At 41.1% G+C, this 133,647-nt stretch overlaps 4 protein-coding genes across 9 annotated transcripts in view; 1 reads left to right on the top strand and 3 right to left on the bottom strand.

Moving 5' to 3' along the window:
- Positions 1-1,767, bottom strand: part of SCGB1D1 (secretoglobin family 1D member 1) — a 3,698-nt gene extending 1,931 nt beyond the window's left edge. The window contains exon 1 of the mRNA XM_089523423.1: positions 1,668-1,767. Within this exon, the coding sequence (XP_089379549.1) occupies positions 1,668-1,722 (55 nt within the window). The 5' untranslated portion in view covers positions 1,723-1,767. The remainder of the gene's footprint in view (positions 1-1,667) is intronic.
- A 23,648-nt stretch (positions 1,768-25,415) lies between these two features.
- LOC149314277 (secretoglobin family 1D member 2-like) lies at positions 25,416-31,086 on the bottom strand. Its single transcript, XM_089523422.1, has 3 exons — positions 30,991-31,086; positions 28,141-28,331; positions 25,416-25,645 (listed from the first exon to the last, which is right to left on the bottom strand). The coding sequence occupies exons 1-3, from the start codon at positions 31,043-31,045 to the stop codon at positions 25,595-25,597; spliced, it is 297 nt and encodes a 98-aa protein (XP_089379548.1). The 5' UTR covers positions 31,046-31,086; the 3' UTR covers positions 25,416-25,594.
- A 14,057-nt stretch (positions 31,087-45,143) lies between these two features.
- LOC149314276 (inner centromere protein-like) lies at positions 45,144-81,824 on the bottom strand. 5 transcript variants are annotated; one of them, XM_089520770.1, is made up of 16 exons: positions 81,774-81,817; positions 80,039-80,158; positions 71,690-71,834; positions 70,719-70,829; positions 65,830-66,815; positions 62,870-62,921; positions 62,149-62,263; positions 61,929-62,066; positions 58,918-59,027; positions 58,719-58,839; positions 58,018-58,140; positions 56,652-56,824; positions 56,084-56,198; positions 55,560-55,649; positions 46,578-46,728; positions 45,144-45,451 (listed from the first exon to the last, which is right to left on the bottom strand). In XM_089520770.1, exons 3-16 carry the CDS (start codon positions 71,815-71,817, stop codon positions 45,252-45,254), a joined length of 2,613 nt encoding a protein of 870 aa, XP_089376896.1. In that variant the 5' UTR covers positions 71,818-71,834; positions 80,039-80,158; positions 81,774-81,817; the 3' UTR covers positions 45,144-45,251. The 5 variants fall into 5 exon arrangements, with proteins under 5 accessions (XP_089376896.1, XP_089376899.1, XP_089376900.1 ...); XM_089520773.1 differs by having other exon boundaries at positions 70,719-70,826; XM_089520774.1 differs by lacking the exon at positions 58,018-58,140 and having other exon boundaries at positions 81,774-81,824.
- Positions 81,825-83,349: 1,525 nt separating this feature from the next.
- On the top strand, positions 83,350-107,781 carry LOC149314275 (inner centromere protein-like). Of its 2 annotated transcripts, none has more exons than XM_089523421.1 (17): positions 83,350-83,645; positions 84,614-84,727; positions 87,404-87,996; positions 90,237-90,285; positions 91,996-92,029; positions 95,776-95,890; positions 96,657-96,750; positions 97,569-97,671; positions 97,781-97,900; positions 99,358-99,467; positions 99,649-99,769; positions 100,382-100,477; positions 101,334-101,431; positions 101,721-101,802; positions 102,733-102,831; positions 105,435-105,594; positions 107,487-107,781. In XM_089523421.1, the coding sequence occupies exons 1-17, from the start codon at positions 83,509-83,511 to the stop codon at positions 107,699-107,701; spliced, it is 2,340 nt and encodes a 779-aa protein (XP_089379547.1). In that variant the 5' UTR covers positions 83,350-83,508; the 3' UTR covers positions 107,702-107,781. The 2 variants fall into 2 exon arrangements, with proteins under 2 accessions (XP_089379547.1, XP_089379546.1); XM_089523420.1 differs by having other exon boundaries at positions 100,382-100,480.
- Positions 107,782-133,647: the final 25,866 nt, after the last annotated feature.

Here is a 133,647-nt window from a genome sequence, read left to right as displayed (position 1 = left end):
TAAAGAAATAATAAATTTACACTGATCTTATTTCATATTTTTAGGGTTTTTAAAAATTAACAATAGCAATAAGAAGAGAATGTATTTTTTAACTGACCACATAACACACACCTTATTAACAATATTACGTGCATTTACTATCAGAAGATGTTGAACTAAAAAGAAAAATCTGCTCATCTGGCACAGGCCAGTTCTTTACTCCTTGCAGTTCCCCCTGTGATCTGGATTCCTCTTCACATTATCTTCTTCCATAGAGTTCTCAGAACTCTTTTACTCTGTCACTGAGAACAGTCTGTAGGACCATTCCTATGGTGTGCTATATATGCATGATATGTACATGTACAGTGTTCTCTCTCTCTCTCTCTCTCTCTCTCTCTCTCTCTCTGAACACTATACTGTGATAATACATTTTTTGGAACTGCCTCTTGCAGTTATATAGAATATATAATAGTATAATCAATACAGCCCTTCAAAAAGAAATGACCTTTTGATATCTTCTTTACCCACACTTGTTTTGATATTTATTTCACCTGCATTTCTTTTGATTCCAGCACCATGTTCTATGTCCTGTCTCACCTGTATGACAGTGATTAGAATACTAGAATTAAATCAGGAAGACCCCTATCTGGCCATTAGGATAATCGAATTACTTATAGGAAGTCACTGTCCCAATCTAATCCATCTCATCAAGTTGTTGTAATGAGGGAACATAGGCTATTCAATTTAAAAGGAACCTTTTGTTCTCCTGTGAGCTGTCATTTTACTATTTTCCTAATCTAAATACTCCTCTTCCATGGTATAAAAAATGATTTAGAGCAGATGAGGAAAAAATCTCTCTGTAACTAGTACTAGTGCTGCTCCAGAGAACATGAACCAAAGGGTTCAAATTACAAAAAAAGAGAGAATCCATCCAGACATTAGGATGAACTTCTTTAAGAGATATTTGACAATGATTTCTTTGAAAGGTAGTGGATTCACTTCTTTGGAGGTTTTTAAAGAGAGGTTGGATTTGCATCTTTCAAGAGTGCTGTAGCTGTGTATTCCTGCATAGTAAGGGATTGGATTAGATGGCCCTTATGGTCTCTTCCAGCTCTAAGATTCTATACTCTGATCAAATTTAGTCCTTTAGGTAGGTTCAAAAGCAGAAACAAAATGCCAAATATCCAGTCTTGCATCTTCCACATAATAGATTATAGACCTAAGCTAGTTTTTGGTTCTCTGGGGGAAGCTAGCTTTTTAATACTAGCTTTCTTATTGTTTTCACTCATTCGCTCATGAGCCTAATGCTTTTCCAATGGCATATACATCAAATCCAGACCTAGAATTTGAGCATTAATCTGAAAAAACAGCAAAATACCTTGTCACCTTCTTTTTGAAAATACAAATGTTATAACTAGCCACCTTTCTTCATCCACCTTTCCCCTAATAGCTTTGTTCTTTCTTCTGTGTTTTGGAAAAAGTGCCTCCTCGCTAGCTCGATTTATTTGTACTGCTAGTGAGGATATTTCATTGATCAGCCTGTTGTCTTCCTAGCATTCACCCTCCCCGAGTTTCTGCTCTAGTTTGCTCTCAAACTGGCTTTGATCACAATCTGAGTCAAATTAATTTCAGTTTCCTTCGACCATCTTTGAGGCAAAAGGGTCAGCAGGAGCATTATCGGTGCTTACCAGAGTAACAGCAACATGCCAGGATGAGAAGCAGAATGATAAATGTTGACTTCATGGTTGTGAGGAGGATTACTCCCTGCCAGGTTATAGTGACACAAGACTTGGCAAACTGCTTTGGGAGTTCAGGCGCACAGCACAAATATATACAGAAAGCAGCAAAGCTGACTCCTCCTACCCTTGGATTTGGCAGATCATATGACTTCCTTAGCATATCTGCCTTGCATTCTCTTTGAGATAAATACAAATGCCACCTTCACCACCCCTTTTCATGTGGTGAATGTCTTTTTTGGTCTGTGAAAGTGTTACATTCAAAGAAACAGTTTCATCTTAAGGGTTTGAGTTTGCACTTGAAAGTTCAATGAGGCTAAGAGCTTTGAAAAGTTAACTTTATGAAATACAATGCATAGAATTTCCCCCAGGAAAATGAAACCCCAAAAAGGTAACACTCTGGGCTTGGTGTTCTAGTAGGCAGAGCAGAACTGGCAGGAATTTTCCACTTCAGGTCTTATGAGAAATATTATTTAAGATCCCCTAGAGCAGGGGTTCCCAACCTTTTTGACTTGCGGAGCTGTTATTTCTATGGTGTGGAGCCCCTAAGAGGCCTACCCTATATCTTACAAGTTAATGATGTTTAGGAGTATATATAAGAATATATTCTTATTTTTTAATTGTCATTCAATGTTTATTTCTTTCATTCTCCTGGAGTGGTTGCAGAGCACCAGGGAAGTGCATGCGGAGCCCTAAGGGCTTCTTGGAGCACAGGTTGGAAACTCCTGCCCTAGAGAATTCTACACCATCTATAACTGTGGCTCCCATATCAGAGAGGTGATGAATCCACCTCAGATCTTAATCCAGGCTTTAAACTGGTTTCCTAAGAAAGTCCAGCACTCCTTTAAAGCTAGCAAAACCCTGGAATTGATTCACCACTCAACTGATATGATACCACCATTGATCCACAGCCACATTTACTCATGGCTTGGAACTTTGATGTCTACAACTTTATGCCTGAAGGTTCCTCTGGGGTTTGTAGTTTTCTGAAATATTTAGTCTTCTCTGTCAGGGCCACAGCAAACTATAAATCCCAGGATTCCAGAGCACTGAGCCATGGCAGTTAAAGTGGTGTCAAACTGCATTATTTCTGCAGTGCAGATGCAGTTCTAGTCAGACATCTATAGCCATTATCGCTATAGATGTTAATACCAATGGCTATAGATTAGTCAGAAATAGATATTCCAGTTCTATATTCCATTCTTGGAATAAACTTCGTATGTTATATTTATTTATAGATAGTAGAAATTGATCCATATAAATTGTTAGCCTGGATACTTGGTTGGCCTCAATTAATGTCTCTAATGCAAGGGAACTTCAGAAGCATTTAAAATTGCCTATCTAAATCTGGATTGTAATAAATGTTTCAGTTGTAGATATTGTGATTTAGCAACAGAGGTAATTTAAACTCCTCTTGCAAAACTGGAAAAAAAAAACACCTCACCAACACCAAGTATCTGATTTAAGGTAATCCCGTTGTTCCATAAGTATGATTCTTTACCAATTTTCAAATCTGAATTCCCCCATAAAGTCAGCTAGGTCATAAAGTCATGAATGAGTGGGTCAGACTACAATTGATGACTCTTGGGAAAACACTGCCTTTTTTAAAAAACATGAAATGAGAACCAAGGGCTGTCCTTCTCGATAGAGGTGCCAGCAATGAAGACTCCAAAGCTGGCCATGGTGGGTTGCTTACTTTAACCTGATATATCCAAAAATGAATACAAGGTAACAGATATGCTTGATGGTCTGTAAGAAGATCTGGAAGGCCAACTCTCCCTCGCTGATAGGAATTTGCATCTTTTCCGTTGAAATTCTAGGAGACAACAAGGCCTGCAAAAATCTTCTAAACAATGCATTTGTTTTTGAAAATACTTGCATGTTATAAGTAGAGGAATTCTACTGATAACATAAACTATTCTAGGTATAACATTCATTTTAATCATTTTTACTATATCTCACAGACTCATCTTTAAACCCATTCATTCCTCTAAATCTTGTGCAATATTTTTTATCAGCTTACTTAGAGAAGATTAATAATCTGAGATAAATCCCTAGGAATAATTATACCTAAATAAGTAACAGAATCTGGATAATATCAAAACTGCCATGCTTAAAAAAACAACAAATTTTCCCTGGATTGCTGGAATATTGACATTTTGGACCATTTCCACCTTCTGGACTATTGTTCATTGACTGGAATAGATACTAGCATATCACTTCCCAGCAATTTTCCTGAGAAAATACGAATATTAATTTGTCCATGTTTTATGTCTTAAGGACAGTCATTCATCGCCAATTTCTTTGCTTTGCCTTTTCATCCTTTTTGACATGTATGCATTTTCTCAGCCCCACCTGTACCTGGTCGTTTCCCCCCATACATCACACAGTCACCATTTACCATAGTTCTCTCCTCATCCAACCAGCCTTTAGGGTGAGCACAAACAGCTAGGCTTGGTGGAATTTTATGTGTTCTTTGGCATTGTTCTCCTTTGCTTGTTCTTTATATCCTTTGTTACATGCACCTGAGTTTTACCCTCAACGTATCCACTGTCATATCCAAAGCCATTCTGTTGCTCCCCAAACATGCCCTTGGCTTAGACATAAGGTCAACTTATAGTCAAATACAGTTCAGCCCTCTGTATCCACATATTCTTTATCCAAAGAGTCAACCATCCACAGCATGAAAATATTTTTAAAAGTATATAAATTCCAAAAGCAAACATTGATGTTGCCATTTTATATATACACACACACACACACACACACACACACACACATATATATATATATATATATATATTATTTATATATAAGGGACACTAATTTACTATGCCATTGTATTGCATGGGACTGGAGTATCCACAGATTTTGGTATCCACGGGGGTCATGGAACCAAACCTCTGTAGATATCAAGGGCCCACTGTATATATGGTAATAACAATGTTGCTAATTAGTGGGCTTCATTTCGGAGATAATTTTCTCCTGTGTACTGGGTACATCCCAGTCTTTTGCAATAAAGAAATACCTATCTATGAAATATCTGTGGTCTGTCTCTCCTGTTTGAATATCTGTGAGAACAAAGAGACCTTTTAGGTGAAAAATGCCACCTTCTAGCCAGCTTGTCTGGTTTTGACCTGCATTAAAAGTATTTTCACTGTTTTAGGTACTTCTATCTGATGTATAGCTCACTTTATCTATATTTAAATGTTTTCCCCTCTTCCTAGTTCAAGGAAGTTCACACGTTGCAGATATTTGCTGGACAGTTTTTACCCTGTTGTTTTAAATGCAGTTTAGATATTTTGATAGCCCGTGTATGTGCTTAGTCCATAAACCCTTTTCCTTCTTGAAATAAATATATATGTCTACAGTTTCAGTGTGATTCTGATTTGGACTAGAATAGCAGCTGTTTGTTGAAATGTACAATAACATATACTATATATTCTCATGGATAAGTCTAGAAATTTTAGTAAAAAAAATAACCGCCAAAATGTATGTAAGTACATTACTGTAATGCAAGTATTGTACTATACTAACTCTTATCAAATAAGAAACTGTGTCAAAAAGTAAGAGCTTAGTCCATCCTGGCAGCACCTAAAAGAAACCCAAATAGTGAGCACAAGTGGTTATTATTCCTGCCAAATTTTTGTGAGTTCTCTGGTGTTATTTTCCTTAGCTTCATCTTTTACATCAGGGGTAGGCAACCTACGGCCTGTGGGCCAGATGCGGCCTGGCAAGGCCTTGGGACCTGCCCCAGCCCGGTCCTGCCACCGATTGCCACCGGAGCCTTTGGCCTATCAGGAGGAGGCGGGCAAGGGGGGCAAGTGGTGGGCAAGGGGGGCAATTGTCTATAGAAGCCTCAGAAACATGCATTTATATTAACATTTTTTTTTAAATCAGCAAATTTTTTCGCATGTCCGCCATTTTTTAAAAAAAGTGTCCTCCATTTGAAAATTTTGTCCTACATTTGTCTCGGTTTATTTATTTATTTAATGTTTTTAAAAAACATTTAATTATTTATTTTTTGGCTTTGGCCCCCCAGTTGTCTGAGGGACAGCAACCTGGCCCCTGGCTCAAAAAGGTTGCCTACCCCTGTTTTACATCCTTTGTAATATGTCCCTAAGTTTTACCATCACTTTATTCACGAGTAAAATCAAAATCTATAATTTTGCCCCCAAAACCTGCTCTTACTTATACATGAGGTCAAGTGTATATGGGGCCCCTGTGTGTGTGTGTGTGTCCTGCCTTTCCCCCCAAAGTGGGACTCAAGACAGCTTATGGAATAAAAAGAAAAAGAAAAACAAGTAAAACCATATAAATTAAAAATGTAGAAAAAGTTAAAATTAAAATAATATTAAAACCATCTATAGAATTAAAAGCATATGAAGCATTAAGATTATATATATATATATAAAATAAAACAATTCCCTTGATTTGGAAACGATGCTTTTATTAATACCAGTTTGCTGCACAATTACACTGCTGGCTGGCTCATGTTCCATTTATGATTAATAATAATCCCAAAGTCTTCTTCACTTGTAGAACTGTTGACCCATGTATCCCCCATTCTATACCTGTGCATTTGGGTTTTGTGGCCTAAATGTAGAATTTTCCATCTGTTTCTACTGAATTTGATTTTATTAATTTTTGCCCAATTTTATAGTTTAACTAGGTCCTTTTAAATTCTATTCCTATATTCCAATGTGATAGCCACTCCTCCTAGTTTTGTGTTATCTGCTAACTTGATAAGGATTCCCTCCATCCCATCTTCTAAGTCATTGATAAAAATGTTGAGGAGTGATGGCCCTAGAACAGAACACCAAGGCACTTCATCTGAGACCACCTTCCAGTCTGAAACACAGCCATGGTTGATGACTCTTGGAACAGTTTTCCAACCAATTATGGGCCCACCTGATACAGATTGGTTCTCATCTATTCCACATTTAATCAGTTTGCTAATCAAAATATTATGAGAGACTTTATCAACTGCTTTGCTGAAGTCTAGATAAATGACTTCCACAGCACTCCCACCATCTATTAAACTAGTGACCTGTTGACAGGATTTATTCTTGACAAACCCATGCTGCATTGATTACTGCATTGTCATCAAGATACATACAGACAAATTCCTACATAATTTTGATCGTGTAGTTTCCTGGATCTTCTTTTTTGCCTTTTCTGAAGTGAGGGGCATGTGTATATAACCCTGAGTTCCACACACTTGTTCTACTAATAGAATTCTAGCTGTTATTTTCAGTCAGAGACTGGTGATCTGAGCTAAGCAGTTATGAGTCCCAGGTTGGTTTTGTAGTGAAATATTCATAGAATCACAGAATCATACAGTTGGAAGAGACTACAAGGGCCATCCAGTCCAACCCCATTCTGCCATGCAGAAACTCTCAATCAAAGCATCCCCAACAGATGGCCAACCAGCCTCTGTTTAAAGACCTCTAAGGAAGGAGACTCCACTAAACTCCGAGGAAGGAGTGTGCTCCACTTTCAAACAGCCCTTACTGTCAGGAAGTTCCTCCTAATGTTGAGCTGGAATCTCTTTTCCTGCAATTTTCATGTATTGTTCTGGGTCCTTTTCTCTGGAGCAGCAGGAAAAAAAGCTTGCTCCCTCCTCAATATGACATCCCTTCAAGTATTCAAACAGGGCTATCATATCTGGTTTGAAGCCCTGTAATGGTCTGCATGGAAAAAGAGCACTGATATGCAGAGAGGTTTGCAAACTGCCTATGGTTTCCTTAAAATATAAGGATTAATATAACCAATTAAATATTTTCATTACTAACATTAACAATTGCAAATTAATTTTGGAGAGGGTAGCCATGTTAACCTGATTAAGCAAAAACAGTGCTGGCCTTTGGACATTTTAAAGAGTAAAATGTTTTACATGTAATAACCTTTCATGGATTGCAGTCTGCTTCATCAGATGTAAAATTAGTTTTTAGAGCACAATAAGCATTATTTAACAAAATGAGCTGATGATCCAAGCTCTGTAACAGACCAACAGTTCTTCATCTTGTCTGCACTGATCCTCAGTTTGTTCACAAGTCCCCATTTTCTCTTGATAACTGTTGAGGGCTTCCATGACCTCCTTGACATTTTAAAAGGAGAGAGAGAGAGATGGGAATTAGCAGCATGTTGATGAGACATTTTTTAACATGGGGGAAATTAGGGGATTCAAAAGGCATTATCCAGGGAAAGTCAATAAATCATTGCTAAGATTATTACATGGCGTTGTGATTAGAGAGAGTTTATCCTGGGAACAACCAGCAACAAATAATTCACAGGGAAACAAATCATTCATGAGATTTCCCCAGCAATTATTTGTTGCTAGTTAGACCCTGGTTATTCCTGGGAAAAGCCCCATCCAATCACAATGTGTGTGATAATCTTAGGCGTGATCGCACAACTTTCCCTGGATAATGCCTTTTGAATCTCCTGATTCCTCCCTCCCCCGCCATGTGATAAAGTCCTGAATCCCAGACTTCAGATTAACTCCTCCAACAGCCTCATGTAGAGTTTAAACAGAACAGGGGATAAAAGCAGCACCTCAAGGAACACTCTCACTCCAAACCAAAGGCCACAAGGACAATTATTAGTTCCCTGACAACATCTCCTGGGTTGGTAAGACAAACAGGATCAGAAACATTGGAAAACAATGCCCACCAGGTAAAAATGTACTGTTTTAAATTGATTTTATTGCATGCTACCCTGAGTTCTTCAGATGTAAGGTATGATATAAATAAACATTGGGCCAAAACTTCCCAAAGGATACAACAGTCAATGATATCAAATACGACTATGAAGTCCAGCCTACATGCATGTACCCTTTTCCTGAGAGTGGCCTAAACTTAGGGTATGTGAAGTCTCTCTCTCTCTCTCTCTCTCTCTCTCTCTCTCTCTCTCTCTGTCTGTGTGTGTGTGTGTGTGTGTGCGCCTCTCTGTGTATCTGTTCTAGAGCTAAGGGTGGATCAGTGCTATCTGCCACATAGGCATGGCAGAAAAATTCATGTACAGATGTTTTTAAAAGATAAACTGAAACTATGCATTAATAAAACTTTCTAAAATATCAAAAGATAGATTAATACGTTGAAAAACTAGGCAAACAGGCTCAAAGATGGCATTTTTAAAAAAAAATATGTTTCTCTGTCTTTGGAACAGATAGATATTTTGATAAAGTGCTCAAAGAGACACACCATGTTCAGCAGTGCTTAAGCTCTGAGGAATCCAAAGATGATCACGCACATCACGAACTGGTTGCACTTCCCTTTGGGTGGTCATTCTATGGAAACAGATTGGGTTCTCCGTTGTTTGTTTGTTTCTTTGTTTGTTGCTGATGGCCTCCAAGTCAATCCCAACTCATGGCAATACTGTAGTTGAGACATCTCCAAGCCCCCCTATCCTCCATTTCTCTGCTAAGGGCATTGCAAATTCAGGCCAGCGACATCTGTGATTGAGTTTATCCATCTGGCATGTGGTCTTCATCTCTTCCTACCTTCTTCTACCTATTCTAGCATTATTGTTTTTTCTAATGAGACATGCCTTCTCTCATTATGTGGCCAAAGTATGACAGCCTCAGTTTGATCATCTTGGCTTCCAGAGAAATTTCAGGCCTGATCTGTTCAAGGGCCCAATTGTTTGTCTTTCAGCTCTCCTTGGTATTTCTCTGAAGATGCCAGCCACAGATGCTTGCAAAACGTCGGGAAGAAAATCTTCTAGAACATGGCCACATAGCCTGAAAAACCCACAAAAAACTATGGATGACAGGCATGAAAACCTTCGACTTCTCCTTGGTATCTTTGGCACTCTTCTTCAGCACCACATCTCAAATGAGTAGATTTTCTTTTTATCTATTTTCTTCACTGTCAAGCTATGACATCCATACATAGTGATGGGAAATGGCTTGGATGATTCTAACTTTATACTTTAGGATCTTATCCAGTTTTTTCATAAACGCTATTCCCATTCCTAGTCTTCTTCTTATTTCTTGACTTACCATAAGGGCCTCTGTTCCTTTTAATATTTATTTTGATTCACTTATGCATGTAGTTTCTTAATTTTAAAAAAGTAAGCTTTCACATTTTATTTGTATTCCCACCAGAAGAGATATAAGAAACTATTAAAAATAACCAAGCCCACCTTTACCAGGCCATGCCCATCTGAGCATTCTATGAGGTTTCATTAGTATACTTTGGTTTGCCCCCTGTGGCCTTACTGTTTGTGGTGTCCCAGGGCTATTTTTCAACCCTCAACCTTTCTGGACCTGCTGGGCTGCCTTTTTACTGGTCCTATAAAAAAGGATGCAATGCCTCCTCTGGGATTGTCTGGGAGCATCAATTCACTTTTTAAATACGTTACACCACTCCTACTCCCTACACTGTTTAACACAAGATAATATCCACTTTACAAAACAAGAAGAGAATTCCTGACCACTACTGGTTTTGTCTTGTTTTATTTTGTGGCATTTTGCCAGTGTATTTAGCAGTCCCAAGAAATTGGCTACTACACCCACTGCAGTTGTTTTTCTAGGCCTAAATATGTTTCTGTGCTGCATTTTGCAGGTACTTGTGCCTGCGTGAGGGTCTTTCAGTTCACTTGTTAGTAGCCCATCCTTCACAGTCTCCCTGTCTCATGAAGTTCCTCTTCCATCTCTCATTTCCTTTGCCCTTCACAACACACTGTCACTCACACCTCTTTCTTCTGGCTGTCTAATATTGCCCTCTAACCATCCTTTCCTGTTACTCCACTGAATGGTGGCACTGCTTTAAGGAAGAAGTGAGGGACCTTTCTCATCCCAAGGAGCCTCCTGGCTCCTTTGAAGCATGTCAGCTGCTACAGGCCAACTGTGGCTGAGGCTGGAGAAGAGAGTGGACAGGGATGCCCACACTGTCATACAGGACTCCATTCACACAAATATGCACCTAAGTCACACAGAAACACACCCCATTATCTCAGTCCCTCAATCTCTCTTTCTTATTCTTAGACTCATTCACACTTTGATGTGCACCCTTCCTCAGCCCCTTTCAACTGAGATACAGATATCAGGTTGGGTTGTTGTTGTTTTTTTACATTTTTATTTTTAAAAACAATAGAAATGCACAAAAGAGTTCTGAGTTATATATTATGATATTCCAATATAACAAAAACAGCAAATCGGGAACAGGCAACCACATTATTCACAAGTTTCTATAAAGGCTAACTAAATGTTCAAATATAAGTCCATTTGTAGATTTTAATCTGTACATCATACTTTCAAATATTGTGAGTGCTAAAAAATTTATATTCAATATTGGAAAGGGAACTTTCCCCCACTTGGTATCCAATGGATGGAAGATCAGTTGTGTATTAGTGTGAATGTGTGTATTTTCAAGTCCATCCTAATGTTCTGGTTAGAGATTTTAGACCTCCACAACCCAGTGTGCCATAATGGGGATGGCATAGCATTCCTAGTATAATAAACTTGTGAAGTTGGCACTGCAAATAGTGATCTTTCCAGGAGCTATCCTGTTAACTTCATAAACCAGCAGAGATTTGTACATCTAAACTCTACAGAACAGCTTTGATATCCTTTTTGTTGTCTTCCCTTTTAAACTCTGATGTACATTGTGTATACAGTATAGGCCAACACAGAGCCAAAGTATATGCTTTTTCCTGCAGTTCATTTGTATTATCATAATGATTGCTTTTATTTCTCATGGATATTTTTTGCAGGGTAAACTGTAATACCTTGCACAGCGACCATTAGTGTGCAGTGATGGAATGACTCTCTCACGCTGCAGTTGTAGGATTCAGATGTTTTAAATTTCACAAAACAGTGGGAGGATTCTTCTCATCTGTTTTTTCCTTGTCTCAAAATATAAGGGAGAACTATATATATATATATGCAGGTGGTAATGTATCCTCCCATGTCATGGTGTGGGTGGAGCAGTTCCTCTTGCCACCTGCATATATATTGTTCCAGCTGCAGGGTTAAGAATTCCAAACACTTCCTCTGGCTGCATCCTGTGAGTCACTCTTCTTCACCATGAAGCTGACGCTTGTCCTTCTGCTTATTACCCTGGCATGTTGCTCCTCCTCAGGTGAGCATCATTAACATCCTAATGGCTCTTTGTCAAAAGACAGCGGAGTTTATCAGACAAGGGAAATTGGAAGTATAATCCAATGGCAATCTGAACGCAATCATGGGGTTTAACGTTATTGCGTGATAGACTACCACATGCAATTTCGGGCAATGGCAAGCTATATATGGGCAATGGGAAGCCAGTTCAAATGCAATTCGAATTCACGTAAATTCGCTGAACTCGCGAATTCAAGTGAATGCATTCTGGCCCCACTTTCTTTTCATTCGAAATTAAGAGAAATTCCTCCCGTGTGATAAACTCCACTGAAGAAGCACAGATTAAATCATTCCCCCATAGTCTGAGTGTTCGACAAAGGCTGCATGTACACAGCAGAATTAATGTGGTTTGACACCACTAACTGCCATGACTCAACACTATGGGATTCTGGGATATATAGTTTTGTGAAATATTTAGCTTTCATTGTCAGAGACCTCTGGTGCCACAACAAACTACACATCCCAGGATTGCATTGGATGGAGCCATGTCACTTAAAGTGGGGTCAAACTGCGTTAATTTTGTAGTCTGGTAGCAAGCAGCCTAGGGCTGGTCTAAGAGATACGGGTTCAAATTGCCATCCAGTCCTTAAAACTCTGAATGGATGGTCCTGGGCAAATCAAACACTCTCAATTCTGAGGAAGGTAATAGCAAACCTCCTCTGGTTAAATCTTGCCACACACTCCAAAGACAACCTCAAACCCTAGGATTGGGTTGTCATAACTGAGAGTCAATTTGAAGACACATCACAAAAACAAGTGTCTTCAGAAATACCATTTGTAAATGAGAGGACCTCAGGGGAATTAACCCTGGTTTGAGGCATTTAACTCTCCATTGCGAAGAGTAGGATTTTTCCTTATGCTTATATTCCTATGGCCAAATGTATTATGAATGTAATGTGAAAAAGGCAATGGCAGATATAGGTAGCAACAGCTGTCTCTAGAGGTACAAAGTGGCCACTTTGTTGACTAAAGGTCAGTAACAGATGTGGATGAGGCTCCAGAGGAGGATGTGGTTTTCCTAGTGGACAGGATAAGGGGATGAGAGGTTCTTCTCAGTCAGCAAAATGTAACCAGGGGTTGGGGCTATGTGGTCCATACAGTCTCTTCCAACTCTCCTCTTAATCTATTCTCATCCAATATAAACTGGTGGCAGCAACTGCTGAATCACAGATTGAGCAGCTAGTTTCTCCTTTCAAATGTTTGACTGTGTTAAGTCAGAATGTGGGGGTGAGATATATTATTCTACCATCTACACAGATCAGAGCACATTCTGCATATACTAGTCTATGAAACATAGCTATCAGAATGCATTGTCACATTATGGAATAAGGAAAAATAGTTTTATCTGATAGTCAACCCCAACATAACCAACTCACCTCTTCAACATGTATTTTCCTAACCAGCAATCCTTTACTGGTCCTTCTTCTCCTTTTCTTATCTTGCCTAACTACTTCTCTCCCAGGCATCTCATAGTTCTGCTTCTCTGTTAAAAGACATGTCTGTGTTAGGCTGGAATATCAGTATGCAAAGGGATCTTGCAGCATCTTTGAGACCTAAGCAAAAAACATTGTAGCATAAACCTTTGTAAATTCAGTCTACTTCTCCAGATGCAAGAAGTAGAACAAGACTAAAAGCTTATGCTACAATGTCAGAGATGGTAAAAGATCCCTTTGTATACTTCTTCTCTGTTGACAGTCTCCACCTGTCTCTTACTCCATCATTCTATTCTAAAATAGAATGTTACAAAGGTGATGAATTCTGATATTATATCCACAGCTCAAATAGTTATTTAAAAAATAACAACAAATACTGTACTGTACTTTCAGTTATAGCTTCAAAACCCAAGATGTAGTTACTGTTTTCATTAAAATTTTAAAGTATCCATTTATACTCCTGTTCCCAATAAAATCAGATACTTTTAGTCACTTAAACAAAAAAGCATCTGGCTGCAGCAGTACAAGACTTACCATAAAAGAACACTTGAACAATGTGCCATGTCTCTTTCCCAGTTTAGGGAGATTACACACTCCTGTAATTATCCAAACTCAAAAACATTACAGTTATGTTGCAAAGGGAATGCTCTAGATAAAATCATAAAGTAAGGTAGTCATAGCTTTATTACTGGGAGAAGAGAAGCAATTACAAATGATTTGTGATTTATAAGTACACTTGGCCCTCCTTATCCACGGCTTTTTTGTCCACAGATTCAAACATCCACAGCTTGAAAATACTGAAAATATTTCAAAAAATATAAATTCTAAATAGCAAGCCTTGATTGACCATTTTATATAAGGGACACCATTTTGCTATGCCACTGTATATAACAGGACGTGAGCATCCACAGAGTTTGTTATCCATGGGGGGGAGAGGTCCTGGAACCAAACCCCAGTGGATACCAAGGACCTACTGTAGTTACTTCCAAACTGTGAATGCTAAGTACTGCCTTAGATATTACTCAACTCATGTGGGATCTCAGGAAAGCTGTCCCACTCCCCCACTTTTTTGGGGGGGGGGTTGTTCCACACAAGACGCATAAAACACGAAGGTTTCTCTTCACAGGGGCTGTGTGTCCCCTTTGACATGCAAAAGTAGTAAAATAATATTTAAACACACACACTGTAAAGTCAGCATGAGAAAGTCATTCCCTGCAGTCTTCTTGTTGGAGGAGTTTATCAAACAAGGGAAATTGGAATTATAATCCAATGGCAATCTGAACTCAATTATGAGGTTTAACATTATTGTGTGATAGACTACCACATGCAAATTCGGGCAATGGGAAGTCAGTCCAAGCGCAATCATGGGGTTTCACGTTATTGCATGACAGACTACCACACGCACATTTGGGCAATGGCATGCTATTTTCAGGCAATGGGAAGTCAGTTCGAGCGCAATTCGAATTCACATAAATTCGCTGAATGAGCGAATTCATGTGAATGCATTCTGGCCCCACTTTCTTTTCATTCAAAATTAAGAGAAATTCCTCATGTGTGATAAAGTCTGGAGTCTGTGGCATCCAAACTGGGTCAAACTAGAGCATTCTCATGTGAATCATATTGCTTCCACCCACTTTTCATGTGATTAGCCCCCCCCCCCCCAAAATTAAGAAAATACTTCAATATTGTAAAATAAAGCTGAAAATAGCCGATTTTTAGTCCTAACTAGAGCATATTCATTAATCAACAGGATTTGCACAAATAATTATTGACTTATCATTCAGCAAATGATTCAATGGGTCTGCTTAGTTGGATTTACTGTAAGCAATAATGCTGAAAGTTTGTTTTTTAATTCCTTCTTTGGGTTTTTTCTCCCCCTAGTTTCTGCTTTGTGTGATGTTATTGACAGTCTTGCCAAACTAATGTTCTATGGGTCACGTTCAGAGGTGGCCGAAAAACTTGTAACGCAGTCAAGTCTTACAAAATCTGGTGTACTCAAGGTAAAGGATTGTGTCGACCAATTTTCACAGCAGGAGAAAGAAGGCCTGTTTAAACTGATGGTAATTATAAATGTGTTTTTTGTGGTTAAGCGCTATGATCAGATTCAGAATTAATATTTCTCATCTCATCAGCAAATGTTATTTAGTCTGTTGGGTTTAAACAATTATTTTAACATTATCCATATTTATAATAGCCTAAAACGGAGCCCTGGTTAAATGCTTGTACTGTAGTCACAATGTTGTGAGTTCGATCGTGCAGGACTCCAGGGTGACTCAGCCTTCCATCCTTTCTTAGTTGGTAAAATGAGTACCCAGCTTGTTGGGGGCAATTGACTAAAATATTGTAAATTGAACCCTGAACTCATCAATACTACAACTGTCTGCATTTTTTTCCAATGGATCAGACAAAGGAGCCAAAGAAGTGATAAAGAGGCAAACTACCCATTACTGCTGGCATCCTGTTCAGTACATAAACCAGCATAAACACTGATGTATATCTTTTTTTGGATTGTTGTAGAGGGAAAAACTCATGACCTGCCTTATATAAAAATCGTCTCATACCACTTTTTTTCACACTATCCCCCATAGCAGAGTGGGGGGACAGTAGAGTACATCCAGTAAGTGGACCTATAGCTGGATGCACTGAAATGAGGCATCCTCATCGTCTAGGCCAGGGGTAGGCAACCCTTTTGAGCCGGGGGCCGGGTTGCTGTCCCTCAGACAACTGGGGGGCCGAAGCCAAAAAATAAATAATTAAATAATTTTTAAATAAATTAAATAAATAAATAAACCGGGACAAATGTAGGACAAAATTTTCAAATGGGGGCACTTTTCAAATAAAAAATGGAGGACATGTGAAAAAAATTGCTGATTTTAAAAAAAATGTTAAGATAAATGCATGTTTCTGAGGCTTCTATTGACAATTGCCCCTGCGCGCGAGAGGTCAAAGGCCCCGGTGGCAATTGGCGGCAGGACCGGGCTGGGGCCGGTCCCAAGGCCTTGTCGGGCCGCATCCGGCCCGCGGGCCGCAGGTTGCCTACCCCTGGTCTAGGCCCTTCAAGATGTGCCTGTGGATGCCATCTCTGCTATAGTTATAGGCACATAATTAGGTCCCTCTTGTTCTCCACTGGCTAGTAGATTGCCAATGGAGAGCATTATGAAAAAAAAGTGTTTTGATATATGTGTGTGTGTGTGTGTGTGTGTGTGTGTGTGTGTGTGTGTGTATGAATGAGAGAGAGAGGAGGGTCATAATTTTGCCTATATAAGAGACTAAGAAATTTATCACATGGTAGGGAAGTGCCCAAATCCCGTATATAAAAGACGGTTAAATCTGGGAATATCCCACAATAGCAGGATTGTTTTCAGATGGTGTCCCCAACATTGCCTTTATCCCAGACTTAACCCGTGAATTAAAATGCATGCTTTGTCTACTTTGGGCCACTTTTTACTTTCCCAAAAGTAAAAAGAGGTGTATTTTGGCCATTTTAATCACAGGTTAAGTCCAGGATAATGGTGACGTTGGGGGATGCTGTCTGAAAACAATCCTGCTTTTGCGTGATATTCAGATTTAATTCCCGTTTATTCATGGGATTGGGGTGCTTCGCCTCCCGTGCAATAAGACTGCACTGACAATGCACAACTTGCTACCAGAGTAAATGATGGGGAGTCTGCTAATTCTGCTTTATGTTTGCCAGGGGAGCTGAACAGCTCCCTGGTCTTGCTCCACCCCCAGACACTGACTGGGCATGGGGCACATGCAGATGTCACCCAGCTGCCTTTGCATACCTGGAAAAGTAGGAGCCACCTTCACTCCTTGGACCAGGACTATTGCTTATTCTCCAGGCGTGCAAGGCAGCCAGATGCCTGGGCACACCCTGCAACCAATCAGCGGTCATGGGATATAGCTCCATCAGGGAGCCGTCTGGCATTCCTGGCAGGGGTACTGCACAAAGGGAGAGTGTATACCTCCTCTGTAACACTCAAGAAAGTACCCTGGCCAGCGTAAGCTACCAGTAGCATTCTTGCCATAATGTAGCACTCCTTATCTGTTTGTTTTTACTCAGGAGAAAGCATGCATGATCCAGATTTTGGCTGGTGGGCACATGTGGGAGAAGTTTACCCCCCTCCAGTTTTAATTTAAAATATTTGTCCTCCTGTACATTGATTAATTTTAAAACAATATGCTAGCACTTTGATGTGCACAAAGGGATATGCAGTTGCAACCTATGTGTTTAATGCAAAATGTGATGTGAAATCTTAAAAATGGAAGCCATAGCTCCTAAGGGTCAGACATCGGGAGCTTGGACTGTAAAATAAAAGGCAATATGTTACACAATTAACAACAGCATCTCAACAAACCAGATGTCGGTTGCTAAATTTAGTGAGGGAACCTCAGTCATGCAGTCCCAACTCTCAACTGCCCTGGTTACTTTATTTTCCCTGGGAGAAAGTGAGCAGATTAGGAACAGATTCATAGCCTCATATCTGGTTAGTGACAAACATAGGCATAAACTGAATCACTCCCATGCAGCAGTGGGATTGTCTTCATCAGTTGATACCCAATATATACTTACCCATCAATAAGCCCTCGAACATAGTGAGATTTACTTCTGAGTAAACCACACAAAGAGAATTATGCTGTGATATCCTGGCCTTCCTTTCCTTCAGCATTGTCCATTTTTCCATTTCATTTCAGGAAATAATAATGAATACATGCTGAGGAGCCTGAGGACTCTAGTCTGTCAAAGAACTCAAGCTAATGCCAAATGCTGCTGACCACGAATATGTTACTGTAAAAAACAACAAAAATGCCTATGTAGCCATTCTGTTTTGTCACTTGTGCTGTGATTAGGACTTGTGCTGTGATTTTCATATCTGAACAATAAAGGCTGTGCTACCAAAAAGCTTGAGAAATCTCCACCAGTCTCCTCTGACTCTTTGGTCTTTATATTATTTTAAAACTTATTGCTTTATAGCAGCCTCCTTTATGAATGTCGTCTTTGTCATGGTAATTCAAGAGACCATACTCAGTGAATCCAGAGAAAGTTCTTACGTGTGTGTGTGTGTGTGTGTGTTAATTTTTGTCAATAAGTAGCAAGTATTTAACAATGCTATATCAAATGATACAACAGTTCTTACAGTACAGCAGCACTGGAATGGGCAAGAAAGCCAGGAGACTTTACCTGCTACTGCTGTGCCACTGGGTAAAGGTTCTTGCAGCAAGTATAAGGAGTGGGGGAGCTGATAGCTGGAACAGGCTGGCCATCTTAAACCATGGAAAGAGGTGGCTTGCAATATTTTGGAAGATGACTTTGACACCTTGGATTGCTTCTTCAAAATCTAGACTAAAAACCAGTGTAGATTCACTGCATGCATACCCTCCAACATTTTACAGATGTAAACTGGGACATTTGTGGCCAAGCAACATCAGAATGTGGTCAAAATCAGAAGGCATCATCCAAGATGGCAAAATTTATCAATGTGGACAAACAAACAAGCTGCAGCAGTTTGCTTTTCCATGAGCTGAGCAATATTTTGCCCCTTCTTTTCCTCCCTCTTGAATTAACTGAGTGCAGCTGCAGACTATTTTTGCACTTTGAACTCAATTTGCAGCAACAGAAATAAGCTGAGAACAAGGGGGGAGTGATAAATGGGATATTTTTAAAACAGCAGCTGGAAAAGTAAGATGAGAGAATTAAATGAGATTGCCCCTGACAAATCAAAACAATCTGGGAGTATACCGCCCCCACTGACATGGAAGCCACCCTAAGGGTCCCATATGGCAACCACACCAGGTTTGGTGAGTCAAGAAGGCATCAGACCCCGTGCTTTCTACTGTTGCATTCTTCAGCCACTTGCCTCCTTGCAAATCCAAAAGGCCCTTAAACCTCACCACTTACTTTGCATCTTTAAGGTTGCCACCAATCAGCTAGGAGGCAACTGGGCCTGCTCCTGTGCTTTTAGCAGCAGTTTGAAGATACTGGAATCAGCAGGTAATGCTTTTAGGTCAGTCACTTCTTCTCATGTTTACTCATCAAGGTACTGCACATTTAAAGACAGATGGTGGTAAAGCTTGCAAGTCCTTTGACAGTGTGAACTGACAACAATGGAAGCCATGGCTGCTAGTGGACAGTGAATCTGCTCCAGGTTTTACTCTGAATTTCAAAAGGAATTAGTCAAGTTTCTGAACCCATTTTGGAGATAGTATTAAGCTCTTCTGTTCATTAAAGTTCAGAATGGATTCACAGCCCCACTGACATGGAAGTCACCAGTCACTAGTGAGAGGAGCCCCCCCCCCCCCACTCCCATTATGAACATAGCTTGGATAAGTTGCCTTTGGGCGCTACAATTTTCAAGCACAACTATATGCAGCTTTGCTTATCATCATGGGATGTTTGTTTCTGTGCAGAAGCTAAGAGATAGGGAAATGGTAATGAGCAGCTGAGGTGTCTTGGGACCTTATCACACATTGGGGGGGGGGGGGGGGGTTGCAGCTCAGATCCACAGTCACTCCTGTTCTAGCAATGCAAAGTGTGATGTTTTTCACACCAGATCCAGAGTCACTCCTCTCTAGCAATGCGGATTGAGGTTAAAACGTGATGTTTTTCCACCCCTGGTTGCCTTTCTGTTGTCCTTCCGAAATGAGGGGGAAGCGAAGTCAGTTTGATTCCAAGCAAGTCATGTGATGCAGACTCAAGTAAAGGGGAGTGAGTACACATTGTATTACCACACCAGAGCATACTTTGAGGGTTCAACGATTTGAATCGGCATCCTTGCACATGCTCAGTGGGGCTCTGGACGCTACCCTCCTTCCCTGCCCCCTCCTTAGCTGTAATCCTTCATCAGGGTCTAGGAGAAGGCAGGGGATGATGGGATAGGTTGCTGGGGGTCCCTGGGGCCAGGATTAGGATGCAGGAGCAGTCAGGGGATGATGGGTTAGCTCGCTGGGGGTCCCTGGAGCCAGGATCGGGATGCAGGAGCAGTCAGGGGATGATGGGATAGTTCACTGGGGGTCCCTGGGGCCAGGATCGAGATGCAGGAGCAGTCAGGGGATGATGGGATAGGTCGCTGGGGGTCCCTGGGGCCAGGATCGGGATGCAGGAGCAGTCAGGGGATGATGGGATTGGTGGGAGGCTGAAGTAGGGGAGCAGATCAGGGTCTAGGAGAAGGCAGGGGATGATGAGATTGGTGGCAGGCTGAAGGAGGGGAGGAGATCAGGGTCTAGGAGAAGGCAGGGGATGATGGGATTGGTGGCAGGCTGAAGGAGGGGAGCAGATCGGGGTCTAGGAGGACGCAGGGGATGATGGGATTGGCTGGTTGGCAGAGAGGAGGAGATGGCATGAAGGAGGAGGAGGGGAATGACGGAGCAGGACGCAGGGGCCAAGGGGGGGTGGCATCGGAGTGCTTTTCCACACCAGACCAAATCTCAGTGCAATCGAAGGCAGCCAGGAAGCGAATTCTCTGAAGCCACTTTTTTCCCATTTTTACCAAAATGAGGGTGACTTCAGAAACACTGCTGAAGCAATTCACAAGGGGCTCCCATAGAAATCAATGGCGTCTGATAAAATAGTCCCTTTATGACATGAAACCACATCATTGAAAGTGCAATCACTTCAGAAGTGAGCTGGAACTGAGCCACAGCACCACCAAAAAGCTCCGTGTGATATAATCCAATGTTAAGGCTGTATCCTACCATCGTATTAGATTGCAGTAGAGTTTAATTTTGAAATTTTATTTTAAAAACTAATTGTTTGTTATTATAGTTCAAAGGACCCCAAGTTGCTAGTCCCTGTTATAGCTGCTATATAAATAACAATAATTATTTACTAGTCCATATCTGAAAATCTATGGAATGGTTACTTATTAATTACTTAAATATCTCAGCTCAGCAGCAGAAGGCACAATACCAGGGCCTGTACAGACTGGCCAAAATAAAGCTGCTTCTGGTCACTTTGGAGGTATGCTGTTTAAATGATGCATGTGTCCTAAGAGTCCAGAAGCTCCGCCAAAGCTGCACTCCAGTCCTAAGCATACATCCAAAGCAGGGGTAGACAACCTTTTTGAGCCGGGGCCGGGTTGGTGTCTCCCAGACAACAGGGGGGGGGGGGGGGGGGGGGGCACGAAGCCAAAAAATAAATAATTAAATAATATAGGACAACATTTTCAAATGTAGGACACATTTTTTAAAAATGGAGGACATGCGGAAAAATTTGATGATTTTTAAAAAATGTTAATATAAATGCATGTTTCTTAGTCATGATCAAAATGAAGGACATTTGGACATTATTCCTAGACAGATGGCAGAAATGTACTTCCCTTTCTGGCCAACCCCCCCCCCCCCCCATTCCAAACAGCACATTTGGGCATTGAACATGGCTTTACTTAAGATGGCTTCTTGCATATTTCAGAGGCTTATTGCATAACCAAACTCTTTGGGTTTCACACTGAACATGGGTTCACATGGCTATGCATATTGAACATGTCAAGGTGGTTTCACAGTTCTTGCACCAAGTGTACTTCTCAGAAGTGTGTACTTGGTCAAGGGACTTTGGTTTTTCTTCACTGCGCATGAGTTTGTAAAAATCACAGCAATTTACATTGGCCATGCCTCAGAGGCTTTCTGATATCAGTATCACCATTAAAGAACCAAAAACACACAGAAAAGGCACTTTGGAAAGTCACACTCTCTTGGCTTCAGAAACAGTGCGCACATGCCTCTCAAGCTGACTCATATCATCATCATCATCACCACCACCACCACCACCACCACCACACTATCACTGTCAAAACAAGGGAGACTTGTTAGCATTAAAAGCACCCAAAATACACTTTGGAAGGTGACGCTCTCTCGGCTTAAGAAACAGTGCCTGCATGCCTCTCAAGCTGACTCATATCATCATCATCATCATCATCATCATCATCATCATCATCATCATCACACTATCATTGTCAAAGCAAAGGAGCCTTGTTAGGAGTCCAAATACCCACTCCAATATCTGGGAGTCCTAGCAAGAATAACCCTGTTGAATCAACAGTCTAATAGTAAGTTAATAGTTACATACATCCCATTGATTCAGTAGTCTTGCTGGGACAACCAGTAGGATTCTCTCATAGAATCACTCAGCTATGTTAGCTGGAGGATTGTGGGAGTTGAAATCCCAAGTGTAAGGGGCAAAGCAGACAGCCTCTTTGCGCCAGGTTGGGGGCAGCATCAGAGTGCAGCATTTAAACTCTGCACACTCTGATGCCACCCCCAAGCAGGCATCACATCACCTGACCAACCACATGGCATTCAGCTTTGCAACACTGGTGTGGAGCTTATATGCCACACGCACATGCTGCACAAAAAGGCATTTTCCAGCACAAAAAGGCATTTTGCTGCTTCTTTTTGCACCAGAAAAAAGGTGGAGTGGTGCCACAGCATGTGGCTGCCACAGTGCTCACACAGCTTTTTCAGGGGTTGTCTGTTTCACCCCTAAGACTCATTTTTTTCAAATATACATGAGCCCAAAGCTAGGATGCCCCAGGTTGTCTGATTTTTTTTTTACCCATGAATCAAACAGGAAGGAAGAGGAGATCATTTTGACTGTCTTCTGTTTTCTATTATTTTAATGAGTATGCTTTTCTCCTGTTGGCTTCTTATATGACAAAATATGAGAGTCATGAAAGATAATGCTACTTCTTTGTCCAGCATTGGGATCTCTTTTCTCTCCCTTTAAAATGGAAATTTTGGATGATCAGAACTTCAAGAACATTGAAGTGTATTTGGGTAGGGGTGGGTGGGTGGAACTAATGCTTTCCATAGTTCCCAGATTCAATCCCTGCAAACTAGAGGTACAGATGGAATTGTGTCTGTGTCTATGTTTAATCTTCCATAGAGAGAAATTGCCAGTCTCCCGGCTAGACAGTTTGGAAATATTATTTTTAAACTACAGCTCTTAGAAACCTGCAGGCATCTTGGAGGATTCTGAGAGCTGTAGTTCAAAATAACATTTCCAAACTTTGAAATGGACTAACTGCCTGCCTTACTGTAAGAAAATTATCTCTGTTCCAGTGTTGTCTTTCCTGCTCCCTTGTTGAATGTTCTAGTGTCCAAATGGCTGTGTCATTTCCTTTCTGATGCAATTATTTTAATCATAAAGAAAAGTGATGTGACAGTGCTGCTGCGTCTAGTACAACTTCTGGCCCTCTTTGACATGAAGAGAGAAAAGGAGTCAACATGCTAGTGGCACAGTGCAGCAAGATGCTAAAGCAACAAGGGAGAAATCCTCTTTCACTGAAAAGTTGGTAGGTAGCAAGGACACAAATTGGACTTCGACTCTCATGCTGTTGAAATACACAACATACAACCATTTTCACAGTGAAATTGTTTCTTTTAGGTTTTGATGCAATTTTTAAAAACTCACTTTTTGCTCCTCAGTTTTTGGAAAAATCAACTTTTTTACAGGTGTGTCCTATGAACCCAGAATGGCATGAGGGAGAGGGTAATTGGGGGTTTGGACAGATTGATGGGGGCAACTTTCCTTGGGCAAGCATATTGTCACCATTTTTTAAACAATCAGTGTGTGAGATTCTCTCCTTGCTTGTGTATGTGTTCATTACTTCTTTTGCCTAACACCCCCTTCCTGGCTGAGTCCCATTCATGAAGTGGCTCTGAAGCCAAAGACTTCGGCCAAAATGAAGCACCCAGCTATGAGATCAACAATGAGGGGGTAACCTGATCTACAGCCTCACCATTGACCTCGTGGCTGGGATCAGCCGGGGAGGTGGGGTCAGCCCTGAGGAGAAAGAGGGGGAAAAAAACTATTGCTCAGCCAGGAAGGCAGCAACAGCAGCCACAGGGAGAAAGAGAAGGAAATTTAATGCCTTCTCCTTGGGGCTACTGCTCCTTGGGGCTACTTTGCATTGGCCTTTTTAACTGCTGCATCACAGTTGACTAATGTTCAGTTTATGGTCTATTAGTATTCCCAGATCCCTTTCACATGTAGTCTCCTTAAGCCAGGTGTCCCCCATCCTATATCTATGCATTTCATTTTTCTTCCCTAAGAGCAGTGCCTTACATTTCTCCATGTTGAAATTCATTTTGTTAGATTTGGTCCTGCTTTCTAATCTATTAAGGTCACTTAGAATTTTGATCCTGTCTTCTGAGGCATTAGCTACTCCTCCTAATTTGGTGTCATCTGCAAATTTGATAAGCATGCCCCTTATTTTTTCATCCAAGTCATTGATAAAGATTGATAAAAATTTGTTCAGCTTCCCACATACAGTCACACCTCCATATCCACAGATTTTTTTTATCCACAGATTCAAGCATCCACAGTTTGAAAATAATTTAAAAACATATAAATTCCAAAAAACAAACATTGATTTTGCCATTTTATATAAGGGACATTATTGTACTATGCCATTGTATTTAATGGGTCTTGAGCACCCATGGATTTTGCTATCCACAGAGGGTCCTGGAACCAAACTCCAGTGGATACCAAGGTCCTACTGTATATATAATCTAGTTTTCCATATTAACAGCACTCAGCATCTTGGTGCATAAACCTGTGCATGTTAGGAGACATTTAACATTCCCTCACTTACTCATGGAACATGATGGAGAGAATGAGCTTGGGTGGGAGAGCCATCTGATGAGGGTGCAAGGTGGGTTGTGACATTGACAGAAAGATAAGATAGGCTATTGATTGATAGGTTTGTGCTTGCTGGAAATGGGGAAGGGGAACACAGCCACTTTGTACTGATTTGAATTAGGGCAGGGGAAATGTGTGGCAATCAACACAGTTTGAATTTGGTTTATTACAAGTAGGCGTGGCATTAAGGGGGTGAAACAAGGGCAGAATACTGTGAATTGGACCTGGATTATTTTTACAGGTATGGATTTGGCCACAGCCTTAACAAAAGTCTAACTAAATCCAGAATTTTAAAATTATTTTGTTCTGAATGAGAACTTAAGAATCTCTTAAGCTTCTAGTCACTTACCACTGTGACATTCTGGAAATTGGAATCTGAAAATATAATATTTCAAGTTCTGACTAAAACTGGAGGAAGTTAACTATTTTCAATAATTTATTGTATCTCGCTGATGCAAAGGGGTAAAGACTCAAACAAAAAACTCAAAGATTTGCTTTTTATTTATTGAGAAATCAGTAAGTGAAATGCAGGCATCATTTGAAAGTTCTAGATCTTGATTAATAGGATTATTGTAATTCTTTAAAGAAGGGCAAAGAGCATTCTATATTTCTGCAGGCTGAAGATTGGTGAGAAGGAATCACATCCAACAACCACTTAAATGCACATCACAGAGTCTTCAAAAATTCAGGGCAGATGAATTTGTGGTGCCTCAGAACACTTTGCCAGGATATTTTTCTAGAACAAAGAATGCCAATAAATATTTATGAGTTTTATTGTGCCAGTAAATGGGAAAGGCTGCATAAAATCCCAGCTGTGATAGATCTGTCATATTTCACAATGAATGTATTGTTGTGTAAATTGTGCACATGTATTTATAGTAAGCTGTTCTGAAGAATAAGATGTGCTTCTTCCATTTTGGTATGGAGAATGCTTGCACCTACACTGCCCCACCTCAGCCTCATGGAGGGGCAGCCCATGGAGGTGAATGGTGACTTCCTCATTCAAAGGGTGGGTGAAAAATATATCTTTGGTTCTTTTGTACATAGGAGCTTTCTAAAATTTACACATCCCTTTGCAAACATGATGGAATGAATGTAAGTTTTGAAATATTTTAACATGAGAGGACATAAAACCACATTCCGTTGTCTCCATTCAGGCTGAGGACTTTGAGTGGTTTTGTTACAAAACATTGTCTCTTTGAGACTTTCTTGGATACCTGCTTTACTAACCTTTGGGTACCAGCTACAATTTTATTCTACTGAACTTTCATCTGATGAATATTATTTTCATTGCTTTTTCTGTTTTCATGGTTGCCTTTTCTGCGATCCTATTATTTTTCCATCCTTTAAAAAAACAACACTCTATTGTTTCATTATTTTAAGTTTACCCTCATTGTTGCATTTTAACACTGCATTAACCACTTTGGAACTGTTGGCTAAAGGAAGAATTAAATAAATAATGTAGTTATTACATTTATGCCTTCCACCAGCTTACACTGGAAATATGAAGGGCTAAACAGATCTAAACAAAGGCCCCCAAGACTGGCAGATTAATGTGTGTCTGGCTTTGTTGGTTTCAAAGAGCAGTGGGGGTCTTTATACTGCCATTGAGCTAATACAAGAGCCTGGCACATTTTCCTTACTGAAGAGTAACATGAGAGCAGAAATCCTATTGATTAATCCCAATTAGTGAATGATGAGTCAACATGTAGGTAAATCCCACTGATTCAGTGGTTATCATATGTATTGTTACCCATGCTGCGATATAAATTTTGGAATCAATGATAACCCTTAATGACCCCTGGATGAACTCTAGCAGCCTGTCCTCCATTACTGGCAAAGCGAGAGGACATGTACACCTCCCCTAATGGAACACCCATATTAACATCTCAGAGGGTCCAGGGAAGTCGCATGAAGGGATTATCTCAAGGCTGGGAAGAGTGAAAGGATTGCCTTCCCTGAAGCTATCAACCTCCTCCTCGAACCTATTGTTCAAGTGGCATAAGCCCTTTATACTATCTAAAGCAGACATCCAGATGAAAAGAAAATCTTTAGAACACCTTTGTTTCGGCCAAGCCAGCCTCTTTGCCTAAGGCCAGATTCGGCCTATAAAAAGTCTCCACTTTGGCTGCTCAGCGCGCCATTTTCAAGGTCTACTTGCTCCACGTCAGTCAGACCTCTGTTTTGGTAGCCGGCATTTCTGCTCACTCCCAGGTTGCGGAGCAGACTTGTCTCACTGTCCAGCACCCCATTCGCTTCCCGGAGGGAATCTACATTCTGGTAAGCATCTCCATTAGTAACGCCTGAAATCTGTTCCTATTTTCCAACCCTAATTTTCCTGAGTCCTGAGTGTGTGTGTGAGTGTATGCGCAACGCATGTGTTTTTCCCCTGTTTTAATAAATTAGACATCTAGTTATTAATATCCGTCTCAGCTTTATTAATTGGGATCCCCTGGTCTACTCCGTATACATATCGGGAGGGCGATTTCGGTGGGCTCTTGTAGCCAGCCCCTCTTGCAATATTTGAGCTAATAACAACATAATAAAATTCCCCTACGGACCCTTGGCTACAGTATCTTTGGTCCTCCAAGTGTTTTGGACTTCAGCTCCCCAAATTCCTGACTATTAGCCAAGCCCACTAGAGCTTCTGGGAGTTGAAGTCCAAAACAACTGGGTGACCAAAGTTTGGGAACCATTGTTCTATACTTTTGTTCACCCCCTTGTGAGAGTTTTAAGTTCTGAAAGATGTTTTAGAAATTTTCTAATTAATGAATCAAATCCAAAACAGAGTCCTGTGTCTTACTCTATGGAAGAGACGTTAGAAAGGAAACATGAAAGTAGTATTCAATAGAGTCATTATAGAGAGGAAAGACAGACTTGCTCCTCTGTTGCTCAGGACTTCAATGAATACTTGGAAACTACAGCTCTGGGAAAGAGATTTTGGCTAATCAATAGGAAAAGCTTCCTAATAGTAAGTGCTATTTGACCAAGAAACTGAAGCTGCCTGAGGAGTACATTATCTCCTTTGTTAGAGATGTTTGAACAGAAGATGGATGCCCATCTGCTAGGAATGCCATATTGCTAGATTTCTGCACTGTGCAAAAGGTTGGCTGACTTCCCAAAACTCTTCCCATTTTAAGATTCTACAACTGCAAATCCTCAGACATTGAATGGGCAAATGTTGGCCCAACATATGATATGTGGGGGGTGGGTCAGTATGAAAAGAATTACCAGCAATTCGCCTTTTGCCAGTAGATAATGCTGTGGAACTTCAAGGGTGCATTGCTTCAGCCGTGAAGCAGCTTCAGTCATATCGGCAGTGGATGCAAAAGGTTCAATTGCCTTAATATATTCGTCATGTGAGGCAAAAAGATACTTGTTCATGATGTCAGTCAGAAGAGGACAAACTTCAGCAGCAGTAGCTAGAATGCAAGGGTTCAACATAAGAGGTTATTGTTGTGTGTTTTCAAGTCATTTTCAACTTATGGCGACCCTAAGGTGAAGCTGGGGTTAACTTGACAAGATTTGTTCAGGGAGGATTTGCCATTGCCTACCTCTGAGGCAGAAAGTATGCAACTAGTCATTTTCCAGGGTCTAACAGGGATTTGAACCTTCTAAGCACTCTCCAGCACTCAGACCACTAGATCACACTAGCTTGTGTGTGTGATACCATAAGGAGGCTCTTTATAGATTGAACACCATGCAGTGAAGACAGACTGTCCTTAGGATGTTGCAAACCATCATTCTTTCACCAGATTCCAAAACCCTCAAGGGCTACATACAACCCTACAGACCCCCTGTTGCTTGTAGTTCCCAACATCACCACCAGATGTTTGATGGGAATCTTTGGACTAACAGCTCTTAAAGAGAAATTGCCCTGCATTCTCCTTTGCTGAACATTTGGTGTCCAACCAGATACATCATTTCTTTTCTGTTGCAGTTATTTTCATTAGAAAGAAAAATAATGTGACCTGCCCTGGTCTGAATGTTTAAAGAAATTATTCACAGTGCTGAACCCTACTCCAAATTGGATTCAGCACATTGGTTATCTCTTTTAAAGTTCAGACTAAAAACTCAGAATGAATCCATCTCCCCATTAAACATGGAAGCTGCCAGCTGCCACTGCATACATAAATCCCACTAAATTCAAAAAGTATTATTCCCAGATCAATAATGCTTGATAAAATGGAAGGGAGTGAGAAAGGGGAAGACCACATTATTGGGGGATGGATTTAATCAAGGAAGCTACAGCCCTGAGGTTGCAAGACCTGAGCAGGGCTATTGGAGACAGGGGTCTGTTACAGACTGCCAAAATAAAGCTGCTTCGGGTCTCTTTGGAGGTATGCTATTTAAATGATGCATGGGTCCTAAGAGTCCGGAGGTCGTGCCAAAGCCACGCTCCATTCCTAAGCACTGGAGTGCAGCTTTGGTGCAGCTTCCGGATTCTTAGGATGCATGCATCATTTAAACAGCATACCTCCAAAGAGACCCGAAGCAGCTTTATTTTGGCAGTCTGTAACAGGCCAGGGTGACTTACAGACCTCTCATTCAAATGGTTCCCTAAAACTGAAGTCAATTTGACAGCAATTAACAACAACAAAGTTTGCACTGGATTGTAGCCATCCATTTTATTTCAAACATTTGTGTGTTTTGAGGCTCCTGAGGTTTTCTCCTCTAATTTGTTTTTGTTGTGAGTGCCCTGTTTAAATCCAGAGGAAGTATCCTGGGTTTTTTCCAAACTTAACCAAAATTATAAAGGCACAGGAAAGAAGGGGATTTGTTTCCCATTTCTTTTTGTCTTTGCAGCAACTAAGGACCACAGAGAGTAGATTTTTTAAAAAAACCTTGTTGATATATATGTATAATTACAAGAGAAGTTAGATGTATATGTAAGGGAAAGATTTCTAATTTATAATATGTACATAAAGATTAATTTGATAACTTTATAGATAATATAATTTTATTCTCATTTTTCACTTCCTCCCTGGGGGGATATTTAGAACAAATGCCTGCATCCCAAATGGCAATCTTTCTCCTACTTGCCATCATGACCATGAACTGGATTAGTGAATATTTAGGTCCTCTTTCATCCTTCATCGGCTTGAAAATCACCTTTTTTAAAAATCTAGTATTTCATCTAAAACTGGCTGGAATCTAATTGTAGTAGAGATTTGGAGAAAGTCTGTTTTGCATACTACAAACGTTTGCCCAGAAAACAGTATTGAAGGTAACTCACATACTTACATTACTCAAGCAAAATAGATCTTGGGCTATATATGTTAATCACAGAGAAGGCTTCCATTTCCTGTTCAAAATTTTTCCACAGTTTATTCATTTCACATAAAATTGATCTTCTTCCCTGCAGCCTTACTTTGGGTTCATTGTTTGATCTGTGGAATTAGACGTACCCTGGAACTTGGATAGTAGCTTCTCATTCCTCTTGCACACTAAAGTCAGTAGGATTGGGCTTAATAACTAACAAACATGGCATGAAATATTTGGAGACATAGCTGGCTTTCTGTTCAGTATTTACAATGTTGTCAGCTAAACCTACAACCTTGTAAGTGCTGCTGTTCACATTTATGATCATGGTACCATTGCCATGATTGCAAATGCCCTTCAAAATCCATCTTAAAAGCCAGCCAGCTATAGCAAGGAAAGGAATTCTGCAGAACTGTTAAGTGGGATGCTGAAGGATGATGTGTCCAGCCCCCAATTGCTAGTGAGGCCAATGTAACAAGTAGTTTTGACAGCTGTGCACTTCTCCTTCTTGTACCATAGCTTGATGGTGCCAGAGAGGCATGGCTGCACCATCCATCAATACCCAGCTTGTCAGTGCCATAGCACTTCTTCACTTGGTGTGGCTGCTTGGCTTTTAAGGTAGGGGTTTTTTGGGGGGCGGGGTCAGATAGGGACATGGATCATAGCTACTTCATTGTAGTTTCATCTCCCATTCAAAATCTTGGCTAATGGCAAGTACCAATTACCATGATGTGAAATGTATGTATGTAAGTGTAAATCTATTTCCCCACCAGCAATGATCTAGTAATATTTCCATGTGTAACGTAGCAAGCAACTCACCTGAATAACAGCCCACCATCAGGGTGACTAGCAGAAAGAAAACTGTCAGCTTCATGGTGGAGATGGTGGTCTATTGCGTATCAGATAGCAACAGGCAATGGATGTGCTTTTCATGAGCTATGGTTTGTTATATATAGAAGGATGCTTGTGGTGTTCAACCCAACCACGTCTGAGCCATGTTGCATAATTATTGTGAAACACAATCAATATTTCTGTTAAGTTTACCTATGAAGTGGATTCCAAGAGGGGTAAGAAAACAACTATGACTTATCTCTTTGTTCTTGTTTCCTTGAGAACAGAGTGGCTAAAAGAATTTAGACTAAATAGTTCCTTCTGGGCACATACTTTGGATTCAAAACAAACAGTATGTACTCTCAGTTGTACTGACCCATAAAATTATAGAAGGACTTAATTTAAAAAACAACAACACAAACATTCATCTCTCAGAGTACTCATTTGGTGGTTCTCAAGCTCCTTTGTAACAGCCAGTGCTAAACGGCAACATGTATATTCCATAGTCTTACTGCTATTTTTTCCCTATTTCATCACCACCATCATTACACTGCATTATACATTTGATGGGGCAGCTTAGCTGCTTCCAACTAAGAGTGGGTTGTGTATACCACATAAGACTAAACTGGCTTCCTGTTGTTGTAGTGTGCCTTCAAGTCATTTCTGACTTATGGCGACCCTAAGGTGACCCTATATCATGGAGTTTTCTTGGCAAATTTCTTCAGAGGGGGTTTGCCATTACCATTCTCTGAGGCTGAAAGAGTGTGAGCTTACATGACTGAGACAGGATTTGAATCCTGTTCTCCAGAGTTGTAGTGCAACACTCAAACCACTACACCACACTGGCTCCCTTCTAATACCAAAAGTTGCCCTCCATGGCATGATAAACATAATAACAACAACAACAACAACAACAACAACAACAACAACAACACTTTATTTATATACCACTTTTCCAATGATCAAACATGAACTGGTGATCAGGTTGTTTGATTCTATTCAGTTTGCAACACTGTCTTGGCTTTTAGGTCTGACAGTTCATTTTCATCAGCTTCTGTTCAAACAACACCCCCCCCCCCCTTTCTTTTCCAGAATGAGTTTGAATAGAACAGATACAATGGCTATGTTTCTACACTGGCTGCACACAAGTATATTCTAACTGCATCCAACAGGTTTGGTTCCAGGACCCACCATGGACAGCAAAATCCATGGATGCTTAAGTCCCATTAAATACAATGACACTGTAAAATGGTGTCCCTTCTATAAAATGGTATAATCAGAATCTGATTTTTGGAATATATATATAATTTAAAAACAATAGTTTCAAGCCATGGATGGTTGAATCTGTGGATAGGGAGGGCTGACTGTGCTATGTTGGACTCACCAAGTGTTATGCTGCCATGTTTTTCTTCTTTTATGGCCAGATGATTCTGAAGGTAGGTCTGGTATCTATCCAGTGGAAAGGTTTTATGGCTTATCTGCCAGGCTTACAGTCAGTTGATTTTCAATACCTTTTGCCTCTTTCTCTGTGGAGGGATATGTTTCAAACTGCAACTGCCAGACGACAGAAGGGGCTGTGTGTCAATGGTCAGGCTGCTTTTGTGAGTTGTATATGTATAACATCATCCAGCCCTGAATTCAATTCCTCCTCCTCCTCATTTAATTGTCCCACACCCTCCCTTCCAAAAACGCATACATTTGTGTTAATATTGTACAAATAGTCCTAGGGATTTTTTCATTTACATCTCAATGTGAATTATTAGTGGAATATATTTTAGTAATGGTGATTTTATATTGGTATTATGAGGCCCGGTAGATATGGGCCCTTTGTGATGCCCTCATCACGTGCTAGGGTTTCCTGGGGGCAGAGCGCCCACATGCCCTGCAACCCTAGCACGTGATAAGGGCGTAACAGTGATGGCACCCTGTATACATGGGCGCTGCCATTGTTACATAAGCACCATACAGCGTCCACACAGTGCCGTGTGGTGCTTACGTAACCAGTGAGACAGTTGCATACTCGTTATGCCACCACCGCAGCTTTAGAAGAACCAGCTTTTTGTGGGTTCTTTTTCTGCCGATAGGAAGCTGCACAGTTTAGCGGCTGCGGCTTCCTTCCAGTGGCAAAACAGGCTCTGTTCTGCACCTGAGATGACAATCAGCATGGTGTAGTGCTTTGAGTATTAGACTATGACTCTGGAGACAAGGGTCTGAATCTCTGCTCAGCCATGGAAACCCTCTGGGTGACCTTGGGCAAGTCACATTCTCTCAGCTTCAGAAGAAGGCAAAAACAACCCCCCTCTGAACAAATCTTGCCAAGAAAACTCCATGATAGGTTCATCTTAGGATTGCCATGAGACAGAAACAACTTGAAAGCACCCAATTTTAAAAATCATATTAATAATCTATTGTGCATTTAATATGATCATTTTACTTTATATTATGTTTATATTGCATTATCAAAGTATTAACATTATTACAAAATATTAGATTATAATATTGTATTATATCTATTCATTGTTTTCACATTGCTTTAAGTCCAGAAAAGTAGTTTAGAACTTTGTAAATAAAGAAGTGAAGTCACAGATGACTGAAGCTCTTTACATGCCTATGGACATCTTCTCTGCAATGACTGTGATACTGCCAGTCTAAGTCTAACATCATGCAACTAGTTTAGCCTAGCCTCTGAGCACCTACAAATCTACAGTTGACACCAAGCATCTGAAACATAATTGTTGCCTGCAATATTGGGTTTGCTGTGAGCAATGGGAGAGTAGTTTAGGTATTTAAAGAATGCAGTCATGTCACTCCTAAGTATTCTTTTAACTTAGACTGAACATGCCCAGCTCCTTCGATCTCTTCTCTGTGTTTTTTCTCTCCACAGCTCTTATCATTCCCGTTGCCCTTCTCTGAACTTACTCTGACTTGTCTATATCCTACTTATAACTTTTACCATATTTTATCCATATTGGATGGAATATGCTTGGGGGGGGGACTCCATCCCCTTGAAGACTGCCAACATTCAGACAATAATGTCCAAGTTGCTTTGTACAAATTGTTGTTGACTACCCTCATTTTAATTGATTGATTGATTGATTGATTGACTGATTTAATTTCTATCCTGCCTTTCTCCCAAAAAGAGACCCAAGGCAGCTCACAATATAGAACACACTAAAACAATATGTTTAAAAACAATTAAAATAATCTAATTAAAACACTAGAAGGTTAAAATATGAAACATACACAAATTAAAAACAAATTAAACCAACCCCCTCCCCCAATAAAACCAGGCTTGCAGGATTTTAAAAAGCTTGCTTGAATAAAAATGTTTTTGCTTGCTGGTGAAAGGCCAGTAGGGAGGGGGCCAGCCTAGCCTCCCATGGAAAGGAGTCCCACAGGGTGGGAGCAGCCACTGAGAAGGCTCTCTCTCATGTCCTCACCAGGCGAGTCTGGCATGGTGGCCGGACCAAGAGAAAGCCTTCTCCTGAGGATCTTAGGGCTCTAGCTATTTCGTATGGGGATATATGGTTTCTCAAATAGTCTTGACCTAAATCATGTAAGGCTTTATAGGTCAAGATTAGCACTTTGAATTGTGCTTGGAAACGAACCGGTAGCCAGTGAAGCTGTTTCAATATGGGAGTTATATGCTCCCTATAACTGCCTCTGGTCAGCATCGTGCCTGTGGAATTTTTAACCTGTTGAAGTTTCCAAACAATTTTCAAAGGCAGTCCCATGTGGTGCACTGCAGTAGTCTTATACCATACAAAACAGAACACAGAGCTATAATTAATTCATCTCATTTTTTATATTAAAGGATGCCAGCAAATATCGCAATAATTCTTTTTATATCTGAGTTCTTCTGAAAAGAATGGGATCAATTTGTCTAGTACAGATCTATTCCTAAAGTACACCTACACCTAGAGAGACAGACACACCTTTGCATTAGAACTTTAAAGGCAGAGCTTGGGGCATTGTTTTCAGATATGTCTCAGCATGACTTTGATGGTGAGCAATATGCTAACTTTACTAAGTAGCCAAGAAATTCCTTGGTGTTCTTATTCATTCCCTAGAGTCAGAGTGATGGATTCCTTTGTTCCAACCCATCCTGAATCTGTCTCCAAGACAATGGCCCTAACGGCTATCAGAGAGGCTTACAATTATTATTTTTAATTAGATGATTCCTTGCTCTTAAGCTTACAATCTAAAAAGACAGGACACAAAAGGAGAAGGGAATGGTGGTGGGGAAGGGGATCAGGTCCAGCAGTTTTTCTCTCCCTCTGAGGCCTGGACCAAGACAGATGCCATGGAGGGAGGGCTCTGCTTCTTAAGGATAGCCCCAATAGTGTTGGGCCTGTCTTTTCACTCCCTCCCAGGCCGGATGGAGACAAATGCCATGGAGGAAGGGCTCTGCTTATAATTGTCCTTGCATTTGGGCACCCCACAGCTTCTTTTGCCCAATTTCAAGGGTCCTCTTGGCTTTCCCCTGAATCTTGTTACCCTTCTTCTTGTCTTACTCTGATGGCTAACACTAGACTTGGAGTCAACACCTTATATATGTATGTAGGGATGTAAAGAATATTCTCCAAAATTCGGAAATTAGTAGAAATATGTCTAATTCAAAAATTTCGAAAGCATTTTATAGAGAAGAAATTCTGATCGCTTCTCGATCATGAGTAAGAATTTTGATTTTTAATCATTTCCAAATGAAGGGAAGAGACTAAACTTTCAGCTGACAATTGGATGGCCAGGGTTTGGGTGTTTTGTGTAAGAAAAGCTACCATTCATCCTGGGTTTTACCAGAGGCTATTTCCTTTGTTAAGGTGATTCCCCCCCCAACTTTGCTCACTCACAGCTTGGCTTTGAAAAACAAAAGAGAACAAAAGGGGAGGCCTTCTGCCCTTTATGCCATGCTCTGCCATTCAAATTCTCACAGAAGAGAAGAAGGGTGAAATCTTAGCATTGGATCATCTCATCCAACCCCATTTTTGGATACATCACATTCTCTTATTCATGAATATTTTGAACTTTCCTTGCATATATATATATATATATATATAATGCAAAATAAAAGTAGGTTTGCCTTAGCATCACCTTGAGAGAGCTGGAGAGAGAGGTTTGTCATGCCCGGCCTCTGAGGCTGAGAGAATGTGCACTCTCCTTGCCAATTATTATTATTATTATATGACCTTAGCATCACCATGGGAGAGGTGCAGAGAGAGAGGGCAGGGAAATGTCTAACAATTTGTAAGCTGCTCTGATACCCTTTTGGCTGAAGAGCTGGGCAATAATAATAATAATAATAATAATAATAATAATAATAATGCTAATCCCAGCTCAGCCACATAAATCCAGAGGTAACCCTGGGTAAGTCATATTGTCTCAGCCTCAGGGACATTCTTAACCATCCTTGCCCAAAAGCAAACCAATCATAGAATAAATAAATAAATTGTAACTTTATTATTATTATCTGTATTTCTGGGCTCATGTGTGAACCAGGTAACAGATATAGCTAATTCAACTCCTGTATGAAGAAGTACAACAGGTTTTAGCCCTTTACTCACTACCCACCCCATGAAGCAGTTTTGATCTGATCTAGATCAGAGAGCCCTCATTGGCTACTTGCGTTTCAGAAAAATACTTTTACTGGCACAAGGGAGTGTTTTATTTCCATGAAGACAGTAGGCATCAGAGGGTCTGATCTGGATTAGACCCATAGTTAGGGGCATGCATCTGATTCAAAGCCTTCATGCTTGCTGTTTACTTTTGAAAAGCCATTGACGCAATTTCTAATTGACATTTCGTCAAACCTGGCCCTTTTTTTTAATGGTTATGAAACAGAGGTGAAAAGCAGAAAATATTGCTGGTGCCAAAGATATCAGTACACAATTCAAATATTAACCCACAAGTAGAACAGGGGATAAAATAACAAGTCTTAGACTCTGTCTGCAAAGAGTGCTAATAGTTGCAGATACCTTTGGAAGAGCTCCCAAGCTTATAACATGCACAAAACCTGGTTTGGACAACCTGGTTAGAGAAACTCCACTCCCAAAATCAAGTGACTTCCTATTCAGAACATCAGGTGCCTAACAGGAGTTTGATCCATTAAAGAGATTACAGCAGGGTGATTCTGAATGGTAACTACTGCAGGGTGTCATCAACACAGGGGCTACAAGCAAATAAAGCTAAACAAAATATTGACAATTAGTAATAGCAATATAGGCTACAACTTTATAAGGACCATTTCATACTACATAAATAACACCTCTATGATTCCACTTTAACTTCCATGGCAACAACCTATGGAATCCTGGGACTGGTAGTTCAAGGGAGGGCTTTGGAACCCCAGCCAGAGAGCTCCTCTGCAGTCTCTGACCAAACTACAAATCCCAGGATTCCATAGGATGCAGCCTTAAGCAGTGAAAGTGGGATCAAAGTGCTATAATTGTGTAGCATAAAACTACTTCTGTGCTAATTTAATCACTCAATAACCTTCCAGGTTAAAATGACATTTCTTGTTTTGATCTAACTCAGGCTCCCAAATTTGCTGGCTCATAGGTGCTATTACCCCACATCCTCGGCCATGACTAGATATGGCTGATGTGTGTTGGTGTCTAACAACCCTGGAAAGGGGCAATGCCCCTCATTTGGTGGCCTATTAATTTAAGATTTATTCAAAAGGGGACTTTGTCATTACTATGAATATTGCCATTTTATTTGTAACCAATTATGTGCCAGGAACACTTCTATCAGTAGACTTTAAGCAAGTATTAATGAATCAGAAACAACTCAAAGGAATAAATTCAACAACATATAACCTACTTGATTTAATTTACAACATAGGTCCAAATGATAAATTATGATGCAAGATTAATGAACCCATCTTGCTAGCCTTGTTTGGTCATTACTGAAGTATGTTGTATTAATACATGAGGAGTAGGAACATGGACAATGAAAGTCTTCAACCTGGTTTTCCAAGGTACCAACTCACATGAAGAGCCTCCACTTCAGACATGTTGCCCTCAATGTGCCAAAGGCAATGAAAATGAAAACAGGGTTCCTCCAGGCAGGGCAAATATATCAGGAGGTTTTAGCATGTTAGTAAAATTCTTGAGTTTTTAAAACAAATGTCAAGTGATGGTTTCCGTTGCCTTGGACTATTTTCTGGCAGTTCCTGGCACCAGCTGCAACATGTTATTCTCACCTTGTTTTAATTCTGAGACATATAGAAACAATATGTTACTTTTCCTTTCATTTAAACATAAAAATAAAATAAATCTTTAGTTATAATGGCATGGTGCATCAGTGAACTTTTGCACTATAGTTCTCTTAAAAAAAGAATTCAGAGGGGAGAACTGTAGGCTTCAAACCATAGGACCATTTTTCAAATCACATCCCAGTTTTGTTTAAATAAAAAACCTTGGATGAGCCCTAGTGCAGATCCAATAAATTGCTACAAACAGCCTACAAAAAGTGTAGAATGAGTGGACATAGAGGTGACAACCTGTAAAAACCAAGGAGCTATAGTTCAACAATGAACACTTCTTCAGACCAATCTAGATGTGTCCATAGACAGAATGGGTAAACACTCTCCACTCTGTTATGACCAAGCAGGCTTTCTGTCTCCTTACTTTTCTTTCACATCACAGCCACAGCAAGGGAAGGATTGGGTAACCATTTCTCAAGTGCCATTCTTCCACTTTGGATTGATCCTGATGCTGCCATAGAGGGAATTAAAAACACCTGCACATTCTAAAACAACTGTTTCCTGCTGTGATGGGGACGGAGTACAATTCAACCATCATGTATAGATATAGAGGCTGATTTGATACTGAGAAGGTTCTAAGAATAGCTGGTGCAGGGCTTCAAAGAAGGAAACATGCAAAACTCCAAGAAAAAGTTAGTCAATGACATTTCATGAGGCCATCACTTCCAACCATATATGGGGCTGATATGGTTGCCAGCAAATGCAGGCATGCCCACAGAAAACAGTGAGGAAATTCTGCCAGATGCTGATGATTCCCCACCAATTTCTCTACTAATAATCCTTTCTAAACCACCCTCACCTCGTTCTTCAACCTGAGGACATGGATTCTGTTCTCTTCTGCTAACCTTGTCTAGCATCTGCTCTTCTTAACTCTTTTCTCCTTTTCCACACTACCCCTTCTAGAACATTACACAAAAAAATGCATTATTCAGAGGACAACATGTGTCTTAATTATTAGGAAGCAAGGTGGAAATAAAGCTGTTTTTGATAAATTGAGCTTGATTCCTCTGTTTTTCTGCCCTTCTTGATTTTTGAATGTTAAAAGCAAAGAATTTGAAGCAGTATTAGTCCTACTGAGATGTTCCATGAAATAAATGTAGGCTTAAATTAGAGATCAGGATGGGAGCACTTGTGCAATTTCAGGTGATACGATGACCATCTTTAAATACTTTTAGGAATGTCATGTAGAAGGAGCAAGCTTGTTTTCCTCTGCTCCAGAAACTAGAACAAGAACCAATGAATTCAAATTACAAAAGATTCCACCTAAACATTAGGATCAGTTTTATTGTAACAGATGTTTGACACTAGACTAGACTGGTTCAGAGGGTGGTATATGCTCCATCTTTGGAGGTCTTTAAATAGAGGTTGGATAATGGTGTGAGGTTAGATTAGATGGCCCTTCCACCTCTATGACTCCAAACTCCGAACATCACCACCTGTGCCAGCTCAATGTCTGACCTTAATATGTTCAATATGAAGATCTGAAGTGTTGTTTTAGCATGCCCAGTTGAATACAGTAAAGAACTCTGATAAGGCAGTTACTGACTACAAGATCATTTTTATACATATACTGTACCTCTGAATGAGTGACAAACCTTCCTTTAGACCAGTTGTTCCTACACTTCATTCCTCTGGATTTTTTGGTCAACTGCCAGAACCCCCGGTCATCTTGGCCAATAGTCAGTAATTTTGGAAGCTGAAGTTCAAAACATTTCAGAGACAAAAGTTTGGGAAGCATTGCTTTAGACCAGGGGTAGGCAACCTTTTTGAGCCGGGGGCCGGGTTGCTGTCTCTCAGAGAACTGGGGGGCCAAAGCCAGGGGGAGCTTCCACCCTCCGGGGGCGGGGCCGCATGTGGGGGGTGGAGCTTCCACCCTCCAGGCCCTTCCCTTTGGCTCTTCCCTTCGGCTGAAAGGGCTCCAAGGTGCCCTTTTGGCCGAAGGGGAGGGAGGCCGAAGGGAAGGGCTTGGGCGGAGGGGCCTCTCGTGAGAGCGGCCTATGGCCCTGCGCGAGAGGTCCTGCCACCGATTGCCCCGTGCCGGTGGCAATCGGCGGCAGGACCAGGCTGGGGCCAGTCCCAAGGCCTCGCCGGGCCGGCCCCTGCTTTAGACCTTTGTGCTAATTGTGTGAAGGCTAAGCTTTCTTATGCAAGTACAGAAAGGCTAGGGTAGAGATACGGTTGCACAGGTTTCCTCTACCTTTAATGGTTGGACAGAAGAGGAAATTTCAGCAAGCAGAACTTGCATGACAGCTGTGAAAGGCAGAAGTTTAGCTACAAGGAGGGGGCAAAATGAGATCAGTATTCCCCCATTTAAAATTCTGCCCCCAGAAATGGTTTTCCTTCCTTCAATCCCCATATTTCTAGCACTGCAGTGAGACGTTAGAAGTCATTCACATTCATTTTATGTGCTCTTGTTGTCTTGGTAAAGTTGCTTGTCCCTTTTCTTGGAATGCCTAAACTGATTTTCTACATGCTCAACCAGATGTTCTTGAGCTATGCTCACTATGAACTAAGCTGGCTAGGGCTGCTGGGACTGGCAATCCAACATCCAGAGCCACATTATTTCTACCCTTGCCTTTTCTTCTAGTGCTGTTGCTTGAGTAATTAGTGGTTGATGGCTCCACACCAGTGGATCACTGAATTCACTTGAGTTTAGTCCAGTTTTTAAGGGAGCTCTCCCAAGTGCTGAACCTGTTTTGGGGATATGCTCAGCAGCTTGGATAGTTCCTTTAAAGGTCAATTTGAAACTGAGTAGATTCAGACCTCCCCTGACATTAGATTTTAACTTCCCTTTCAAAACATTTCAAGTGTCTTCCTGCCACAGAGAGGAGAGAAGTTTCTAGGCAGCCATTTTGAGTGGTGTTTGAATTTTTAAAAAACTCTTGGGAGAGTGTGCTTGTTGCTGAGGGGTGGAGTTTCTGTGAGTCACATCTGTGAGTCACAAGGGGACGGAGGTAGCAGACTAGCTCTTTATAACTCCTCCCAGAGCCTTGGTTGAATTTTTTTCATCCAAGGAAAACTACAGCAGAGGCAGCAGGAGAGCCATTTTGAGTGTGTGCTTGTTGCTGAGGGGGCGGAGCTTCTGTGAGTCACTAGGAGGTGGAGCTAGCAGACTAGGAGGACCTTCCTGACAGTAAGAGCTTTTTGACTGTGGAACACACTCCCTCAGAGTGAAGTGGAGTCTCCTTCCTTAGAGGTCTTTAAACAGAGGCTGGATGGCCCTCTTTTGGGGGTGCTTTGATTGTGATTTACGTCATGGCAGGGGGTTGTACTGGATGGTCCTTGTGGTCTCTTCCAGCTCTATGATTCTATTATTCTAAGTGTGACAATATTGTTTCTACTAAAAACATTCTGTAGTCATATGGTTCAGGTGTTAACTTGTCCATCAATCTTCTTTAAATGATTGAAAGTAGGTTAAGTAAGTCTACCAAGCAGCCAATGAAATCTTTTTCTTCTGCATCCTGATTCCAGGACTGATAGTCTTGCAACAGTATGAACAGTATCAGTCCTGGAATCAGGAAGACTGTTGGTCATTTCAGTAGATTTCCACATCAATATTTGTTAAATAAGAAAAGTAAATATTCATAGAATCAGAGTTGGAAGAGACCACAAGGGCCATCCAGTCCAACCGCCTGCCATGCAGGAACTCTCCATCAAAGCATCCCCATTGACAGATGGCCATCAAGCCTCTGCTTAAAGACCTCCAAGGAAGGAGACTCCACTACACTCCGAGGAAGGAGTGTGTTCCACTGTCGGACAGCCATTACTGTCAGGAAGTTCCTCCTAATGTTGAGGTGGAATCTCTTTTCCTGCAGTTTGTATCCATTTTTCCATGCCCTGTTCTCTTGAGCAGCAGAAAATAAGTTTGTTCCATCCTCAATATGACATCCCTTCAAATATTTAAACAGGGCTCTCATATCACCTCTTAACCATCTCTTCCTCAGGTTAAACATCCCCAGCTCCCTAAAGCATTCCTCATTGGGCATAGTTTCAAGACCTTTCACCATTTTGGTCGCCCTCCTTTGGACACACTCGTTTCTCAATGTCGTTTTGAATTGTGGTGCACAGAACTGGACACAGTATTCCAGGTGGGGCTTGACCAAAGCAGAACAGAGTGGCACTATTACTTCCCTTGATCTAGACACAATACTTTTATCGATGCAGCCTAAAATTGGATTGGTCTTTTTAGCTGCCTCATCACAGTTGACTCACGTTCAATTTGTGGTCTACTTGGACTCTTTCACACATAGTTTCATTCAGCCAGGTGTCCCCCATCCTATATCTGTGCATTTCATTTCAATTTTTTTTTTGCCCTAAGTCTAGTACCATATATTTCTCTGTGTTGAAATTCATTCTGTTACCTTTGGGCCAACTTTCTAATCTATTTTAAATTTAGATCCTGTCCTCAGGGGTATTAGTTACTCCTCCTAATTTGGTGTCATCTGCAAATTTGATAAGTATGCCCCCAATTCTGTCATCCATGTCATTGATAAAGATGTTGAATAACACTGGGCCCAGGACAGACCCCTGTGGGACCCCACTGGTCACTTCCCTCCAGGATGAAAAGGTGCCATTATTGAGCACCCTTTGGGTTCAGCCGGTCAACCAGTTACAAATCCATGTAACAGTTACTTTGTCTAGCCCACATTTTACAAGCTTGCTTGCAAGAGTGTCATGGGGAACGCTGTCAAAGGCCTTACTGAAATCAAGATATACTATATCTATGGTATTCCCTTCATCTACCAAACTGGTAATTTTATCAAAAAAAGAGATCAGATTAGTCTGGCATGACTTGTTTCTCTGAAATCTATGATGACTTTTTGTGATTATGGAATTGCCTTATAGATGTTCACAGACTCAGACTTGTTCCAAAATATTTCCTGGTATTGATGTCAGACTAACTGGACGATAATTGTTGGGATCCTCTCTCCCCCCCCCTTTTTTTTTTTTTAAAGATGGGGACAATGTTTGCCCTCCTCCAGTCTGCTGGGACTTCTCCTGTTCTCCAGGAGTTCTCAAAGATTATTGCCAATGGCGCCGATATTACATTAGCCAGTTCTTTTAATACCCTTGGATGTAGTTCATCTGGTCCTGGAGACTTATATTCATTTTGATTAACCAGGTATTCCTGTACTATCTCCTTATTCTGTGTTGAAATTCCCCTATTCTGTCCTCTGCTCCATTATCCTCAGGTTGAGCACCCTTTGACTTTTCTGAGAAGACTGAAGCAAAAAAGTGTTGAGTAATTCTGCCATTTCTCTGTCCCGTTAGCATTTTGCCATCTTCTCCACATAGTGGCCCTACCATTTCCTCCTCCTTCCTTTTGCTGCAGACATACCCCCCAAAACCCTTTTTATTGTTCTTAACCTCTCTAGCAAGCCTGAGTTCATTCTGCGCTTTAGCTTTTCTGACTTTACCCCTACACATGCTAGCTATTTGTTTGAATTCCTTTTTGGTGATTTTCCCATTTCTTATACATGTTCCGTTTTAAACTTAGCTCAGTTGAAAGTTCATTAGTCACCCATCCTGTTTTCTTGAGACACCTCCCATTTTTCTTCCTCATTGGAACTGTTTGAAATTGTGCCTTCAGTATCTCGCTTTTGAGAAACTTCTATCCATTTTGAACTCCCTTCTCTTTAAAAAGGCATTGAAAACTTACCTCTTCCGGCAAGTATACCCCCCTGATCTTTTATAGACTCTAGAAATATGCTACCTCCCGATCAGGAGGCTATCTCAGGTTGTAATAACTTTTTATATTGTATTAATTGTTTTTAGATAATATATGGTTTTATATTGTGATTTTAAATAATTGTTACTAGTATTATTGTTGTCTAATCCTGCCTCGATCTGTCAGGAGAGGCAGGACAATATATAAATAAAACGTATTATTATTATTAGTATACCTGACCATGGGATTACCCCCAGTATTTCTCTAAATTTATTGAAATCTGCTCTCCTAAAGTCAAGAATGCATGTCTGACCATGTCTGGCTTCTCCTTTCCACTGTTTAACAAACTCCAGGAGAACATGGTCACTTCCACCTAAGGATCCCACCACTTGCACCCCATTAACCAAATCATCCTTGTTGGTTAGGATCAGATTTAAAATAGCTGATCCCCTTGTCTCTTCCACCTTTTGGACAATGAAATTGTCTTCGAGGCAAGTGAGGAATTTGCTAGACCTTGAGGATTTGGCCGAGTATGACTTCCAGCAAATATCAGGATAGTTGAAGTTGCCCATCACTACTACATCTCTCCTTTCTGAGTGTGTGGTCATCTGGTCTAGAAAGGAATCATCCAATACCTCAGTCTGAATTGGGGGGGTCTGTAGTAGACTCCCACAAAAACATCCCTGTTGTTTCCTTCCCCTTTAATTTTTATCCAGATGCTCTCTACCTGGCTTCCAGGATTGATGTCCTGAATCTCTTCACTGGTGTAAATATCCCTGACATATAATGCTATTCTTCTGCCTTTCCTGTTTGGCCTATTTCTCTTAAAAAGGTAATACACCTCCATTACTACATTCCAGTCATTAGTCTCATCCCACCTTGTTTCAGTGATGCCCATTATATCATATTTGCTTTGTTGTACTAGGAGTTCAAGTTCTTCTTGCTTATTTCCCATACTTTGTGCATTAGTGTAGAAACATCTGACGACTCCAAAGCCAGCCACAAGACAACATGATTGAGGTTTTCAATCTAAACTTTCTCTCCTCACCAGACTCGCTCCTATACCAGAATGTCTTTATCTCTGAATGGACTGAATTTGTGTCATAATACTGTTCTTAATATGTACCCTGAAAATACAAGCATGTAATTCATATAGAAGACACTTGTCTATCTCCTCCCATGAACAGAAACAAAAATTACACTAAGAACTCCAACAGAACACATTTATTAATATTAAAAAGATAAAAATACATGAAATACCTTTTCTCCTTGCACAAAACATAGAAAACAGATGCTAGCTCTAAAAAAATATCACCATCACTTGGAAGTAGAAGCTAGAGATTTGACACCTAGCAATGGTGGAGAGTTCCACACTGCAGAACTGGTGCGTTTGAAATAGCGTGGTTTGCTCTTTTGGAAGATTTCTTCTAGCTTGGGACTCTTCACAATGCCAAATAAAATTCTGGTGTTAGGTGGATTGTAATACTGGTGTAAGATTGCTTGGCTTAGTTCATTTCCTAGAAGACAACATAGAATTACTGACATTGGAGACTATTTATCCAATATGTATGGTGTACTGTTTTAGAATTCTTAAAGAAGGTGGCAAGAATTTTCAAGGAAGAATAGACACTTTCAGAAAACAAATTCATCCTTTCTCCCTCAAGACAATGACAATCAAGAAGAGTGAAGTTACAAAAACCACAAGTTCGACTGAAAATCCTGACTGCTGCCATCATTATACTGCCCATCACTGGAACAATCCTTCCATTCCAACTATTATAGCACATTAGCTTGGAGCAATGGGAAATGCCTGCATAGACTAAATTTAACAGTCTGTGTAGGATAAACTGTCAATATGGATTGATTATTTCTTGCAATGGGAACCTCACATATGTCCTGGACTCATGTGGATGGGATGAAAGACTGTCACAATATTTATACAATTCCTGTAATATATTTTAGCTTTTGATGTTAAAAAAATTATACACATACATGTATAGCCTCCAAAAGCCTTAAGGTATAAATATCTTGCTTTCTAGCACTTCCTAAATCATATTTTGAAAATGTTGAAAAAACTGCAATTTATGCCACTCACAGGTTACAAGAACAGGTATTAAACTACATTTAAATTGAAATAGCTCAAGGTTCTAATTCATGGAAAATATTAAGTCTTTATATATTCTTACTAGCTTAAGTTGTAGTCTTATAATGAATAAAGTAAAGATAGAGGCCATGAAAAGTTGAGGAAGTTTCTGGGAGTTATAATCTTAACAAGTACCTTGTCTAAGATCTGATATTAAATCTCACTAAATTCAGAGTTAAGACCAGGCTAAGAGACTCTTTAATTTAAAACATTAAAAACGCTCTGGATCACAACATTAATTTAGCCCACCATACTCCCTGACAGACACAGTTCTCTTCCAGGAAGCTTCAAATACAAAAAACTTGCTTCAATTGTTTTCCCAAAATTGGCACTCAGTGATGTACTGCTTCTTAACACAGTTCCTACTTAATCTCACAGTAAATACCAGTAGGCAAATCCTCCATGAATCTATCTCTCACTATTTCTTGAGGCACCAAAAATAAAAACAGGGAATGCTCCACTATGATGCAAATAAAAGCACCAGATGAATTCTTACATACCAAGAGCCCACAAAGGGATGGGCTTGCGGGGCTCATTTTCATCATCTGTCGAATCATCACTATTCAAATCCATTCCATAATCATTTAACTCAATCTTGGTCTGTTTGTGGCTTTGTGGTGTCATCTGGTATGAATTACAGACAGGCGAGTTCTGTAAAGAAAGGTACATTTGATCACTGGATTTAGAACCGTGTTCTACTAGAAAGATTGTAGCAACATGTTAAAATCCCAAACATGCTTCTGAGGGAAGGTTCTATTACTTCTCAGTCAGTAAGCTATTTATTCTCTCTACTAGTAAGCTTCTCAGATCTACTGAGACCTAAAAAGTATATTCTCCATTAGAGATTTAAGAGGTCTATAAACATACTATGCGTAATCAGCTAGTGGTCAGCAGAAGTGACTCCATTTATGCCACATAAGCCAATGACAAAATATATTTTACGATTTAAATTAAATTAATAGAACTAAGCTTTTTCTTTTCTCAAATGCTTATGGCAGAGGGGATAAGTTGCACTTAATTGCCACCAGCTTTTGGCACACCTTTCCAACCTCACCTCCTTGGATTAAGTTTTGAAGTTCTGGCATGACATTTCTATATCATGCCTGCACCCAGGAGAACAGTATATTTTACAGGAGTGGGCAAAACCTAGATCTGCATCTAGTGACAGATTTCTGCAAATTGGCAAGTATTTCTGATTTACTATAGCTGCAACAAAATAACTCCCTCCCTACTGGTAAAATAACAAAAGCTTGAGAGTAGCAAACAATGGATTTGTGTATCGAAGAACTGTAAGCTCTAGTCAACTCTGGTACTAAAAATAAATTCCTGTGCTCAAAAAGAAAATAAAAATGCTAAGCAGAGGTTGCAAGTAACATATTAGAATTAATACATGATGGCTATTATGTTTTAAGAGTCAGCAAGCACTGAGGAAACAGTAACTTGAATTTTTAACTTTATTAGGCTTGGTTTTATTACACAAAATAGCACAACAGTAACATACTTTCCATAATTATTTCTGGACATTAACTGGCAGAAGGAGGAGGAGGATTGAAGGGAAGATTTATAGCATGTATCAAGTGCTGGCTTGATTTGCTGTACTGCTGCCTTACTGTTTACTAAGAGGGCAGACAGTGCAGACAAGGAGACACAAAAATGTTCAGCAGCATGGATGAGAAATTCCAACAAATCTGGAATCAGTTCCGACAGACACACAGGAACAGTACACCCACCCAAAATGTTTAATTTAAGTGGTCATCTGTGAATCCACACAAATGGGTTATTCTGCGCCTGAGCAGCATTTCCGGATCCTACTGGAATCGCTAGGGAAGACTTTTTGGCGGTAGCTCCGCTGACCCTCTATATATGCAGGAAGTCTTCCCGCTCTGTCTCAGTTCCAAAAAATGGTCCGCCGTAAGAGCAGACAAGGAAGAGAGAAGGACACGACAGAGGGAAGGGTGGGCGGAATTTGTGTGGATTCACAGATGACCACTCGAAAAACTATAGTTACAGGTAAGCAACCTGTCCTTCTTCTTCGTGGTCTCTGCGAAGCACAGAAATGGGTTAGACTGGCAAGCTTTTCCCATGATGGAGGAGGGAGTGTCCTGGCAATAAACAATTATGAAACCAGAACAGTGTGAGTGTCATGTTTGACAGGTGCCAACTAACCTTAGTGTGTTCTGGAAAGGAGAACAGCTCTGACAAAGGCTGCTTCACGCCGGTTTCTGATATCAAGTCTGTAGTGCTTGATGAAGGTCAGATGTTGTGACCACACTGCAGCCTTGCTAATGTCTCCAAGGAAATTCCGGAGAGGAAGGCTGAAGTCGAAGCTACCGCCCTGGTGGAGTGGGCTCGAATTCAAGCAGGTGGAGCCTTCCCAAAAATCTTGTAAGAGGGAAGGATTGTGGAAGTCACCCATTTGGAAAAATGTTGAGGTGTGACTGGAAACCCTATCTTGGGGTTGGAATTACAGACGAAGAGTCTGGGGGAACAACGAGAGGACGCAGTCCTGTCGAGGTAGAAAGCTAGTGCCCACCTGACATCAAGGGAGTGGAGCCTGCGCTTGGTGTCGGTGGTCGAGTTTGGTGCTAGTGTTGGCAGGATGATGTCCTGACTGAGATTAAAAGCAGACACAACGTTTGGACGAGGGACGACTTTGTCCTTGAATAATTTCAGATACGGAGCATCTGTACGGAGGGCACAGAGTTCACTGGCACGGTGTGCCGAACTGATAGCTACCAGAATGGCTGTCTTCCAGGTGAGGAGCCTGAGGTCACAGGAAGCCAGAAGTTCAAAGGGTGATGTAGCGAGTGCTGCCAGGGCAAGCTGGAGGTCCCAGGCTGGGATAGGGATCACTGCTTGGTGGTCTTAGGTTGGCAAGGCCTTTGAAAAATTTCTTCACGAATGGGTCAGTGAAGAAGGCTGGGCAACCAGAAAACTGAAAGTGTGCACAAATGGCCGCGAGGTAGTATTTGAGGGGCGAAATGGAAAATCCAGATGCTGAGAGGTGATGGATGAAGTCCAAAACAACAGAGACAGTGACCTCCGAAAAGGTGCATCCCATTGAGGACAGAAAAGCCAAAAATTTGTCCCACTTGTAGGCGTAGGAGCATTGAGTAGAGGCTTTCAGGAAGCCAAAATGATTTCCTGAACCGGTACTGAGAGGCCGGTCAGGGCTGAATTCGCCACGCCACCATTCAGAGAGTGTCTACATCGGGGTGGCGAATGCAACCGTCATGGAGGATGAGGAGGTCGGGACGGAGAGGCAGAGACCGGAAACGGTTCCGGGAGAGGTGGAGAAGTGCAGCAAACCACGGCTGTCTTGGCCATCAAGGGGTGATCAGGATAGCGTCTGATCTGTCCGTTCGTAGCTTGGCTACCACTCTGGTGAGAAGAAATGGGGGAAAGGCGTATAACATTTTGCCGGACCACTGGAAGAGAAAGGCATTCCCTTGGGACCGAGGTGAAGGGATTCTGGAGCAGAAGTGGTTGCATTGAGTGTTGAGATGCGAGGCAAAAAGGTCAACGTCTGGGGTTCCCTACTGAGAAAACAGATGGATGGCAACTTGAGGGTTCAGTTGTCACTCGTGACAAGAGTCTGGGGCTCTGCTCAGTTTGTCTGCCAGTTTGTTCTCCTCTCCTGGGAGATGAATGGCTTGGAGGGTGATCTGCCTCCAGTTCCAAATCTGAAGGGTGAGGACGAGAAGGGTGGTTAACCTGGTACCGCCTTGCTTGTTGATATAATACATTACGGTAGTGTCCGTGAGAAGGAGGATGACCTGGTTCCACAGGGAGGGTTCGAAGACCTTGAGTGACTTTTGAACCGCTAGGATCTCAAGAGCGTTGATGTGCAATTGGTGCTCCTTTGGGGACCACCTGCCATGGATAGAGAGGTCGTTGAGATGGGCTCCCCAGCCTGTGTTTGAGGCACTGGTGGTCAGTGAGGCCTGAGGCTGTGGTGGGAGGAAAGGGATGCCCACCAAGACATTTTGTGGGTTGAGCCACCAGCGGAGAGAGTGGGCGACAGGGCTTGGGACGGTGAGCCACTTCCATGGGTCGTTGAACGCAGGGTTGAACACTGAGAGGAGCCAGGACTGTAAGGGACACATGCTCTGCAGGTCTTTAAGTCCAAGGTGGCTCCTATGAAGAGCACCCGCTGGTCTGACCAGAGGGTGGACTTTTCTGTGTTGATCATGAGTCCCAAGTGCTGAAGGAGGGATGACAGAGGAGCATCTGTCTGGACGGGGCCACAAACAACCCTGTCTAAGTAGGGGAAGACGATGATGTTTTGTTGGCAGAGGTATGCCGCTTCGACTGCCATGCACTTCGTGAAACTCCTCAGGGCAGAGGAGAGCCAGAATGGCAGCACTCACTACCGAAAGTGATCAGGGCCGACAGGAAAGGCAAGGAAGTCCTGGTGGTCTTTTTGGATGCCGATGTGGAAATAGGCATGCCGGAGGTCTAAAGTGGCGAACTAGTCCAACTCCTGCAAGGAGAGGCAAGATGGAAGCCAAGGTTACCATACGGAAACATTTGTAGGTCATGAAATAGTCCAGGATGGGACGGAAGCCACCTGAAGCCTTGGAGACAATGAAATATCTGGAAAACAGACAGTGCTGGGTCCGGGAGGGGGAGACGGGCTTGATGGCCCCTTTTTGCAAGAGAGCGCGCACTTCGTCGAGAACGATGTCTGAGGGGAGGGTGGTGAGGATGGTACCCCTTGGAGGGGGGATTGCAACTACAGGGCATAACCTCTATAGACAATTGAAAGCACCCAGGAGTCAGATGTTATGGAGACCCAAGCATGGTGGAAGTGGGCCAGGCGATCCCCAAAGGGGGTTGATGGTACGGAGTGCACTGGAGGACTTCAGAAGCGGTGTTTGCCTTGGTGTGAGTTCTCCTTCTTGTGGAAGGGCTGTTTGTATTTTTGTTTCTGTTGGTGCTTTCCCTGTTGCTGGGAAGGGAAGCGTTGTTGGTAGTCCGAGGACTGGTTGGATCTACTCTGGTTGGGGGGGGGGGGGTAGGTGGGCCTTTGTCATTCTGAATGACGTTGAGAGAAAGGAGAGCGAGAAGTGGAGGAAGAGGATAGACCATATTTACAGGCTGTGTTCTTCATCTTGTTTTTGAAATCCAATTTCTCATCAGTCTTCTTATGAAAGAGTCCCGTGGCGTTGAAGGGGTGTTCTTCAATAGCCTGTTTGGCTTGAGGTGTGAGATCTGAGGCCCTTAGCCAAGCATGGCGTCGAAGGGCCAAGGAGCTCGAAAGCTGTTGAGAGGCACAGTTAGCAGAGTGTCAGGCTGCTGAAATCTGATGTGAGGCCAAGGCGTGGGCTTCTGCATGGATGGCCATGGCAATCCATCTCTTGTCCCCAGGGAGGTCCACATAAAGGGGAAGAGCTTTGTTCCAAAGCTGCTGTTGGAAGGCAGCCATACATGCAGAGTAATAATAATAATAATAATAATATGTTTTATTTATAGACCGCTATTCCGCAATGATCATAGCAGTGTACAGTAAAAATCATAATGCAATACAAAATACAAGGTGACAAAGGAGGGAGAAGTCTCGTCCTTCAGGCAGTCCCTGATGTTGCTGGGTCTGCCTGATGACTCCCTCTGAGGCCAAGGTGACAGTTGAGGAGGGAGGGGCCTCTTCCTTCAGGCAGTCCCTGATGTTGCTGGGTCTGCCTGATGACTCCCTCTGAGGCCAAGATGACAGTTGAGGAGGGAGGGGCCTCTTCCTTCAGGCAGTCCCTGATGTTGCTGGGTCTGCCTGATGACTCCCTCTGAGGCCAAGATGACAGTTGAGGAGGGAGGGGCCTCTTCCTTCAGGCAGTCCCTGATGTTGCTGGGTCTGCCTGATGACTCCCTCTGAGACCAAGATGACAGTTGAGGAGGGAGGGGCCTCTTCCTTCAGGCAGTCCCTGATGTTGCTGGGTCTGCCTGATCGTTCCCTCTGAGGCCAAGATGACAGTTGAGGAGGGAGGGGCCTCTTCCTTCAGGCAGTCCCTGATGTTGCTGGGTCTGCCTGATGACTCCCTCTGAGGCCAAGATGACAGTTGAGGAGGGAGGGGCCTCTTCCTTCAGGCAGTCCCTGATGTTGCTGGGTCTGCCTGATCTCTCCCTCTGAGGCCAAGATGACAGTTGAGGAGGGAGGGGCCTCTTCCTTCAGGCAGTCCCTGATGTTGCTGGGTCTGTCTGATTGCTCCCTCTGAGGCCAAGATGTCAGTTGAGGAGGGAGGGGCCTCTTCCTTCAGGCAGTCCCTGATGTTGCTGGGTCTGCCTGATCGCTCCCTCTGAGGCCAAGATGTCAGTTGAGGAGGGAGGGGTTCTGGATCTTCAGATCTAAGACTATGGAGGCATAGGACCTTTGTGCCATGGAGTCAAGCTTGCAACCCTCTTTGTCACTGGGAGTGAGAGCTGTCTTTCGAGCCATGCGGGCCTGAGAGGCTTCTACAATTGCTGAGTTAGGGCAAGAATGTTCAAAGAGCCAAATCTCTTCCGAGAGTGAGATCCGGTACAGATTGTCCAATTTTCTGGTGGATGGCTGGGCCATAGACAAGGAAGGCCAAAACCTTTTTGCAATTCTGGACATAGAAGGCAGGAATGCAATGGAGGTTGGAGTTGGGAGCTTGTCCAGAACCCTTTCATCAATGGGATCGAGGACTTGAGAGTATGAATGGAGGACCATGATGTTCAGAGCCTTGCCCATCTGCTCAGGGAAAAAGAAGATGTTGTCAGGAAAGGAGGGAGTCTCGAGGAGCGTCAAAGGGCGTTGGAGAAGCCTGGTGTAATCCAAGATGGAGCGGTCACTGGATTCAGCAGAGAGTGATCTGGTCCTCGTCCGGGTTGAGAGGGCCTGAGAGGCTACTGATACCAGCAAGGAGGAGCAGACTTGAAGAGAAACGGCTGAAGTTGACTGCAAGGGATGGGTCGGTTCCGCATGGGAGATGGAAGAAAGGCATGAACGGGTAATGGATCCAGCAGTTGAGCTTGGTATAGGCAAGGTGGTTCAACCGGTTTGAAGGTTAAGATGAACCGGCCACCACGCACTTCAGACGGATCAAGAGGCAGGAAGTAGGAACCTGTAGCTTGATCAAAGATGACATCCCATCTAGGGGGTTCGGCAATGACAGAGGACATGTCATAGTCCTGTTCATCCTCAAAAACAATGACCTCTGAAGTCTGGGAGGGTTGGTCTGGGATCACCTAGAAATGGGTGAAAGGAGAAGCTTCCTCTTCCCCCTCTGAGAGTTGGTAGGGCTTGGCAAGGGAATGGAGGAAGGTGGTTGTCTCGGGAGTTGGAAGTGGGAGATGCCTGAGTCAGTGGTGCTGGCTGGGCACATGGTACTGAAGCCACGTCGGTCTCGGCTGCCTGGGATGGGATGTTGGTATGGGGTCGGTGTCATAGTCACCAGAAAGATGAGGCTTTTTGGCGGCATGGTGGGATGAGTCCTTGGACTTGTCCCAGGATTTGTACTTCTTCCATTTAATCCTCTTAGATGAAGATGGGTGGCCAGCCACATCCTGGTCTGTGGACCTTGGTTTGCCTGGGGTTGGGACCCAGAGACATCCGTATGGGGTTTGCCATCGGCTGCAGTAGCTTTGGTAGTGACCCTCGGAGGAGACAAGGGGGTAGTGCCCTTGGAGATGGTGGCCTTGGCGGGGACCCCAGAAGCCAAAGATGAAAGCTTGCTCTTAGCGGTGGCGGCCTTGGCAGAGGCTTTGGAGGAGGCAGGAGGCTTCAAAATCTGCGCATACATAATGGACTGTAGGCATACATCCCTGTTCTTCCTGGCCTGTGGAATCAAGGCCATACAGTGCGGGCAGGAAGCAGGGATGTGGCCCTCGCTCAGGCAGAGAAGGCACAAAGAATGTCCACCTTCTGCAGGGATGTTGGTCCCACATTCAAAGCACTTCTTAAAGGAGTGTGCAGACATTTTCAACACACCTGAGGGGCGAAGAGAGAGAATGGTCGAGGAGTCTGAGTCGTTACCGTTAATCAGAGTCCAAACCAAGTCCAAATCACAATCCAGAAGAGTCATAAGAGACAAAAGAGGTCAGCAAATGCAGTTGACAAAAGCAAAAGCTAAGGAAGGAGTGATTCCTGAGTGAGGTTCCTAAACTGCTCATGCGGTGCACAAAAGGAACTGAGAAAGGGCCGGAAGACCTTCTGCCTATATAGAGGGTGGGTGGAGCTACCGCCAAAAAGTCTTCCCTAGCGATTCCAGTAGGATCAGGAAATCCTGTGCAGGCGCAGAATAACCCATTTGTGTGCTTCACAGAGACCACAAAGAAGAAAAGTATGTTACTGTTACGCTAATTTGTGTAATCAAATCAAAGCTAATAAAGTTAAAACCTGAAGCTACTGATTTGTGGTAGTTATTTTAAACTGGATACAACACAGGGGTCACTGCCACTTCTTTAAAAAACTAAAGCCTTAGAGAGGAGCTGCATGTACTTAAGATTTTCATGAGCATTATTCATCTTACAGCTGTTCAAATGATACTTTCAGTACAGGTACACATTAATATGGGTATTCAGATTGTAGATCTGTACTCAGTTTTTCCACATGTAATATGCAAGGCAGGGGTCTGCCCACATTACACTGTACAGGTTGAGTATCCCTTATTTGAAATGCTTGGGGCCAGAAATGTTTTGTATTTTGGAGGTTTTCATGAGTGGTTGTGGTGCTCAGTTGCATCACCTCCCTCCCTCCTGATCCTCTCCACAGAATGTGGGAGACCGAAGAACCTGCACCTGGTGGCCAGAGCTTGTGCTGCCCTGTCAGATTGGTACTCAAAATGTTGTGGGTTTTAGAGCATTTCAGGTTTCAGATAAGGAATACTGAACCTACACAAACATGTTCAAATGTTTGCAAGACTCTATGCTTGTATCATTCTTGATTTGCATTCAGATACATATATCCTCTTACAAACAATAATATAGATTTAACTTTACTGTTGTAACTTGTGACAATGAACACATGGCTGAATTAATGCAACACATTTTCAGTTTTGGAAAGCATGCAAAGTGTACCCCCCTACCACCGGTACAACCCTTCAGGCCCTGATGAGCTACCATAGGAAATTCTGCATTAGATATTCTGGGGTGTTTGAAGAAATTCTGAGGGAGAGCAAAATAGCTGATAGAGGGCAAGCACTACATGAACAAGAAAAGAAGAAAGAAGAGGGAAGTTTCAATCAGATGAAAGAAAACATTAGGTAATATAATATGTCCAGAGTGTTTTGATTTGTTCTTTTCAGTAGGCAGAGAGGATACTGTTTCAAAAGTGTGTGTGCCTTTAACTGCTACTGAATAATGCTAAATGCATTTATTAATAAAAACTCAAAAATGTGCTGGAGGTAATCTGCTTCTCTACATAGCCTCTATTCTTATGCAATGCACTACATGTTCCTCTTCTCAACAAGTCCAATAGGGTCATCAGTAAATCTTCCAACTACTCATGCCTGTGGTTTAGATCTCACCTTAATATCTATTGTCACATTCAACTGTTTCTTAGCAGCCTTGGCCTCAGCCTCTGCTTTCTGCTGCTCTTCTTGCTTCTGCTGTTCCTGCTTTTAGAAAGGAAAAAAAAGCCACATACTGGTGAAGGGCTCCTGCTCACAAATGTGCTCTAAAAATAAATGCTCAAGAATTTGCTCTAGGAAGGAGCACATAGAATCTACAGCAAGGAAGGATGACCAGTGAGGAGGCCAATTTTTTTCCTGAATACAAAGGTACAATGCTTGAAAATTGCACAAAAATGAAACTAGGAGTCACTTATATTTGGGGAACTTTTGAAGTCAGGTTGTTTTAAATTTTGTGGTAGTGAGTTTTTATCAATTTGCGACAAACCCATCTGGTGTTTCAGGGACTGAGCAGCTACAAGGGGGAGGGGGTTTACAGTAGGCCTACAGATTTCCCAGCTGTGCTCTATAGCTTTAACTTTCTTTTAGTATCAGAATGGAAGCAAGGAAGACATTTGCTTTTAGGTTGACAAGCTTCTTACCTGTTTCCTTTCTTTCTCCTCTACCTCTTTTCTGAGACGCTCCTTCTCTTTAGCTGCTGCTAAAACCTCTCTCTGCAAGCGAGCAGCCTTTTCTTTCTCTTGTCGTTCATACTCCCTACAAACAGACAGGCCCCATTACTGTCCGAATGGAGAGGGAGACATGCCCTCAAGCCATCGGTAGACAGAGTGACATCACCATATAAATCATAGGGCCCAAACAGACAGGCCAAATTAAAGCTGCTTCGGATCACTTTGAAAGTATGTTGTTTAAATGATGTATGTGTCCTAAGAGGCCGGAAACCACGCCAAAAACATGCTCAAGTCCTAAGGACTGGTGTGCCACCTTGGCAGAGCTTCTGGCTTCTTAAGATGTGTGTGTCATTTAAACAGCATACCTCCAAAGTGACCCAAAGCAGCTTTATTTTGACCTGTCTGTTTGGGCCCTTAGTCATACATTTTGAGGCCTAATTCTTCAAAGGTTCATCCTCACCCTTTAAAAATAAAATATACAATGGATTCCAAGACTTCATGGAATGAATGAAAACCTCCTCAAGCCTTCTGTTCTTACCGCTGTGTTTGCAGCTTTTCCTGCTCTCTCTTCTTCTGCAGTTCTTTCTCAACTATCAAATTTTTCTCCCTTTCAAGTTCTGCCCGACGCTGCTCTGCAATCTTCCGAGCTTTCTCCTGCTCCTCCTCTTTCTTTTTCTGCATTAACTCCTTGTGTCTACGCTCTTCCTCCTCCTATGAAATAAAGTGTTACATTCCAAGTGGGCTTCATATAGCCAAGAGCACCAGCCAAATTGCCCATTTGTAATGAGTAATGAGGTGAAGACCTGTTCCAAATTTCAACAAGTGCATGTAAAACAAGCACACATACATCTGGATGGGATTTTGTTGGACTGCTGACCTCCAGCAACCCTAGCTAATGTAGCCAATGGTGAGGAATACTGAAAACTAACTTTCAACACCACCTGCTGGGCCACATGATCTACACCTGAGCTCTAGTTTCCCTTTACACCTGATGGCTAATTAGAAATATTCAGTATCACTTTTCACCAGTCATAAGCTCTACCTTCCCACTACTTGTGATAGCTAACCTGAAATATTCAGTATTATTTTTCACCACTTAAATATATCTAATTTTGGAAAGATCTGCAATTTTTCAAAAACTCTTCTCCCTCAGTCAACTGTCCTTCCATTCTAAAACTTAACCACAAGGGGGACTATTTTAATAAAAAGATTCTAACAAGGGCTATGAAAAAACAGGTTTAAAATAGCAACAGAGTTTACAGTTAAAGTAAAGGTAGGTAAAGGTTTCCCCTTGACATAAATGTCTAATCGTAACCGACTGTAGGGGGCAATGGTCATCTTCATTACTAAGCTGAAGAGCCAGCGTTGTCTGAAGATGACTCCAGTGGTCATATGGCCAGCATGACTACACTGAACACTGTTACCTTCCCACTGAAGTGGTACCAATTTATCTACTTGTATTTGTATGCTTTTGAACTGCTAGGTTGGCAGAAGCTGAGATAGTGACAGGAGCTCATCTCACCATGTGGCACTTGGGTCTCCTACTGTCGACCTTACAATAGTCAGAATTGGTGTCTTAACCACTAAGCCACCACATCCCATTGTTAAAGTCACTTAGTATTTAATAGCCTTGACAAGATTTATGGATTTTTTTAAAAAAAAATTTAATTGTAGATTTGCAGTTGGCCTCTGTGGCAGGTTGGCCACCCTCCAGATGCTGAACATCTTCCAGCATTTGTCACCATTGGCTAGGGCTGATGGAATTTGCAGTTCTACATCTGGAGGGCTATATGATTCCTACCCTTGCTCAATCAATAAGTGTTAGTCCATTTCTTCCTTGGCCTCCTACCTAGAGGCAGCCACCATCCCATGCCTTGTCCTCACCCATACACCCTCCACCTTACTAGCTGCAGAGCTTTCTGTCTGCGGGCTTCATCCTCCTGTTTGCGCCGAGCCTCGATTTCCTCCATTTTCTTAGCAGCCATCTTCTTCTTAACTTTGTCTTCTGCCATTTTTTCCTCTCGCACCTAGAATATTGATTTCTTTACACCCCATCTTTCCTTAAAAGAATTCACTGCAGCACACATGGTTCTTTCATCTTCTCCATTTTTATCCTCACAACCATACTATGCACTGGTCAAACAACAGGCAGCAACTGGCCTCAATTTCAGAAAGAAGCAGAGCTGCTTGGTTGAACATGGGTCTTCAGTTCTAGTCTGGCACATAAGCCACATTATGCTGGTTCTAGGTCTCATATCCCTTGACAATTATTGAGGAAAGTTTTCACTTATAGATTCTGTCAATTTAATCTCATCACATGTGCCTCTTTAATACAAGACTGAAAATTCAAAACTCTTGGTAATTCTAAACAGGAAGACTGCTGATAGATTTATTGCTCAAATAGATGTTACACAGGGGAATAGTTCACTGAAGTGGTAACAGACTATATCCTGGCATTCTGAATACAAGTCTTGATAATGTAAAAGCCTCCACAATGTAAAGATTGTGCTAAAAACATCATGATGCTTTAGCCAAAATCTCACAGCTTTATCCTGTTACTAGATGAAGACCTTCCAAAAAGCCTTCCAGCCACATTCAAATTTACCTTTTCATTTTTCCCCTCATGCTGAGCAAGCTTTTGCTCAAGTCGTTTCTTCTTCTCCTCTTCCATCTGTTCTACTCGCTCCCGAGCCTGCAGTACCTTGCGAAGACGCTCTTCACGCTTCCTGATGGCATATAAGACTCCATTTAGCAAGGGATTCCATTGCAAACTAAAAAAGGAGCAGCTGCAAGGATACACATACCGCTTCATATCTTCCAGTCGTCGTCTCTTGTCCTCTTCCAGTTTCTGTTTTCTATATTGTTCAGCCTCTTCTTTTTTCCTCAGATTTTCAAACCGTTGCCTCTCCTTTTCCTACATAATAAGAAACTCATATTAGGATACACAGCTAAGAATGTGCTTGCTCCAACAAGTAAAAGGCAATCAACTAAAGTTTTAGTCAAAGAAAGAAGGATTTCCTTCCTTCTCCTCCCCTCCTTTGTGGCAAATGCATTTAACAGTGATATTGGCCATGGTAGCAGAAGATACAACAGCAACCAAAAGAATCACAGTGCCAGTATAACTGCAACTTTTCCAAGAACAAGCCTGCCAATGTGACAGCTCAAATAGATTTTGCCAATCCTAAATCCAATGCTGCTGACAGCAGCCACTGCAATGACATGAAATGAGCATATTTTCTCATTTCAAAAAGTGTTCTGATGCAAGATTGCCTGAAGAGAGGGAGATTGGAAAGAAAATGTTACAAGAAAGAGAAATACTCCTTGCTTTTTTTTCTGGTGGCAAGAGCATAACCAAGTCACATTTCAAAAGTAACAGAACAACTAGAAACAGTTACTATATTGATGCAATGAGTAAAATCCCCCAGCTTTTCAAGGACATTTAAGAGGCATTTGAACAGGAATTCTTCCAAATTTTATGCCCCTCCATTTTCAGTCCTAAAGGCATATTATGCTGGTGCCATCATAATAGCAATGAACAGTGAAATGACTGATGTAACAGGCATATTGTTCAATTATGAGCCTTTTAGAGTCTCATAAAAAGCAGGATACTAATAAACATAATAGTACTATTAGTAGGAGTAATAACTCTTCAAACAACATAATTAGAAATGGAAATGGACTGTTTAAAAAGTAACTTTTCCAGGTGCTTGAGTAGGGTACAAAATGGAATTGCATCCATTCAAAATGTCAGTAATTTCTGGACATGTTTTCAAAGCACTGCTTCACCACCCAAAAGATTATATGCTGCCAACTGTCACCAGTAAGGGCTCTTTTCCTAAACAGAAAGTCATCAGCCAAGAAGATACTGTGCAGTGATGGGGAACCTATGGCACAAGTGCCAAAGGTGGCACTCAAAGCCCTCTCTGTGTGCACACATGCTGTCATCCTAGCACAGTTTGCCAGAGTTTCTTACTAGAAAGCCAGAAGGACGTGGCACTTTGCAATAAGTGGGGTCTGGGTTGCAGTTTGGGCACTCAGTCTGTAAAAGGTTCACCATCACTGGACTAGGTATTTAAATTAAAATACGCTAGATCTAAAAAAGACAACAAAGCAACAAAGCTCTTAAAAGAAATTATCTATTATATCCTAGGGTGGGGTGGGGTTTTGTTTTTGTTTGTTTTTTTGCACTTTTGTTACCTGTATCGATCTTTCTAATCTAAAATGAATGAAATCAATAATGTAACTAAATGGAAACATTAGATGGATGCAATGACAAATATAAATAAAGTAGGCCCTCGGTATCCCCACAGATCCATTCCGGACCCCCCCATACCAAAATCTACGGATTCTCAAGTTCTGTTGTTCACAATGGTGGTGCGTGCATGTGGGCTGCAATGCCATTACAGACAACTGGACTTCAGGGGAAGTCCAGTTATCCATGATAGCACAACTGTGTGCACATGCCACCACTGGGGACAACAGGGCTGTCCTTAATGGTGGTATGGCCATGTGCACACACCAGCATTGGGGACAACGTGGGCTTGTTGTCTGTGGATTCCCAAGTCCGCAGATGGCAAGTCCACAGATACTGTGGTCCCACTGTAATATGAATAATTATGGTTCTCCTAATATTGGGAGAAAAATGAACTACTACATATAGCTGTGTATTTACTGCCAACATTTTAGTAAGATTTTATTGTAAAAGCACTATATAAATGCAGGAGTTCTTTTTCAAAGAGCAGGTGTTACTATGTAGGTTAGAGATGCCACTAGGTAACACACACTGTTAATTATGTGCAAACACACATAACGTAAGACCAATCTTGTTACTTACAACAAATCCTCCCTGTATGAAGAGAAGATTGTGACACAGTTAATATCTTAAAAAATTGCCCCCAATTTCTACTCAATATTTATTGCCAACAATACGACAGGACTAGACTTCTGGTTCATACAGCATCCCAACCCTATTGGTCCAAAGCTTTGTTGGGTATAGTCAACTATACCTTTACCTATACCTAATTAGAGAAAATTGCTGAGTTGCATTGCCATTCTGTTAATCCAAGAATCAACAGATTTAACTACGTTCAAGATTCATTGAACCACTATACTAGAATGTATACAGCAACATCACTTAGTCTGCAAATTAAACATATACACTCCTATAAAATTAAGTGGTTCAAATCAATGTACACATTTACAGATCAAGGCCTTGGGGGGAGGGGGTCTTTTAGTCTCATAAATCCCTTTGCCTATCTACTTTCCTTCTCTGTTGTACACTTTCTCTGCCAACCTCATGCCACTTATGATACTTATTTATTTATTTTCATTATGTGTTTGCATTCCTACTTGGCCTTTTCTTCCAGCTATCCTCCTTCCATCACCTCTAACTTTCAGCCTCTATCCTGCACTTTCTTCATTTACTGGAACACCAGCTCTTAGCACTTTGAGTATGAAGTCCCTTGGATCCCTAAAACCAATTTTTAAAAGTTTTTTTATCCAGAAGGCAAATGGCAAGAGCTTCATATTTGTTTACATACAATCCCCAACACTTTCATGATTTGAGACTTCAGACAAAATGGATGGGAAGAGTGCCTGTCAAGCTCAGTAACAATGAAGGAAATAGCACTGAAGCAACATGAAAGCATTTTTAATACCTGTGTAACAAATAATTATGAGACAATAAATAATCATGTTGCATATCTGTTACCACTTGCCTTTCTGCATTATTACACATGAGCAGACAATTTTCAATTTATAAGCCACTTCCTTCACTTTCACTGAAATAAGGGGTGGAAAAAGTATCTCATGTTACCTGAGGAGTGGTCCGTAAAGGAGTGTTTTGCTTGAGGAATGATTTTATAGTGCTATTTCGGCTCACGGAGCCTGGGGTCATCATGAGCATTTGGTTCTTATGCACTGTGTGCAAGAATGTCTTGAATGGGCGGACAACCTGAAGAATAGAGAATATAATCAGTCATTGGAAAGTCTTTACTGGACTTTGCACCCTCCATAGGCTACAATGCTTATCTCACCTTGCTTGCAAGACATGGAGAAGATGAAGCTTTTTTTCTTGGTGGAGAGAGCTTATCTTCTGTGTGTTCTTCATCCTCTGTCTCACCAAGTGCTCTCTTATAGCTTGCTTGTCTCCTGTAGATTTAGTATTATACAAATAATAAGTCTACCACCTCCTTCTCTTGGAAGTACCTGGCACCATCTTCAAAACTTTGGCCCCACCCAGTGTTCAAAGAACCGAATTCTGAGTCCTTTGAAGGGAGCGTAAAGGATCCAGACAGAAGATGGCTACTCAAGTGTATATCTTTATTTTATTTATTTCTACATAGGAGGAAGTCCATGAACCAGCCACCATGGGACCTAATCTTCCTTGATCTAATGTTTGTAACCCAGTCTGAAAATTCTCCCTTCCTGTAGGGATAACATTTCCTGTCTTTTTTATTCATTTCTTCCCTGTACCCCCATTGTTCTCTCTTATATCCCTACCTCCCTGAACCTGTGTATGACTTTGCCAATCAAGCAGTGCAGTCACATCCTCTTTTGCCAAGCATGTGAAACAACTAGCCCTGAAGCCTTGTTCTGACTCCCAATGACAGTTAAGTGGAACCAATGTGGTAGTCTCTGTCACAAGCACTTAAAAGATATACAAGCAATAGGTATAAGCATAAACATAGCAATATATAGATATATAATTTAAACACTGGTCATGGAGTTTGTGAAAAGATCTGAAAGGCAACATACCCAACATTCTTGAATGGCTTTTGCATTTCTTCATTCTTTTCAGAGTTGCTCACTACACAGAGAGAAGCAATTACAGTGAGTGATGAATTAACTGTTTTATGCAGTAAAGGCCTGTAACCAAACCTGTTTTGTCAACAGAAGGATGACCATTTTTAATTGCCAGGCCAGAACATGTTTGTGTCTGTCCCTTGGCTACACAATGGTGAAATCTTAGTGGGCACAGAAATACTCACGATTTAGTACCTAGAGAATTTTTTTAAAAAATTGTTTCTACCCCCTCTTTTTCTAGATAAGCATTATATTGGACAAAACAATTCAGTCACTTCTAAGAATTCACATTAATGCCATGTTTAGAAAGTACTAACAAAATGAAATTCAACACAGAGAAATGTAAGGTACTGCACTTAGGGTGGAAAAATGAAATGCAGATATAGGATGGGTGACACCTGGCTGAATGAAGCTGCATGTGAAAGGGATCTAGGAGTCCAAGTAGACCACAAGTTGAACATGGGTCAACAGTGTGATGCAGCAGCTAAAAAGGCCAATGCAATTTTAGGCTGTATTAATAAAAGTATAGTGTCTAGATCAGTGGTTCCTAACCTGTGGGTCGGGACTCCTTTGGGGGTCGAACGACCCTTTCACAGGGGTCGCCTAAGACCATCGGAAAACACATATTCGCATGTAGCAATGAAAAACAATTGTATGGTTTGGGGGTCACCACAATATGAGGAACTGTATTAAAGGGTCGTGACATTAGGAAGGTTGGGAACCACTGGTCTAGATCAAGAGAAGTAACAGTGCCACTATATTCTGCTTTGGTCAGGCCTCACCTGGAATATTGTGGCCAGTTCTGGGCACCACAATTCAAAAAGGACATTGACAAAATGGAGTGTGTCCAAAGGAGGGCGACTAAAATGGTGAAGGGTCTGGAAACCATGTCCTATGAGGAATAACTTATGGAACTGGGGATATTTAGCCTGGAGAAAAGAAGGTTAAGAGGCGACATGATAGCCCTGTTTAAATATTTGAAGGGATGTCATATTGAGGAGGGAACAAGCTTGTTTTCTGCTGCTCAAGAGAACAGGGCACAGAAAAATGGAGACAAAGTGCAGGAAAAGAGATTCCACCTCAACATTAGGAGGAACTTCCTGACAGTAAGGGCTGTTCAACAGTGGAACACACTTCCTAGGAGTGTAGTGGAGTCTCCATCTTTGGAGGTCTTTAAGCAGAGGCTGGATGGCCATCTGTTGGGTATGCTTTGAATGAGATTTCCTGCATGGCAGGGGGTTGGACTGAACAGCCCTTGCGGTCTCTTCCAAATCTATGATTCTATGATTCTACTATCCTAGAAACTGCTTCATCAATGCATAGAATGGGATTTTGATTGAGTTGCACATTCGAATTCATTAGTGAGGATTATGTACATAAATAAAACAATTAGGGCCAATGTAATTATTCCTCTGGACTCAAGCCAAAAGGATGTTGAGCTGTTGACATGCTCAGAGGTGAAAGGAAAGTCTGAAACTGCACAAAATAGGAACAAAGAATGTGAGAAGCACGAATTAGGGGAAGCTAGACACAATAAAACAAGAAATGGAAAGTATAAACGCTGCAAAGCTTGGGGCGAGCAAACTAAAGTAGACAGGAATGGGACATTTTAAGTCAGATGATTACACAGTGTTTTGCTCAGGAAATGAACATTTAAGAAGAAATTGGGTGCATTAATAGTGACGAAAGACATAGTAAAAGTAGTTAAAGGATCTAATGCAAAGTCTGACTGAATGATATCAATAAGACCTCAGGGGGGGAAAAAATCAATAGAACCATCGTCCAAGTTTATGCTCCAGTTATAGAGGCAGAAGAAGAAACGGAAAAATTCTATACTGGAGTCCAAAATGCAGTTGATTACACACCAATACAGGACTACTTGTCAATCCCAGACAAATGGAACATTGAACTAGGAAACAGATCAGAATCAAAGGTTGTAGGAAGAGCTCGCCTGGGGTCAAGAAATGAAGCAGGAGAGCAACTCAATTCTGCAAGGCCAACAGTTTGTTCATCGCAAATATATTCTTCAAGCAACCCAAGAGGTGACTGTATAGATGGACATCACCTGATAGTCGATACAGAAATCAGATAGATCACATAATTGGAAGCAGAAGATGGGAAAGCTCCATTCTCTGAGTAAAAACAAAGCCAGGAGCAGATTGTGACACAGACCATGGGCTGCTAATATTAAAAATTAGAGTAAAGCTAAAGAACAGTAATCGCCAGCTGCAATCAGCCTGGGTCCCAGCCGTGCTACACCAGCACTTTTTAGCTTTCCAACTTCTAAAACATGCTGGTGGAGTGTGGTTTGGATCTGGGCTGATGGCGGCCAGCGGTGACTTAGTGTATGATAATCCCCGCTTCCATTCCGCATCCAAGTTCCAGCCCAGAAGGCTGGAACTGGTTTAAAATGCTGAACGATAAGCTCCTTAGTTTATAGAATGCTTAGCTACAGAACTAAAAAGGAAGCACAAATTCTGGAGTAGACAAGATTATAAATGGTGGGAGGGGTTGCTCTCCCAAAAACAGAAGTAGCAAGTCAGAGGGACACATTTCACTAAGCACTAGCAAACTGCTTCTTAACAGATTTGAGTTACACATCTCCTCATTTATCACTGTTCATTTCCTCTTTGTTTATTATTCTTATTGACTTTTTAAAAGTGTATACATGTGGCTTTTATTAATGTTTCTGGATTTTTGCTTTTTGAAGCTGCTTCAAAGCCTTAAACTAAGGCAAAACTTAATGTAGCATCAAATTCCTTCCCCTGAAGAATCCATGCTTTCCTAAGCTCATCTGCTATTGTCACTTCAGGTTACTACCCCAGCACTTTGTTTCAAAACACCAATGACAGGAAAGTTGGGGGTGGGAAACAAAAAGAATTGTATTGTTGTCTCGTATTGTAAAAACTTACAGCTTGCACGCCCACAAGCAGCTGATGACCGCTGGGCTGTTTTATGCTTGGACAAAGTCTTCTGGACCATTACTTCCCTTCTCACACTTAGTGAGCACTGTTCAACCAGAGGGGCTTTGCAGTTCAGGGATGGCCTACCCATTAGGCTTCGGCGTACCGACTGACGTTTTGATTTTGGTGCTCTGGGTGTCTGTGGGATCTCACTTAAGTTCTGCATGATATCCATTTCAGAAAGGTGGCAATTTTCTTGGTCCTGGACGCATACAGTCTTCTCCAGTGTGCTGGGATCTTTACTTTTAGTGGTTTTGGCAAGAGATATATTTGCTATTTTCAGCTTTGAAGCTCCTCGTCCCTCTTTCATTATCTGTGCTTCAGGGGTATCAGGGATCATAACCAAAGAAACTTTGGACAAAGGTTGTGATTTCTTTGTAAGGGACTCATCACAGAACATGCTGCTCAGGGCAACCTTCTCTTTCTGGGATGGTGTTTTTGCCATGTGCAATTCAGCACTCCTCCTCTCATTAGCACTGATTTCTACCAATGGTGATTTCTTTATAAGGGACTCATCACACAACGTGCTGCTCAGAGCAACCTTCTCTTTCTGGGGTGGTGTTTTTGCCATCTGCAATTCAGCACTCCTCCTCTCATTAGTGCTGATTTCTACCAATGGTGATTTCTTTATAAGGGACTCATCACACAATGTGCTGCTCAGGGCAACCTTCTCTTTCTGGGGTGGTGTTTTTGCCATCTGCAATTCAGCACTCCTCCTCTCATTAGCGCTGATTTCTACCAGTGGTATCCGCCCTTCCATTAAATGTATACTTGGTTTCTTAAAAGCATCATGTGAGGTCCTGGCTGACCTGAGAGCTCGAGAACGAGTCATACGGCAACAAGGTGAGAAGTTGTCTGTATTACTTTTTGTAATGTCCAAATCCACTTGGCAAATCTGTTTAGAAGATGACCGGTTACCATCTCTTTTTGACAATCTGATAAAAAGAAGATACAGTCAGGAAAATAACAGGATACAAGTACATTGCAGAGTAGTTATTATGATGAAAGTAGAATTAGTTAGTCAAATAAAGTCAAATCAGAGACGATTTTCGTTACATAAAGAAGGCAAAACTAATTAAAAAAATTCCTACCCCTTTGATCTTGGAATAGTCAACAGTATGGCTGAGTTTGGGGAAAGCTTAGCAAAGAGAGTGAATAGTCACAAACTTTCACTGACAGATGAGTTAAGCAAAGCTTTGGTTGACTATTAATGGTGGGTTAGCAATTATTTTACACATTGTCTTTTCATCAATAAACTTGAGGTAGCTTAAAGCAAACTGCAATTAAAATAAATACATGTACAAAACAGGGTCCTTAATCCTCTGGGTAAAGCTGATGATCAGAAGGAGCTTCCCTTCACATTTGTAGTCCCAGTACACCTGGCATTTGGAATTCTGTGAAATGGGTATAGAGTGTAATCACCTGGAGCTTCATATCCCACCCATGGAGCTCATAACGTCTTGTCCTAAGTTTCTCTTCAACTCTACAGTACCGAGAGCATCTAGATGCTGGAGCAGAATGATACTGAAAGGCATTTATTTACTCACTTGGCTGATATTAAAGAAAAACTATTCTATTAAGGAGAAGCCATTTAATGATGAACAGTCGTTTTATTAGACTGCAATAAATGGGTTTCTTCTAATATTTAAGGTAGGACCTACATGAAGTTTTGATAAATATTTCATTAGTTTGCTAACTGTTAAATTCAAGATGAATTGCTCAGTTGCCAATCCCAATATGACAATTAGCCTATTGCCTCTGAAAATGTTTCTACAGTGTAGAAATAATGCAGTTTGACACCACTGTAGCTCCACCCTGGGATTTGTAGTTTTGCAAGGTCTTCAGCCTTCTCTGCCAAAGAGTGCTGGTGCCTCACAAAACTACAAATCCCAGGATTCTGTAGGATGGAGCTATGGCCTGTTACAGACGGGCGTAAAGTACGTCCTGGGGACGTACTAGGGTTAGGGAAAGTGCGTGCCTTATGCACGCACCTAACCCTAGCATGTCACCAGAACGTACAAAATGGCAGCGCCATATACACATACATGCCGCCGTTACGAACGTGCCGCCTCCAAACGGGGTGGCACGGACGTGACGTCTTTGCAGAGTAGGAGCTCCTTCCGCGATTTGCGTCGCTGGCACAGCATTTAGATGGCCCCTTTCTCCTCCTCCCCGCCGCCATTGGGTGTCCTTGGGGCATGAAGTCCCAAGGACACCTCTTTCCAGGCCACGGGGAAGTGGCCTTTTGCCGCTTCCCCGCGGCCTGGAAAGCGGCGGATCGGGGCCTTGGAGGCTGCCACTCTGGCAGCTGAGGCCCAATCCGGCAGGGAAAGGAGCGCCTACAGGCCACCCCAAAGGGGCGGTCTGTAACATGCCTATGGCACTTAAAATTGTGTCAAACTGCATCATTTCTATCTTGTAGATGCATCCAACCATTATTTGTCATTCATTGTACCTCCTGGTATGATCAAAATGGGATATGAATGAAGCTTTCTATTAGTGCCTTCTTTTGCACATGTCTGATGCACAGGCCAATAAATGAGTTATTAATCTAAACTGGTAGTTTATTACTATTTGAAGGTTCTACACACGTAAAAAAAACAATAGGTTATATGGCAGTTCCACCATCATCTTATACAGCTGTTTCCCCTTTATTATTTCTTCATTTCATTTCAGAAAAGATAGCAGATATTTTAGAAAGATTTTTATTTCACTGCTGATAGATTCAGAGTTCTTCTTAGATGAAATATAATTCAGTTAGCTCATAATTTGGATTTGATGTTATTTAACTTTTATTATACAAATCTTAAACCCCAATTTCCACAAAATAACATCATAAACAGAATCACACAAATAGGCAACCACAGTAACAAGTAACACAAAATATAAAATTAAATTGCAGATATACTGCTCAATCACTTCCAAGATTACCTAATTTACAGAATATTCCTCCAAATTATTGTTATTGCTTAAGCCTCTAATTCTCAATAAAGTAATTTTATGAAATTTTGTTAGATCTACCTTAACTCTTGTCCTAGAGTCCCTAGTACATCATGCTCTTTCTAAATTTAGTGTTTACAAATATCATCTTAATCAAATTTTATTCCATAGAACAGATCCAAACAGTGCCATTCCTGTTTCATCATGTCTGTTGTACACTCTCTCACAGTTGCTGTCAAAATATCAAAACTTTTTGCTTCTCTTAACTTAATTATCCAATCTTCTTCCATTGGGATTTGGGCATTTTTCCAATACTGAGAATATAAAATTCTCGCTAAAGTAACGATATACAGAACTAACCGAGAATATTTTCTTGCCACTTCCTTTTCTAACTTACATGTCATGTTCCACAAAAAGGATCTAATGGAATATCTATATGCAAAATTTCTACCATGAGTTTTTGTATATTCCTCCAATATTCTGAGACCTTTTCACATTTCCACCAAAGATGGGAAAAGGTCTCATCTTATTTCAGACATTTCCAGCACTTAACGCAACCTGTGTTATATATTTTATTGATTTTTATAGGGGTCATATATCACCTAAACAACATTTTCATATAGTTTTCTTTATAACTTGGGCATAATATGATAATTTTTTTTGTTCTCCCCAAAGATTTTTCCCAATCCTCCAGTTCTATTGGTTTCCCAATGTCCTGGGCCCATTTTATCGAGTGCTTAACAGACTCATCTTCCAAGTCCCTTTCTTTCAGAGACTTGTAGTATCTTAATAAGTGTTTTTTCTCACTATCTTCAATACCACTATCCAAATTATTTTTCTCATTCGTAATTCCCTTCATTTTAATGTCAACTCTGAACCTTTCAGCTAGCTGTAGGTATAATTACCAGTTGATCTTTTCCTTTGTACTTAATCCAATGTCTGTAATGTTCTTTAGTTCTATTATAAAAATCCTCTTGAGGAGAAACTCATAATGGTATCTTCCTATAATATAAAGCCTTAATCTTGTTCCAAACCTTCAGTAACGCTCTTCTGAGAAAGTGGTGATCAAATTCCTTATGTCTTTAACCTTATTATACCATAAATATGTGTGCAAACTAAACCTTAAATCACAGCATTCTAAAGTAAGCAATCTGTCATTACTTAAGTTGAACCACACTTCCAACCCACACAAGCATGCATGCCGCACAATAATATAACTTAAAATTAGGTAATGCACATCTCCCCTTCTTGCAATTCTCTGTGAGAATCTGCCATCTGACTCTAGTGCATTTTCCTTCCCATAAAAATTTGATGTTATAATCAAATTTTCAAATAAGGAATTATGACAAGGCTTCTGTGGCTCCAATCACTCTGTACAAAGCTTCCCAGATCATACATATCTCAGAAGGATGGTCCCTATTGTACTTGTTTTTGTTCCTTTCACAATTAAAAATATGTTTAAATATTTAAAGAAATATTTAAGACACTTCCCAAGTAATTGGGAACACATTCTTAAATACTCCTATTTCAAACTTACAGCTAAGTATTTTAGTCCCAATCCAATTTTTCTGAGTTGCTCTTTTCGGCCTTCAACTCATTATGGAGACCCTAAGGAGAACCTATCATGTTTCCCCATCTGACAAAGGAGGTTTGTCATTGCCTTCCTCTGAGGCTGAGAATGTGTAATTTCTATGGCCAAGTCAGAATTCCACCTCCAGTCTCCCAGAATCCTTGACCAACACTCAAACCACTACACCTTACTGGCTTTCCCCCCAATCCTAATATTTCCCTCAAATGTCAGTTCAGAATGTCAAACACTACAAAAGCCTGCATGTAGATTCTAAACCATCCCAACCCTCATCACCTACTCTATATACATAAAAAATGTTCCATCTTACCTCTTTTTGGCAAACTGGTCATGCTTAGCAGATGAAAAACGCTTCTTTTTCTGGCGATTTTTCTGAGATGGAGTTTTTGGCATCAGCAATGGTTCTCCATTGGAGCTGCTGCTTTGATAGAACATGAGTTGAAATCTATTATTTGGTACAAAAGGCTCAACTATTTCTTATTCCAAACCAATCCATGCAGTTGATGCTGCAAGACTGTAACAGCTGGAATGATGCAAATCAACATCTTCTGCTGATGGAGTGGCATGTTGACAAGTTAATATGATACATATTTCACCTTCATTCTAAAATAACTTCAGGAGAGCCCCAGATCATTGCTATTTCTTTGGAACAATTTAAGACTCACTCCAGTAACAAAAAGTATACTTCAGGTCAAGATACATTACAATAAGAAAAGGTTCTTGCACCAACCTGATTCTTGATCTAGGCAATGATTCCTAACCTGGCCAATGTACCAATATATATTTATAATTCAAGAAACATTCTGCATATTACAGAATGACAGACTGAGCTGATCAAATTGTACCTTGTATTAATTTAACCATTAGACAGATATATAACCTAAGATCAAGAATTCCTAATAGGTATGGTCTACGAAGGCCTTAGCCTTCAAATAAGCAATATTTGCTTATTTGTACAGAAAGAAGCACATGGAAGATGTAATTCAATAAAATATAACTTTGAATTGAAAAGGCACATGGCCTTCATAGCTAAATGTTTTATGGCTATGCTTTTAGATTGCTGAAAAAACAATTCAGTTGCAGTTGTGTGGGAAACATAGAAATTTTAAGAATTTCTTCGTACCAGCTACATTTACAAGGGACTTACAGCTCCCTTGATTTACAGTTCATCCAGCTAGGCTGACAAGCCCCATACAGTTTTGGGACAGTAACAGTTTCAACAGATGTAAGAGACAAAGAACTGGGTTTTGGCACCTTTTCCAGCATAACTCTAGATTTTACCTGCTGGACATCTTGATTGCTTCTTCAAGAATCTCACCCATCCACACAAAGTCTCTGTTTTCAATATTCCGCAGAAATTCATCAAGTTTCTTTTGTGACTCTTCCTCTAGTCTTGCAAGGAGTGCCATCTTCGCCGTGGCTTGGTCTGCAAAAGCCAAACCGGTTCTTATTAAAACAACAGAAATGCCTTACACTCTAAGGCTGCAACCACACTGCATAAATAGTCCAGGTTGACACAGTTTTAACTGCCATGACTAAATGCTATGGAATTCTGAGAACTGTAGTTTTGTCAAACACTTAGCCTTCTCTCAGAGAGCTCTGGTGCCACAACAAATTCCCAGAATTCCATAGCATTGAGCTATAGCAGTTAAAGTGGTATCAACCTGGATTATTTCTGCAGCGCAGATGAAGCTTAAAACAGTAAATCCAAGCACATACCATACTTCACAGTGGCGCGTTACAGACCGCCCAGAATGGGCGGTCTCGCGCCGCTGCCGGTTGCAGCATGGAGGAGCCGCAGCAGCCAAACCACAGGGCTCCTCTGCGCTTCTCTTTGTGGTGCAGATATGATGCTGCGAGGCGCCAATGGCACACTCACAGTGTCATATGCGCCACGTGGACACAGTGCATCCACTACGTAAAGATGGCGGCCCTCGTGTGGAACGGGCACCGCCATTTTGTACGGACTCGGTCCGTATTAGGGTTAGGGGCGTCCGGAAGGGACGCCCCTTTCTAACCCTAATACGGACCCAGTCCGTACTTTATGCCCGTCTGTAACGGGCCTGTGACTCTATTTTAGCTAACAATCCTAAATACATTTAGCTTACCTTTAAACTGAATATTCAGAGGCAAGCAACTATCAGTAGTTTCACTTTTAATCAAAATCAAATACAACCATCTTGAAAGAGTGTGCATGTGGCCTGCCAATTTACAGTGACCACATGAATTTCATAGGGTTTAAATGCTCAGAGGTAGTTTTGCCAGGTGTATTAAGGTTTGTATTCAGAAACTACAGCTAGTACAAAATGCAGCAGTTAGGCATCCTATTAAGTAATCTAACCTTGCACCTACTAACCTACAACTGAAGGGCCCATACTGGCTACCAGTTTACTCAAGAGCTAAATTTAATATGTTGCTAACATACAAAGCCTTATACAACCAAGGTTCAAGATACCTCAAGGAACACTGCCTGTAAATGACAGCTCCAAGACCACCAACATCTCCATGTGAGGGTTTGATAAACCCCCCTCTCTCTCACAGCTCTTCCTTTGGCTGGGTTCACCCCCCTCTCCTCCTTTCTCTCCTCTCCCCATTTTCCTTCTCTCAGCCTCAGCACATAATAAGAATAATGATAAGCAAGCTTTGATATCAATGCATAGTTTGGAAGGAGGCCTTCACAGGGGAGGATGGGATGCAAAAGGGAGTCAGAGATGCCCAAGGTCCTTGACTCCCCGGGAGAACAAAGAAGCCTCATAGTAGACTGATGCTTTCCCCATCATCCATAAGCTGTTGAGAACTCTCCTATACTGGTATATATTGATGTGTTTTATTGGATTGTTTAATGGTGTTGCTTTAAGTCATTTTGAACAATAACAGCGCCATGCCAGATTTGCCAACACATTCATGAGGAATAGCCCTTAGACAAAAAACTTTTTTTAGTAGCACTGAACCCTTGTAGGGTTTGCAAAGCTCTAAAATGCAAACTTCAAAACACCTAAATATCAAAATCTTAGAGAGCAGACCCATAATTTAAGCATCTTCTGTCACCCAAAATATGACTGGTAACTAACATCTACAACAACCACCCAAAAAAGCATATTTTCCCAGGTTTAAATAAGTACCTCAAGAGAAAAATGTCTGGGAACAGGTGATGAGAAAGCAAGTATTCATGAGGACTGACACACAAACCCTAACTGCTCCTGACCTTCCTTTACAGCTGAATAATAATAAAGGTAAAGGAAACAACAACAAAACTACACAGGATTCCTGTAGCTTCCACACAGTAACTCATAACAACAACAGTCCATACCATTCCTTGGGAGCATTCGAGCAGCTACTCACCTACCACCTATTCCTCAGCGACAGCTTCACTGTTTGGACTAGGCTTCATCCACACTGCAGAAACAATCCAGTTTGAAACCGCTTCAACCACCATTGCTCAATGCTACAGAATCCTGGGATTTGTAGTTCTGTGGAGTGGGATATCTAGCCTTCTGTCAGAGAACTCTGGAGCCACAACCAACTCTAAATCCCAGGATTCTCAAAGGACGCAGCCGTGGCAGTTAAACCAGTGTCAAACTGGACTTTAACTGTACCGTTTTTAATCCTGTAAGCCGCTCTGAACCCCAGTTTTGGGGAAAGGATGCGATGATAATAATAATAACAACAATAAGTGAAGTCAAAGGCTTTCATGGCATCCGACATCCATGGGGGGGGGGGGGGGGGTCGGGGCCATGTTCTAGAAGAGTTTGTTCCTGGTGTTTGGCCAGCACCTGTGGCTAGCTTCTCCAAAGATGAGAACAACAAAGGTATTAGAGAAGGTAACAACAACAATAATAATAGCAATAATAATAATAATAATGTGCGGGTGCAGCCTAAACTACTCAGGAACTATAGAAATCCGTTGGCTTTGGATTCAAGAGGGCCCTGAGTTACAACAGGAAACACGACCCTGAAGACCACGAAACTCCTCCCCTGGGACCAAATAGCCAGAGTCACAGGCTGCATCTGCATTGTGGACATAAAGCGGTTTGACTGCGTCTTAAGTGCCATGGCGCCCCAACTAACGACCATACCCAGAATTCCAGAGCATGGAGCCATGGCACTTCAAGTGGTGTCAACCCGCTCTATTTCCACAATGCAGACGCAGCCTAAATCGCTCCAGCCTGCCTTAGGCCATCTTTTCCCTCCCTGCCGCCCCCCTCCGGGACTCACACGCCGCTTGGCCCCGGGAGCAGCTCCAACGCAACTTCCACCAAGAGCAGCCCACGGACGAACAAACGAAGCAAGCGTCCTCCCCTGCGGCGGCTCCCGCTACAATTTTCAAAGAGCGTCACTCCCGCGCGCTCCAATCAGAAGCGCGCCTTTCCGGAACGGCGACGGCGATTGGCTGAGGGGCAACCCGGGGTTTTCGAGAGCCAGAGGAAGCAGAGGAAAAGGGAAATGATGGAGGAGGGGAGGAGGAAGAAGTGTCATAGAGTCTGTTGAATTCAAAGCTATGGCCGTGTTATTCTGTGGAATCAGTACGGAGAGAGACCTTGCAGCACCTTTCAGACTCGCTGAAGGAAAGAAGCTGGCAGCATGAGCTTTCCTAGACTTCAGCCTACTTCCTCAGATACATTTAGTCCCAAATCCTAAATGCACCTGAGGAAGCAGGCTTACGTCTACCAAAGCTCATGCTGCCAGCTTCTTTCTTTCGGTGCGTCTCAAAGGTGCCACAAGATCTTTGTGACTCTGTGCTGGCTAAGAAAAGGAAAGAGTTTTGTTCTAAGACACAGCCGTGTTCGTCTGGGGAGTCAGGTCCAGAACACACTGCACAAATAGCCCAGTTTGAGACCGCTTTAACTGCCCTGGCTCGGTGCTAGGGAATCCTGGGAACTGTAGTTTATTGTGGCACCAGAGCTCTCTGAAGGCTAAATGTCTCACAAAACTACAGTTCCCAGAATTCCTCAGCATTGAGTCAGGGCAGCTGAAGTGGTCTCAAACTGGATTATTTTTGTAGTGTGTTTTGGACCTCAGTGTGCAAAGGGTCCTTGCAGCCCCTCTTTGAGACTCACCAGAGAGAGAAGCTTTCCTAGCCTTGAGGCCACTTCCAAACTTGCACCCCTCCCAGGGAGTCCCCATTGCCTCTCAGGAAGTGGGCTCAAGGTCACCCAGCAGGTTTCCAGGTCTGAGCTGGGAGAGTCAAACCCTGGTCTCCAGAGTCATAGTCCAACGCTCAAACCACACCACCACACTGGCTCTCTTTAGTTTTGTGGGGCCTTTAAGACTTAGCGTATTTTATTGAGTCTAAGCTTTCATGAGCAGCAACTCTCTTAGTATATTCAGGGGTAAAATCTTCCTCCTACCTGCTCCAAAACTGAAATGGAACAGCCTTGCACCCATAAACAGCAATGGCTGTATTGTGCCGTGAGCTTTCAAAGACCGCACTGGAGTTAAGAGCCGCGTTGTGCCAAATTGCAAGGAGCAGTTTGCATGGGTGGGAGTGGGCACGGATTGGAAACAGGTCAGAGAGAAATTAAATCTGTGGGAAACTACAGATCCCCAAATCCCCAAGTCTGTTTTGCGGTGATGCCATATTAGGCCAACCTTAATTACGCAGAAGTCTCAGTGCTCCCTTTCAAAAACATTTCTGCATCACACAAGATTAGTTTTCAAAAGCATGAAACAGTCGGAGAGGGAAATGAAAACTGTTGTGAGATATCTACATGTCCTCTTCAGATTGTGTGTGACAAACAATTGGTTCAGTTTAAGATTCCACCCCCACCACCATCTAGCCCTTAGTTTACTGGAAAGATAAACCATAAAGCCATAAAACATTTAGTTATAGGGTTTCAAAAGGGGCCTTTCAAGGAGATTCAAACTGCCCCCTAAATTGAACACTGTCATTTCCTCCATCCACCCATCCCAGTTAAAAAAACAACAACACCTTTAACTGATGAAGAAAACTTAGTTTTTGAAAGCAACCACAACTTTTGTTCAATTTTAGTTGACGTAATAAACTAGTACTGTATTACCATGAAAGTCCTATCAGCATCATTTACCTGACTTTGAAATTCCATGGTGAAGGCAGCTACTCCTGCATTTGTATGGCTTTATGAACTACCCACAATGTCAACCTGGTTATTAACACTACGTTTCATAAAACAGATGTTGGTTGCCCTTAAGAAAAATCTTGATATTAAGTAAACCAGTACTCATACACTGGATAAAAAAGCTCTGTTTGTGACTCTGTGGTGGCTAAGAAAAGAAAAGAGTTTTGTTCTAAGATACAACCATGCTCATCTGGGGAGTCAGGTCCAAAACACACATGAATATTCTGCAGGAGGCAAGAATTGTGAACTACATAACCAGTAGTCTTTTTAACTTTGGTTTCTTCAAGGTTAGCATCCTGGAAGAATAGAATCATACAGTTGGAAGAGACCATCCAGTCCAACCCCCTGCCATGCAGGAGCTCTCAGTCAAAGCACCCCTGACACAGGGACGTAGCCAAGTGGGGGTCCGGACCCACCCCTCTTCCATTAGATACAATGTCCCAATATAATGGTGGCACTTAGTCTGGACCCCCCCTTCCCAAAATCCTGGCTACGTCCCTGCCTGACAGATGGCAATCCAGCCTCTGTTTAAAGACCTCCAAATGAGGAGACTCCACCACTCTCCAAGGGAGTGTGTTCCACTGTGGAACAGCCCTTACTGTCAGGAAGTTCCTCCTAATGTTGAGGTGGAATCTCTTTTCCTGGAGCTTGCATCTATTGTTCTGGGTCCTATTCTCTAAACAACAAGCATAGGGCACGAAGGCTCAAGTAATAATAATTGTATTGTTCCTTAGGGTGCCAGGGGGCTCTTTCCTGATTCTAAGAGAAAACCAGGAAAGGAACCCTTTGGAATGAATAAAACAAACTCCTTTTTTTCTCCTGAAGAAAGAATGATAGGATTGTTGCTGTGTGCCTTCAAGTTATTGCTGATTTATGGCAACCCTATCATAGGGTTTTCTTGTCAAGATTTGCGGAGTGTTATGTTGAAGTGTGATTGATTTAGATTAAGAATGAGACATTTGTATTTTAAGAGGGGTGGGAATGAGGTGTGTTTACTGCATATTTTAATGTTGTAAGCCGCCCCAATTGTGCTGTGTAGAGGGGCGGGATAAAAATAAATTTTATTATTATTATTTATTAATGTTATAAGGCAAGAGTGGTGTGTTTTTTTCTTTCTGTTTTAATTATAAGGTATTAAAATTAAAAGTACAATAAACTGAGCACAGGAAGCTTATATATGAAAGGAATGGGGAAAGGATTAAGAGATACACTGTCTTGGCAAATGGGAAGTCAATGTGTTATTTTTTTATTTACTGCTTTGTTTTGTTTTGAGAGGGGTATATATATATAGAGAGAGAGAGGGGGGGGGAAGGTTGTGGGTTGTAGTGTCTTGCGCTTCTATATGAGTTATATGGTTACAAGTGTGTGTGTGTTAATATATCATTTAAAATACTGTATATAAGTCGACCTCATGTATAAGTCGAGGGCAGGTTTTGAGGGCAAAATTATGGATTTTTATATGACTTGTGGATAAGTCGAGGGTAAAACTTAGGTTCATGCAACAAAGGACCTAAATGATGAAGCACAGGAGAACAATGCCAAAGAACCTACAAAATTATGGTAGGCATAACTATTTTGGCTCACACTAGAGGCTGGATGGAAGAGAGAGTAGAAGGAGGTCAGTGCTTCCAGGACAGATTGCACTCTTGCCTTTAATCAGGGGGTGGTTCTCTTTTTAATAAGATTTAAAGAATGGTACTGTGGATAAGTCGACCTAGGTTTTTGGGGTCAATTTTTGGACTAAAATTTCTAGACTTATAGATGAGTATATACAGTATATATATATATGTATTTTAAAAAAATTATGCACAGTCCTCGGAACCTGAGTGTGTTTCGATGGCTGAGGCTGGATTATGTGAACAATCATTAAGAGTTATTGGCCACATCTGCACTGCAGAATTAATCTAGTTTGACACCACTTTAACTGCCATGGCTCAGTATTACAGAATCCTGGAATTTGTATTTCTGTGAGACATTTAGCCTTCACTGTCAGAGAACTCTGGTGCCACAACGAACTACAAACACCAGGATTCCATAGCATTGAGCCATGACAGTTAAAGCGGTGTCAAACTGGATTAATTCTGCAGTGCAGATGTAGCTTGTGTTCAACACTCAAACCACTACACCACGCTGTCTCTCTGGATGGTATCATATACACACACGCGACACACTCCTCCATATTTGTGGCATTGATTATTCATGGATTTGATTAATATGTCCTCTCTAGGAATATCTAATCCTCCAGCGCAATTCTATGATCAACCTTAACTAAAAGTTGCACTGAAAGACCTAGAGATTCCTAGATAGAACCCTCCATTAGGCATTTGTAGCTCCTCCAGTGCAGTTCTCCTTCCCTGGAGGTCTTTAAACAGAGGCTGGATGGCCATCTGTCGGGATGCTTTGACTGAGAGTTCCTGCATGGCAGGGGGTTAGACTGGATGGCCCTTGTGGTCTCTTCCAACTCTACGATTCTATTCTATGGTCAATGTCTGGCAGATGTTGACCACAGAGTTGCATTGTAGGACTTAGAGATCCCTAGGGAGGTGGCTACTCAGGTAAAAACATGGTTGTTTTTGTTATTTGCAGTTTTTCCATATTCACAGAGGTCTTGGGCCCTTAACCCTATCAAATATGGAGGGACAAATGTGTGTGTGTGTGTTTATGATGCTATATGACAGTGATGGCGAACCTATGGCACGCGTGCCAGAGGTGGCACTTAGAGCCCTCTCTGTGGACACATGTGCCATCGCCCCAGCACAGAGTTTGCCAGAGTTTGTTACAAGAAGGCCAGAGGGACATGGCACTTTGCAATAAATAAGTGGGTTTTGGGTTGCAGGTTGGGCACTCGGCCTCGAAAAGATTCACCATCACTGCTATATGATTTTAAAGTTGCCCACACCTTTTTCTGTTGTTGTGTGTCTTCCAGTCCTTTCCAACTTACGCTGACCGTAATATAGTGGGTTTTTCTTGGCAAACTTTCTTCAGAGGAGGTTTGCCATGGCCATCCCACTCTGAGGAGGCTGAGAGAGTGTGACTTGCCCAAGGTCTCCCAATGGGTTTCCTATTACATCAAAAGGTAGTTTTTCTGAAAACTGCACTTTGGGCTGCTGGTGACCCTAATAAAACTGTAAAAACATCCTTATAATTATTGGCAAATTTCTGGGGGGGGGTTGCATTGGCCATCCTCTGAGGCTGAGAGAGTGTGACTTGCCCAAGGTCATCCAGTGGGTTTACATGGCCTAGATGGGCCCTCTGTTTATTTATTATTTATTATTAGTATTAGTATTATTATTTGTTTATTTACTGTATTTATACCCCGCCCTTCAGCCCTAAAGGCTCTCAGAGCGGCTTACTATTATTATTATTATTATTATTATTATTATTTAGACGGTTCCCTGTCCTCAGGCCTGCAATCTAAAAAAAAATTACAATCTACTGTTATGAGGCTAATAACCTAAACAGGGGGAAGTCCAAATTCCTCCTTAAAAACCCAAAACAGTCCTACCTGCAAGAACAAACAATGCCAGACGCTCACCTGGATGACAGTGATGGTGCTGAAGTGTGACTTCGGTGTGGTGGCTGTTTAAAGCGTTAACAAACGCAGCCTAGAGACTATCAAGGGAACCCTGCCTCGGACTCTTCTCACAGGTGTTGCCTTGAAGATATTAAAAAAATATCGTTAACAGTCCTCTGAAGCTGAGTGGGTTTCCATGGCTGAGGCTGGGCTATGTGAGCAACCATTGTTAAGAGTCATTGGCCATATCTGCACTGCAGAATTAATCCAGTTTGACTGCCAAGGCTCAGTATTATGGAATCCTGGAATTTGTATTCCTGTGAGGCATTTAGCCTTCACTGTCAGAGAGCTCTGGTGCCACAACGAACTACAAACACCAGGATTCCCTAGCATTGAGCCATGGCAGTTAAAACGGTGTCATACTGGATTAATTCTGCAGAGCAGATGTAGCCTGTCCAACACCCAAACCACTACACCATGCTGCCTCCCTGATGGGATGATATCATATAAACTTGTCCCTCCATATTCGCTAGGGTTAGGGGCACAAGACCCCTATGAATATGGAAAAACTGCAAATAACAAAACCACCATGTTTTTACCTGAGGGGACACCTCTCTAGGAATCTCTAGGTCCTCCAGTGCAACTCTGTGGCCAACGTCCGACAGACACTGACCACAGAACTTCACTGGAAGAGCTACAAATGCCTAGCAGAGTATTCCCTCCAGGAATCTCTAGGCCTTTCGGTGCAACTTTTAGTTAAAGTTGACCACAGAGTTGCACTGGAGGACCTAGATACTCCTAGAGAAAACATGTTAATAAAATCCATGAATAATCAAATCCACAAATATGGAGGGATGCGTATATAGATATGTGTGTGTGTGTAGAAAGAGACAGTAGAAAGAGACAATAGGGAGCCCAACTTGGCCCTGGAAACCCATTGGGAGACCTTGGGCAAGAAGTCACACTCTCTCAGCCTCCTCAGGAAGGGAGCCCCCTCTGAAGAAAGCTTGCCAAGAAAGACCCATGATACAGTGGACCCTTGTCATACGCTGGGGTTTGGTTCCAAGATCCCCCGCCGTGGATAACAAGATCTGTGGATGTTCAAGTCCCATTAAATATAATGGCAGAGCAAAATGGTGTCCCTTATAAACAATGGAAAATGAAGCTTTGATATTTGAAATGTATGCTTTGTTTGAACATTTCAAACCGTGGATGCTTGAATCCGTGTATAAAAATCCGTGTATAAGGGCCAGCTGTACGTTCGTGGCCTTAGGGTTGGCATAAGTTGGCAAGGACTGGGAGGCACACAACAGAAAAAGGCGTGGGCAACTTCATGATCATATAGTGTCCTATCATATATATATATATATATATATATATCTTCCACTTTTCCGCAGAGGCGTATGTAGACACACATAGGGAAGATGTTCCATGACTCTTCTGCCGCTGTGTGCCTCCCAGTCCTTTCTGACTTATGCCGACCCTAAGGCCATGAACCCATTGTGGGTTTTTCTTGGCCAAGGTTCTTCAGAGGGGGCCTGCCATGGCCATCCCCTGCTGAGGGGGCTGAGAGAGTGTGGCTTCTTGCCCAAGGTCTCCCTATGTATGGGCTTCCATGGCCAAGGTGGGCTTCCTGTTGTCCCTTTCCACAGTCCCTGTTATCAGGCTAAAATAACCCCACTCCGGCTTCCCCCTTAAAAACCACCTCTGTGGGTCCTCCACCAGGACGAGGCCGAAGCCCTATCTAGAGCCTTACTTGCAGGAAGCAACAACGCGCAGACGCCCGCTCCTCAGCTGAATGACAAATATTAGATGGTGCTCACACAGGAGTGGCCCTTTAAGTGTTAACGAACGGCGCCTACAGCCAATCAGCGTCGAGCACGCGAACGTTTGTCCCGCCCACCCCGCTCACTCACTAGTCTCTCATCAAGCCTGCCTTGGACTCATCATTCTCTTCCTGGTTGGAAGTGGCTGTCTAGCTGGGGCTCGCGCGCGGGGCGGCTCTTTTTAGGCAGGCCGCGCTCTCTCTCGCGCATGCGCACGCGTTTCTTCAGGCACGAGGCGGGCAACGATTTTATTGTGGGGCGCCCTTTATTTCTCTCTCTCTCTCTGGAGGCTGCTTTGGCTTCATTTCTGTGGCTGATTGATAACAGAGAGTCAGCCTCACTACGGAAGGAAGGAAGGAAGGAAGGGGGTATTTTATTTGCTTCTGTCTTTGGTTTCTCATAGCAGCAGCAGCAGCAGCAGCAGCAGCAGCCTTGGAAGAGATTTAAATTATCTGCCTCCTTGCTTTTAATCTTGACTTCTCTTGTGAAAAGCCACAGTTCTCTCCCCCCAAAATAAACCCAGGCTTGTCCTCCTTTTCCAGGACACGGTCCTCCATTCCAGCCTCCTGCCCGGGAGGAGTTCCAGAGTGCCCTCCATGTGGAGCAGGGCTAAGGAGCATGGGTTTATAGTTATGCTAGTGTTGGTTTTGTTTAAAGAATTTTGGACTGCCCTACATTTCAAAACAGTGTTTTGTTTTGGCATGGAGTACCTTTTCCTGGGATGGCTTACACTTTGGGTGCCTCCTCGCATGAGTGTGTTTTAGCTGTTGTTTGGTCATGCCCTACCTTTCTCTTGGATGTCGTCCATTTTGAGCACAACTAAGGAGCATGCATTTATATTTCCATGAATGCATTTTTATGTTCACTTTGACCAGTCCTACGTTTTTCTGAAATGTCCTCCCTTTTGAGCATGACTAAGAAGCATGAATTCACATTTGTATGAGTGCTCTTAGCTTTTTATTTTGTGGTGCCTTGTCCTCTTTTGTAGCCAGGACATCTGGCCACCCTGAATCCAGGAGGCCAAAGGTCCTCCTTTTTCAAGGCCTTCTGTCCAGGAGGAATTCCAAAAGGTCCTCCATTTGGACCATGACTAAGAATAATATATGAGTGTTTTAAGCTGTTGTTTGGTCATGTCCTATCTTTTTCTTGGATGTCATCCATTTGAGCACAATTAAGAAGCAAGTATTCACATTTATATGAGTGCTTTTAGCTTTTGATTTGGTCATGTGTCCTCCATTTTTCTCAAAGGCCCTACATTTTGTGGCGCCTTGACCTCTTTTACAGTTAGGACACCTGATTATCCTGAACCAAACAGACAGCTAAACTTGGCTATCTGTAAAAGTAATTGTCCTCCCCTCCTTCTTCTCAAATCACTTGAACATCATGGCCATTCCCCTTTAGTGCTGCAACCTTGATCTTGCTTGCTTTCTGCAGGAAGGCCATTTCAGGTGTTGCACTTTGATTTTCTTTTACATTGCAATGTCATTATTTCCCTTGTCTGTTCATTGTCTCCTTTGCTTCTTCAGCTTTAATTGTTGACTATCTCAATACATTTGGCAAGAATATTGGTCAAATGCTGTATTAGTGTTTGTAGGGGATATAAATAATGAACCAGACGTAGAATTCAGCCATCAACTGACTTTTCTCCCTGTTTTAATCAGTGCCATGGCAGAGGCAAGAGGCCCCACTCACCTTCTGGATGTCTGTAACCAGAAGTTCTCAGAATTCCTGTACAACGCGGAGTATAAATGCTTGATGTGGTTGCGGGAGATTGAGGAGGAAGCCCTGAAGATGTTTGAAAGGTAGGGCTTGTCTTTGAAAAGGATCATCCCTGAATTCTCGTAATGCATTGTTTTCTATTGCTGTCAGGGCAACTTTGATTTGTGGCAGCGCTGTGAGTGAAAGACATTCTGTCCTCAGCCTCAACAACCCTGGTCAGTTCTTGCAGGACTGGCTTCCTTGGCTGAGTCTGTATACCTTCCTTGCTCTTTCCTCCTACGTGATAGAATTCAAAGAAATAGCCCTGTTACTCTGTAGAACCAGTATGTAGAGAGATCTTGTAGCACCTTTGAGACTCACTGAAGGAAAGAAGTTGGCAGTATGAGCTTCTGTAGACTTAAGTCTACATTCTCAGATGCTCATGTTGCCTATTTCTTTCTTTCAGTGAGTCTCAAAGGTGCTACAAGATCTCTACATACTCTTTCCTTCTGCTGTCCACTTTATCTATGATTATCACTTTTTCCCAGTGTGTCATAAATCATAATCATCTCATGGTGTGTCCAACATGACAGTGGTCTCAATTTAGGCATTTTGGCTTCTAGTGAGAACTCAGGCTTACTGTAGTATGCTCTCAGATTGACGTTTTGTTTGTTTGGCACTCTATGCCAAAAGAACTATCCTCCCACACAACACTTTAAATGAGCTTAATTTTCTCTCTCTTCAGTTGCTTTGCACATTGGCTTTTTCAGTCCCACAGGATAGCATCCCAAACACAGTTCATCTTGGGGAGAAAAGCAAACCTGTCTATGTACTATGCATTTCTTATGCTACTGGCCTGAGTTGAGCATTTACCACAGAAATAAACAATTATTTGTAACTGAAGGGTGTTTTTTACTTGATCATGTACATTCTGTTGCTATCACTGTGATAAATAATTATGTGTTTTGATCTTCCGTAACAAACACCATCATAGTTTTTCACTGTAGTCGCTAACTACAGCTTTTCAGGGATTTTTGGGGGTTCTTTTTTGTTTTGTTTCATTCTGCAACAGCAATTTCACTACTGAGCCTGAACTGATGCCCAAAACACCATCTCAGAGAAAGCATCGAAAGAAGAAGCGATCATCATCTTTTAAGGATGAAAATAAAGAATTAACTAGAAAAAGGTAGAAATTGTTTATTTATTTGGGCTTTGTACTTTTGAAAAAGCTATACTGTATGAAAACTTTTGCCAGTATCATATTTTTCTCCTGATAATTATGTTTGTTTTAGCTATATACCTTGACACTGTTATACAGCAAAAATAATCCCTTTTTGTTTTTTTAGGTTTTATGGAATGTTGCATGTTATTTATACTTGACACTCAACAAGAGTGTAGTTAATTTTGTCATATTGACGTCATACTGTCATCTGTTTAGTCAAGGGAGCATTCAAGAGCAGTTTATATCTTGAACATTTCCCTCGCCGAAGCATCCCTAATTGTTCAAAGAACTTGTAGTACATAGAACTGTTTGTGGAGCATGAGGAAGTATTCAGTCTTGTACATTTTCTTCTGTTTACTAAAAAAATGTGTTCTTCCATGTATCTGTTTAATCCATGCAAATCTCCATTTCAAGTAATGCCTATGTGGATTGCCAAGCCTTTAACGGGGTATAAATTCTGTAGATGGGCTATGGGTTGAATTCCACATACAGCTAACGTTGTGTCAAGTCCTTTCTGACTTAAGGCAACCTTAAGGCTAACCAGGGTTTTCTTGACAATAGAGCTACATTCTTATACTACAAGAAAGAAAAGGAATAGCCTCCAGCAAATGTTTTATTGAAAACCAGACTATGAATTATGAAACAAAACAACCAGGTAGACAAAATAGACAACCAACTAAACAAAAACATTCTGACCCTGAAGCTATTTCTAAAATGCATTCAGGGATGACTCTTTCTTTTACTAGCTTCCACTTTTCTTATGATTTCCATTTTTGTGGTCAAACTGTGCATTTTTAAATACATGTTCAGAATAGCTGGTGAGGAGCCTGCCCCCTTTCTCTCATTTAATAATAAGTTTATTATTTGCTTTTCATACTTGATTAGAAAGTGATTCTGGAAGCAACTGCTGTTTACCTTGCCTGTTGTAGGCAGGTACACGCAGCTACAATATGATCAGATAAAGTAGAATCTCCTTCCTTCCCAGTTCAAGCTTTATTGCATTGTTTAGTGCAGAGAATGCTGCTCCAGACCAATGCCAAACGTCTACATTTCTCCAGTCCTCTTTCACCATTCTCCCAGTACTGATGCTATTTTAAAAACATTCCAGTTAGATAGAGGACAAGGAAAAAAGAGGGGGCTGGGACATAAGTTTTGTTTTGTACGCTTCAATAGTATGTGCTTCTATATGCTTCTATAATATGCTAGTAATTCAAGTTTGCTCTTTTTTATACCGTGGTTTCTTGGCATACTGGTGTAAGCTTGCATTGAAAAAGCCTGACTATAGTGGAATTTCATTGGCCCAGGGCATAATGAGCCAGGCTAAAGTTTATAGCAAATGTGTCAATTAATTGGAAATTGATTAATACATCTAAGCCATTGGTGGGGTTAAGTACTGATTAAACAAGTAGAGAATGTATTTAGTAAATCATGCATTTAGAGGATTAGACTAGGGGAAAATGGTATTTTAAAGTAGCAGGTTATATCAGGTTATGTTGCTGAACTCAGAAAAGAGGGGAAAATGTTTTTATTTGCTTTTATATAGTTTTGGTCAGGGCTCACCCGGATGATGTTATTTTTTCTTATTATTCTCTCATAAAGTATTGGATTGTTTTGACAACTAAAATCCTTTGTCTTGTATCACAAACTCTTTTTTAATAGAAGGCCCTTACAGTATATTCTACATTTTAATGGCATCTTCACATTATTTCAGTAAAATACTGTAGATGTTTGTAATTAAATAACCAAAAATGAGGACAAATTAAGTCAAGATTTGTTGTACTTTTTTCATGTATCACTTTTATTTTTGTTCCCCAAAGGTTACATTTAATTAGGGTTACATATTGACCTGACTATGTGAGGCCCATTTCCCTTTTTCATGCTGTAGTTTCTAGACAAATGTATTTACTGCAAATCTAAACAAAACTTAGAGCAGAAAAAATTCCAATTAAATACAAAATTACACTTTTGCTATGACATGCTATTGCAAGACTGAATCAGTATTAAATTATAATGATGCTGTGATACTCACTTTCTTAAAATCAGTTTTGGCATGCCTTTAAAACACAGATACTGGTAGATTGATCCTATTCATGATAGCTCAAGTCACACTTTACATTGGAGCTTGTTTCAAAACAGGCATGCATAAGATTTCAATCTAAATTTGCTTACTGCATCTATTCACAATATACTCTTAATGTACATTTAGATATACTCTGGGCCCTTCAGATTCACAAATTCAAATGTCCTAGGATTGTCACACCACATATTGTTAAATGGCAGTGATGTGAACACAGACACACTGAAGTTGTGCATTCATGTTACCACAATTTAATAATGCAAGGCGTGCTCATCTGCCCTTTTTTGTATCCATGGAGGGTCTTGGAACTGAACCTTCACAGAGCTGAAGGGCCAGTTGTACATTTCCCTATGAATAAAGAATAGACTAACAACTAGAGAAAATACAGGAATTTGGTGAGGCCATGCTCAGTTGTAATGGAAACATATTAAAGCAGGAAATACCTGCAATTAATACTTGTTGTTGCTAGTGCCACCTTGTGGCCAGAAACAATTATGTGTTGTATAGAGATTATTCTAATGTTACAAGTACATTGATTCTTGTTTTGTCTGATTTTTAAAAAGACTGTCTAAAAGACGAAGTGGTATAAAAACAGCATCTTTTCAAAGACCCTTTCAAAACAAAGAGGGATTGGGAAACTTTGACATGGGGATAATGGATTCCATATCTCATTGTATGACAAGTTCTGTTAAAGAAGCATCAGATGTACAGTGTGACATATCTCCAGAAGCAAGAGCACTCTATACTAATTGTGGCAAAAATACTGAAATAAAAGGGAAAGAGCATGAGAGGATGACAAAAAAGACAGAAAAAGAAGGGGATGCCTCCAGATTAAGGAATACTCCATCTCCCAAAGCATTCTTAAAAGGGAAGCCCTCATGTGGAGTTGAAGAGATTCCAGCCCAAGGATTGATTAACAGTTTGTTGCCAGCAGGAGAGCTTTCCCAGGAAGTAAAGGACAGCCCTGGAACCCTTGCAAATTCCCAGTCAGGACATCACCCTCCAAACAGAGTACACAAGATCAGGAGGGTGTCCCTTGTGGAGAAGTACTCACTAACTAATAAAAGGAAAAGCACCATTCGGAAATCCCTCAGTAGAGCAATGGCCAAAAAGAAATCAGCTCAAGACACCTCATCTACCTGTAGTCACGCCAGCTGTAAGTAAAGACAATTCATTGTATGTCTCATAAGGCAGTTCTGTGTCAATATGTAACTCGAGCCCTGGTGGCGCAGTGGTTAAATGCCTGTACTGCAGCCATTCACTCAAAACCACAAGGTTGCGAGTTCAAGACCAGCAAAAGGGCCCAAGCTCGACTCAGGCTTGCATCCTTCCGAGGTCGCTAAAATGAGTACCCAGACTGTTGGGGGCAAATTAGCTTACTTGCTAATTAGCTTACTTGCTGTTCACCGCTATGATCTTTGGAATAGCGGTATATAAATAAAACAAATTAATTATTATTATTATTAATAGTGTCAGTATTTAACCCAAATGTTTGATGTGTGGGAAAGAAGTAGAACTCTCCAATATGTTTGCATGATACGTATCCCTAATACACACAATCCATTTACTGCTTTTCTGTAAAGTAACAACTACCCTGGAGAGAATGCTGATTTTCCTTTTTATAGTATCAGACTCCACAGTCACATTTTCACAGTTGTCTTGACAGCAATATAAAATCTTTTACATTTTCTGTACAGACCATGTGCCATTGAGTGGCAGGGGTAGGGTTTGTGTTAGTGTACATTTGAACAGAAAATACACAGTTGGAAAACCCATAATGTGCAAATGGAAAAATGGGAGGGAAGCTAGACATATTAAATTTACTAAGTGTTCATTATGTGTATAAATGACAGGGACAGTATGCACACACATTAGCACTTAGTTTCAAAAGAACTTCCCCAACCATCTTATTCCTTTTCTCCTTTTTACCTTAACCTTTATGCGTAGACCTATCTGCACCCTATATTTCTTTATTTGCAACCAGTATAAAACAGCTTCACTGTGATCCCACTTTTTCAGAAGTGGGATCTTAACTGAAAGCCTGTACTGCAAATTTTATTAGCTGCATTATAAAATGAACTGCTTCTACATTGTGTGACAAGCACAATTCACCTCTCAATCTTGATGAAAGCAAGAGGAGCCCACTTCTGGAGAGGGATCAGTTCTTGCAGCACAGATTTGATGAGGCAGCAGGAATGGCTTTTGTATGAGTGTGTCACTGAGGACCCGAGCAGAAGGGCTGGGAAAACATGGGCCTGCACACTGCTCCTTACCTTGCTGTCTGTCTATCTGACTGAGAAGCATCTCAGTGGCCATGTCTGATAAGGGAAGTGGGGTGCTTGGCTGCACCCACATGGCCAGGCTTCCCATTTCCTTGTTTGACACAACAACTAGGGGGCTTCTCAGTCGAATCCATGACTGTTAAGCTAAGCAGTATGGGGGGGGGGGGGGGCTGTCTGAACAGCCTGGTTTTGCTGCAGAGTTTCCTAGAAACTTAGCGCAAAACCAGGAATATCTTACCTTGGGTCAAAGGCTCTTTACCCCAGGTCAGGCTGGATCCATGTCTGGAAAGGTCCTGCCCCTGGGGTTTTGGCCTGCATCGTCTATGAGCCTGGGGGAAAGCCGGACCTTTTGGCCTCTGAGTTAGGGTTGCCATCAATACACAATATACATATGCAAATTTAATAATAATAATAATAATAATAATAATAATAATGTTGACCATAGAATTCATGCTGTAGAATCTATTAATGCCTAGAGAAGTGTTCTGTCAGGTAAAAATACTGTAGTAGTATTGATTATGTATGGTTTTTGTTATATGTGAATAGATGTGGAACATATCCCTCACATTGTATAGGGTCTTAATAGACTAAACAAAGTGCAGTTAAAAATGTAGGAGGACATTAAACAAGCAATCCTATTAAAAAATCTAATTTAACACAATTTGACACACGTTTAAACCATAGTAAACAAGATAAAAGTATGGCACATCTCATTAAAAGACTCTTCTGCCACAAGTAATTAACAGCCATACTTAAAAAAGTATTTGCCTACTGTCAAAAAGAGAGCAGAGAGGACCAGCTGAGTGTCCCATGGGAGGGAATTCCAAACCCTCGAATAGGTAGCAGGTTGAAAGAATAACCTTTACGTTTATGTGGCTCTCTGCACATTTCCACCCAACATATAATAGTATGTCCTACTGAAGTATATTTTCCTCTATCGATCAGCAGTAGCTAATTAATATGGAGCAAGAAAATGTAGTCTCCCCAGGTGAAAATTCTGCATTGAAGAGGTGAGAATTCTACGTGCAGTTTGGAGCAGCACTCCATCTCAGTACATTAGTTCTAACCTTTAAAATGTCTGTTCATATAATTGTTTGCCTTTCTTATTCTTCAGCTCATAGTTCCCTTGAAGTGTTTATGGATGGTGAAACAAGCCAACATAGGTGAGCAAATTCTAGAAACTCATAGAATTTGAAAACTTTTGAAGGAAGAAACCATGTGTCATGTTTTATATTATTTGTATACTACCTATTAATATGCTTAAAATGTCTAACAAAAGTATAATTGCACAACTTGTTGGAAAAACTCAATTCTGAATTGTAGATCATTAGAATTATCCTATGCAATACATATATATAAAAAATTTCCCATATAAGGTCAAAGTTGGTGAGGGGTTAGTAGAAAGTGTCAATTGAAGCAGTACTATTTGCATTTTTGAAGAATGATACTAACTTTCAGAACCACTTTGCTTGAGAGAGAAAAGTGTTGAGACTTACATTGAACAAAATCCAAAAACACTTACTTATTGCTCAAGCAATATATTTGATATTATGGCTCACATTATGATCAAAATTCAGTGAAACTGATTATAATATTAAAATAACTACTGGTAAATTTTTAAAAATTGAAAACAGAAGGAGAGTTCAGCACTGTCCATTAAAAATCCCCTTTCTCATCAGCCAGCTGGTTGCTTAAAGCCTGCCTAAGTAAGCAATTCTTTGCCTGATGGCAGAAAGATCAGGGAGGTAGCCTGGAAAGAAACTGGAAATTGCATAGCTGTTTCAAAAACCAGTGTTATGTGTCATTAACAGTCCAGATCAGGCTGCTACATTTTGCACCACTGAAGCTTCTAAGATGTTCATTAAAATCAGCTCCAAAATCCATGGATGCTCATGTCCCATTAAATACAGTGGCATAGTAAAATGGTGTTCCTTATATAAAATGGAAAAACAAAGTTTGCTTCTTGGAATTTATACTTTTTAAAAATATTAACAAGCCATGGATGCTTGAATCTGTGGATGAAAAATCCATGTTCAAGGAGAGCCAACTGTAATTGATGCATGAGGTCATTGTGTTTTGACCCAGTGGCCAGATTTGCACTACAATATTTGTATATACATGTTTTGAAAGATTTGCTAAACTGATAATACTTTTGATTATATTTCTGGCACGCTTGCCATAAAAACTGGCTACTGCTGCCTTGGCGCAAAGGAAAGACTTCATATAAGTGCATAACATGTTCTACATTATGCTGCTTGTTGTGTGGCTTCAGGTCATTTCCAACTTGTGGTGACCCTTATAACTGGTTTATTGTCAAGATTTTTTCAGAAGAGGTTTGCCATTGCCTTCACCTGAGGTTGCGCGCGTGTGGCTTACCCAAGGTCACGCAGTTGTTTTCCATGCCCGATTGGTGATTCAAACCCTGTTCTCCAGAGTTGTAGTCCAACATTCAAACCTCTACGCCACATTGGCTTTTTATTACATTGCGCTACTTTAAGGTTAATAGATTTGCAGAAAGAGCTGTCTCAGTCTGTTCTCGATATTAAATGTAAATGTCTTCTAAGAGTATTTGTATGCTATACTGTGACATAGCCATGTTAGTGGAATATCAATTTGCAAAGGGATCTTGTAACACATTTCAAACTGACTGTGCAAAAGAAGTTGTAGCATAAGTTTTAGACCAAGTTTACCGAAACATATGTTACTACTTCTAATATATCTAATTTGGATGATATATTGGAGTTTTGCTGCAGTACTGCCTTCAGTTTGTTTGAGTGGTTTATCAACTGCTCTTTTGAAATTTCCTAAAGATTAATCAGTCAGACAGCCATAGTCTGAGATGATTAACATTTTATCAAAATGCCTCTCTTCAGGCCTTTACTGACACAGAATGCTGAATCTGGTGAGGTAAGGTCTTGGTGAGTTTTCTGCTGGGTTACACTTGGTGAATTTCTTACTGCCTTTCTTACAGCTATTTAATTTTGGTCACTAAGGTCCAAAACAAACTGCAGAAATAATCCATCCTGCGATTGCTTTAACTGCCTTGTCTCAGTGCTAGGGAATCCTGGGAATTGTAGTTTATTGTGGCACCAGAGCTTTCTGACAGAGAAAGCTAAATGTTTCATAAAGCTACAGTTCCCAGAATTCTCTAGCATTGAGTCAGGGCAGTTAAGGTGGTCTCAAACTAGATTATTTCTGCAGTGTGTTTTGGACCTAAATTCCCAATCAGCTTGTAAGAATTTGTCATTTGGGATTACTGTTGCAATCATGTCAAAACTGCTAGTGATAATATGAAGAAAAAGGCATGCAGCTCAGGTGCATATATGTCCAAACCAATTGGACACCTCTAACTGCATAGGATCAGCTGGGTAGAGAAGAAGAAAAAGATTTAAAGTTTCTAGGTTCAACTTTTCTTCTCAACAAACTTTGGGTCTGATCTTGAGAAAGTGTTTTCTGTTCAACATCTAAATTTTCTGCCTGTTTGTGTCTTTTTAATTAGATGAGTCTTGCAAAATTATCTCCTTGCAAGGGTTTATGACTGTAAAGATGAACCATCTGTCACAGTGCAACAAAATTCTCAGTGTCCATCTGAAGCAGGGGTTGAGACTGTAGTAATTATCAATGTGGTAGGAAAGAAATACAAATTTGTATCATTTTATCTTGCTTTTATTCCAAGATTTCTGCTCAACAGTGAATTGATTAGTTTGGACAACTGCAGTTTGTTAGTGAATTTAGTGGTTTGCTGCTGAATTCTGTTAGTAAATCACACTATAGTTGTGCCTCCTTTTTCGCGGGGATCCGTTCTGCACTCTCTAGCGAAAACAGAGTTTCGCTTATATTCAAGCCCCATTGGCTTGAATATAGGTGTGGGGGTGCAGGGGGTGCGCCACCCCATTCATTCCCCCTCTATTCGTCCCTTGTGCATAAGTGAAGGATGTGAGTCCGACGACTGTGAGAACGGAGGGAGGATTGTACTAATTTCTGGTAGCGCATCTGGCTTTTCATGTATCCTTTTTCTCTGAGTGGTTTCAAAAAGGAGTTTTGGGGAAGCACACTTTGCCCACCCTAATTAAATATGAAAAGTGTTTGACAATGAGTTCTGACTGCATAAGGCCATCCAATATCTCTCACCATTGCCATCATCATTACCTCTAGCAATAGCTCAATGTAAGAAAAACTTTATTTAATCTTCTGATTATATAATCTGGTTCTGACACTCATGTATAAATTGGTTTGGTGGGGTTACCCCAGTGGGTGCAGTACTGCTCCTTTCTTGGAAGTAGGAAAAAAGCTGTTTGCTACACTTCTTTTCTCTTCAAAAACAATGAGCTTATTCTAGGGGCTCATTCACACTGGTGGCATTGCTCCAGAAGGAACTGAGCAAATTCTAGGGGCCCCCTCCCGAATCTCTCCGGAAGCAAGTGCTGACTACCAATCAGGGGCATTTTAACACGAATGCCCTCTTGGAGAATTCGGGTTTAAGGTGAAGGTGCCTGGCTGTCAATCAAAGTTAGTTCTGCGATGGTCATAGGTGATGTTTCCAGCACTCATTGGGGCATCAGAAGTGTGCTCTCCACCCCTCCTTTTTTTAAAGGACCAGGCACCACTTGTCAAATTAAAAAACCTCTGGTGTGGGTGTGGGTGTGTGTGTGTTGTGGGCATTTGGGTCAGTGCTGTAGGTTATGATCTGCCCTTGGCCCCATTTTCAACCCCAAAATGCAAGCTAATGCATCCAGTATCCCCCACTCCTAGCCACCCCAGAATGCCTCATACATAGGTAATAATAATATCAATAATATTAATTCCTCACCTCGGAATGCCAGAAAAGGATGCATTTTTTTTTTTGCTCTCCCTAGGCTACCCCTGAATCCTAGCAAAAGCTGTATCAATTTGTCAATTTACATAAATGGAAAGAGAAGCATTACATTCGATTGGTAACATTCATCCAGCAGTCATTCCAAAGGAAATAATAGGCTCCCCTAGCAAAAGCTGTATCAATTTGCTAAGTTGCAACATTACATTCGATTTGTAACATTCATTCGCAATCCAGCAGTCATTCCAAAGGAAGGTGCATAGACAGAGAAAAATAATTAAAAAAATACACATCAAAGGGAAAAGGTCCCTGATGGATAGGAGAGCCTTGTCTTGCTCGCCCCCCCCACCTGCCCTGAAATGACCCTTGCTCCTGCTCACCATCTATCTATCTATCTATCTATCTATCTATCTATTGCCAAGAACATGCACATTTTTTGCCAAAAATAATTTAAAAAGTGGGGGGAAGGTGCCTGATGGGAGCTCCGTTTGTGCCCTGCCTTTGACCTGACCTGACCTGACCCCTTTCCTCCTGCTTACACTTTGCCATTGCCTTCCACTGAGGCTGAGAGAGAGTGACCTGTCAGTTCCAACTGACCCATGGAATCAATTGGGAATAAAAGGGAAATACAGTGCAGGCATTCTGACTGTAGCATCCGCATATAACACTAATAATAATAATAATAATAATAATAATCCAGGAGCAAGAAGAAATGAAAGTAGAACAAGCAAGCACCCAAAAAATCATGCGCATAAATTGTCAAAAGAGGCTGCTTCTGCTGCATCCATTTCCCTACATCCCCCAGCTTGGCCCCACAGCCCTATTTCCCTGGGCAATCCTCCTCCTTCCTTCCGACCCTCACTTCCCTCTGCCTTGGCTCCTTCATCTTCCTCCTCCTGCTCCATTATAGGATGCTCTCCATGGCTCCCTTCTTCCCACGGCTTCTTCTACCTCTTCCTCCTCCTCCTCCTCCATCATCACATTCTCCACTCCCCCTCCCTCTTACAGTCCTTTGCAGCCCAAAAGTCACACTGATTTCCCCTTTTGCCTCCTCTCAGCCTCCAGTCCTTCGGCTCTTTCCTCCTCCTCCTCTTCCTCCCCCTCCCCTCAGATGAGGGGAGGGAATGCTCTGACCTCTGCCCGCCCTCCAACCCTAATCCCTCCCTTAATTTGCCCCGAACATGATCAAGGGCAAGTTCATATTTCGCAGAACCCGGGTCTTTTAGGAAAAGACGGATTTTAGCCCGATTTTGGATACCCCGGGGTAAGGGGCATTTCCTTGTGCAAGCCTCGACATGGATTGTGACAGAATCAGGCCCAATATGAACTTCACGTGCAAATTTCGAATCCGGAACCAGGTTAAATGGTAGTCTGAATGGCCCCTAGTACTCATGACCGGGATCAGGTATTACAAATGAAAAATTTATAAGCAAAACCATTTCATATAGTTACTTACCAAATAATTTTTTTTATTTCTTGCATTTTTCTATAGGTGGGCATTAACACTTTTATTTATTTCTAAATTTTCTATTCAATTACCAGCTTGAAGCCTTGCAGTCATCATAGTATAAGAATCCATAAATGGGAAATTGATAAGAGGAGGGACTTTCAGGGGGGGAAGGCTATAAACAACAAAGTACTTGTGGCTATGAATATTTTAGCTTTTGAAGTTTTTCTAGTAAGCTTTTAGAAGGAGCTGTTTTCCATCTTCCAGTCACTAATAAAAGATAGGCATGTACCAAAAATGTTAAGATACTTGCCAGTAAATCTTTTATGATTTATTTGACTCAAATATTTGAAAGGACCACCATTAGTGAGCTAAAATGTTGTTTTTCTTTAGACTCCAAACACTCTACAAAAAATGCCTTGTTCTTTGGATACTCCTAGTCCAATTGCTAGTTGTGTTGTGCAGAGTTCACCTAAACATGATATGCAGCAAGAAGTGTGCAATAAAGGTAAGTAACTGAAGGCAAATTTTGGCCCCATTCCCACTGGCCCATTTACCCTGGATGGAACTGGGCAGATCCGGGTCCCCCCACTCCCAAATCTCTCCAGAAGCAAGTGCCCACTATAATTTACCTTAATTGGGGTAATTTAACCCTGAACACCATTGCAGCTCTTTGTGGAGAGTTCACATTTGCAGGTATCGGTTTAAATGTTCTGCCCTCCGCCCTCCCCTGAACTTGACCTGATCATGATTGGGAACAAGTTCATATTTGCCGGACCTGGTTTTTCTCAAAAGATACGGGGCCAATATGAATTTCCTGTGCTTAATCCGGGTTCTGATCCAGGGTAAAAGGTAGTCTGAATGGCCCCAAATTTACATAGTTGCAGCAAAAGCTTCATAAAGCATAACAAATTTGTAATTGTCTCTACTCTATAATATTGCTATGAATCAGTACCATTGTATTTTCTTTAAAAATGTTATTGATATGGTTGATGTTCTACAATTTTGAAGAAATGTAAGTACCTCTTTGTTTATTACTCATGTGAATTAAATTGCTGGCAATAAAAATCCTAAAAATTTTCCATTATACTGGAAAGAAGTTTCCAAAATCTTTATGTAGTTTCTCAACCTGTGTTGGCACTGCTTGGAATACAGGCTGGGCCTCTGGTGTAAGTTTCGTTTAAGCATAGCTGGTACCAATTAGTAGCTTGTTATGATCCTGCAAGATTTGTTGCAGCAAATACTCCTGATGGAACTAACTCTCTTTTCTGCAGAGAAACTTGAAACTGAAGTTATGGACTTCCAGGTCAGTGGATCTGAAGATTCAGCCCACAACAACTGTATCCATACGCAACTGCAAAACAGCCAGTATGCTTTCTTTATTTCTTGGGATTGGATAATCTAAAGGAGGGTGGGGTTTTTTTTAACTTTTTTCCTCCTAGCTGTGATTTAATCCACATCTGAATACAGTGTGCCCTTGCTATCCATGGGGGAATCCATTCTGGGTCCCTCCACGGATAGTAAAATACATGGGACCTGAAATCCCGTTCTTCTCAGTGGATGTGCGCTCCTGCTTCCATCACCACATGCATGCATGCCCATTGAGAGATCCAGGGCTTGCCATTCGCAGAAACTCAAACCGCAGATGTCAATCCCGTGTTTGGTGTGGGTGCACTGTACAATGTCAAATCAAGGTTTGCTATTTAGAATTTATACTTTTTTTGAATATTTTCAAGCCATGGATGCTTGAATCTGTGGATAAAAAATCAGTGGATAAGGAGGGCCAACTGTATGAGATATATAGTGGGCCCTTACTTTATGCGAGTATCCGTTCCGGACACACACACACACACCATGAGGCAGAAAACATGTATGCTTGAGCCCCATTGAATACAATAGGGCTTGTGCTCGCGGCGCAGCACAGCGCGCATGCCATGGGCATACACACCATTCATTTTATTATGGCGCGGCTTTAGCGTAAGATTAAAGCCATGTATCGTGTAGGCGCAATGTATATATCACCCCTGAGAGTTGCATTTTTTCCTCTTTGTCTTTGAGTGCATGATTGGAAAAATTATGGGACATCTTGATTTCTTAAGATTTCTTAAGTTTCTAGAAACTTAAGATCTGAGGCAGCAGATTTTATGTAACTGGATTCACTATATACATATCTTGCTTGTTCTAAGGAAACAAAGTTACAAGCACAAACTTGATGATCAACCTCCTGTCCAAAGCATACAAGATGAAAAATTTTCTAGTCACAAAACTGCATCATCTCCTGCAAACAAGGTATTGTTCTCTTCTGGCAAATAAAGGCTAAAATATCAAGGACAAAAAAAGTCATCTTTTCTTTCCCATCACTGACAGTGCACTAAAAACATTCATACTCTTTTGATAGATCATGCGACCAATCAAAAACTTCTTTCAGTCCATGCAGAAAAATAATCTACTCAAACCCTCAGGGTCACCAGGAAAGAATAGTGTCAAACACAGCACACCCATCAGACCTGCCACCAAGGTAAGGACTTCTCTCCATTTAGGAAATATGTCTGGAATTGTATTGTTAAGTCATGAATGCCTAAGTTCTGTGATGCACAGTAACTCCCAACCTGATCCCCTAAGTCCTTGCTTACTGGGCAGCAGCTGCTACAATTGAAAGGGGTCTGTTCCCTTTTCAATAGGAAGCAGCTGAGAGTCCTGCCCCTCTTTTGAGTGATCTCTGGTGCGACAGGCAAAACCAGGACCCCCACTGCAATTCCTCTTCATACTAGAGCTCACTCAAACAAAGGGGATGGGACCATCAGCCAGGTCCACCACCCCATTGAGCACAGCATCTGCTGCCCATAAGTAGGAATTGGGGCACATTCGTGGTCCCTATGTATCACCTAAATTAGGGACAATGTAAGGATTGTGAATGCAAAAAAAAGTCAGGAGTACTTAACTCTTGGTCATTCTACATGAGACCCTTTTAATATGAACATCCTCTCTGATATTTTTTTTAAAAATAGCTGGAATCCTGTTGGGCAGTGACAAATGTGTAACCTTGAGTTGCACAGTCCTGACTGTTTTGTATTCACAATCCCTTTGTGTGTATCTTGGAAGTTGCTCAAATTAAGAGTTACTATAAGAGGACTAAGATCTCTGTATGAGATACTGGAGTACTGCAAGTTAAAGTAGCACCAGACTAATGGTCTGTCTTTCTCAATGGAAAGTAGCTTTATAGGCTTATTTTATTTTACTTGGTTTATGAGATCAAGATTAATACTGTAAAATGGCAATTTGGTGCCAAGCAGCAAGACCAGTTTCCTTCTCCTGTATATGTGGTCTGATCTGTCAGTCTTGCAGCTGTTGGAAACAAAAGGTGGAAGACAGAGGCCAGAGTGAGCCAGCAAAAAGTTCTTACCTTGTTCACACTCAATTCTTGTCTGAAACAGAACTAAAGTCCCTTTAATGAGGTGAAGTGAAGTTCAAAAATTTAATACTGAAGAATATCCTGTCCATTGAACATGGGATCTTGAACATCATAAGACAGTAATTAGAGGTTTTTCTTCACCCTACTACTTCCTTAAGTTACTATTGCTGAGGTAAAGAGGCCATTTATCTGGGTCCTGTTATATCTTACCACTGTTTGTTGCTTCACCAAGGCAAAAAGCTGTTTTTAAGTATCTGTTAGTTAGCCAGCAAGTAGATTTCTCTAAACTGAATAAACTCATATTTCTTTTTCATATTCATCCAACAAAGGGAGATTTTGTTGTAAGTATCTTTTCTTTTTCTTTGGGTTGCGGAACTTGTATGGTGAATGGTTTCTAAACATATGACCTGAACAATACATGTAGACCCTTTCTGGGATGTTTCATGTGGATACTACCACACCACCTGGTCTCCTTTTTAACTCTTGGCATGGACATTGGTGAAAGTATATGTTATGCTAACTCTTGGGAATGGATTATAACCTACACATGCTACATATTTTAGGAAAAACAGCGACAGCGTCTGGAGAGTCTGAGAAAAAAACAAGAAGCAGAGCAGCAGAGGAAGCAGAAAGTGGAGGAAGAAAAGAGACGGCGATTGGAAGAAATAAAATTGTAAGTAATTGTATCCAGACTGCAACTACTATGAAGGATTTACTGTAACTATAATGTAGGTGGGCGCAGGTATTATTGGCACTAGATGAATAGATACCTATTTGAAAATATGGCAGGACTTTGATAACACTGAAATTATGTTCCAGCTACGTAAGCTAAGTGGCTTTTGCATATCCTACAGAAAACGTGAAGAAAGGCTGAAAAAGGCACTCCAAGCTCGAGAGCGAGTAGAGCAGATGGAAGAAGAAAAGAAGAAGAGAATTGGACAGAAGCTGTCTCAACTGGAGGAGAAGAATGAAAAGGTAGAAAATAGTCCCATACACCTATCCACAGATTCCATAGTTCCATCTTTTAATTTGATCTAAAGACAATTGAGTGGAATTCCACATACACAAGAGAGCTTTCCTGATTCCCCTTCACCTCCCCAGAACCATTTCAGAACAACTGTAAATTTTCAGAACCATGATTGAAGGATAGGGCACAAATGACTGAAGCAATATGGGGGTGGTGGATTTGGTGGGGCTGCCTTATACAAGCAGATATGCTTGTTTCTTTGGATCCCAGCCTTTGTATACATGTGGTCTGCTAATGTCTTCCCCATACCTCCTAGTTGGTAGCTACTATCCAGCAAGTCAATGATATGAAAAAAACATGGCAACGATATGAAAAAAAAAGTTTGGTGCTGAGGTTTGTATTTCAAATGCACGTAGGGAGAATGGCTCCTTCCCTTGGCAGAGTTGCCAAAGTCCATGTCTCTCAGTTAAATTGAGATGAAGTCTAAAAAATTAAGTTTCATTTTTATTTCTCATCCTCTGCTATTGGTCATTAACTCTAAGAATTTTTATGCAATGTACCTTTCTAGACTGAAGTCTGGAAAAAGGAAAAAAGAGAATTTTAAATGGTCCTTTGGACAGGTGAGAGAAGAGAAAGCAGCAGAGGAAAAGAACAGGAAAAAGAAGTCAGTTAAGAAAATGGGGGAAGCAGAAGCCCGAAAACAGAAATTGCTGCAGGTAGTAAGTACTCCATTTATTTCAAGGAAAACTGTGAACTTAGAATAAAATAGAACTATTCTATGATTCTATGTATGAGGTGAGAGATAGAAATTATTTCTATGAATAGAAATCCAACTTCTGAATGTTTCATTATTGCACTGGAACTACTTTTGCTGTTGATTGAAGTAGCAGAGCCTACAGGACACACTGGAAAAAAGGAGCTTCATTTAAGCTGCTGATTACTTTGTTCTTCCTGTTAACAATACCATGTCATAAATAGTTTAACAAGTAGAGTATGAAATCGGCAAAATATATTATTCACATTAAGTGATGAAAATGTGTGGCTTTATGTACCAGAATCCTTTTGTACACCAAGCATATTGGTGTTGTGTGGCTAAGAGTTACTGCTGTTTCAGAGACCAATAAATACGGAATCTCTTGGAATAGACATTGCCTCCCTATGTTCAGGAGTGATAAAGGAAACATACAAGCTCCAGTCCTGATTTCATTGCACTAAGGATGAAATTTAAAGAATATTGTCTGAACTGATTTTTTTCTTCTAAAATATTTGATTTTTTTTAAAAATAAGCCTGATCATTGCAACAAAACATTTTTTGTATAATCTCCTGAGGGTTTAAGATCTGTTTACAGTTAGTTTTTGCTTGCTTTGTTTTTTTAAATAAGTCAACTGTTACAAAATGCACCAATCAGAGGAGGAAGCATATAACATGCAGCAATCATACTTGCGTTATGGAAACCTAATAGTGACTGTACATAAGGCGAAGCTAAAAACTGTGGAGTAAACATCCTTGTCACTTTGCTTAGCATTATCAGAAATTTTCTATGGAGGGCCCTAATTTCATCTTTGTTGCAGGAAGAAGAGCCAAAGGTTCCAGAGCAGCCAGAAAAATGGAAGACAGTCGGAGAAATTAGGAAAATGCTAGAGCACAATAAGGTGAAACAGGAAAAAGGGTGAGGACTTTGCTTCTTCAATTATAAGAATGAGTGACATTGAAAACTAATATGTTATGAGCCAGAAAATTTGTGGTGAGTGGAAACTGGCAGCTTCCCAAACTTAGTTGACCAATTTTGTAGCTTCTTCAATCTATTCTCTTCAGAGGGCCTACTTGGTATGGAAAAAACCTTCATTTCTAAACACTCCACCAAGCACCATTGAATCCAGTAGGATTCAATTCCAAGTGAAGATACAAAGAACTGCACTGCAAATATGTCCTTTGCCACTATTTCCCCTTCTTTTTAGGCATCGTGGACAGGAAGAAAAAGAGAAACTGGTGAAACCTCTGGACCTGGCAGTAGTTACTGAAGAGGAGGAAAATTTCAAGGTTTGGCAAAAATAAAAAAAAAAAAAAAAAAAAATGGCTGGCAAATAGGCAAACAAATCATTCTAACTGGATTAGGTTTATTTTCGATATGCAAGGCTCAATTTATTCTCTATATTCTTGAGAGGAAATGAATGGATGTGTATGGGTGGGATTTATTATGATGCATGCTTGCCCATGTGATAATCTCCCCACCATAACAAACCAAAGTGTGTACACTACTTCATACTACAAGGTTGTATCCTGTTGTGCATTATATATTATTCAAGGGAATTCTGAGATTACAGAATGAGAATTCTAAATTGTAGTAATAATAATAATAATAATAACAACAACAACAACAACTATTATTAATATTTATACCCCCCTCTTCAGCCAAGGCTATTAAAGCGGCTTATAATTTGTTAATTAGACATTTCCCTGCCCTCAGGCTTACAATCTAAAAAGACAAAACACAAAAAGAGTAGGGAATGGTAGTAGGGAAGGGGAAAAGTCCAGCAGATCTGCTCTCCCTTGGAGCCCTGTTGGAGCTGGCTTGCTTTTCTCTCCCTGAAGATGGTGGATGGAGGGAGGACTCATCTTCTTATCAGGCAGGCCTGTTGGAGCTGGCTTGCCTTTCTCTCCACAAGATCGTTTTTTCTCCTACAAGGAATAAAGGAAAAGCCGCCAGGAAAAAAGCTGTGATTATATGTCTTTTCAGCAATCATACAGCAATAATGTTAGGGTATAGGCTTAAGGTGTTTCTGTTTCTAGGTGTTCAACTGGGTAGCAAATCAGTTTCAGGACTCATCAGTGGAACCCCTCAATTGATTTCTAAAAAGTGGTTCTGAACAACCCCTTTATCTCTAAAAAAAACCGAAACTATTCCCTTTGAATGAAAAGGCTTTTGTATAAAACAGCAGCACAAGATGGTAAATCTGGTCATTTTTACAGGAGGAACAGAATCCTACCCCAGTAGCACATCAGGAAAAGAAAACCACACATTTGGAAGCAGTTCCTGCTGCCTATAAATGGCTGAGTATAACTGCTCAGGTGAGTAGTAGGTGTTTCGTGGTGGTCTTTAGAAAGATGAAATCACAACTAATGATTTAGGCTTGTAGTTAGGTAGGCTGTGAACAGAAAAGCAGCTGTGGCTGTAGTTGCCTACTGAATAGGGATACTTTTCAGTATCTAAAATTAAAAGCATACATCACTTCGACACTCAAGTGTTTTTTTGCTGTTTCTGCTCCTGTGATATGAAGATGGGCTGGCACCTTCTAATATTCTGGGATTTGACACTGTTTTTGGCTGTTGTATAGGAATTTCTGGCACACTATCTTATTTTCTCAGAATGTCATGGTCATTCACTGGAATTAATGAAGTTCAAGAGCAGCTTAGTACTCATTATACTGATTGATAATGAATTCTACCAATCAGATTTTCATCATTTTGCTTTATTTTAAGACATTCTTGCCTTTCTCTGGCAGTTGCTGAAGTAGGTTTCTTAAGTATGTTTAGTGATCCAAATACCACACTAATCATGTTTTGAAAGTACATACTATATATTTCCTCACAGAGGGAAACGGTTGATTCCAGAAGCCTGCAGTCTGCCTACCCTTGTTGAAAACAATTTCCAAAGGTCTTGCAGTCCTCACAAATGACCACAAGAGGGCATAAGAATATGAGGAGTGAATATGATGAAATCAATAACTTATGTTAAAGGAAGATGCTGAGGGTTTTGTTGATGAGAGCATCTCCATCATTCTAACAATAAAACTGTCAGTACCTTTAAAAAACCCAGTGGATTTCTTTGGGCAGTCAGTATAAGACAGAAGTATGTACTTGGTCACTTGTAGGAAAAGGATTGATTTACTATTAGCCATCAAGGATGCAGTTCAGCATTGTTCTAGAAAGATCTTAAGTGGTGTCAGTGAGTTAAGTTGTGAGCTAGAGTATGAACAGGCCAATGCTATATATAGTCTCTAAAGACAATGTCTTCAATATTTTACAGAGGCAGCATGTTGGAACAAGGACAAAACTAATATAGACCAGGATCTAGTGAACTGGTGGTGTTGATAGAACTGGTTTTATTAGCAGAACTGGAAAAGGTTAATTTCCACTTGTTTTTGCAGCTTCCCCCAATGTGGACACCCAAACCAATTCTGGGGGTCTGGGGAAGCCTTTTAGATCCAGTTTTTGGGCAGCATAGAAAGCTACTGCAGGATAATGCAAGAAAAAGCTTGGTCACACTAATGGATAACTACTACCATGACATTGGATGTAGGCCATAGTGTTTTATATGGTCAATCAATCTTGAATTAAACTCTCCTAAACAGTATTTGGATAAGCAAGCTGTCTCTTATTAACTTTGACTTCTTCACTTTGATTTCAGAGACTTGAATGGTGTGTTCTTTTGGATTCTGATAGAGCTATCCTATATATTTTCTATATTGTCTCTGTATAATTTGGGCTTACTTGAGCACCTCTTTTCTATACAGACATTTCTGATATTGGGATTGCAAACTTCCTGTAGTTAGTACTGATACTTAAGTACATTATCACAGTGTTCCTTTGTAGTGCTTGTACAATGTAACAGTGAACAGTGACCAAATTATCAATGGGGAATTTAATTAGCTCAAGGTCACAAGAGGAGGCCTGTTAGTACACCTCAAGGATCGGTCCTTCGATCTGTATACCAGGAACTAGAAATCCAGAAATGAAGCAGAGGCTCTAAGTACAATCAATGTCTCTTTTATTGGAAACAGGGATTCAAACACACAGGCACATACGCACATGCATTCATACAAGACTCAGGAAATAACGTAGATGTGGGATAGATATTAGGTTTTTCTCATGGAAATACGCACCTGATGTAGAGGTTCTATCTTGGGAAGTCCAATTTGTGTGAGGGTTTGTAAGTCTGCTTAATATTTAAGGCTTAGCAGACCAAGTCAGAGGACTCTGACTTCAAACGGACATAGATGTTGGCTGCAAATGACCTGAGACAGGCCGGTGACTGACCTGGGTGAGGCAAGCAGCTGAGAGTGGCTGGCAGCAGTCCGGAGTGGCTGGTAGCAGCTCATCCCTAAATTTAGGAGACCTTTTAAGGGTTTAACAGGGTCTCTAGACAAAGGGCAATCAAAGGAAACTGTTTGAAGTGTATTTCACATCTTAGGTCCATGTTTTGATCTCACCAAATGTTTCTGCCAGAGTAGGGACCCAACTGGCCATGCAAATGCCATTCCTTTGATTCAAATGGCTCCCTCTCAATCACAAGAGAAACACTTCCTTAAGGCTTCTGCCTGATAGCATCTTTGAGGCAGCTCCTCCCATGATCTCACCCATCTTCAGAGTTGGGAAAGGAAATTTGTTTACATATCAAAACCCATGACTTCCCCTTGTTTCAGTGGGAACCTGTTATTTAGATCCCATGCTAGGGCCATACAGCTACTCAGGTCAAGATGCACTTTTGATATCAAGGTGCAGATCAGAGGTTATCATTTAGATATATTAAAAAGGTGCAGATCAATGCCTATCAACAACAGTAAATTAAAGTGAAAGAAGTTTTTTACAGTTTAAAACGCAAGCTGTGATGCCAAATATCCCTTTCTGACAAACTGCTGCACTTACACCACTAATTCTGCATTGTCTTTCAGAAATCTCCTATTGGCAACTCCAACAAAGTAAAGCCCCAAGAGGTGAAAGATATGGCATCCCTCACAATCAATCCAAATGACTATGGCATGGATCTGAACAGTGATGACTCTACTGATGATGAAAATGAGCCCCGCAAACCTATTCCCATGTGGGCCAGTGGTATGTGTGATTCTTTAAAGTGTGTGCAGGGGTCACATACGTGGAAGATCAAAAGCCATTTTTCTGTCCTCCCAAACCAGCATGAATTATGCCATTGGTTCGAAACAAGAGATGATGTTTAGTCATTTCTGACCATTGCTTGGAGTTTTGGATGTTTTGGAATTAGGAGCCTCCCTAAACATTGTTTACTGTGAAACTGCACCTCCCCCTCCATTGTTTTTACAAAAAATATTGTTGTTGTTTCTTTAACTGGAGAAAGTTTCCATGGGTGTGAAGTGCCAAAGGCTCACAATTCACACACATTTCACATAGTAAATAGTTAGCACTGAAACTGGGGGACTGGCTTGAGATTCTGAATAGTCCTCTCAGGCCTGTTACAGACAGCCAAAATAAAGCTGCTTTGAGTCACAGTGGAGGTATGGTGTTTCAATGATGCATGCATCCTAAGAGTCCAGAAGTCACACCAAAGCCAGGCTCCAGCTGGAGCGTGGCTTTGGTGTGGCTTCTGGACTCTTAGGACGCATGCATCATTGAAACACCATACCTCCACTGTGACTCAAAGCAGCTTTATTTTGGCTGTCTGTAACAGGCTCTTTGCTTTTGATGGCTCTGGCCCTAGTACATTAACCTGCAATTTCTTGGTACTTGTACTGCATTAGTACATATAGTGGTTCTGGTACTGTATAATGGTACTACAGCTGAAATCTTATAGAACAGTTCATGCCTCATTGCTCTTTACAGAAAGAGAAAATCACCAAAGGGCCTTGCTACTCCTTTTGTGTTTATAGCTTGATACAGTTTTATAGAGTGTTGCAAGCAAAAGCAGTGCCAGTGGCATGTTTAGAATCATAGAATCATAGAGTTGGAAGAGACCACAAGGGCCATCCAGTCCAACCCCCTGCCATGCAGGAAATCACAATCAAAGTGGTTTATGCCAAAGAGAAGGAAGGAAGGAAGGTGAACTAGAGGGTAGAGGAGAGACAAATGTTTAGGCTGAAACCTGGAGCATCCATATCTGTACAGTCCTACAGTGCCCTCTATAGGACATCTGGCAGAAAATTTCCTTTAATTTCAGAAACTGTAATTTTAGATTAATAAATATTTATAGAGGGGAAATGCTTGTAAGATGGAAACCACTTTTAAAAAATTAAAGTACTTTTATCCCTCTCTACTACCCAAAGGACTCCTGTGTTTATGTAAAATCTGTTAAAACAGCATAGTCCCTGTCTGCAGGCTTACAGTTTAAAAGACAAAACAGAAGCAGAAAAGGAAATTAGAGGGGGAAAAGCACTGGTACAGCCCTTCTTTTCCCATCTAATTTCTCTCTGCTCATTCTGATGGTGGCGGTAGCTGAGAGAATATCCTTTGATGGGATTTTGCTTATTATGCCTGAAATATTGTAGATAGTGCCATATTTTGATCTATTACATCAGAAGCAAGAATGGGTGGAAAATAGATCTGTATCTTCTGGGAGAGCCCCAGATTATTTGAAGATCAGAAAGGGCTTCTGATTTCCAGTTGTTTAACAATAGCAGCAACAAAAGGATGCCCTAAATTACACTGCTGGGGAAAAAAAGGAAAGCTTGATTTAATCAGGAATAGATGTTTGTGTAGAATTACTTGGTAGTACTCAGAACAAATTTTGGTGCTCAGAATTAACAAATGCTAAGTTTTTGGTGCCAGGCTTCAATTGATTGAACTTGGTGTTTTGTAAAAGCTGAAGTAGAGTACACAAATCTGCCCACCCCTTTGTTAGATATTACAGCTGAATTAATCTCTAACTGTAGTCCATCATAGATGGGGATTTACATTCTCTCCTTCTTAGAAATGCCTCAAGTAGAGACATGTTGCTGCTTGAAGGCTGATTCATGTGATAACTGTTGTTTCCTCAGGGCTTCAGCTTAACGAAGCTGTCACATACCAATACTACAATCCTCCAGACATCACCAGGTTATTTGGACTAATATTGAGCCCTAAGCTAGAGGATATTTTCTACAAAAGTAAGCCAAGGTATTTCAAGCGCACGAGTTCAGCTGTCTGGCAGTCCCCACCTCTTCCTGGTACCAAACCAGCACTGCGTACATCCAATAGCTTGAAAAAGTACTGAGGCTGTATAGGATTGCTTGTCAGCATTTTTGTATATCATATCTTTGTCAGATGCATCTGTAAATCATTTTAATATTTTATATATCCTGTAATAAAGATTTAAATATTGAAATTGTCCTGACTTTCCAGAAGAACATAGCAAAGACAATTTTGCTTCATATCTATCAGCCTAAGATGTTTACTGAATCTTCCAAATTATAATTTTATGGATAATGTAAACAGTTACTAGAAGTGGATGTTGTAGACTACAGCATTGTAGAACAGAAGTTCTAGTATTTGGTACTGACAGATTCTTTGCATGCTTCACTCAAGTGACACACACTTTTCCTAAATCAAGGGGGAGCAGTGGAGTGGAGAGATACCTCTCTGCATGGATTGAGTAAGGAGTTTGGCAAGAATCATGCAGATTAAGTTCTTGGTTAGAGAACTGCAGAAAGCTGAAATGCTGTGGTAGTCTTGTGACCACCAAGCTTTGAGAGAGAGTAATACAGTTTGGGGAAATACGAGTATCAATCAGATTATCTTCCCTCACTTCCTATAGGAAGAACTTTGTTTTAAAATATATACTTTATCACAGATCTATAACTTTGTTAGATTTCCCCTAGCTTGTTATTCCAAGCACACAGTCCCCAAAGGGCTTTAATACATTCACAGTATATTGAAAGAATAGGGCATAAAATCTTTCTAACATGAAGAAAGATATCTTTTTCCAAAGAAAATTTCAATTTTAGGGTGATATATAAAGCAGGACATAGATTTAAAATCAAGTAAGAGAGCTGATGTGGTGCAGTGGTTTGAATGTTGGGCTATGACTCTGGAGACCGGGGTCTGAATCATGGCTTGGCCATGTAAACCCCCTTGCTAACCTTGGACAAGTCACACACACTCAGCCTCTCAGGATGGCAGTGGCAGGCCCTCTCAGAAGAAACTTGCTAAGAAAACCTATTATAGGTTCACTTTAGGGTTGATGTCAGAGATTATTTGAAGGTGTATAACAACAAATAAAAGGGAAATATTTTTAGCAATAACTTTCCTAGAAAGTCAATATAATAATGGCCTTTACATCTCACATGACTACAGAAATGACTATTTCTGTTGTTAGGAGGGAGAAGGCATGGTATAAATCTTCTGTTGAAAGGAATTCTTCATGAAAGAAGTTGTTTATGGTTTTATTATTTTCCTCTGAAGCCATGCTGTGTATACTACTTTTAAGAAGTGGCGATATTGGTGGCAAGGACTTCTCTCTGTCTGCATCTGATTGTGAAATTCCTTCCCTAGAGAGGTAGGACAGGACCCATGTTTGCTTTAGTTTAAGTAGGCAATACACATGTTTTTATTCCACTTAGCATTTACTGACAGTCATCCTGCCAATTCATTTTGAATTAAAGGTATACTTCAGTTAAGAAAGCCTCTGACAAAATGAACTTTTTACATATTCTTGTTAGATTTTTGGAGAGCCAGCATGGTGGTGTGCTTTGAGCATTGGACTATGACTCTGGAGAACAGGGTTTGAATCCCAGCTCAGCCATGAAACCCACTGGGTGACTATGGACAAATCATTCTCTGTCAGACTCAGAGGATGGCAATAGCAAACTTCTCTGAAGAAACTTGCCAAGAAAACTCTATGGCCTGTTACAGACTGCCAAAATAAAGCTGCTTCGGGTCTCTTTGGAGATATGCTGTTTAAATGATGCATGCATCCTAAGAATCCGGAAGCTGCACCAAAGCTGCACTCCAGTGCTTAGGAATGGAGTGTGGCTTTGGCGCAACCTCCGGACTCTTAGGACCCATGCATCATTTAAACAGCATACCTCCAAAGAGACCCGAAGCAGCTTTATTTTGGCACTCTGTAACAGGCCATAGATAGGTTTGCCTTAGGGTCGCCGTAAGTTAGAAATGATTTGAAGGCACACAACAACAATCCCTCTTTGTCCACATCGTCTTCTGTCTTGCTCAACATTTTTTAGAATATTAGTATTGGGAGGATGGTGACAAAACAGACTTTTGGTGTAGGGTTGCAGCAGTGTGCCTATAGTAAACAATACCATAAAGCTTGAGCTGGGAAAGAATGGGATTCTGTTCCAGCCAATCCTGCTGTAACTGTGTGCCTGCCTGCAACAGGCAAACTAAATAGCAGCTCCCTCCAGGATGCATTATTGAATATGCATGAACAGCAGTAATAGAAAGAAAAAAGGGCAGCAAGATAGGCTTGTCCCACTAGATTCCTTCAGCATGTTAAAAATTATAGATCTGTATGTTTGGCCACCAAAATAAAAATCACAATAAAATGAGGCTGCTAAAAGAAGGAAAAAAACTTCCTAAATGCATGTTGGAAGAAGCTATCAAGTGGTGACTAGAAGGTTCAAAATGTTTTTCTGTTTTTATGCAAGGCCTTCCTGGTCTGGCTGTTTCATTTCACATGTGTGCATCGTTAGCTTTGCATCAAAAGCTTGGTGAAATATGTTGAACTGTCCTTGTAGTAAATAGAAAATAGTAAAGACTTTTTTGGTTTAGGAACCTATCGCTGTTTCCATATTTCTGCTGAACTGAACCCCAGCAGATAACAAGGACCCACTGTATAACAAAGAACGGGAAGTGGCAGCCTATTTTGATAACTAAAGAAGGTCCTCAAAGTAGGTACAACCAAACAACACACCATGGCCACTATTTTCTGCAGTGACTTTGAATGAGACATTTACACTCAAAACTATTGAACCATAGTGGGGAAGGCGGTCGTTAATGGATTTATTACAGTTTAAAAAATGAATTAGCAATCATGCTATAGCACGTTAACACCAGGCGATCCACAATGTTGTGTGATACATCTAAGTAAAAGGGATTAATCCACTGCTACAATGGTAAAACAATGTAGTGTGATAAGCACCTGAATACAAAGGCACACCAAAACAAAATTTGAGAAAGAAAAAACGAATATCTATGTCATGGTTAAATATGATTATTGCATTTTACATATTTTTCCCTTTTACAGGTGTAAATATATGTGAAATATATATTGGCAGCTTGGATGTTTCTACATAGTTCTTTATAATAACAATTTCTGTTTAGTCTCTTTTTTTCCATAATCTGAGGAAAGAATTTGATAAATATTGCTGCATACATCACTGATTTGTGTATAAAATAAGGCCATTCCATACAACATAGCATTTGCTAATTTAACTTAACCGATACGTCCATTTTTCTCCCTTGGCAATTTCCCACAGTTTCCCATACCAAGATTTCCATATTAGAAGCTCTGCAATCTTCTAGCTTTTAGCAATTGCCTGCAAGGTGCCAATAGCACAAATATTATTTCCTCTGATGTCACTTTTATATTTTCCTCTTCCCAAGATGTTAAATAGTGAAAATAATCATGTGATATGTATGACTGGACATGCAACATTTGCTCTTACTACAAATACTGTATTCATCATCATCATCCTTGCCAGATACACAAGTAATATACTGTTGGAGTAATAGTTTAATGGAATTGTTTATAAGGATTGTTGGTATGTTGTTTTACTTTAAATTATGAATTGAACAATGGAAAAAAGTGAAAATAGTAACAAGACTAAGAAATAAAATGGAGGGAGTGGAAGAATAAGTTTGTCCCTGTCACTCTCAAGCCTCTGCTTCCCTTTCTATCACTGCTTATCACCTTCAACCTCTTCTTGCATTGTACCTTTTGTAGAACCACAGAAATTGATAAGGCACCATGCCATCAGGCTTTGGATCACAGTTGTTTCCAAGTAGATTCCCACTTTCCAGGGCTGGTACTTGTGTTATTTCTTGTTTTTTTGTTTTGTTTTGTTTGTGAGGGAAAGTAGTTTGCAAGATTTTGGTGTTTGAGAAGCGGGAAGTCTTGACCCAAAGCAAAGACACTCTCTGCCTTGCCCAGATCCCAAGCTTGCTACCATCTGCATCAGTGCATGGGCACAGGAAACAGAAGGTAAGACTATTCTCAGTAGTTGCAGCAGTAGCTGCCCACTGCTTAGTGACATGTTGCTTACAGTGGTAATACTTAAAAGTCACACTAATGTTTATAAATCATGCCAGAAGTATATGAGCCTGTCAGCTCAGACTGTCATATGCCCAAATGACAGCTAGAAGGAAGGAAATGGTGTCGTCTCTATGGACTTTATCACACAGACAGAAAGGAAGCTGATTTGGTAACAAGGTCACTTAGTGGGTGAACTGTAAATGTACAAGGCTGCTTGTTAATGCCATGAGAAAAATATACCAGTTCCTGACTTCTTTGTATTTTGTCTGAATAAAGTGGGCCATGGAGAATCAAATGAAATTAATATTTAATCTGTATTAAGACTGCAGATGTTAGAGCAGAGGTGATGTAATGTGTTTCTACTCCAGTTAGAACATGGTTAGTTCTAACTAGACCAGACACACTCATACAGAGAGAGAGAAAGAGAGGTCATTTCTTAAATTCATCAATTGATTCTATGGGTTTACTTATTGGCAGTTTAGGTCAAAGTGCTTGTTTTGACATAAATGAAGTACAGAGAAGTTAGCTATGGTCATATTGGGTCGGGGGGGGGGGGGAGTTCTGCCCCAGAGAGCAATCCTACTGTCTTCCCAGCTTTGTCCTCTTCAACTAATATTTGTCTTGCCACTACTATTTGACACATATGTGGAATGTAACAAATGGTGATGAGGATGCTTGGACCTTCATTGTTTGTATGCCTTTCTTTGCTTAGTGTTATAAATAAGTGCCACCAAGGCCTATCAACACTGAAATAAGGCCTGCTCTAGCTTCTACTTAATTTGACCAAGTCCATTTTTTAAATCCAATCTACCATACCAGCTCTTTTTGTTGCTGTTGCTATTTCTAACCCTGTACTCTTGTGAATGGATACTCAGAGTATGTTCTGCACCAGCCCTTCTCAGTTCCATGCCCTCTAGATGCATTTAACTACCATTCCCATAATCCCTGTCACAGCTACATCTGGAGACTATAGCTTTGGGGAAGGCTGTTCTGTATACTAACATTGCCTCTTGAACATAAAGTTCCTTTTAGAGTAATAAATGAATGGTAAAGGTCTGTAATCTGCAGATTATGCCATAAACCCAAAGGGTGTGTACACACGCATAACTTCTATGAGCACGTCAACTGAGACAATGCCAGAGTGTTAAGGCATACCAGCTTTAGTGACCAAGCAAGATGCTAATTATGTCTGTCAGTTGACTAAAGCAACAAATAACTAATACTTCCTGGTTAAAAAAAAAACCTTAAGTGTCTATGATATATACTGACATGTTAAGCAATGCATATGAAGATACACGTGGATGGAGTAGTCAGTGTAGTGCCTCTGTAGAACCTGCTACATTACAGGTTGGTCAGGTGTACAGTAAGCAGATTTGAATCTCAGCCATATTTTTCTCCAAAATCCAGTAAAGCTACAAATCTTTCTAAAATACTTAAGAATGGAATAATGAGGTCTAATAAAAGTTAGAGAAAATACAGTATATGGACTAATGTTTTCTGGTTTATATTCATGAGAAAACCCTATGAAATTCATGGGGTCACCATAAGTTGACAAGCAACTTGAAGACACATACACACACACTATGACATTCTTCTGAACCTCAGATGTGTTAATGAGAACATCTGTAATGGCTGCTAAACATACTGGAATGAAAAAATGTATTCCTCTTCACATGGCTTCCCTTGCAATGCACTGATATGGGGCAGTTAATTGTAGGCTAAGGTGCCTGCTCAGTGGAAACTGGGCCATGTTGAGGTCTATCAGGTGTATTTAGTGGCATGCATATGCAAGGAGGGCATGCATCCCCTATTGATATAATATATTTCTATCCTGCATTTAAGGGCAAAACCCAACAAAACAGTTTACAATATACTCGTCCCTCCACATTTGCGGCTTTGACTTTTGCGGATTTGGTTCTTCACGGATTTTATTAATATTTTCTCTCTAGGAATATCTAGGTCCTCCAGCACAACTCTATGGTGAACTTTAACCAAAAGTCGCACTGAAGGACCTAGAGATATCTGGAGAGAAGACTCCACTAGGCATTTGTTGCTGCTCCAGAGCAATTCTGTGGTCAGTGTCTGGCAGATGTTAACCACAGAGTTACACTGGAGGATGTAGGGAATCCTAGAGAAGTGTTCTCTCAGGTAAAAACATGAGGGCAGGTTAGAAACCGCCACTTGGTACGTCCTCAGGACGTCCCAGTTTAAAAAGGGGCGTCTCTTCCAGACGCCCCTATTCCTGTTACGGACTCTGTCCATAACAAATAGTGGCAGCCGTTCCACATGGCCGCCGCCATCTTGACATAACGGACACTGTGCATCCGCACATCACACGGCGCTAATGACATCGCGAGTGCGCAATTGGTGCCTCGCGGCGTCATTAGCACGCCGCCAGAAGAAGCTCCATTTTGAGGGCGGGTTACAAACCGCCAATTGGGACGTCCTCAGGACGTCTCAGTTTAAAAAAGGGCCGTCTCTTCCAGACGCCCCTATTCCTGTTACGGACTCTGTCCGTAACAAATGGCAGCGGCCGTTCCACACAGCCGCCGCCATCTTGACGTAACGGACGCTGTGCTAATGACGTCATGAGTGCCATTGGTGCCTCGCGGCGTCATTAGCGCGCCGCCAGAAGAAGCTCCATTTTGGAGCTTCTTTTTTGCTCTGTAAGGGAGCCGTGCGGTTTGGCTGCGGCGGCTCCCTCGCGGAGCAAACAGCAGCACCGGGAGACCGCCGCAAAGCGGCGGTTTGTAACGCCTCCCTGTTTTTGTTATTTGCAGTTCCATATTCACGGGGACCCTGTGCCCCTAACCCCAGCAAATGTGGAGGGACGAGTGTAAAAATCTTAGACAACTATGAAAGACAATATAAACAACCTCAGATTTAAAATGTATACAGGAAGCCTACAATAAGATTTAAAAATAGCTTGGCAGAATAAAAAGCCTCGAGGCTCAGTTTAAAGGCTGCTCCAGGGAACTAAAATACCAAGGAAAGGTATTTTAAGAAAGTAGGGCCATTTAAATTGCCCTATCCATAGTACCCTGCTACCTGACCAGCCTCAGTGGTGAGTCAGAGAACCCAGGACTTCTGAAGTTGATGTTAGAGCCTTGAGGTTTCCAAGGCGAGGGTGGCCAGACCTTCAGATACCCTGGTCCTAAACAATTTGGGTCTTTAAAGCTTAGTGCTAGTGCTTTAAACTGAATCTGGGAATAAATGGGTAAACAGTATAAACTGATGCAAAAGTGTGTCATAGGAAGCTAGCTTAAAAACAATGCACGTAGAAAGGATCTACTTGTCTTAGTAGATCACAATTTAAATGTGAGTCAACAGGGTGATGAAGCAGCCAAAAAGCAATGCAATTCCAGGCTGTATCAACAAGAGTATAGTGTCCAGTTCAAGGGAAATAATAATACCACTCTATTCTACTTTCATCAGGCATCACCTGGAATACAGTATCCAGTTCTGAGCATCACCGTTCAGCAAGAATACTGACCATCTGGAATGTGGTTGAATTGTCCAACCAAGATGGTAAAAGGTCTGGAAATCAAGTCCTATGAGGAACAGCTTGTGGATCTGGATATGTTTGGCCTGCAGAAGAGAGGTAACATCATATCCGTTTGTAAATAGCTGGTGTCATGTAGAAGGTGGAGAATGCTTGCTCCTTGCTGCTCTAGAGACTAGGGTTCAAAACACACTGCAGAGATAATCCAGTTTTAGACCACTTTAACTGCCCTGGCTCAATGCTAGGGAATTCTGGGAAGTGTAATTTTGTGAGACATTTAGCCTTCTCTGTCAGAGAGCTCTGCTGCCACAACAAGCTACAATTCCCAGGATTCCCTAGCACTGAGCCAGGACAGTTAAAGTGGTCTCAAACTGGATTATTTCTGCTGTGTGTTTTGGACCTAGAATGCAAACTAATGGATTCATATTTCAAGAAAAGAGATTGCCCCAGAGATTATGATGTAAACAATTTTAAAAAAATAAAATTATGCCTTTAAATTACAGTATCATATGCATAGCTTAAATGTATTTACACATACATAGTTTCATATGGTTAACATGAACATTTTGTAAAATGTGATGTTTTTAAAGAAATGTTTTAAAAGATTTTTTTAAACTGTAAAATTTTTAAAAAAATTAAAATGATAAAAAACATAAAAAAAAACTGGGCCCTCTCCTTTCTCCTCCCATTGTGCTTCATCCCACTCAACCCAACTTCTTCAGCATTTTAATGGGACACAGGTGAATCCTACAGCCCATATCTGTGAAAAGGCAGAAGTTCGAGGAGCAGTGGTGTCCCCCCCCCTTAGGGTGTCACCTGATGCAGTCCACACACCCCACACTCCCTTAGTGATGCCACTGCCTCAAGTGCAGCCCCCAATGGGTATTTCCTAGTACACCCTCTCCTTGCCACCACAATTCCACTTGACCAGGTGCTGGGTTTGTTTGTTTGTTTGGCAATGGCAGCTGCAACTACTACTTTTTGTTCTTTGTAAGCTCAATTTATTGTGGCTTTAATAAAATGTCAAAAACTCAATTTTCATATGTGAAACATTGGCCTGTTACAGACAGCCAAAATAAAGCTGCTTCGAGTCACAGTGGAGCTATGCTGTTTCAACGATGCATGCGTCCTAAGAGTCCAGAAGCCCCACCAAAGCCACGCTCCAGTCCTTACGGCTGGAGCGTGGCTTTGGTGGGACTTCTGGACTCTTAGGACGCATGCATCGTTGAAACAGCATAGCTCCACTGTGACTCGAAGCAGCTTTATTTTGGCTGTCTGTAACAGGCCAAAGAGTTCACAGAGGGGATTCAGTCAGCCATTGTGTTAACAAAAGCAGGACGCTGCCTATATGTAGGGTTGCCATAACTGTCAACCTCCAAACCAGGACAAATGGGGGGAAATGTAGGACAATGTAGGACAAAATTTAGCCCCTAATGTAGGACATATTTTTAAAATGGAAGACACGTGGAAAAATTTAATGCTTTAAAAAAGCATTGATATAAATACATGTTTCTTAGGCATGCTCAAAATGGAGGACATTTTGGCATTATTCCTAGACAGATGGCAGAAATGTACTTCCCTTTCTGGCCAACCCCCCCCCCCCCAATTCCAAAACACACACAACAGCACAAGTCCAGGCATCCTTAGCATTTGAGCTGAGATAGACAGGTAGCCCCTTGAGCTGGCAAACTACATGTTCCAAGCCTTCTTAGCAATTCCCCCCTTCCTCCTTCTCCTTGCCCCCTGCAACCCCCCCAACCCTCACCCCCTCTTTTCCCCCAGGTATATCTCAACTTACTGCAAGGGGAATTTGTGGGTCAGTCTTCTTTTTTTTTAACATGGAGGCAAAGCCCTGAGAAGCCCTGGATCCCTGAGAAGAAGAGAAGGGGGGCTTAGAAGGGGGGTAAATAGATGGAGGATTAGATAGAAGGGGGTTAAATAAGGGGGTTGGAGAAAGGAGGGTTGGAGAAAGAGGTGCTAGAGAAGGGGGGGGGGTAGAGGCTGGGTTGCCATTAGTCATAAAGGAGTTGGGCACACAACAGCAGCAGCAGCAGCAGAGGAGGAAGGGGGGAGGAGGAGAAAAAGGAATTAGAAGGAGAAAGAAGAAAAGGAGGAGAAAGAAGAAGAACAGGGAAAAATATAAAAAGAAGAGGAGGAGGAGGGGAAAGAGGAAGAAAAAGAGGAAGAAGAGAAGAAAAAACGGGAAGAAAAAGAAAAGGAAGAAAAATAACTTGCCGGCAAAGCTCTTTCCTGCCCTCGGCCCACGCGAGGGACCAAAGAGGAGACGCTCCTCCTCTTGAGGCTGGCTGGCCAATGGGGAGAGTGGAGCTGGAACAGCCCCACCCCCTGCTAACAGTCACAGGCTCTTGCAGCAGGGGAGGGCTGTCCAGCCATTGGCCAGCCAGCCTGAAGGGCAGGAGCTCCTGCAAGAGCACGCAGGGCCAGGGCAAAGCACAGCAGGCAGTGGAAAGGCTGCAGCAGCAATAGCAATGGCGGTGGCGGCAGCAGAGCGGCCGCGGTTGTTGCAGCGGAGGCGGTGGCAACCAGCTCAACCCGGGATAAACCTGGGCAAGGAGCAAAACCAGGGCGGGACCGTGCCAACTGGCCAAAAATCGGGTTTGTCCCTCCCCCAGGCGGGTTATGGCAACCCTACCTATATGGGACAGTGGGCTTCATGGAAACTTTGGTTGGCAATTGGAATCCAGCTGGTAAACAATGCCTCCTCCTTCTCCTCCTGTTCTATTTATTTATATCCTGCTTTCATCCCAAAATTGGGACTCAAAGTGGCTTACAATTTAAAAGAATAGTACAATTAAAAGCATTCAAAAGTGTGTTCTTACAAGTGTTTCTTAAGAAAGATCCAAAGTCCACGGTCAGACAGTACCTTTGTTAGGATCAAGCAAAAATCAACCGAGTACCTGGCTAAAACTTTGAGTATTTTTAGTGGTTTCTAACAAAGAGATTGCCTGATTGTGTATCATGGAAGGCATCCTTTCTGAGCCTCTTTAAACCCAAGAGAACAACAGCATTTGTTTTGCAGAAAAAGACAGCACCCTTTATGCCTTGCCTACTGCGTGTTTTACACAGCTGCTACTCTTGTTTTTTCCCTGTGTAGTTTACGGCTGTTTTGATCTTTGCTTAACTCTTTAAAATGCCAAATTACAACACACTGGTTTCCCTATCATTATACAACAAGGAAAAACAACTATTTTCTCAGGTGTAGAAAGCTCCAAATGCCCACTTTGGGCCAAGTTTTTTTTTAGGTGGAAGTTAAAATTAGTGGCAGCAATTGTGTGGTGGGAGCCTTATTTGTGAAGACAAATAAAAGAGGCAAAGGGTGAACATGAATTAGCAGGAAGACTATATCGATCTCTTGATACTTGGAACTGTTGATGGGATTCACTAGACAGGAGGTTAAAAATCCTGTACTCATGATACTAGTGGAGAATCTCATTGCAAATATTTGCTTTCCAAAAGTGATTTTTAGCAAGACACTACAGGAGAGGAAACAGTTACATTTCTCTTCCCCATCTGCTGCAACCTAGCGCTCCCCCGTACACACACACCCACACCCACACACACACACACCATGTTTACTTTGCAGTGAAGAGCATCTCCAGGTTTCCACAGACATTAAATACTACCAGTCAGCCTTTCTGTTTACCTTTGATATTTGCACAGTATTCTGTAAAGAAACACAACCACTGGTTACAGCAAGTGGAAACTCTCCGTAATGATGTTTTTCAACAGAGATGCCTTTCCCCTGATTTGCTGAGTCCTTGTGGTTAGAGTCTAGGATCTTCTGTCCTCTCTACACACAAGCATTTAATGCCCTTCTTCTGTTTGAAACCTGAGTGGTATTTTCCCCTCTGTTGTGCAGAGTTTTTGGGTTTTTAAATATATGTGTATAATGGTGGCTTAACACCAAGGCAAAGGCAAACCCCCTCTGAACAAATCTCACCAAGAAAATCCTATGATTAGGGTCACTATAAGTCAGAAACAACTTGTAGGTCCACAACAACAACACTGAAATGCTCTACACAAACATTGTGGACGCAAAGAAATCCTGAATTACTCTTTGATGAAGCAAGTAACAGGTGTACTTGATGCGATGTCTTCCTTCATAAGGCGACTTTTAAAATGTCTTCAAAATGAGAAGTTACACAACATGCTTGTAACAATGCAGCATAAACCACACCTTGTTCATATGAGTCTAGATTCCAGATGAGTCAATGACACATGAAAGGCAACAATGGGTGTACAATCCTTTGTGGCCAATGCCATGAAAAGATATTAGATTAAGCACAGTGAGCCAAAGCTCTTAAAATACACAGCAAACAAAATAACATTAAAGTGGCAACCAGAATCATAAACTCATTTAAAGAAGAAACAACTGGAAACTGCTGCACTTTGCAAATTATTCTGTGTAATTAATTGATGAACTGTATAAAGAAGTGCAGTATACTGCATTGATGCACACATAAAAAAGTTAAACCTAAGATTATGAGGAGTTATTAGAAAAAGGCTGAATGTTAGACTCTTGGAGAAATGCCAATATTGCATTGACTCATACAGAAGATGCAGATGAGACATTAACAAAGAAACATTCATTTCTAAACAATGCTGTAAGATATTTACTTCTGTTTTGGCAAGCATATTGAAAAACGTATTTATCAGAATATCCATGAGGATCACAGTGAAGTTTTGTTAAAAAGGCAATTAAGGAATAATATAAGAAATGTTCTAAAAACCATTTAATGTTTGGAATATCATAGTGACAAAAAGGCTGTATTTATTTATTTATTTATTTATTTATTTGGTGCAGAGAAAGTGTGTGATAACATTTCTTGGAATTACTTATTTCAAGTATTGGAAATAATGGACTTTGCCTTTATTGCCTGAATAATATTTTCACTAATCTACTCAATTCTAAAGATCCAGATTTTGGTAAATGGTAATGAAACAACATCAATTGAAATACAAAAGGGAACTAGATATAGTTGTCCACTCTCACTTTAGCTGTTTATTTGGCATTAGAAACCCTACTGAGAGCAGATAAAATGACAGAATCTGTTGAGTGAGGATTAAGAAAGGAACAGTATAAACTGAGGGCTTATGCAGATGATCTTGCGATAATGACACAAAATCCATTGGATTCAATAAAGACTGTTCTGAAAAAAAAGGCATGTGTCAAATTTAAAGTGAATTGTGATAAAAAATATTGATCAAAATATGTTTGCAGAAGAGGAAAATATGTTTGCAGAAGAGGGGGGAAAAGAGGATTCAGTATTTAGAAGTTACAATGATAGAATGATCATTTACTATTTTAAAACAATTATGAAAAAGTCTGGAAAGAAATTTTTTAAAAAACTTTAAAAAAATTGGGAAAGTTAAATTTTACCCCTTTGGGGAAGAATTGCAGTAATAAAAGCAAATGTTTTAACCAAGGCTTTTATTTTTCTTTAACACAATCCCTATTATAAGAAACAGAGTATCTGTTGTTCAGTGGCAGAAAGAAATCTCCAGACCTTTCTCCAATCCTGGGAGCCCTTGCCATTTTAAGTCTTCTTCATGCTTCCAAGGCTGTAGTAAAGAAGCTGCAGAGCAACAGCAGACACCTCCCAATGGGTCTCCCTCTGAAGCCAGCTCCCTCTGTTGAGCTGGCAGACCCTGAGCTAGGGAAGCCTGGGTTAAGGATGGCCCTTCACCCATGCTCTCAGGGCCCTCTACCATAGCCACCACCAAGGAAGGGGGGAAAGGCAGGAGAGAGGAGAAGAAGGGAAGGACAAGAAAACTCTCAAACCGCTTTCGTAGAAAGGAAAAACTTTGCTGGCTCAAAGAGAACATCCTGCTAGGAGCTTAGACAGGAACAAGACTGAGGCTCAGGGGGGCTAGCTCCTCCCTATATAGGGGCCGGTCTTTTGTTTATTGTCCCTGCCTACAGGAGCAAATAGGAGGAGCTAAACCCAGATTACAGGATGCCAGGACCCTTCTCTGCAGGAAATGAACGTGTCACGGTAAGTACCCAACGTTCCTTTCTGTTCATACTGAGTTAGTATGCTGATGTACTAGAAGCTATGCTATGTTTATTTTTGTTCTTTTGTACTGAGCTGTTCTATGTTTTTTGCTTTAAGTATTTTATCACTCTGCTGAGTAAAGCTATTTTTTTTGTTAATGTACCTCCAAGACTCTGCTGATGTTATTTTTTTACCTCAACATACACCCCAACATGTACATGCTAAGGGTTACCTACAGAAAGAATGTATCCCTCCTTGAATTAATAGAATTTATCTGTGTAGTTTGCAAGTATGGAAACAGCAGAATGTCATAAGTTCTTCTTCCTACTAAGGTTCATTTTGTAGTACTTGCATGTGTGTGTGTGTGCTCGCTGCTTGCAAAGCAAGCTGAAAAGGGAAACAGGTGCCAAGCCGACTACAGAGGCTCACTTGCCCCAAGTGAGTTCTGCTTGGTGCCTTCTTTACCCTCCCCCCCCCCCCCTCTGTGCACACCATCTTTGCTCTTTCAGTCTGTGTTCAGCCCAGCTTTCTAATCTGTAAAGGTCATTTTGAATGCTGATTCTGTTCTCTGGGGTATTGGTTACCTCTCCTAATTTGGTGTCATCTGCAAATTTGATAAGCATGCCCTCTGTTCCGTCATCCAAGTCTTTGATAAAGATGTTGAACAGCACTGAGCCCCATCTACCAAGCTTGTAACCAGATTAAAAAAAATATTCTAGCATGACATGTTTTTGAGAAACCCATGTTGACTTTTAGTGATCATGGCATTCCTTTCTAAGTGTTCACAGACTGTGTTTCATGATCTGCTCTAGAATCTTTCCTGCTATTGATGTCAGGCTAACTGGATGGTAATTATTTGAGTCCTCCTTTCCCCCTCTATTTTGAAGATTGGGATAACATTTGTCCTCTGTCTTCTGGGACCTCTCCTGTCATTTCTTTTAATGCTCTTGGATGTAGTTATCTGGCCCTGGAGACTTGAATTCATTTAGAGTAGCCAGGTATTCCTATATTACCTCTTTACCTATTCTGTGTTTCATTTGCTCCATCTTCCTCAGGCTGAGCACTGTTCTCTTTTTGGGAGAATACTTAGGCAAAGAAGATGTGGAGTAATTCCACCTTTTCTCCATTCCCTGTTAACATTTTGCAATCTTCTCCATGAAGTGGCTCTACCATTTCTTTGTAAGAAGGCAAAAGTTATTGGTCTAAGATTTATACATTATTTTTTTGAAAACTTAAGGGTATATTTTGTAATGCTACCATAAATGTTTCTGTTGAGCATTAAGGGTAAAGAACTGGATAATAAATATAGATTACTTTGAATCATAGAATCATAGAGTTGGAAGACACCACAAGGGCCATCCAGTCCAACCCCCTGCTAATGCAGGGACTCTCAATCAAAGCATCCCTGACAGATGGCTATCCAGCCTTTGTTTAAAAACCTTCAAAGAATGAGACTCCATCACTCTCCAATAGAGTGTCTTCCACTGTCGAACAGCTATTACTGTCAGGAAGTTCCTCCTAATGTTCAGGTGGAATCTCTTTTCCTAGAGCTTACGTCCATTGTTCTGGGTCCTGTTCTTTGGAGCAGCAGAAAACAAGCTTGCTCCCCCCTCAATATGACACCCCTTCAAATACCCCAAAAGGGTGATACTTGATAACAGCAGCAAGACTATTATTTGATCAAACTTGGAAAGGACTGATGCACTGACGATGGAGGAATGGATTATTAAGGTTGCCAACTTAGCCAAACTGCCAAATGAACATGGGATCTAAAGGATAAGCTAATAAAGATTGGAAACTATTTATGGATTTTTTTCAAGCAAAAGGAAATCTAATGATGTAATAATTTGTGCTTATGGTTGTTAGTAACTATGAAATTGTAGACTGACATTCTTCTTCTTCTTTTTACCCCAAGCAAATGCTTTGCATAACTATGGGAAAAGTAGGGGTGTGCTTTGGAAGGCTTACATGCTAGTAAAACTAAGTGCAAGAATGATATTTCCAGCAGTGTAAGAACCCATAATGGCTCTAATGAACAAGTCAATGTGGGTTTTAGAAATGGTAATCACAACATGTCCAACAAAACTGGTAAAATAAATAAATATTTTTTTTGTATCCCAACCTCTCCCTTCTGGGATCTAGGTGAGTAACAATAGTCCCATAAAACAGATATACAGAAAATAATAAAATTTCCCTAATCCCCTTAACCCTCCCTCCTTCTGTTAAAATTACACATAAGCATCAAGATACAATACAATATCCTCAGTATAGTGTACTTAGTTACAAATTTTGTAATTAAGGATCGACACAGGTTGAATTATTCCAAGAGACCATCAGTAGAGGCAATGAAAGAGTGAATGGATCAATTTGGTCAATTCAGGTAGAGATTAGTCTGGAAAGGCCCACTGGAAGAGATCCGTCTTTATCGCCCTTTTAAACGCCTCCAAAGATGTAATATGGTGGATCTCTTCCGGCAGGTCATTCCATATTTTAGGAGCGTCCTCTGGGGAGTCACCACCAGCTTGGTTTTGGTTTTCTTTGGCTGGAGTAGGTTCATCCCAGAGGACCTGAGTGCGTGGGGAGGATTGTATGGGAGGAGGTGTTCCCTCAAGTATGCTGGACCCAAGCCATGTAGGGCTCTATAGGTAATAACCAACACCTTGTACTGAGCCTGGAAGCTAATACGCAGCCAATGACGAGATTTCAATATAGGTGTAATAGGGTCGAATTTAGCTTTACCTACGACCAACCTGGCTGCCATATTCTGAATCAGTTGCAGCTTCCGAACGTGGCACAAGGGTTGCCCCATGTAGAGTGCATGAAATCAAGATGAGAGATTGCCAGTGAATGTACAATCATTTCTAGGTCCTTCTGCTCCAGGTAGGGTCACAGCTGGTGTATCAGCCAAAGCTGACAACAGGCACTCCTAGCCGTCGCATCAACCTGGGAAGACAGCTGAAGTGACGAATCCAGAAGTACACCCAAGCTGTGGATACAGTCCTTTAGGGGAAGTGTGACCCCATCCAGGACTGGTGAACAAATCTCTATACCTGGTGCGGGGTTTCCTATAGCGAGTACCTCAATTTTATTTGGATTCAACTTAAGTCTCCTCATCCAATCCATTACTGACCTCAGACAGTCATTCAGAGAGGAGATAAAATACCCTTCTCTAAGCTTTCTATCTTTTAATATGGCCAAAATACATCAGCCTCAATTTAATAATCTTGGCTTCTAAGGAGATATCTGGCTTGATCAGTTCCAAGGCCCTTCTATTTGTCTTTTTGGCTGTCCATGGTATCCTCAGCACTCTTCTCCAGCAACACATCTCAAAATAGTTAGTTTTCCTTCGTCTACTTCCTTTACTATCCAACTCTTGCATACATCCATACATGATGATGGGAAATACAATGGCTTGGATGATTCCAACTTTTGTATTCAATTGTATATCTTTACTCTTCAAGAGCTCCTCTAGTACTTTCATAGCTACTCTCTCAATTCCTAATCTTATTTCTGGACTGCAGTCACCACTCCGATCTATGTTTGATCCTAGGTACAGGAATTCTTCAACTACACTCATCCTGCCACATTCACTGGGGCTAGGGGCACAGGACCCCCATGAATGTGGAAAAACCACAAATAACAAAAATACTATGTTTTTACCTGAGAGAGCACAGCTCTAGGAATCTGTAAGTCCTCCAGCACAACTCTGTGGTCAGCATCTGCCAGACATTGAGCATAGAATTGTTCTGGAGGAGCTACAAATGGTTACTGTTCTCTCTAGGAATCTCTAGGTTCTTCGGTGTGACTTTTCATTAAAGTTGACCATAAAGTTGAACTGGAGGACCTAGATATTCTTAGAGAGAACATATTAATAAAATCCAGGAATAATCAAATCTGCAAAAAGCTGCAAATGTGGGAAGAGTGTATTTCGATTTCCTCATTGTCTAGGTTGAATTTATCTTTATTTATTCTTCTCTGGTTATATATATGCCATATATATATATATATATATATATATATATATATATATGTTCAGCATTAATCCTTCCTTTGCACTTTCTTCTTTGGAGGTGTCTCATCCACAGGGATGCCTTGAGTCGAAGTCCACTGAAGGGCAGATAACAACAACAACAACAACAACAAGCTTTCTATTGTATCTTGACCCCAGCCTATAGTACATCATATGCTGTGACCTATAAAGTAGTGGCAACAGTTTTTAATTTCCAAAAGAGAACTGTGGCTTTTCTAGACTCCACCTGACTTATGTCATGAGAATAACATGCCCATTTTCATCAATACCCCCCATGAGTCACTGGACAAATAAATTGCCCAATAAGAGTGTTTCCCCCCCTCTTTGATGCACTTCCCATTCTTGTCTTACATAAATGCTGTGTTGGTCCCTCCATTCAGGTCTCTAACGGGCTCTAACATGGTGTAGCACTTGACTTTACTGTCTTTCACTTTGCTGAAAGCCCTTTTTAAAACTTACCCTATGCTGTGCTCCTAGTTCCATAAGTATTTGATCCCAAGTTGACGTTTTCCAGCATGTCTTTTCTTCTTGTTACTTTTACAGCTCACTGTGGTTTCTGTGAAATCATTCCCTATTGCAATTACAGTGTGATTTTTTCAAAAACAGGAACCCTGGTAAATGGACATTCCATCTAAAGTCATTTCCTGTCTGGTTGACATGATGATGTCAGGGCCAAAACAAATTGTCACATACAAAAAGAAGGAGAAGAAGAAGAAGCAAAAATCTACTTCCCTAACAACACATTGTGTGAAATCAAACCAAGTGTGAACTTTTGATCCAAAGCCATAGAGCATATGATTAGTGTACTGTATTTATATTTAGACAAGGAGAGCCAGCCTTAGTATAGTGGTTTGGGTTTAGGACTTGCACTCTGGATATTGGACTTGGCCATAGAAACCCACTGGCTGATCTTGAGCAAGTCACACATTCTCAGCCTCAGAAAACTGTGGTAGAACCTTAGGGTCACCATAAGTCAGAAACAACTTGAAGGCACTCGGCAACAACAACAAAATTTGGACAAGAGAACTGCAGTATTTTTTATTTTATGTCTCACCTTTCTCCCAATGTGGGACTCAAGCTGGTTTACAGTATAATATTAAAACAAAAATAATTAAAACAATATATGGTACATTAAAAAAATTAGGTAGACAATTGTATTAAATCATTTAAAATAGTTTAAAATACATATAAAATGTAAATCAAGGCACAGCACCCCCTCCGCCATTAAATAGAGCTTCTGTCACAAGCAGTGAAAGACTGAGGGCTATTTAAACCAACTGGACTTTGCCTGCCATCAAAACGAGATCACAAAGGGAGCCAGTCCTGTGGGAGGGATTTCCACAGTGTGGGAGCAGCCCAAGATGACTGTGCATTCTCATCAAATGTTCATGTGATAGTGGTGGGTCAGAGGAAAAATCCACAGTTCAAATAATTGTATGGCATTCAGCTTCTTTCCCCAACTAGTCTCTCCTGCCTCTCTCACCACTACCCCTTTGCTTTCTTATCCTTTCCTGTCACCTTGTTAGTCTTTCTTTTTAGGTGTCCACACACACACCCAGCATGTGTTGAGTGTGAGAGAGGGTCATATTTAATAGTACCAGCCTCCTCCTGCCAATGCATATGCTAGCAACATTTCCTGCCAGCTGCACATTTGCCCATTCGCTTCCGAGCACAATACAAGGTGTTGGTTATTACCTATAAAGCCCTACATGGCTTGGGCCCAAGTTGATTGAGGGACCGCATCTCCCCATACAATCCGCCCCGCACACTCAGAACATCTGGGAAGAATCTGTTGGAAATTCCATCTTCCAAATATGTCTCCACATCCCAGATGGCCTTTTCAGTGGCGGCCCCACGGATTTGGAACAGTCTCCCCGAAGAGCTCCTTCTCATGACCCCCCTAGAAATATTTAAAAAGAGGCTTAAAACCTTTCTTTTTTGCCAAGCCTCCCCCCCCCCCGAGGAATGAAGTTGAGTGCTCTTGATGCCATCAATTCTCTGCCTTACCCTGTGAATGATTGTGTTTTATATAATTGTATTGCTTGTTTTTATCTATTTTTATGAGATGTTTGCAATAGTTTTATAGTCTGTAAACTGTTTTGGTCTATGGAAAAATGGTATACAAATAATAATAATAATAATAATAATAATTATTATTATTATTATTATATGTACCAGAGGAGGTCTTTACATGTGAGAGCTCTTCCATGTAAGAGGGGGATCAAGACCAGACTAAGACATCTCCTTACCTGTAGCAAGTAATGTCCATCCCAAATTAAGATGGCACTACCAGCAGAGGCAGAAAATTTCATACAGACTTTCTGCCTTGGTGGTAAAATGAAAAAGGAATAAAGTATGTACCTATGGCCCCATACCGACAGGCCAAAATAAAGCTGCTTCGAGTCACTTTGGAGGTATGCTGTTTTAATGATGCATGCGTCCTAAGAGGCCAGAAGCCACACCAAAGCCACACACCAGTCCTAAGGAGTGCAGTGTAGCTTTGGCGCAGCTTCCGGCCTCTTAGGATGCATGCATCATTAAAACAGCATAACTCCAAAGTGATCCAAAGCAGCTTTATTTTGGCCTGTCTGTATGGGGCCTCAGTTCTGTTATGACAATCAGAATCTGCTGCCTGTGGCAGCTGTCTATGGCCACCTAACAGCAGGCCTAAACTTTAGTAAGGAGAATCTGTCCCACTCAGTCATATAGACTGCGGTGGGCAAAGTATGGACCTGGGGCCCTTGAGACCTCCAGAATTCCAAGATCATCCCCTTTTGGCCAAAAAAAGGGAGAATCACTGCTTCTGGAAGGCTTCGACTACAACAGTTTGCCTTTCAAATGGGTAGCAAGGCTTTCCTGTACTATATGACATCAAAACCACACATTTTTGAGAATCAGAAGTGTACTTACAGTCACTTTGGATTTTTATTTTTTTTTTGCTTTATTTTTCAATAACCCATGCTGCCCCTGGGGCATAAAAGTGGACCCTGGACCTGCCACAGTTGTCCACCACAATGTAGGTGCTCTTCTCAAGCTGGAAAGGGTCAATAGCTTGCTCATGTTATGACTAGGGCTGGAGGTGGGTAGCTAGCTCATAGTCAAATGTCTCCCTGATGCATCTGAAGCACATGGGAGGTTATGTATAGCAAAAGACATACTTCTCATTCAGTTTATTTATCATGACTTTTCAAATGTCAGCAAAATAAGCAAAAAATTATCCTGACCTCTAGAGCCCTACTTCAGTCAAATTTGTGATAGCTTAGACTATATTCCTAAAATCATTGAGGATCAGTGTAAAATTGGTTAAGACTGAAGCTTCAGTCTTGATACAGAAGTCACTGTAATCTCTAGCTAAGAATTTTGGAGTAATGTCTGTGAAACAGTAACAGTAAGCAGAACTTTAAAATCTTAGCAGCCAGTTAAATGCATGGATATTTGTAAGTAACTATGGGGAAAAAGTTGCAACCGAATGTGACAATCCAAGACACTTACTAGATAGTAAATACCATCAAACACAGTAGGCCTTACCTCTGAGTAAACATACATAGATCAGAATATGGGCACAGATGTTGCAATAAAACTCAGAGAGACCTTTTTTATTTTATTTTTTTATTTTTATTGAATTTTAAAACAAAATAACAACACACCTGATAATTTAAAAGAAATGCAAAAATATGAAGACAAGCAAATATACACAAATTCATTCATACATTGTTTAGTTATCTAATTAATCTACTTAACCTTCTGCTCTACCACAGCTCACTTTCATTACTCTTCCTTTCATTTCCTTTCTCCCTCTAACCTAATTCCTTCCCATTATCTTCTTATCTGACTAAACTTTCCATTTCCATCTTCACTTTCATTCATCCTACCTTCTATCCCTACCTATTCTTATCTTCATCTACTTATTTTACCCTCTTATTTCCTTTGTCGCTTCTACCTAACTATTAATTATTGTTCTTTATTTCAATTTCCCTTGACAAACAGACATTCTCTTCACCCAAAATAAACTCCCTCACTGTCAATACTGTGCTATATTTGTTTTACAAAATGACTTTCTTTACCTTCCTAAATATAATGCCATAAACCTGATTGATATATTCTTCTATTATCTTTCCCTTAATAGTTCTCATATGTGTGTGTGTGTACACACACACACATCAATGGGATTATAAGAGAGACCTTTTTAAGACTTTCCAAAGATCAGCAGTTTTTAGCCAAGCAGTTATATTGAGAGATTTCACTAAAGAAGAATTCAAACCCAGAACGACCTCTGTTGAAACAAACAAACCCCCTCAGGTCTGGAAGCCATGCCCTATGAGGATCAGTTTAGGGAGCTGGATATATTTATCCTGGAGAAGAGAAGGTTAAGAGATGAGATGATAACCCTGTTTAAATATTTGAAGGGATGTCATATTTAGGATGGGGCAAGTTTGCTTTCTGACTTGTGTGGTTATGCCCTTTGAGAAGTTGGTACCATAAGCTTTCTCAAGTAGTCTTAAGTCTACAAAAGCTTATGCTACGAACTTTTTGCTCTCAGATAGGAATGGGGAGGGCAGTTATGAAAGAATTAGAAAAGATCCTAAAATGTAAAGATATACAACTGAGCATGAAAGTTAGAATCATACAAGCCACCGTTTCCTTATTACCATGTGCAGTTGTGAGAGCTGGACAGTGAAGAAAGTGGATAGAAAGAAAATTAAATCATTTGAGATGTGGTGCTGAAGAGTGTTGAGGATACCATGGGCAGCTAAAAAGACAAACAAATGGGTCCTAAAACAGATCAAGCCTGGAAGCCAAGATGATAAAGTTGAGTTGGTTGTACTTTGGTCACGCCAAGAGAAGGAATGACTCATTAGAAAAGACAATAATGCTAGGAAAGGTAGAAAGCAGTAGAAAGAGAAGGTAGAAAGCAGTAGAAAGAGAAGAAGATGAATAGAGTCTGTTAAGGAACTCATGGGAATGAATCTACAGGACCTAAGCAAAGCAGTGGAGGACATCTTGGAGACGTTCTCATCCAACAAGAAGTCTCAAAGGTGCTACAAATCCCTTTGCATACTGATCTAGACAAACATGGCTATGTCTTTGATTTCTACTGAGTGATGAGCTGCATCCATTCTCTATTCTGTAGCTTTGTTGTCAACCTTATCATTTAGGCTGACAAAAAGCTTACTCACTTGGGAACTTCTATTCCATTTCACAACTATGTAAATGTGTGATTTTGAAATTTTAAAAATGCCAAGGAAGATAGAAAAAGCAGCACAGATGCATAGCACACCAGTCTGAAAATGTGCTTTCTGACACGTTTAAGTAAATGTATATTTGAAAGTGTATATCTTTAAACGTTATTTGGCAGAGCATGTAACTGGACCTCACAGAAGTGCCTTGTTCATTTTGGATTGCTGCCTACAGTATAGACAATGAGGGCTGTGTATGTAGCTACTGTATTTACTCCTGTCAAGCAGCAGGGTAGGTTGCAATCCTATAAATTAATTTGCAAGCCTTTTTTTAAAAGTGGGAAAACTCTGTTACATGATGCGATAGGCTCCAAAACCCCAATCTCCTTGCCTCGCTGCCCTACAAAGTAAGATGCAGTAAAAAGCAATGTATTTAATAGCTGTAAAATTCACATGCATGCGTTTGTAATAAGTTCTTTTTTGTTGTTTTTTTTTTGTTATTGTTAACTGCCATCAAGTAAACGTCAACTCATGGTGACCCTATGAATCAAATACATCACCCTATCCTCAACAGCTCTTCTCGGCTCTTGCAGACTCAGGGCTAGGTCTTCATTGAGTCTATCCATCTGGAATGCTGTTATGTTGCTGTTTTGTTGTTGTTAACTGCCCTGTAATGGTTGTTGTTGGATGAGACTCCTCTAAGACTCCCTGTCCTCCACTACTCTGCTCAGTTCCTGTTAATTCATGCCTATGACCTCCTTAGTAGAGTCCATCCATCTAGCATGCACCCTACCCCTCCACTTCCCTCCACCTTTCCCAGAATTACTGTTTTTTCTAATGAGTCTTCACTTCTCATGATATGTTCAAAATATGACAGCCTAATTTTTTTTCATTTTGACTTCCAGGGAGATTTCTGGCTTCATCTGATCTAGGATCCATTTCTTAGCCTCTTTGGCTGTCCAGGGTATCCTCAGCATGTTTCTCCAGCACGACATCTCAAATGAATTGATTTTCTTCCTATCTTCTTTCTTCACTATCTAGCTATCAAACACAATAATAGGGAATACAATGGTTTGTATGATTCTGACTTCTGGGTTCAATTGTATACCTTTGCATTTTAGAATATTTCCTACAGTCCACATGACCTGAGTGGTGGGAAAAAAATCTGAAAGCTTTAGAGGATGCTCATAGGACCCCAATGGTTCAGAAGAATGTGAACTGAAAAACACTGTTAGAAATGTTACATGCTCATGAATTTGTAGCACCTTTGAGATGTTGAAGCATAACTTTTCATTGATGCATCTGAGGAAGTAGACTTAGTCCATGAAAGCTTATGCCACAATGTCTTTTGCCCAGTTAGTCTCAAAAGTGCTACAACATCTTTTTGCAGACTGATATTCCAGACTAATATGGCTATGTCACATGAAATTTATGTTGCCCTTGTCCTGTGGACAAATATCAAAACAGAATAGTTTGTTGTTGTTTGTGCAATAATAAAAATCATTTTAGCCGGAGATGTAAGAAAAAACCCATCTTTTATTTTGCTTGGAATGAGCAGCAGTCCAGCAAGAGATCCACACAAAGTGGTCTGAGGTCAGGTCTTGAGTGAACCTAGCAGGGCCATCACACTTTTGAGAGTACCTACAGTTGTTGTTATGTGCCTTGTGGCAACCCTGAGGCACACCTATGGGGGTTTCTTGGCAAGTTTCTTCAGAAGGTACTTGCTATTGCCTTCCCCTAAGGCTGAGAGAGTGTGGCTTGCCCAAGCTCACATAGCAAGGTTTTACACTCCAGCAGGGAATCAAACCCTGAACTTCAGAGTCAAGCCACTCCGCAAAGCCAGCTCTCACTAGATTTTGCTGGGTCTAAGATAGGATATAGTTGCATATCAGTATTTTTCCAGCCTCTGAGCAATAATTTATCACTCATGGCATCTGTAGTTACTTAACACTCCCGACTCCTGAAGTAATGTCATTATTCCTTTAGACTTTGTATTGTATCAAACGTTTCCTCAAAAGGGTGGCAATACAATTGGAGAGCACTACCCCTTCAAAAGCATTAAAGGAGAACTGGATTTGGAAACCGATTTACTCTTTAGCATAGTGAATGTCCCACATTGACTGCTTTGGTATGTCTTGCTGTCTCCTTTCTCTATAGTGGATTTTATGCGCATGTGCTTTAAGAAAGGATTAAGAATGACCAGTTGTCCTGTACTTATTATGGATTCCCCCCCCCCCCCTTTTTATGAGCAACTCTTCTCATTTGAAATCTAAGTGATCTTTGGTGTTGTGTGCCTTCATGTCGCTCCAGACTTATGGCAAGCCTAATGTCAGGGTGACCAGATATGTCCTCCTTTTCCAGAACACATCCTACATGGCAACCTTCTGTCCAGGAGGAATTCCAAAATGGCTTCCATTTTAAAGGCATGAATTTACATGTATAGGTTCTTAGGGTGGAAAATAACTTGAAGGCATACAAGACACACATGGTTGGTTCACAGACACTAGGGCTAATGGGTAGGGTGACAAAAGCATCCTCCTTTTCCAGGACATGTCCTCCATTTCAGCCTTGCGTCCTGGAGGAATCCCCAAATGGCCTCCATTTTGAGCATGACTAAGAAGCACACACTTATATTTATGGGAGTGTTTGTAGCTTTCATTTGGTCATGTCCTCCATTCTTCTTCAGTGTCCTCCATTTCGCCATGCCTTGGTGGTGGTGGTGGTGGGGGGGTTTGGGGCCTCTGCTGACCCTAGCCCTAAGGCAAACCCATCATGCCTTTTTCTTGACCAGTTTCTTCAAGGGCAGGCAGCAGGGTTGCCATTGCCATCCTCTGAGGCTGAGAGGGTGTGACTTGCCCGGAGTCACCTATTAGACCATTTCTTGCCGAGTTTCCATCGAAGCAGTCCCACTATTTTAAATATGAATATTTAATTATTGTTCTATTGCGCAGATTTCTTAATATGTGTATTTTATATAATGGTTGTGTTTTAACTGTGTTGTAACCCGCCTCGAGTCGTGAGGAGAGGCGGGTATGAAATAACATTATTATTATTATTATTATTATTGATAATAAAATTTATTTTTACCCTGCCTCTCCTCTAAGATTGAGGAGGCAACTTTACAACCGTAAAAACCATACAATAAAAATAGTCCCGCTATCCCTTCCCTCTTTAAAACAAACAAATCAACACACTATATTTCCAATATAATTATTATTATTATT

This window comes from Sceloporus occidentalis, unplaced genomic scaffold, assembly GCF_023333645.1.
Source record: "Sceloporus occidentalis isolate IW3139 unplaced genomic scaffold, rSceOcc1.0.p SCAF_4, whole genome shotgun sequence".
Taxonomy (NCBI): domain Eukaryota; kingdom Metazoa; phylum Chordata; class Lepidosauria; order Squamata; family Phrynosomatidae; genus Sceloporus; species Sceloporus occidentalis.
This window is presented reverse-complemented; position numbering and strand designations above follow the sequence as displayed.

What these genes read in the sequence shown, in the direction of transcription:
- LOC149314276 (XM_089520772.1), bottom strand. Translation starts at nt 71,817, where the DNA reads ATGGCACTCCTTGCAAGACTAGAGGAAGAGTCACAAAAGAAACTTGAT. An exon ending in GCAATCAAGATGTCCAGCAG is followed by an intron (nt 70,830 to 71,689) that starts GTAAAATCTAGA and finishes GTTCTATCAAAG; the next exon opens with CAGCAGCTCCAATGGAGAAC. An exon ending in GAAAAGCTGCAAACACAGCG is followed by an intron (nt 56,199 to 56,651) that starts GTAAGAACAGAA and finishes GTCTGTTTGTAG; the next exon opens with GGAGTATGAACGACAAGAGA.
- LOC149314277 (XM_089523422.1), bottom strand. Translation starts at nt 31,045, where the DNA reads ATGAAGCTGACAGTTTTCTTTCTGCTAGTCACCCTGATGGTGGGCTGT. An exon ending in GATGGTGGGCTGTTATTCAG is followed by an intron (nt 28,332 to 30,990) that starts GTGAGTTGCTTG and finishes CTTGCATTCTAG; the next exon opens with CTACTGCTGCTGAAGTTTGT. An exon ending in TGGCAAAAGGCGAATTGCTG is followed by an intron (nt 25,646 to 28,140) that starts GTAATTCTTTTC and finishes TCTTTGTTCTAG; the next exon opens with AAAAATATCCTGGCAAAGTG.
- LOC149314275 (XM_089523420.1), top strand. Translation starts at nt 83,509, where the DNA reads ATGGCAGAGGCAAGAGGCCCCACTCACCTTCTGGATGTCTGTAACCAG. An exon ending in GGTGAAACAAGCCAACATAG is followed by an intron (nt 90,286 to 91,995) that starts GTGAGCAAATTC and finishes GCCTCTCTTCAG; the next exon opens with GCCTTTACTGACACAGAATG. An exon ending in CATCATCTCCTGCAAACAAG is followed by an intron (nt 97,672 to 97,780) that starts GTATTGTTCTCT and finishes CTCTTTTGATAG; the next exon opens with ATCATGCGACCAATCAAAAA.